This window comes from Pseudophryne corroboree, chromosome 6 (assembly GCF_028390025.1).
Source record: "Pseudophryne corroboree isolate aPseCor3 chromosome 6, aPseCor3.hap2, whole genome shotgun sequence".
In the NCBI taxonomy this organism is placed as follows: Eukaryota; Metazoa; Chordata; class Amphibia; order Anura; family Myobatrachidae; genus Pseudophryne; species Pseudophryne corroboree.
Window position 1 is genome coordinate 690246517 of NC_086449.1, and position 144179 is coordinate 690390695.

A 144179-nucleotide genomic window follows, 5' to 3' on the forward strand; every position below is an offset into this window, starting at 1 on the left:
CAGGGCGGAAGTGACCTCAATGGTCCAGATTTCAGCCCTATCCATTTTCTTTCAAAAGGAACTGGCTTCTCTTCCTGAAGTTCAGACGTTGTAAAGGGAGTGCTGCATATTCAGCCCCTTTTGTGCCACCAGTGGCACCTTGGGATCTTAACGTGGTGTTGAGTTTCCTGAAATCACACTGGTTTGAGCCACTTAAAACCGTGGAGTTAAAATATCTCACGTTGAAGGTGGTCATGCTGTTGGCCTTAGCTTTGGCTAGGCGTGTGTCAGAATTGGCGGCTTTGTCACATAAAAGCCCCTATCTGGTTTTCCATATGGACGGGGCAGAATTACGGACTCGTCCGCACTTTCTGCCAAAAGTGGTGTCATCTTTTCATTTGAACCAACTTATTGTGGTGCCTGCGGCTACTCGCGACTTGGAGGATGCCAAGTTACTAGAGGTAGTCAGGGCTTTGAAGGTTTATGTAGCCAGAACGGCTGGAGTCAGGAAAACTGAGTCGTTGTTTATCCTGTATGCATCCAACAAGCTGGGTGCTCCTGCTTCAAAGCAAACTATTGCTCGCTGGATCTGTAACACGATTCAGCAGGCTCATTTTGCGGCTGGATTGCCGCCTCCAAAATCAGTAAAAGCCCATTCCACAAGGAAGGTGGGCTCTCCTTGGGCGGCTGCCCGAGGGGTCTCGGCATTACAGCTGTGCCGAGCAGCTACTTGGTCGGGTTCAAACACTTTTGCAAAATTCTACAAGTTTGATACCCTGGCTGAGGAGGACCTTGTGTTTGCTCATTCGGTGCTGCAGAGTCATCCGCACTCTCCCGCCCGTTTGGGAGCTTTGGTATAATCCCCATGGTCCTTACGGAGTCCCCAGCATCCACTAGGACGTTAGAGAAAATAAGATTTTACTTACCGGTAAATCTATTTCTCGTAGTCCGTAGTGGATGCTGGGCGCCCGTCCCAAGTGCGGACTTCTTCTGCAATGCTTGCATATAGTTATTGCTTACATAAGGGTTATGTTATGGTTGCATCAGGTTGGTCTGATGCTCTGTTGTTGTTCATACTGTTAACTGGGTAAGTTTATCACGAGTTATACGGTGTGATTGGTGTGGCTGGTATGAGTCTTACCCTGGATTCCAAAATCCTTTCCTTGTACTGTCAGCTCTTCCAAGCACAGTTTCCTTAACTGAGGTCTGGAGGAGGGACATAGAGGGAGGAGCCAGTGCACACCAGTAGTCCTAATTCTTTCTTAGAGTGCCCTGTCTCCTGCGGAGCCCGTCTATTCCCCATGGTCCTTACGGAGTCCCCAGCATCCACTACGGACTACGAGAAATAGATTTACCGGTAAGTAAAATCTTATTTTTTTTCTGTAAGTTTGTTGGTCTCTAGTGTTTTGGAGAGACACTTGTTTTAAATATTGGTACTCACAGACAGTCTTTGTGCGCAGTTTATTAACCGCTCAATTATCTTTTGTGGATTAAACAATGGTAGTTGCTCGGTCATTCCTGGAGATAATTATGTATCAGGTGCTGGAAAGGGGAGAGGGGTCACAGACGGAGAGGGGGGGGGGGGTTTGCAAATCCCACCCCTAAATTTCCCTTCAGCACACTAAAAATTACCTGTGAACATACCTGAACCTATCTGGTAATAGAAATTCAGAGAATTAGTCACACATGTTTGCAAACACATGTTTAAGCTGCTGAGCTACTTCACGGCTTCTCCTATATCAGCAGTCCTAACACTACATAGTAGCAGTGCCCACATAGGTCCATATAATTTGTCACAGTAGGCCTCATGATAAAGGCTATTACTAAAACACATCCAGACAGAGAGCTAACTTACCCAGGAGCCACCCCTAGGATCTCCCATTGGCACTACAAGGAACAGCATGCCTTCCAAATACTGCTCTCATTCAATGCCTCTCGCACACAAGCAGACAAACAATGGTAGTTGCTCGGTCATTCCTGGAGATAATTATGTATCAGGTGCTGGAAAGGGGGAGGGGTCACAGACAAACAACAGACAGAGAGGGGGGGTGCAAATCCCCACCCCTAAATTTCCCTTCAGCACACTAAAAATTACCTATAACCATACCTGAACCAACTCTGACCGCAAAAGTCTCTCTGGCTGTTTGGTCCCCACTGATGGTGTACAGTCTCCCCCTGGGTCCTGCCGTTACCTGTGCCAGTGTTGCTCTTGATCTCCCGTGGTGCCGTGTCACTGAACGATTCTCCTGCATGCCGCAGCCTTCTTGGATCCTGAGCTCTGTTACCGTTGCTCCGCTGACCTGCTGGCTTGAGGGATATCCTCTACTGCTTGGCAGCTTCTGATTGCGGCTTCCTCTATGGTGACTGCTGCTGTCCCATGGCTGTGCTTGCATTGGGGTTCGGTTCTGCTGACCTGCTTCTGACTGCTGGTCGCTTCTCTGCTGCTGGGGTCTTCTGTCTGTTTCCATTTTGAATGCCGTATAATGTGTCTTTGGGGCCCTGGTGACTGCTTTCCCGCTTTCTCGCTCCTGTGATAGTGGACACCCTGATCTCCTTGAGGTCTGCTGGTGTTAAGCTGTCATTATTTCCTTCTCTGTTGATCTAGTCATCCCAGTATCAATTTCAGTGCTATTCTGTAGAGTCCTGCTCCTGAAACTTACCTGCTGCAGCCTGGTTGTCTTTTACTTGAACTGTTCTCTTCATTTGTTCGTCTGTCTCGCTGGCTCTATATTTCCGTCTTCAGTTCAGTGTGACCCTATGTAGCTCCTGACTATACCTTCAGTCTCCTGTTCCAGTTATCCTGTGGATTTCTCTAGCATCCATAAGGGATATTGGGGAGACTTAATACTGTTGATTTGGTCACCCCAGTATCCTGTTCAGGGCTACCCTGTGCAACTTTTCTGTTCTCCTACATTGGCTGTCCCTTCTGACCATACTATGGAACAGCTTCTCCAAGCCATTTTGCACTCTTATAACAGACTGAAGTCTCGGATAGCTGAATTATCTGTGGCTGTCCGTTTCATGTTAAAATCTGCAGGAGATGGGGAATGGGTCTGGTGAGCCCGAGTACTGCTTTTCTGTCCTGGAGGACTTTGGTGTCACTGTCCCTCACCAGTTGGTCTCTTTGGACTCTCACATAACATACCGGCCCAATCTTCTGGGATGTTTTGGGTCACATTCGCTGCGATAGCTTTCACCTGTTTGAACTTTTTATGTTGTTTTATTTTTATGGGTTTGTATACTGTTTTGATTTGAGTGCACCTGCGCTGCTATTGGTTTTTCTTTTCTCTGTTATGGCAAGGTCTGTCCTTTATGCTCTTATATTTTACTTGAATGTTTATATACGGTCCATTCCTGTTTACGTGTGTATGAATTTTCCCAGTATGTATAGTTTTCTCCCAATATTTTTTATTATATTTTTAGATATATTTTTGTATAGATTTATATTTTTTATATATAGTATATATTTTTTTTCTATTTTATTATATATTTTATATATTCTTTTAGATTTCTGCAGCGGGGTACACTGGAATTCCACAGGGAATACGTCGGGTGTAGAGTTGGATCTTGATCCGAGGCACCAACAGGCTAAAGCTTTGACTGTTCCCAGGATTCATTGCACCGCCTGCTCTATAACCCCACCTCCAGGCACTGGAGCTCAGTTTGTAAGTTGGTGTCTGCAGAGCAGGTCACTAATAGGTGGGGCTGCGCTAGGCAGCCCAGAAAAGAGCTTTTTAAGAAGACTTCAAGGGCCGCAGCACTATATATGTCTTTCTGACATTCTGTGCTGTGGCTCCATCACCTCCCCAGCAGCGCTGCATACTCCCGCGGCCGGGTTCCTGGGTACTTGCAGCAGAGGCGCACCAATCATCAGGCACACCACTGCTGAAGCTCTCCAGGATCGCGTGGCTGCACATCAGGGAGGAGGTAAGAGGGTCCTCCAGGTGGGACCTGATGGTTAATCGCGGTCCCAGGAGATGGACCGTGCTGCTGGCGTGAACACTGTACTGCACAGGGATCCCAATATATCCACCAGGGCAAGGGAGCACAGGTCGGATTTACTAAAATCCGTTTTATATAGGTTCCACAGTACCTGGTGGTAAGGACCAGCATAGGGGATAAGGCGCTGACCTGTAGCCCCTCCCCCAGCTCCGGGCGCCATCTACTGCTGGTGTTCCCGCCCTGGAGCTGCATTTGACTCTCCCTCACTCCCTGACAGAGATTTTGGCACCATCTTCACTAATAGCTGTGCTGATCTCCGGGACTGCAGGGCTCTGTCTCCTCTGTAAAGCAAGAAATGGGGGTAAGAGGGAAGGGGAAGTTCTGTTGCACTGGAAATAATAGTACCTTACCTAAACAGGTGGTATTGGAAGACCCCTTTAATTGATAAGGATATAATTACTTAATTCAGAAATGGGGGTGCAACCACAGATCGTGTATGGTACAAGCACAAACAAAGAGAGAAAAGCGATCTGTTAGGTGGTGCACAAGATTTAAAATATAACTTTTATTAGTGTCCTAAAAATGGATAATATATCACACTGGATAAAAGAACATTTATGCGAAATATTACAAACATATATTGTGAAAAGATAACGACAATGTGAGACAATACAGAGAAGAATAAATGTAAAGAAAGAATTAAAACAGCCTTGGTGTCTTTATTGTTTCTATTTATTGTGTACTTGTTGTATCCTTCTGTTGATAATTGTTTAATACCGATACAATATGTGTTACTCAATGTATTGAAAAAATTGGCAACTAATGTTGCTATTAAATCCCAGTTCTAGTTCTTGGCAGTCAGCCTGATTAGATTGTGAAACAATGTTTCTTGCAGCAAAGCAGTATATGTGTTGATAGAGTCTTAGCAGAAAGGAGAGCGTGCAATAGTAATTTCTACACTCTGATTTGTCAGTGTACACAACCTCTAATACACTATAAATGCTATTGCAGAATACAGTAACTGCAAAATGTCTTATAATAATTAGAATATTTGATTCAGTACTGCCAATTTGCACGAACCAACAATATCCTATAAGGTTGAATAGTCTCCTTCTGCTCTCGACTTCTCCCCTGCACCGCAGGGTGTCTGTTAGTGCTGCTATTGCTTTATAGCAGATATAGGGATGTAAGCGCTACTAATCCCCTATCCGCTGATGTATTATATTTATATATTAAATCCGTAGGCAATATGATTTTTGCTGCGTATTGTATTGACTACATAAGCAGTTAGAGAACCCTCACATGTGCCATAAGTGTGATGGTAACAGTAGGGGGTACTGTGATATGAATCCGTATTGTTGAGTATATTATTGTTGTTTAAGTTAAGCAGCTCTCGTTAGTAGGAGATTCCGTGCCTGCATCTATAATTGAGATAGACCGGATTGCAGAGCTGACAATGATGATTTAATACACTGATATTACAGTGTATTAATTACCCAGTGTTGGTCTATTCTAATGCACACTACGTATTGGATTGTCCTTCCACATTATAGGAGATTCTGTGCCTGCTTCTATAATTGAGATAGACCAATGGATTGCAGGGCAGACAATGATGTTTCATATGCTGATATTGCAGTTTATTAATTGCCCAGTGTTGATCTATTCTAAAGCACACTACACATTAGGTTGTCATTCCACAGTGATTTTCTACAATGCGTAATGTGAATTTAGCGTATGGCTACCTATCACTCCCATCCAGCATACATGGGGTGATAATTAGAAGAGAGCCCTCTGATATAAGTCTATATTAGTAGGAATACTTTATTCACATAAAATGTGGCTCTCAGAGTTTAGCAATCTCCATATCAAAGTCCGTAGTTCAAATGAATCTGACATAGATAGCCCTGCCAACAGATGTATCACCGTACCCCCAATACATTAATGCACAGGTATTGCAAGTATAAGGTATATAATAATGTAGTAATTTATGCAGCATCACTGTATATAGATCCTGTATGCATAGGTGTACTTCCTTCATAATATAACTTCCACAAAACATTTCTGTAGGTTCTTATCTAACTGCTTTGAGATTTCAACTGGATATTTTTAAATGAATTGATATCGTGCTCCCTGCCTGTTGTATATATATATCTGACTGAGCTAATAATAGATAATCGATTCAGAGATAACACATTTTTATAGACCAGTAGGACACCAGGCTGGGGTCCTACGTACGTTTCGCATACAGGCTTTATCGAGGTTACCTTGCTTAAGAACCGTAATCTGAGCCCCGGCTGAAGCCATCTTGTCAGGGTCATCATACAAAATGCCCAGTGCCGTAAAAAAAGCATCAACACTTTTAAGCGACGGACAGTCAGGCTGTAACCCATATGCCCAGACCTGTGGGTCTCCTTGTAGCAAGGAAATCACCATGCCCACCCGCTGAATCTCCGACCCAGAAGACTGGGGCCTAAGCCTGAAATATAGCTTACAGCTCTCCTGAAACAAAAGAACTGCGAGCGATCTCCAGAAAAACGATACGGGAGATTTACTTTCGGCTCCTTAACCCCTGAACTTGCCGCTGCTGCTGCGGGAGCTCCGCTAGCGGCCTGCGGGGTGTTCATTTTAATGGACATCTCATTAAATTGTCGAGTCAGGACCTGCACCTGATCGACCACCTGTTGCAAAGTATTTTGAGGGGTATGCTCCATATTCCCACAAAATTTCAACAGGAGTAGGGCTGCTGAATATGTTACGCACACCAGTGCTAACAGGAGTATACCGGTGTATGAACAGAGAGGGAAGCGAAGCAAACGAACTCACAGACAGTATAACATAACATACACAGGAGGTGATGGAATAACTAATAAACACAAAGTGAACGGAGAAGCCCAAAGGCTCAGGAATTGGGTGTCTCCCTAGTGTCAGGAATGCTCAGATGGAATAGAGCGGACAATGAAGCGATGTGTAGTGATTTCACATGTGGAGCACCTGAAATGATGTTGCTAAGAGCAACAGAAAAAACCCCAAAGGGTTACCAACGGGTGTGGGAATAAACTCCTTGGTCAGAGATAGAAATATAGACACAAGGAGAGTATCCACAATCCTAACCCCCACTTGCAGGGCACAGGTTCAGCTTACTGCCACTAAACTGACACCTGGACGCCCTGCACAGTGAGGGAGGATTAAGCAAGCAGGTCTGAGAGTACAGCCGCAAACCTGCTGGGTTCACAGAATAGCAAAAGAACCCCAGCAGGTCAAACAACTGACTCCAGTCTTACTGCTAGGTCCGGATTGGCAGAATGAAGTACCGAATCCCAAGGCCTATTCGCAGTAAGCAACAAGTAAATACAAAGTCACACAGTACTAGCTAACTCTCTGGAACTGACTAACAAACAAAGATTCAGCAGCATTTGCCTAGCCTGAGAGGATGGTTTATATAGCAGGTGCTGTCCACGCCCCACTCAGACCTCACAGACTGTGAGCACAAAACCAGTGCCGGATTCCCTGCCGTGCACAGAGCCTGTAACCACTACACAGTAAAAACCCGGACCGGAGTATCAGCTGCGCTCAGGTTACTTCGCTAACACTTGCCTCCCGGTTGCCATGGCGACGTGGCAGCACAGAGCAGGAGATCCTAACAGTACCCCCCTCTGACGAGGGGTCAAAGAACCCCTACCACCGGGTTTATCGGGGAACTGCGAGAAGAAAGAGCGTATCAGTCTGGGGGCATGAAGATCACAACTGCGCACCCACGACCGCTCCTCCGGGCCATACCCTTTCCAGTGCACCAAAAATGACAGCCGACCCCGAACCATCTTGGAGTCAAGAACCTTTTCAACCACAAACTCCCTCTGACCCCGTATCAGAAGAGGAGAAGGTCTTCCACTGGAAGAAGGATTACTAACCGCCAGTTTTAAAAGGGAACAATGAAATGTTTTATTGATACCCAATGAACGGGGCAGATCTAACTGAAATGCCACCGGAATTGATAACCCTGGTGATCTTATAAGGGCCGATGAACCGGGGGCCTAACTTATGAGATGGCTGTCTCAACTTCAAATTCTTGGTGGACAACCAGACAAAGTCTCCTAATTTGAAGCTGCAGGGTCTTCTCCGCTTATCAAAAACTCTTTTGGTCACTAATGACACAGACACAAGGGCTTTCTTCACTTTCCTCCAAATACCCCTAAGGACCGAAACAACAGAGGAACCACCAGGCGTGCAATCCAGGGGGTCAAAAGAATTGGCCTTAGGATGATGCCCATACACACAAAGGAAGGGAGAGATCCCTGTAGCAGAGTGAGCCGCGTTGTTATAGGCAAACTCCGCCATGGACAGATGAGCAACCCAGTCAGTATGACACTTGGAGACATAACACCTGAGGAACTGCTCCAAGGACTGGTTCACCCTCTGTCTGCCCATTAGACTGTGGATGGTAGCCTGACGACAAGCTCACAGAAATCTGGAGATCAGAACAAAATGCCCTCCAGAATTTGGCCACAAACTGGGATCCACGGTCAGAGACCACATCAAGTGGCAACCCGTGGAGGCGCACAACATGCTGCATAAATAACTCAGACAGGCGTCTGGCCGATGGCAACCCAACCAGTGGAACAAAATGCGCCATCTTCGAAAACCTGTCAACGACAACCCAAATGGCTGTCATCCCCGAGGATTTCGGTCCACCACAAAATCCATGGAAATGTGGGTCCATGGCTTAGACGGAATAGAGAGTGGATGTAATGGGCCGACAGGAACCCCTCTAGGAGTTTTATTTCGGGCACAAACGTCACATGCCCGAACCCACTGATCCACATCCCTAGCCACCGAGGGCCACCACACCGCCCTAGACAGCAACTCCCGAGTTCTGGCAATACCCGGATGCCCTGCCGACCTCTTGGCATGGAATTCCAGGAACACTCGCTGTCTTAACCTAGGAGGCACAAACAAGAGACCTACCGGAAGGTCTGGAGGAGCCTGCTCCTGTGCTCTAAGGACTAATGACAAGAGGTCCTGGGTAATGCCCACTTTAATACATGATGGGGACACAATGGGCAATGGCTACTCGGTGGTCTCTTGAACTGGAGCAAAACTCTGCGAGAGCGCATCAGCCTTGATGTTTTTTGACCCAGGGCGATATGTTATCAAAAAATTAAAGCGAGCAAAAAACAAAGCCCATCGTGCCTGCCTGGCATTGAGCCGCTTCGCTGACTCTAAATATGCCAGATTCTTATGGTCGGTGAGAATTGAGACCACAAACTTAGCCCCCTCAAGCCAGTGTCTCCACTCCCCGAGTGCATCCTTTAGAGCCAACAATTCCCGGTTACCCACATCATAATTCATCTCGGCAGACGAAAATTTACGGGAAAAGTAAGCACAGGGATGAAGGCGATTATCAGACACCCCCATCTGAGAGAGCACTGCCCCAATACCTATCTCAGAGGCATCCACTTCTACCACAAAAGGACGCTCTGGATCTGGGTGTCGCAGCACCTTGGCCGAGACAAATGCCCTTTTGAGACGGGCAAAGGCCGCTTTGGCCTCACAAGACCAGTGAGCAACATCCGCCCCTTTCTTAGTGAGTGCCACCAAGGGGGCCACTATAGACGAAAATCCAGCGATAAACCGTCTATAAAAATTCGCAAAGCCCAGAAAACGCTGAAGCGCCTTCAAACTAGTGGGCTGCACCCAATCCAGGACTGCCTGTACCTTAGAACCCTCCATTTGGAAACCTTCTGAGGAGATAATATACCCTAGAAATGCGATTTGCTGGACTTCAAACTCGCACTTCTCCAGCTTCGCCCCAAGCTGGTGGTCTCTGAGTTTCTGGAGGACTAAGCGTACATGCTTCTGATGTTCCTCCAGGGAATGAGAGAAGATTAGGATGTCATCTAGATAAACAACTAAGAATCTATCCAAATATTCCCTGAGCACATCGTTCATGAATTCCTGGAAGACTGCCGGGGCACTAGAGAGCCCAAAAGGCATCACCAAATATTCATAATGCCCTGAGTGGGTATTAAAGGCAGTCTTCCATTCATCCCCCTCTCTTATTCGGATTAGATTGTAAGCACCGCGTAGGTCAATCTTAGAAAAAATGGTGGCAGTACGAAGCTGGTCAAACAAAACCGAAATGAGAGGCAGTGGGTACGAGTTTTTAATCGTGATACGGTTCAATTCCCTGAAGTCGATGCAGGGTCACAACGAACCGTCCTTTTTACCCACGAAAAAGAACCCCGACCCAACTGGGGACTGTGAGGGTCTGATAAATCCCTTAGCCAAGTTCTCCTGAATGTACTCTGCCATAGCCTGAGTCTCAGGACGTGACAGGGAGTACAACCTGCTCTTGGGAAGCTTAGCATCCAGCAACAAATCAATGGCACAGTCATAGGGGCGATGGGGAGTTAGTACCTCCGCAACTTTTTTGGAGAACACATCCGCAAAATCTGCATAACATCCTGGCAATCCTGGCAAACTTAGCTGCGAGAGCCTGACTGGAAGGCTCAAGCAACTCCTGAAACAATCACTACCCCAACTAAGAATCTCCCCAGAGACCTAGTCAAATTGAGGGTTATGGGCCCTTAACCAGGGTAACCCCAAAACCAATGGGGCAAAAGAACAGACAGTCACATAAAAAGACAATTTTTCAGAGTGTGTGGCTCCAATAAACAAAGGAATTTGGCTGGTGCAGGAGGTAATTTTACCCTGGGACAATGGTTCCCCGTTTAACTTACAGATCTCAATCTCTGATGCCAAAGGTACTGAGGGAACAGAGTGTTCCAGGGCGAATTGACAGTCCATGAAAACCCCATTGGCCCCACTGTCAACAAAGGCCTCAGTCTTGACAGTTTGACCGAGGATCTCCAAAGTCACCGGAATGAGAAAAGTCTTTTTGGGAAATTCTGACTTCTGGCCTGACAGGATATTTCCCATCACCCTCAGGCCCTGAAGTTTTCCGGTTTTTCTGGGCATGATACTACAACATGACCTTTATTCCCACAGTACAAACACAAACCCTGCTGTCTCCTCCGCGTCTTCTCACGCGAGGAGAGGCGGGTAGCCCCAATCTGCATAGGCTCCTCGGAATATTCCTCAGAGTCTGAGGTTCCCTTGGGAAAAAAGGAAACTGCGGTCTCCCTTTCAAGCCTACGCTCTCTCAGCCGTCTATCCACCCGAATGGATAACTGCATGAGCTGATCTAAGCTATCAGGCGAGGGATATTGTACCAGTTGGTCCTTTATCTGGTCAGAAAGGCCCCTTCGGTACTGGTTTCTCAGGGCTGGGTCATTCCACTGGGTATCATGAGCCAACCTCCGAAACTCCGTACCATAAACCTCAGCTGGCCGTCGCCCTTGCTTAAGAACCGTAATCTGAGCCCCGGCTGAAGCCATCTTGTCAGGGTCATCATACAAAATGCCCAGTGCCGTAAAAAAAGCATCAACACTTTTAAGCGACGGACAGTCAGGCTGTAACCCATATGCCCAGACCTGTGGGTCTCCTTGTAGCAAGGAAATCACCATGCCCACCCGCTGAATCTCCGACCCAGAAGACTGGGGCCTAAGCCTGAAATATAGCTTACAGCTCTCCTTGAAACAAAAGAACTGCGAGCGATCTCCAGAAAAACGATCTGGGAGATTTACTTTCGGCTCCTTAACCCCTGAACTTGCCGCTGCTGCTGCAGGAGCTCCGCTAGCGGCCTGCGGAGTGTTCATTTTAATGGACATCTCATTAAATTGTCGAGTCAGGACCTGCACCTGATCGACCACCTGTTGCAAAGTATTTTGAGGGGTATGCTCCATATTCCCACAAAATTTCAACAGGAGTAGGGCTGCTGAATATGTTACGCACACCAGTGCTAACAAGAGTATACCGGTGTATGAACAGAGAGGGAAGCGAAGCAAGCGAACTCACAGACAGTATAACATAACATACACAGGAGGTGTTGGAATAACTAATAAACACAAAGTGAATGGAGAAGCCCAAAGGCTCAGGAATTGGGTGTCTCCCTAGTGTCAGGAATGCTCAGATGGAATAGAGCGGACAATGAAGCGATGTGTAGTGATTTCACATGTGGAGCACCTGAAATGATGTTGCTAAGAGCAACAGAAAAAACCCCAAAGGGTTACCAACGGGTGTGGGAATAAACTCCTTGGTCAGAGATAGAAATATAGACACAAGGAGAGTATCCACAATCCTAACCCCCACTTGCAGGGCACAGGTTCAGCTTACTGCCACTAAACTGACACCTGGACGCCCTGCACAGTGAGGGAGGATTAAGCAAGCAGGTCTGAGAGTACAGCCGCAAACCTGCTGGGTTCACAGAATAGCAAAAGAACCCCAGCAGGTCAAACAACTGACTCCAGTCTTACTGCTAGGTCCGGATTGGCAGAATGAAGTACCGAATCCCAAGGCCTATTCGCAGTAAGCAACAAGTAAATACAAAGTCACACAGTACTAGCTAACTCTCTGGAACTGACTAACAAACAAAGATTCAGCAGCATTTGCCTAGCCTGAGAGGATGGTTTATATAGCAGGTGCTGTCCACGCCCCACTCAGACCTCACAGACTGTGAGCACAAAACTAGCGCCGGATTCCCTGCCGTGCACAGAGCCTGTAACCACTACACAGTAAAAACCCGGACCGGAGTATCAGCTGCGCTCAGGTTACTTCGCTAACACTTGCCTCCCGGTTGCCATGGCGACGTGGCAGCACAGAGCAGGAGATCCTAACACTGCGTTTGACAGGGTGACTATTGAGCAGGGGTGTATCTAGGGGTCCGAGCGCCCCTGGCAAAGTCAGGGGCTGCCCCCTCCACACACACACACACATATTTGAAATAAGGGGGGTCGTGTCTAAAAAGGAATGTGGCCTTGTGGGGAAGGGGCGTGGCCACACAACAGTACTTCCAATTCAAATGATGCCACACAGTATCACATTACACCGCATAGTAGTGTATCTTATTCACGTTACGCCACACAGTCATACCCCTATAGAAAACACAGTCTATACAGGGAATATGGGGAATGCAAATAGAAAATGGAAATGTGGACCAGTGCTAATAAATATATTCCTAAACCACATTTGCCATTAGTATATCTGATCCTGCCCATAGGCACACACATATACACTTACATACATACAGTAGTCACTCACAAAACACATACATATGATATACAGTGCAGTCACATGCACATATACAAATACAGTCACATACATACTGTACATAGTTACACACTTATTCACATACATAGTCACACACTAAAACACACAAAAATGCAGTAGATAATTATACACACACAAACATACATACATACATAGTCACACACATACATAAATGCAGTCACAGACACACATACAGACAGACTATATAGTATCCCCCCCACATTACAGACAGGGTACGCTGACTGCATGTACTTTTGTAGTTCATTGTCCTCTCTCCCTCTCCTCCATGCTGCTGGGATGCCCGGCAGTGAGTGTCGTGTAGTCCCACCCCCGTGCTTCCACTCCGTCCACAGCCCTAGCCTAATACAGGGCAGTGCAGTCTTCTGCCTTGACCCCCCCCTCCCCCCATAATCTGGCTACCACTGTACCTGGTGACTGTCTGTCACTGCCGGCGCCAGTGTCCAGCCACACTGCTCAGCACTAGTGATCAATCAGACTCAAAGTAAACTACAGCTCCTAGCAGGGCTGCTGGGAGCTGTAGTTTATGTTGAGTCTGATTACAAGCGAGGTGCAGTGCACTGCTGCCGGACAATGCTGCCGGCACTAACAGACAGTCACAAAGTATAACAGTACCACTTGGTTCTACCACCTGGCCATGGATGGCACAGCCGGACGGCGCCCCCTCCTTGCCTGGCGCCCCTGGCGAGTGCCATCCTGGCCAATAGGTAGATACACCCCTGCTATTGAGAACGCACTCTTAAGGAGAGAGGGCATTCCAGAATCGGTTATACCAACCTTGTTACGAGCTAGGAAGCCAGTTACGGCAGCTCATTATTACAGAATTTGGCGTGCCTATCTAGGTTGGTGTGAAACTCTGAAGTTTCCGACATCATCTTTCAAGTTCTCCCGTCTTTTGTTATGTCTACAGACGGGGTTAGATGGAGGACTGCGTTTATCTACACTAAAGGTGCCGGTATCTGCGCTGTCACTTTATTTTCAAAGATGATTGGCTCTATTGCCGTCGGTACACACTTTTCTGCAAGGTGTCCTTAGAGTACAGCCTCCATTCATTCCACCTACAGTGCCATGGGACTTGAATCTGGTTTTAGATTTATTACAGTCTTCACATTTTGAAAGTGGATATTACTTGGAAAATAATTTTTCTACTGGCCTTAGCTACGGCAAGGCGTGTTTCAGATTTGGGTGTCTTGTCAAGCAAGCCACCGTATTTGGTGTTTCATGATGACAGAGCGGAACTTCTACCGAATCCCGCTTTCTTACCAAAGGGTAGTGTCATCTTTTCACATCAATCAACCAATAGTAGTTCCTGTGTTAACTGGACATTCTGGAACTCTAGATGTAGTCCACGCATTCCGCTTTTATGTATCCCGAACGTCTACAGTTCGAAAGACAGATACGTTGTTTGTTCTCTATGATGCTGCCAAGATAGGTTGGCCAGCTACTAAGCAGACCTTATTCAGATGGATAAAACTGACTATATGTCAGGCTTACCTTCATGCTAGGTTACAGCCGCCTACATCAGTAACAGCTCATTCCACATGTTCTGTGGGAGCTTCATGGGCATCTGGTCGTGGAGCTTTTACGACGCAGCTTTGCCGTGCGGCTACATGGTCATCAGTGCACACGGTTGTGCGCTGTTACAAGTTTGATACGTTGGCGGCATCAGCATCTTGCTTTGGCCGCATAGTGTTACAGGTGCCAAACAGCTCTCCCGCCCACAAGGGAAACTTTGGTACATCCCAAGAGTACTCCAGTGACCCCTAGTGGATGAAAAAGAAAATAGGCTTTTGGTACTTACCAGGTAAATCCTTTTCTTTGAATCCATAGGGGGCACTGGACGCCCACCCAGAGCAGTTTTACCTGTTTTGTGGTAAGCTCAGGGGATCTTATGGTAACACATTTTCACCGACTGGTTCAAATTATAAAGTTCTATCGGTTATGGTGTCAACTGTTTAGTTGTCAGTAACGTTTTGTGTCAACTTTGTTGTTGTCCGTTATGTTATATGTAATTCTCCATTGTCAACCTCTCTATAGTTCCTGTTCGGCTCAGTAAAAAACACTGAGGTACTCTGGGATATGGAGGGGTGGAGAGTTCTAAATTTAAATATTCAGTGCCCTGTTTCCTGCGGAAGCCGTCCATATCCCAAGAGTACTCCAGTGCCCCCTATGGATTCAAAGAAAAGGATTTACCTGGTAAGTACCAAAATCCTATTATCTGCCTCCCCTGCAGTGCACATGGTTTTGCCCAACTGCTAACAAAGTTCCTGCTGCGATCAACTCAGAATTACCCCCAATGTCTGCCACGCAGGGTGGAAAATCCGCGGACGCTTCTTCATCCTGCAGTGCTGGCACCATGGATTTACCTCAGGGGGAAGTTTTAGCTGCTGGTTCAGGCGCTGGGTGCCATACACCTTCCAGTCAACCTGCAGCACCTGTGGCCAATCAGGACCCACCTTGGGCAGCGTTCTCAAGTATGCTGAATACACTTGTGACACGTCTTACATCCCCTGTGGGACCTCCTGTGCCATTGCATCCACATATTGTCCCTCTAGTTAATCCGCCCTGGGCGGACACTCTGTCTACCCAATTACAACAATTAAATCTATCTTTGGTTAGACAAAAGTCTACCTCGCGCCCCTCTGGGGCCAAGGGGTCATCTAAGCGGGTCATTTCTTCCTCACAATCCACTAATATTTCGGATAATTCTTCCGATGAGGTTGGGAAATATACTGATCCGTCAGACACTGATACAGTTGCTTCTGATGAGGAATCTACAACCCAGGTTGATGTTCCTGACCTAGTGGAGGCTATTAAGCTAATTTTCCAAATAGATGATGACATTGAGCCTACTACTGCGTCTAAGAAACTTGATAAGTTCAAACGTCAGAAGGTTGCTAAAGTAGTCTTACCACATTCTGACCATTTAATTGACAGACGTCAGAAATCCTGGTCGTCTCCAGGAAATACATTTTCCCTGTCTAAAAAGATGCTAGCTCATTATCCTGTCCCTGCGGAGTTGAGTAACGAGTGGGAAACTCCACCGCCAGTGGACTCTCATGTCGCCCGTCTTGTGGTGTCATCTACTCTGCCTGTCACCACTGTCACCTCACTGAAGGAACCGACGGATAAGCGTGTGGAGGGATGCCTGAATTCTATTTACTCTCTTACTGGTGCGGTACATAGACCCACTATGGCAGCCTCCTGGGCTGCGAAAGGAATTGAAGCATGGGTTCAGGTAATTGAGGATGAGCTGCCTCAGGATTTTTCTTACTCTGCCAGACAATATCTGTCTTATATTACCACAGCCTCCCATTATATTCAGGAGGCGGCCACTGATGCAGGTGCAATGGTGGCCAAGGCATCTACTACGTCTATACTGGCTCGCCGGATTCTGTGGTTGAGGTCCTGGAAGGTGGACCTGGACTCCAAAAAGACCTTGGAGGTGCTCCCTTTTAAGGGAGACATCCTATTTGGGGAGGATCTGAACAAGATTGTGACTGACTTGGCGACTGCCAAGACTGCGTTTCTCCCAAGTACTAATCCTTCTGCTCCAAAGGCTAAGAGTACCACTTTTCGTTCCTTTTGACCTCCAGGGAAAGCAAAAGGTCAGGCGTATCCGAGACAGGCTCGTGCTTCCAAAACCACTAAGCCCAAATCTAAACAATATGTAAAAAAATGGAATTAACAAGTAAAACCTTTGGCGCTCGTAGTGAGTGGTTTTTCTTAGAGCAGCTGATATACCAGGGTTAGTTAGACCCTATAACTGAAACAATAGACAAGAAAAAGCGCTGGGAAACTGGATGAGAAATTTCTGACAATTTTAATAAGGAATATAGATTAATTGCTGTTGCAACAGATAGTTAGAAAATTCATTAGAATCGATTAAAAATAGGGCCTTATATAGCACTGCAAAAAATTAAAAAAACCCATATATTGCAAATGGAAAGAAGGATTACTGCAATTAGATGACCTTATGTAGCTAGGTTCAAGATGCTGCTTGGTCCAGTAATTTGCTCAGGTCCAATGATGCAGTTGTCCAAATAGCTGGTGCAAAAAGTTCCTATATCCGACTTCTAGGCGTTTGTGGGGGGATGTATAGTCAGAGTCCAGCAGCTGGACTCTGACTATACATCCCCCCACAAACGCCTAGAAGTCGGATACAGGAACTTTTTGCACCAGCTATTTGGACAACTGCATCATTGGACCTGAGCAAATTACTGGACCAAGCAGCATCTTGAACCTAGCTACGTAAGGTCATCTAATTGCAGTAATCCTTCTTTCCATTTGCAATATTGTTCCTGGACTGTGGCAAACAAGCTTTTGGGATGAGCTGTTTAATTTGAGTACCGGCAAAGCATATACACCATATGCAATATATGGGTTTTTTTTATTTTTTGCAGTGCTATATAAGGCCCTATTTTTAATCGATTCTAATGAATTTTCTAACTATCTGTTGCAACAGCAATTAATCTATATTCCTTATTAAAATTGTCAGAAATTTCTCATCCAGTTTCCCAGCGCTTTTACTTGTCTATTGTTCCAAATCTAAACAATCCTGGGCCGTCCATCAGCCTGCTTTCAAATAAGACAATCCTGCTGCATGACGGGGTTAAAGACCACTTCAGACACCTGGGTGCGGGAAGTTGTCTCTCATGGGTTCGCAGTCTCTTTCAAGAGACGTCCCCCTCGCCAGTTTTGCACAACGGTTATCTCTGCGGATCCATTAAAAGCGCAAGCTCTACACTTGGTTGTACAATCCCTCCTGGACACAGGAGTGGTAGTGCCGGTACCTGTCTCAGAGAGGCAGGGGATACTATTCAACCCTGTTTCTAGTTCCGAAGCCAAATGGGTCCTTTCCGGCCTATACTCAACCTCAAATCATTGAACAAATTTTGTAAGAGTATCCAAATTACTTATGAAAACTCTGCACGCTATTGTGCTGGCCATGGAACCCGAAGACTATATGGTATCCCTGGACATACAGGATGCTTACCTGCACATACCTATTGCCATGTCGCATCAGCAATATCTGCGGTTTGCTATTGGCAACCTACATTATCAATTCCAGGCCCTGCCTTTTGGATTGGTCTCGGCCCCTCAGATCTTCACCAAGGTCATAGCCGTGATGACTGCCCTTCTCCGCCATCAGGAAATCAGTATCCTGCCGTATCTGGACGACTTGCTGATCCTGGCGAATTCCCAAGAGGTTCACCTCAGTCATCTGGAACTGACTGTCCATTCCTATAAGCCCACGGGTGGCTCATCAACTGGAAAAAGTCCTCTCTGGTCCCTGCTCGAAGCATGGTGCACCTGGTGGCACTACTGGACACACACAGCCAACGATTGTTTTTGTCTACAGAGAATGTCCTGAAACTTCAGGACAGGATCAGATATTTCCTCTCTCGTCCATGAGTGTCGATACACTCAGGTATGCAAGTACTAGGCTCATGGTGTTGGCTTTCAACATGGTAGAGTATGCTCAATTTCATTCCTGACCTCTGCAGAGGTTAATCCCAAGTGGGACGGCCTGCCTCATCGGATCAGCTTTCAAATTATCTCCTTGACTCCGAAGGTTCGGCTGTCACTGAGCTGGTGGCTACAGGACCAACAGTTGAGCAGGGGCCGTCCCTTCTGGATCTCCAACTGGGTACTCCTGACAACAGATGCCAGTCTGAGGGGTTGGGGTGCAGTGTTGGAGCAACACTCTCTCAGGGTCGGTGGACCAGGGAGGAATCTCTCCTCCCGATAAACATTCTGGAATTGTGGGCAGTGTTCAATGCATTGACACTGGCCCTGCCTCTGAGACAGAACAGGCCTGTTCAAGTACAATCAGACAACGCCACCACAGTGGCGTACATAAATCATCAAGGCGGCACTCAAAGCCACATGGCAATGTTGTAAGTATCAAAAATCCTCTGTTGGGCGCAACGCCAACTGCCAGCAATATCGGAAGTGTTCATTCCCGGAGTCTTCAACTGGGAAAAGGATTTCCTCAGTCGTCAAGACGTTCACGCCAGAGAGTGGAGTCTTCACCCTGAAGTCTTTCAACTCCTAGTGGACAAGTGGGTCCTGCCAGATGTAGACCTGATGGTGTCTCGACACAATCACAAGGTTCCGGTCTTCGGATCAAGGACAAGGGATCCTCAAGCAGCGTTCTTGGACACACTGGCAATTCCATTAAACTTTCGACTGCCATTCCCTTCAGTGTCATTCCTGCCCAGGGTACTACACAAGTTCAAGCAAGAAAGAGGAATACTACTTCTAGTCGCTCCAGCATGGCCCAGACGGCATTGGTTCTCAGACCTCCTGGGTCTGTCGATAGAGTTTCCTCTTCTACGTCCTCAACGCCCAGACCTCCTTGTTCAGGGCCCTTGTGTCTATCCGGACCTGGCCAGATTGGCTTTGACGGCGTGGCTCTTGAAGCTTCACTCCTGAGGGCCAAGGGATTCTCTGAGGCAGTTATTCAAACTATGTTGAAGGCCCGCAAACCGGCGTCTGCACGGATTTATTACAGGGTCTGGAATTATGATGCCTATTCATTCAGAACTTCTAGGCTTTTGGCTTTTCTGCAGCAAGGCCTAAATTTAGGCCTTTGTCTGGCCTCCTTCAAGGTTCATATATCTACCTTGTCGGTGTGGGTTCAGAGAAAAAATTGCCTCTATTCCTGACGTTCATACTTTCACTAAGGGTGTTTTACAGATTCAGCCTCCCTATATCCCTCCTGTGGCTCCATGGGATCTGTCTGTTGTCTTAAGTGCCCTACAAGAGTCTCCATTTGAAGCTCTTGAGTCTGTGGATCTTAAATGTCTTACACTTAAGGTCGTGTTTTTACTGGCTATTGCCTCTGCTAGGAGGGTGTCGGACTTAGGTGCTTTGTTCTGTCATCCACCCTTTCTAATTTTTCACCGGGACCGGGCAGTTCTTCGAACTCGCCCTGGTTATAATTTTTTCATCTTAACCAAGAGATTGTGGTTCCCGCTTTTATCTCTTCTGGTTTGTCCTCCAGAGAGCGGTCTTTGGATGTTGTACGGGCTCTCCGTATTTACATAGAGAGGACTACATCCCTCAGGAGGTCAGATACCATTTTGTACTTTTTGGCTTTCACAAACGTGGCTGGTCTGCGAATAAGTAAACCTTGGCCCGATGGATTAGAATGGTGATTGTACAAGCCTATGCACAGGCTGGTCTTCCAGCTCCTGCTGCTATCAAAGCCCATTCTACTCGGTCTGTTGGACCTTCTTGGTTGGCCCACCAAGGCACGTCCGCTGAACAAGTGTGCAAGTCGGTTACGTGGTCCTCAGTGAATGGTCCTCAGTGAACATGTTCATCAGGTTCTATGCCTTTGATACTTCCCTCTCCCAGGATGCTTCCTTTGGACGCCGGGTTCTTGTGCCCGCTACGGTGCATCCCCTCCCATGAGGAACTGCTTTAGGACATCCCCAATGTATTCCCTGTGGAATCCCAGTGTACCCCGCTGCAGAAAAGGAGATTTATACTTGAATTACCATGGTTAAATCTCTTTCTGCGAGGTACACTGGATTCCACAGGGCGCCCACCCTGACGCACTTAGCTTCTTTGGGTTTGTATGGCATTAGCCGCTAGTCCCTTCTCCTGTTATGAGAAAGTGGTTCTATGTGATTAACATCTACCGTTTCTTTTACCTGCTACTGCATTGGACTGGTTAACGAAACTGAGCTCCAGTGCCTGGAGGCGGGGTTAGAGAGGAGGCCATGCAATGCATCCTGAGAACAGTCAAAGCTTTAGCCTGTTGGTGCCTCGGATCAAGATCCAACTCTACACCCGATGTATTCCCTGTGGAATCCAGTGTACCTCGCAGAAAGAGATTTAACCATGGTAATTCTCTAAATCTCCTTTTATATAGACTGTAAGCTCCTATGGGGCAGGGACTGATATGGATGGCATGTGTTCTATATATAGCACTACATTTATTTGTGGTACTATATAAAGAAAAAATAATAAATATGCATGTACGTCAGGAACATATTATCGTGCCTCTAATTTTTTTTTCAGGTGGACCATCTCCATGATTGAATTGTGAAGTCATCAGCCACCAACCTTCATCTCTGGGCTTCTCCGAGGTGTTCTTTACTACAAAGCATACTCTGATGATAGAACGGCAGCAGTAGTTGACCCAAGGCAGGTAAATAATATTATTATTAATTACCGATAACCCTGTATGTAGGGATAATAGGCTCCTTAGTGCAAAATCACCCTGCCAAAATGCAACCCAGTTTGTGTTTGAGCACCTGTTTGTTAGGACACCTGCAAGGACATATTTATACAACACTGTGGGGGTAGGTTTTCTAAGGTACGATTTATGAAAACTGGCCTTGATCGTAACCTTGATAAACTGTGTCTTATTGGGGTGTGGCCTGGATGGGCATGGAGTAAGATTTAAGTCTTACTGCTTTCTAGCCCGATAACTCTACCTATCCTCTGGCTACCGAAAGACTCATCCATTCTAAAAAAAAATTTGTGCTAGCGTATGTCTACCTGCCACTCTATACTGACCAAAGGGTCTCCTCCAGCTCCAGACTGCTGGTTGCCATCTTTCCGGACTCTTCTGCTCAGGCTTGGACTGGGCTGTGTATGGGTATTTAGGGTAATCCCCGGTGGGACCATGAAATTCATAGCCACGCCCTCTACCGCTGGAGGGTGAGGCCTAGTTGAGGTCACTGGGGTGGTTCATTATAGCAGGCTGCACAGTGCAGCTGCTTGCCGGGCAGTCATTAGGCCGTTGACTGACCCGTCAGATGGCTGTGGATGGTAAGATCAGTCTCTGTACTGCCAATCACCCCACTTGCACTGGGCTGTCTGTCCTTATGTGTCTATATACATATATATGTATATGTGTGTGTACTATTTATTTTTGTGTATACTATGTATACAGTGTATATGTTTATGTATACTATGTATGTGTATGCTATGTATACTATGTATATTTCTCTTACGCCCTAGAGGATGCTGGGGTCCACATTAGTACCATGGGGTATAGACAGGTCCACTAGGAGCCATTGGCACTTTAAGAGTTTGAGTGTGTGGGCTGGCTCCTCCCTCTATGCCCCTACTACCAGACTCAGTTTAGAAAATGTGCCCGAGGAGACAGTCACAGCTAGGGGAGCTCTCCAGAGTTTCTCTAGTAAAAGTTATTTTTTAGAGTTTATTATTTTGCAGGGAGGCTGCTGGCAACAGCCTCCCTGCTTCGTGGGACTAAGGGGGGAATAGTGTCCACCCTGCGGGGTCTCAGCCACTATCTCCGCTGATGGGACACTGAGCTCCTGAGGGGATCGAATGTTCCCCGCCACAGAGGATCGCTCACCCCGGCCACCCTCTTACAGAGCCAGAAGATCGGTGGCGAGTTAGTCACCGCCCCCCCTTGCAAGTGGTGAGCCGATGTGAAGATGGCGGCAACAGGGGCTCAGAGGTACATAGTGCGGCGCTGTGAGGGGTGCCCTGAGCCAGTGCCCACACCCTATACTGACGTCCAAGCCTGTCAGGGTCCCAGGATCGCTGCCAGCATAATTCCTCAGGCCAGTATAATCTCTAGAAAAGCTGGAAGACAGCGCCATTAAGGGGGCAGAGCTTCTCCTCAAAGCAGACCCAGCAGCGTTCAGCGCCATTTTCCTGCCTGCAGAAATGCTGTCAGTGAGAGCTGTTCCTCCAATTCAACTCCAGCTATCTCTTACGGTACCAGGGGGCTGTAGAAGGGGGGGGGGGGGGCTGTGTACAGACTGTGTAACCTATTAAGGTACACAGTCAGCCGCTGGTTGGGAGTCTCCCTATTCCTTGGAAGTGCTGTGTGTGGATTGGCTCCAATCTCTGTGTCTCTCTTGCCATTCTTGTGGGTGAAACTCTGTCTGTCCTTCCCTGTGTGTATGGAGTGGCTGTTGTGAAATTCCATTTCTTTAAAAAAAAATTGAAAAGCCAGCGTTAATATATACTGCGGACGCAAGGCGCATTTTATTACCATATACGATAATAGTGCGCTGAATGTCGCAGCACTATGTCCCTTAAGAGAAAGCAAGTAGTCACACACATGGTGATACTGAGGTCCAACGCTCAGAGATATATATGTATTGATATTAAAAGTTATGCATACTGTGACAAGAACACTGGGATAGTGTTTGAGGGCAGGTATATTTGTCCCAGGTTCTTGTCTTACATGTTTTAGAAAATGTTAACTTCTAGGAAAAATGCTTTTTGTTTTGTCTGAACCTTTTCAGTTTGCTGTAAAAGCTGGGTAAAGGCTCTGAGAGAGAGATAAGGCGAGTTCTAGACATTGGGCCCAGTTCGGGTCTTTGGCCTCACAGAGGGCTAATCAGGGTTTCAGCTGTGTAAGAGTGATATAGTGCTTCTAACCTGATTAGTATGTGCAGACTGCCTGGGAAGGCTGCAGGATCTGTGTGTGAGAGACACGCTTTCTGATGCAAGTAAGCTATACAGTATGTACTGAAGAACTCTGTGTTTTGTTTAGTGACAGTTAGGAACATCTTATGTTTAGTTAGTGCCGGACAGGCAAGGTATTTTTATTTTGGGGTTTGTTTTATTTTCTGTTTCAATAAAACTGGCCGGGGTCAGTTGTACCAGAAACTGGACTTGTGTTGTTCCTCAAACTGCTGCGTGCTGCCATATTCCCCAGGAAAAGGCACCTTGCACCCCTACAGTGTTACAACTTGGTGGAGAATGCGAGCAGGCCGTTCTGCGCATAAGTGAAAGCAGCAGCTTTGTGAGGCCTGCAGAAAACGGTGGTTTATGCAGATACAGCCCAGTGTGAAGTTACTGAGACTCACCCCTGAGGGTTTGATATATGTCCTGGGTGAAAGCAGCTGCAAAGCCGCCTGAAAAATCTGTTGACATGGAGGATCTGCTTAAAGCCTTGCTGCAAGCTACAGCGGCTCAGCAGGAGGCCAACCGACAGCAGCAGGTGGCAATGGAGGAAAATTGGAGACTACAGCAGGAGGCCTATCTGACCACGTTTGAAAGGACTGCCGAGCGTGAGAACTGGCCGAAAGCACAGTGGGCCAGTCTGCTGGCACCTTTCCTGTCAGGTGAGCCCCAAAAAGCTTACTTTGATTTAAGCCCTGCTGAGGCTCGGGACTATGATAAACTAAAGACTGAGATCCTGACCCGCCTGGGAGTCACGCTGTCAGTACGAGCACAACGGGTGCACCGTTGGCTGTACGCCATGGAGAAGCCTCCGCGCTCCCAGATGCACGACCTTATTCAGCTAACAAAAAAATGGCTGCAGCCAGAGACATTAACTGGTCCCCAGATGGTGGAAAGAGTCGTCATGGACCGCTACTTGAGATCTTTGCCCATGGTCCTGCGCAAGTGGGTGAGCCATGGAAACCCGGGTACTGCTGACCAATTAGTGGACATGGTAGAGAGGTATTTGGCAGCAGAGGAACTACTGATGACCACCCAGCAACCCATAGATCCTCGACAGCGCCCTTCAGTAAAGACTGGTAAGACTGTTCCGTGGGAAAACGTTGCTGGGCGGTTAAGAGAACGCAAGGCTGGAGAGACTGTAAACACTGGCCCTGGAAACAGGCCAATGGGGCTAGAACGGTCTATGCTGCCCAAATGGGTTGATAATCGTGTGGTTAAATGTTTTAGGTGTGGTATGCCAGGTCATGTTATTGCCAATTGCCCAGTCACGCAAGAACCCATGCAATGTGATGCTGCCTTTGAATGTCGCAGAATGTCTTTCTTTGCTAGGTTAGCCTGTACTGTGGTACCTTCACCTGAGCTGGAAAAACAAATGTGTGATGTGTTCTTAGAAGGTAACCGGGTAGAGGCCTTGCTAGATTCAGGAAGTTTAGTTACCCTCGTGAAAGCTGGGTTAGTGAACCCCTTAAAGGTCCAGCAAATACCTATTGGGGTAACTTGCATACATGGGGATACCCAATATTATGCCACTGCTGAGGTGAATATAGAAACTTGTTGTGGGTCAGCAATGGTTAAAGTGGGACTGGTCCCTACCTTGGTGCATGAGGCCATAATAGGGAGGGATTTTCCTCATTTTTGGAAACTGTGGGAATCACGGTTATCAACAGATGTGAGAAGTAAAAAGCCAGTTGATGATAATACCGGTGATTTTATGGATGTACGTGGGTCTTCGGAACTTTCTGGCCCTTTGCCTTTTGCTAGTTTGGCTGGGGAAGTGACAGATGGGGAGTCCAGTGAGGACCCTCTTGCCGGGAACAGAGACATAGTAGTTAGAACTGAAAGCGTGCCTGACCTGGAGGTAAAGAAGGATCTGTTTGCGTCTGAACAGTTAAAGGATCCTACCTTAATAAAGGCTAGAGAGAATGTTAAGATTGTTAATGGGGAACCTGTGGTACCAGGTGACAGGGTTACGTATCCCCACATGGCCATCTGTAATGAGCTCTTGTACCACATTGTCAAAAGGGGTGAGGATGTGGTGGAACAGCTGGTAGTTCCCCAGCCTTATCGGAGAACGGTACTAGATTTAGCTCATAGTCACGTTACCGCAGGACATTTAGGGGCAGAAAAAACCACTGAAAGAGTTTTACAAAGGTTCTTTTGGCCAGGGGTTTATAAATAAGTGTCTGAATATTGTTCTTCCTGTCCTGAATGCCAGTATCATGCCCCTAGACCCCATTTCAGGAGCCCACTAGTTCCCATGCCTATTATAGAGGTCCCGTTTGACAGAATAGCCATGGATCTCGTGGGGCCCTTGTTAAAGTCTGCTCGGGGCCATCAGTATATCCTGGTAATTATGGACTATGCCACTCGATATCCTGAGGCTGTCCCTTTACGCACTATCACAACCAAGGCGATAGCTAGGGAGCTGGTGCAGGTATTTAGTAGAGTGGGAATACCAAAAGAAATTTTGACTGACCAAGGTACTCCATTTATGTCAAGGATCATGAAAGAATTGTGCAAGTTATTTAAGGTCACTCACCTCAGGACGTCCATCTACCATCCCCAAACTGACGGGTTGGTGGAAAGGTTTAATAAAACATTAAAAAGTATGTTAAAAAAGGTTGTTGAGAGAGATGGGAAAAACTGGGATTGTTTGTTGCCCTACTTGTTAATGGCCATCAGAGAAGTTCCTCAGTCCTCTACGGGGTTTTCTCCATTTGATTTGTTGTATGGTAGACACCCCAGAGGGCTGTTGGATGTTGCCAAAGAGACATGGGAAGGACAGCCCACTCCTTATAGAAGCGTTATTGAGCATGTAACACAAATGCAGGATAGGATTGCAGCCGTGGTACCTGTTGTCAGAGAGCACATGGAACAGGCCCAAAGTGCTCAACAGAGGGTCTATAACCGGAGTGCCAAGATACGGGAATTTGCTCCTGGAGATAGAGTTCTTGTTTTGGTACCCACTGTGGAAAGCAAATTCCTAGCTAAATGGCAGGGTCCATTTGAGATTAGGGAAAAAGTGAATGAGGTTAATTACAAAGTATACCAGCCGGGAAAGAGAAAACCCGAACAGATCTACCATGTTAACTTAATCAAACCCTGGAAAGATAGGTTGTCTCTGTCAGCGGAGCCTTGCCCTTCGGTGTCTTCACCCCGGTTGCTTCCCGCAGTGAAGGTGTCAGAGACATTATCAGCTGATCAGAACAATCAGGTTAAAGAATTTCTCATCCAAAATAGGGAGGTATTTTCAGAGCTGCCTGGCCGAACGACCATAATAAAACATGACATTGTCACAGAACCAGGGGTCAGGGTTCATTTAAAGCCATATAGGATTCCTGAAGCTCAGCGAGAAGCTATTTCTAAGGAAGTTAAAACCATGTTAGAACTTGGAGTCATAGAGGAGTCTAACAGTGAGTGGTCCAGTCCCATAGTGCTCATCCCGAAGCCCGACGGTAGCATACGCTTCTGTAATGACTTTCGTAAGTTAAATGAGGTGTCCAAGTTTGACGCATACCCAATGCCCCGTGTGGATGAGCTTGTAGAAAGGCTGGGAACAGCCAGGTTTCTCACCACATTGGACCTGACCAAAGGTTACTGGCAAATACCTTTATCTGATAGCGCCAAAGAAAAAACAGCCTTTTCGGTTCCGGAGGGGCTGTACCAGTATAAGATGTTACCCTTTGGGTTGCATGGGGCTCCAGCAACCTTTCAACGGGCGATGGATAAAATTTTGAGGCCCCATAGAAAATATGCAGCTGCCTATTTGGATGATGTGGTAATTCACAGTACAGACTGGGGGTCACATTTGGTTAAAGTACAAGCAGTACTGGACTCAATCAGAGAGGCAGGGTTAACTGCTAACCCAAAGAAGTGCTGCCTCGCAATGGAGGAGGTCAAATACTTGGGCTTCACCATAGGCAGAGGTCTGATTAGGCCCCAATTGAATAAAGTTGATGCTATTCAAAACTGGCCTCGTCCAGTGAATAAAAAACAGGTAAGGGCTTTTTTGGGAATTACTGGGTACTATAGACGGTTTATTCCTAATTTTGCGACCACAGCGGTGCCGTTGTCAGACCTTACCAAAGGGAAGCAGTCAAATGTGGTGAAATGGAACCCTGATGCAGAAAAGGCGTTCCAAGCGTTAAAAGTGGCTTTGTGTTCACAACCGGTGTTGATAACACCAGATTTTTCAAAAGAATTTGTGGTACAGACAGATGCCTCAGAGGTAGGGATAGGTGCTGTGCTGTCCCAAACCAGAGATGGGGACGAACACCCTATCATTTATTTGAGTAGGAAACTCAATGAGCATGAAAAAAGGTATGCCATTGTGGAAAAGGAGGCTTTGGCCATTAAGTGGGCACTAGATACCTTGAGATATTACCTCTTGGGTAGACAATTCAGACTAGTGACAGACCATGCCCCTTTAAAATGGATGTATGTAAATAGAGGCAAGAATGCTCGTGTAACTAGATGGTTTCTAGCGTTGCAGGACTTTAAGTTTACTGTCGAACATAGACCGGGAACACAATTGGCCAACGCAGATGCATTGTCTCGCATCTTCTGTTTGGGGGCTACAAGTGTTCCGGCCCCTAGGTCGAAACAGGGGAGGGGGATATGTGACAAGAACACTGGGATAGTGTTTGAGGGCAGGTATATTTGTCCCAGGTTCTTGTCTTACATGTTTTAGAAAATGTTAACTTCTAGGAAAAATGCTTTTTGTTTTGTCTGAACCTTTTCAGTTTGCTGTAAAAGCTGGGTAAAGGCTCTGAGAGAGAGATAAGGCGAGTTCTAGACATTGGGCCCAGTTCGGGTCTTTGGCCTCACAGAGGGCTAATCAGGGTTTCAGCTGTGTAAGAGTGATATAGTGCTTCTAACCTGATTAGTATGTGCAGACTGCCTGGGAAGGCTGCAGGATCTGTGTGTGAGAGACACGCTTTCTGATGCAAGTAAGCTATACAGTATGTACTGAAGAACTCTGTGTTTTGTTTAGTGACAGTTAGGAACATCTTATGTTTAGTTAGTGCCGGACAGGCAAGGTATTTTTATTTTGGGGTTTGTTTTATTTTCTGTTTCAATAAAACTGGCCGGGGTCAGTTGTACCAGAAACTGGACTTGTGTTGTTCCTCAAACTGCTGCGTGCTGCCATATTCCCCAGGAAAAGGCACCTTGCACCCCTACAGTGTTACAATACAAAATAACATATGTACAGTATGTCATTAAGTATAACATGTATATATAAGATAGGGTTACAGTGTTACAGTTACATAAGAATCAGTTACATTCAGTATACGTCACCGTATGCTCAGTGGACAGTCGTCTCCATTTTAGAATCTGCACCAACAGAACTTCTTGGGTGAGGGGAAATACATATATACTGTGTATTGGGGAAGGTACATGTCTGGGGCTGAGTCTTCTGCTATTGGCCCAGGGGAGGGAGGTCTCTCATTCATTGTGTGTTATTGGTCAGGTCATATGCAAGCAATGTCCAGTTTCAAGATGGCGTTATAGGGGTTAGCCACTGGTTTTCTGCACATGTGCTTTCTTCAGGAAGTCCTTTGTTCTCATAAGAGTGACTTTAGATTTCATACATTTAATCATAACTAATCGTTGTAATGTGCTGCAATTTATTCATAGCTATCAAATTAATCCACACATCCTCCTGATCTTTTTGACTCTAACGATGATATAATGAACTCGTTTCATCCCAATAATACATATATATCTGGTTTTACACTCTATTATATAAATACAATTTAATACAAGTCTGGTGCTAAACATGTTTGTCTATGTGTAATCTATGTGTTGTATGAATATGTGTTCAATATGTCTTTGTGGCTTCTCTGTGCGAATGCGTATGCTACCGTATATACTCTTGCCGTGCGTTAATACGCAAGACGCGCGAACCTGTGCACGCTGCATGTATGCGCACGCACACCGGTAATGCACAAGAACAGAGGCTACTCTGTTTGGAGTTTGTATGTTGTGTGTATGTAATATTTTTGACTTTGACACTGTGGTCTCCATTAAGCTATGTCCAGGGACTCTGTGTCATATGCTGCAGAGGATATGTCCTCTCAGGATGATCCCATTCCATGTAATCAGGATTGCACTGTTTTAGCACAGATACCAGCAAGGGAGCCTAAATGGTTTATCCTATATTAAATCTAGGATTTCTCAGATTTCTACTAGGGTTGCACAGAATTAATCTGCAACTCAGGTTTTACAGAATTTTGTTCTGTTACCTCAGGGCCCCCCGCTGTATGTTCCCACAAACGTGCTCTTGCCCAGATTATGCAAGATGACACGGATACCAATTCTAACACTGCAGACGGTGATGGGGATGTGTTGCGGGGGGGCGGCATCTCTTGAAAAACGGGTGCAGTTGATGATAGAGGCCATTAGAGATGTGTTGAATATTACTGATACAACACCTGAGCAGGTTGAGGAGGCTTACTTCACTGACAATAAGAAAACCTTGCTAACCTTCCCTGCTTCAAAGAAATTAAATGCTATGTTTGAGAAAGCATTGGAAAACCCAGAGAAAAAATTCTAGATCCCTAGAAGGGTTCTGGTGGCTTTCCCTTTCCCTGAGGAGGATAGGAATAAATTGGAAAACTCGCCCATAGTTGATGCGTCTGTATCCAGACTCTGAAAAACGGTGGTTTTACCTGTTCCAGGATCTACCGCCTTAAAAGAGCCAGCTGATCGCAAAATTGATACTACACTCAAATCCATATACACAGCTTCAGGGGCGATACTACGTCCCACTATTGACAGTGCATGGATTTCCAAAGCTATAGTAAAGTGGTCAGGCACGTTACTTGAGGATTTGGATACAATGGATAAAAGTGATGATGAATTATTTTTACGTAACATTCAGGATTCTGCAGGATATATGATGGAATCCATGAAAGACCTGGGTTCTGCAGGGATATCTTTCATGTCTGTCTCAGCTCGTAGGGGACTTTGGCTGTGCCAGTGGTCTGCCGACGCGGAATCCAGGAGAGGCGTGGAGACCCTACCATACACAGGTCAGGCTCTATTTGGGGAAGCGATGGATGAGTGGATTTCCATGGCTACAGCGGGTAAGTCTCCATTTCTTCCCTCAGCTACACCTGCCACGTAAAAACCCTTTTCTTCAGCTGCATTACAGTCCTTTCGGAATGCCAAGCCAAGAAAGGCCAAACTGTCCAACACCTTCTTTAGGGGAGGTCGGCCAAAATCCAAGAAACCTGCTGCTGTGGGTTCCCAAGAACAGAAACCTGCTTCAGGTACGCCAAAGTCCTCAGCATGACGGTGGACCACGCGGCCTGGAAGTGGGGCTGGTGGGGGTGAGACTCAGGCATTTCATTCACGTCTGGGTGTCGTCCGGCCTGGATCCCTGGGTGCAAGATATTGTGTCCCAGGGGCACAGGCTGGAATTTCAAGATCTCCCTCCTCACCGATTCTTCAAATCAGGCTTGCCAGCTTTGCTGGCAGACAGGGCTGTCCTACAGGAAGCCATCCAGAAGTTGGTGGAGGCACAGGTTATTGTACCAGTCCCACCCCATATGCAAAACAAAGGTTACTATTCAAACCTTTTTGTGGTACCAAAACCGGATGGTTCGGTCAGACCCATTCTGAACTTAAAATCGCTAAACCCCTTCCTGAGGGAGTTCAAGTTCAAAATGGAGTCTCTAAGGGCGGTGAGATCATGTCTGGAAGAGGGGGAATTCCTGGTATCCCTGGATATCAAGGATGCGTACCTCCACATTCCGATTTGGCCGCCGCATCAAGCTTATCTCCAATTCTCACTGTTGGACTGTCATTTCCAATTCCAGGCCCTGCCATTCGGCCTCTCCACAGCACTGAGGTTATTCACCAAGGTGATGGCAGAGATGATGGTTCTCCTCCGCAGACAGGGGGTGAACATAATTCCATATCTAGATGATCTGCTGATATAGGCATCATCCAAGGAGAAGCTGTTACAGTCCATTGTTCTCACAACCCATCTACTCATAGAACACGGTTGGATCCTGAATCTTCCAAAATCACATTTTCACAACCAGGAGGTTGTCCTTTCTGGGAATGATCCTCGACACGGAAGTGCAGAGGGTGTTTCTTCCAGAGGAAAAAGCGTTGGTGATACAAACAATGGTCCGGGATGTCCTGAAGCCAGCCCGGGTGTCGGTTCATCAGTGCATTCGTCTTCTGGGGAAGATGGTGGCCACTTACGAGGCTCTCAGTACGGGAGGTTTCATGCTCGGTCCTTCCAGCTGGATCTCCTGGACAAGTGGTCGGGATCTCATCTACACATGCACCAGAGAATACGTCTGTCACCAAAGGCCAGGATTTCGCTCCTCTGGTGGCTACAATTACCTAATCTTCTGGAGGGCCACAGGTTCGGGATTCAGGACTGGATCCTTCTGACCACGGATGCAAGTCTTCGGGGCTGGGGCGCAGTCACCCAAGGGGAAACCTTCCAAGGAAGGTGGTCAAGTCTGGAAGCGGGCCTGCCGCATTCTGGAACTAAGAGCCGTCTACAGCAGCCTTCTCCAAGCGGCCCATCTTCTACGAAACCAGGCCATTCAAGTGCAGTCGGACAATGTAACGACAGTGGCTTACATAAACTGACAGGGCGGAACGAAGAGCAGAGCTGCAATGTTAGAGGTAACAAGAATCATCCTCTGGGCAGAAAAACACGCGTTGGCGCCGTCAGCATTCTTCATTCCAGGAGTAGACAACTGGATAGTGGACTTCCTCAGCAGACACGATCTCCATCCAGGGGAGTGAGGTCTCCATCCGTAGGTGCTGAAGGAGATAACAGATCTTTGGGGTGTATCCCAAATAGACATGATGGCCACTCGTCTCAACAAGAAGCTTTGGCGATATTGTTCCAGGTCAAGGGACCCGAAAGCAGTGGCACTTTTAAATTGTACAAACATCAGAATCCATTAATGTATGTTTTTAATATGAGAAGCATGTGTACATATAGGATTTAATGGCATATTGGAGCTTTTTCTGCTATTTTAAGGTATTTACCTATGTTACCTTTCTACTTCCTGTTTAATGGTATAAAAATCCTGTCTTTCACTGTTTGGACATACACCTTGAAAAAGACCTTGTGTCGAAACGGCGTTGGTGCTTCCAGACAGTGATTCTTCCTTGTTTTATCTCTATCAATTTCTCCTTCCATCAACAAAATTCCTAAGGTATATCACATTTGTGGACATAGGTGTTAGTCCGGAATTCACCTTTGGCAGTCACACTACATCTGACCCACACAATTTGTTGATACCATTTTGTGGAATTGCATGAGGAGAATTTTTTTATTCTGTATTTTTGCATAATTTGTGGCAATAAATTATTTTTTGGAGAGAAGTTTTTGCGCATCTATCCTAAAGAAACCGCTACATGTGGATATCCACCTGCTAAGAAGTGAGTGTGGTACGTTCAACTGAACGGATTATACCTTGTCTTGCTGATTGTCATTAAGAAGTATAAAAGATACCTTTACGTGCATGGTGTTATACTCGTTTAAGTGAGTTTTGGTACGTCTGCTTATGGTATGAAGTGGTGGTGAGGAACTATCCCTTTCTCTACTATCAAGATTTCCACCATCTAGGGCTCCTTTCTTCCTGAAGAACTCACAGGACTTTATATTTTTTTTATTTATTTATGGAAAGCAATACCACACATTTTTTGTTCTGTTGTTCTCTTTATACATGTAACATCTGGGAGTTGCTGAATTGACAAAAGAAAAATCATCATTGGCACTGGATAAAGGAAAAATCTTTATTGACACAGGACTACAGAGAATTCATGTGATGTATTTTTAATTTCTCTACTACCGTTTTATTTGTTCAGTAGCGCCTTTGATCTCCCCTCACCACACTTTGTCTCGCCCTAGTGACTCCGTGGGTATTCCAGTCGGTGTACGTGTTTCCACCACTTCCACTCATTCCAAGAGTTCTAAAGTTCATAAGAAGATCAAGAGTTCAAGCAATCCTCATTGCTCCAGACTGGCCAAGAAGGACTTGGTACGCGGATCTTCTGGATCTACTGCTAGAAGAGCCAAACCTCTTCCTCTTCGGGAGAGCCTACTACAGCAGGGGCCGTTCGCCTATCAAGACGTTCCATGGCTACGCTTGATGGCGTGGAGGTTGAACGCCAGATACTAGCTCGGAAGGGTATTACGAACAAGATTATTCCTACCCTGATACAGGCTAGGAAAGGAGTAACGTCTAAACATTACCATCGTATTTGGAAAAAATATGTATCTTGGTGTGAGTCCAAGAAGTTTCCTATGGTGGAGTTTCAACTGGGACGGTATCTCCTCTTCCTGCAAGCAGGTGTGGATATGGGCCTGAGGTTAGGATCCATGAAGGTCCAGATTTCAGCCCTATACATTTTCTTCCAGAAACAATTGGCTGCCTTCCCTGAGGTTCAGACTTTTTTGAAGGGAGTTCTGCACATCCAACCTCCCTTTGTACCACCAACGGCACCATGGGATCTTAAGGTGGTGTTGCAGTTCCTTCAGTCGGACTAGTTTGAGCCTCTACATGAGGTTGAGGTCAAGTTTCTCACGTGGAAGGCTGTCACTTTGTTGGCCTTAGCTTCTGCTAAACATGTGTCGGAGTTGGGGGCTTTGTCATGTAAAAGCCCCTACTTGATCTTCCATGAAGACAGAGCTGAGCTCCGAACGCGTCAGCAGTTTCTGTGTGTCAGCATTTCATATCAACCAACCTATTGTGGTGCCAGTTGCGACTGACTCCTCAATTTCATCAAAGACTTAGATGTTGTAAGGGCTCTAAAGATCTATGTGAGGAGGACTGCTCGTCACAGAAAATCGGACTCTCTGTTTGTCCTGTATGATCCCAAGAAATTTGGGTGTCCTGCTTCTAAGCAGACGATCTCTCGCTGGATCACGTTCACTATCCAGCATGCGTATTCTACTGCAGGATTGCCGTGTCCTATGTCTGTTAAGGCCCACTCTACTCGTAAGGTGGTTTCTTCCTGGGCGGCTGCCCGGGGTGTCTCGGCTTTACAACTCTGCTGAGTGGCTACTTGGTCAGGGTCAAACACGTTTGCAAAGTTCTACAAGTTCGATACTTTGGCCTCTGAGGACCTAAAGTTTGGTCAATCAGTTCTGCAGGAGCCTCCGCGCTCTTCCTCCCATTCTGGGAGCTTTGGTACATCCCCATGGTACTAATGTGGACCCCAGCATCCTCTAGGATGTAAGAGAAATAGGATTTTAATTACCTACCAGTAAATCCTTTTCTCGTAGTACGTAGAGGATGCTGGGTGCCCGCCCAGCGCTTTATTATCCTGCAGTGGTTATCTGGTTCAGTACAACTTTGTTTTTAGTTGAGTACTGCATTGTTTCTTGGTAAGTAATGTTTCAGTGGTTGCTGAGTTTCAAGCTAGTTAGCTTGGTTTGCCTTGTATGTGTGAGCTGGTATGAATCTCGCCACTATCTGTGTATAATCCTTCTCTCGAACATGTCCGTCTCCTTGGGCACAGTTTCTAGACTGAGTCTGGTAGGAGGGGCATAGAGGGAGGAGCCAGCCCACACTCTCAAACTCTTAAAGTGCCAATGGCTCCTAGTGGACCTGTCTATACCCCATGGTAGTAATGTGGACCCCAGCATCCTCTACGGACTACGAGAAAAGGATTTACTGGTAGGTAATTAAAATCCTATTCTATGTTACGTTCAGCATTTCAGTTGCTATGTTATGTCACATCTCTGCATGCTTTGCCACAGTTTTGCTATTAGAGCAAGCTGTAACTGTAGCAGGGCCTACTGGGATGTTCAGTTCCATAGCATCTGGAGTCCTGGTCATTGCCTACGCCTGCTGTATATGTATGCATACTGAGTCTGTGCACATATACAGATGGAGCCACGCTCATCTGAGGCGGCTCCATCGCAGGCGTGCACTGCCTGCGTGACTATGCGACCCGTCTGCTTTCTTGGATCCTGAGCTCTGCTCTGAGGGTGCTTCCGTGTGTTGTGTCGGGTACCATTGCTCCGCTGACCTGCTGGCTCGAGAGATATCCTCTACCGCCTGGCGGCTCCTGATTGCGGCTTCCTTTATGGTGACTGCTGCTGTCCCGTGGCTGCGCTTGCATTGGGGTTCAGTTCTGCTGATCTACTCCTGCCTACTGGTCTCTTCTCTGCTGCTGGGGTCTTCTGTCTGTTTCCATTTTGAATGCCGTATAATGTGTCTGTGGGGACCTGGTGACTTCATTCCCGCTTTCTCGCTCCAACCAAACTGTCATTGTTTAATGGAAACCAGGACAATAGGAGACAAATATACTATACAAAGAGCACAGGCCTTGCTGATACAGATCACTAGCAGCTGACAACTTACATGGATCAGAGGTGTAACATTTATAGTCAAAACTCTTGGAATTATATATATATATATATATGTGTGTGTGTATCTTGAGAATGGTTGGTCATTTCATGTGTAGGATCATGTTGCTTTGAGAGATCGCATGACAGGGTAACCTAATGAACATGGAAATATCTGTCACACATTGCATGTTTCCCAAACTTGGTGCATACATTGCACATAGACTCCCCTTTCCCCTCATGCAACTTTTACTTATTTGCAAGGCACAACAAGGGAATTATACACCTTTACAGTATGCAAGGGGACAGTAACTGATCAGAGCATCATGCATGGTATCTACGTGTTCGGATAATTATGAGTAATAATCCGCTGTTGGTTTGGAGAAGATCGCATGTCGTTGCGAATAGTTATTCGCAAAGGCAGATTAAAGGTATATTTGTGTTTATTATGTACTTGGTATGCGGTTGGAATCCAGAGCTACACACCCCTGGATCAAGGCATCGCCCATCTCTTCAAACCGACCAATGACCTCTCCTGTACTGTAAATGACCATCCCTCCAACCAATCAGTGGAGAGCATACAACCCCATTGTTTTGTATTTTGGGCAAGGGTATATAAACCTTGCACCTGGGCCGGTCACTCTCTCTCTGCTTTTTAAAAGACTCATAGGTCGTCTTGCCAGACGGCTGGGGACCGGATCCGGGTGGCGCAAGCGACAAAGCGTATGTATCATTGGGTGTGACTCTCTCTCTGTGATTGAATTGTATTGTGTTGTACCATTATATTTTAACTTATTGTAACCCCCTTTTACAAATAATTATTACTTGTTGCTGCTTTGGACCACAACATACAATCAAATACTGGTGTCGCATTCAGTTTCTGTTGAGCGTTTGTATAGTATAATTGCCACACCTAGAGCTGCCTCGTGCTCTCAGCGTGTCGGTCTGTGTGTATGCACTGAGTGTAAGCTGCACGGCTATTCCGGCGTGTGTACGCTAACTGGGTACAGAGTATTTACATCTATGTTGCTATATACATTTTGAAGTAACTATGTTAATGATATAGTTGTAAGAACACAAAACGCAGCTCTGGCCTAGTCTTTTAGGTTAAAACAGAGCAATTGTGGGGTGTGTTCGTGAGCGACAATAGTTTATATTGCTCACATTTATACTGTGTGATTTGTTTTAGTGCGGGCGCACTTTTGTACACGTGGCCCAGACAAAGTACATGAGCACGCACAAGCGTGAAAAGGCATGTGCGGTTGCATAATTACGCAAGTTGCGTAAGATCGCTAATGCCAAGGACAAACCACACAATAGTTCTATTTAAAGCGGAGTAGTAGATGTTTATCTACAAATAGCACATAACTATCCGGTTTCAAACGCAGATTAGAATAACATTGATAAAGTGTGTTACCTCTGGGGAAAGCTATCAGTTAACAGGAAAATATATTTTTCTGATCAGAAAACTATAGAGTGTTAGTGTGGGCTTAAAAAGGTGTGAATGTATTGAACTCAGCTTGGTGAACTCGGTGAAACTCGGTGAACTTGGTGAGCACGGTCTAGGTGAACACGTGCAACGGAGTGTGATAAAGCTTTGTGAAATTGTTGTTTTAAAGGTTTTTTTCTTGGTATTACACTCCGGCTGTTTTGGAGCACAGTGTGAAGACTCCAGTGATCCTACAACTTATAGATAGCAAGTGTCTATAAGCTGTACGATTGGACCGCACGGTTGTGTGAGCGATACGTGGCGCAACGTGATACAAAGTTTTGCATATTTGTGCGTAAATCTCGTCATCATACGCGTTGTGTAAAGCACATGCAAGCGTGATTTGTGTAAAAATTGTCTTTTAGGCAGATATTCACTGGGTACGGTAAGTTACTCCTTAAGAACCAGGGGATATAGGCCGAAGTAGGGCCTGCACTGGCTACGCGTGTCTGCTAAATAGGGCGGATCCGTGGTACTCGGTGCTGAAGAAGTTAGTGGAAGAACTTTGAGGACTTCCACCGTTAGACTACTGTGTTTGGAGCATTTTAGGAAGTTTTCCCGTGTTAAAAGGGTCCACAATGGGAGCCAAGTGCACAACACAGGGACGTTCCTCAGTCAGGGTTCAGACAGCAGAATTGAGACCCAGGGGGTCAGCTCGGTTGGTAATGTGGGGGAAGTATGGTCCCCACACTGAGACCTTTTGTGATGAATGGACACGAATGACTGTGGGGGATAAAGCATAATTTCCTGGGATAGGTAGTTTTGATCCAGAGGTACTACACAATGTAAGGATTAGAATATGTCTGCTCAAATCCAGAAAGCAAAGGGTAAGGCATACAGATTGTTTAAACTTGTGGCAACAAGAGGGGGATGTGCAAAGGGAGCTTGCACGCACAGCAAATGATCTCACAAATACCGGGTTCCCTTTGGACCAGGCAGAAGCGTGAATGCGACAGCACCACCACCACCATATGTTGATGGAGAGAAGAGTGTCACCACCAATGATACAAAGGTAGAGGTCAGGGAAATGCGCAGCGAATGTATTAAAACTAATGCTTGTACCTTGTACCCTGTTTTACCTTCTCCCCAAGATTACAGCAACGTAGAGGATGAGCCTAGCATGATCTCAGCCCTTGCCCTGGCTACCACCATACATGACACAAGGGTGGGCATTGCCCAACCACCAAGGGCAGTGGCCACATCAGCCAGTGAGGGGGCAGATGAGATCGTGGCGACTGGTAAGTACGGTACCATCCATTATGCAGAAACAGTGACTCCCCGTATTGTAGAGACAAACAAGAAAGATGTGGTTGAATTGCATCCAGTTAGGGTGATTGCAGTCCCTAACGGGAGAACTGACACTCAGGGGGTGACCCCAATCAGGAACATTGCAATGTACTGTCCCTGGTCCCGTATGGAGCTGAGGTCAATTATGGCAGAATTCCCTGACCCCAGAAAGGATTTAGTCGGATGCCAGAAATATATAAAAGATTTAGGACTTTCCCAAGAACCCACAAACAAAGATTGGCGGACGGTGTTGCGAGCGAGTCTCCCCTCTAACATTGACATCCCAAAATGTATTACAGACGGCAACCTAGATGCAGAAGTGCCACTCACTGATGCTTACAATCAGGAGAATGTCAGGCAAATCAATATACAACTAGGTTTGTATTTCCCAGCCGTAGTTAGATGGAATAAGATTTTTTCAATAAGACAGAAAGAGAATGAACTGGCATCCGAATATTTCCACAGAGCTTTGATGGAAATGGCTAAATTCACTGGGGTTGAGGATATTGGAGACAATGTCAACCACAGGGAAGTAGCTGTCTCTGTATTAATGGAGGGATTGAAGGAGGCACTGAAAACCAGGGTGCAAACTTCTATGCTAAACTGGAGGGGTATTACGGTGACTGCACTTAGGGAATCAGCACTGGAGCACGACCGTAATATCCAGAAAACCAGGGAAGCACAAGGGGAGCGGTTGATGGTGATGAGCATCCAAGCACTGGAAGGAGCACCAACTCGACCAAAACCCCAGGCCCCTGACACATGGAAAAAGTCAAGAGTTTGTTATCTGTGTAAAAGGGAAGGGCATTATGCCAGCAATTGTAACAGCAGACAAAAATTCAGACCCCCTAGACAAGAACACGAGCAAAGTAATTATACACATAGAGGAGATCAGGGATCATACAGGAGAGAGTATGAGCCGCATAGAGGGGAAACAAGGAGGTATCCACCACGGGAGGACTGGCGAACCCCCGAAGACTTACCGTTATCCCCCTCACATATCATAGCCGCCAACGCCCAAAGGGTGGGTCCACGGCCCCAATAGAGGTTAGGACACACCTGTAGTCTGCAGCCTGTGAAGCTGATCGCTGGCCCTGGGAATGAACCTGAGGTCTTGGTCAAAGTAGCAGGAACACTACAACCATTTCTTGTAGATACAGGGGCGGCCAGATCTGTACTCAAAGCTCCAACCAATTTACTGACCACGGGCAAAACCATTTCGGCTATGGGAGTAACAGGAATGGTGCAACACTACCCTTTGAGTAGACCGGCAGAGATTACGATAGAGCCCCTGCAGACCAAACACTCTTTTCTGCTGGCTGCATCGGCTCCGACTAATCTGCTCGGCAGAGATTTATTGTGTAAAATGCGGTGTGTCATATATTGTACTCCTGAGGGTGTCTTCTTGGATATACCCGAGAATCACGTTCAAGAAGTGCAAGATATATTAGACACCCCTCAAAGCCTAATGTCGCACTCTGCTGTTATAGACAAGTGTCCATCAAAGGTAGAGGAAATGATCTCACAAATACCGGGTTCCCTTTGGACCAAAGATGGACAAGACACTGGATTGATGGCGAATGTAACCCCAGTAGTATTACAAGTAAAAGATGGTAGGATAGCTCCAAAAATCCCTCAGTATCCTCTGAAGCCAGAGGTAGAATTAGGAGTGTACCCCGTCATAGAGCGGTTGCTACAACAGGGCATCCTAGTCAGGACGTCCAGCACAGCCAATAGTCCCATCTTCCCTGTGAAAAAAGTGGGGGGAGGGGTTACCGGCTAGTGCAGGATTTAAGAGGGGTGAACAAAATAGTTGAGAGTCAATTCCCCGTAGTGCCCAATCCAGCTGTCATCTTGATGCAGATCCCCGCAACCTCTTCATACTTCACTGTCATTGATCTCTGTTCTGCCTTCTTTTCTGTCCCTCTCCACCCCGACAGTCAGTACCTTTTCGCCTTCTCTTACAGGGGAGTACAGTACACCTGGACTCGTCTTCCCCAAGGCTTCATTGACAGCCCAAGTATCTTCTCCCAAGCACTGCATGACTGTTTGCAATCCTTTCAACCTGAAAATGGCTCAGTGCTAATACAGTATGTTGATGACTTATTGTTGTGCTTTGACTCATTTGAAACGTCCTTGGCAGATACGAAGCAGCTGCTGCTTCACCTCTTCCAGACAGGACACAAGGTTTCAAAGGATAAATTACAGTTGTGCAGTAAAAGGGTGAGGTATTTGGGGCATTGCTTGACACAAGGACAACGACACCTCACTGCTGATAGGATAGAAGCGATTCGCAACATGACTCTGCCACAAACCCAGCAACAGATCCGCACTTTCCTAGGAATGTGTGGGTACTGCCGAAACTGGATCCCAGGGTTCTCCATACTGGCTTTACCTTTGCAAGAGATGGTCTCTTCAAACAAACCAGATCGGATTTCGCACACAGATGAGTCCAAACTGGCATTTGAGAGACTCAAACAGTGCCTATCACAGGCACCTGCATTAGGTATGCCAGATTATGGGAAACCCTTTGAATTGTACGGTACAGAGAGTGCTGGGTGTGCAGCAGGTGTTTTAACACAGAAACATGGTGATGCCAGCAGACCAGTAGCATACTACAGTGCACAGTTGGACACTGTAGCACGGTCTCTCCCCACATGCTTGCGAAGTGTTGCAGCAATAGCTTTGCTAGTGAGTAAGAGCGAAGATGTAGTGCTAGGACACAACCTGACCGTCCATACACCTCATGCAGTATCAGCCTTACTGAACTCCGCTCAAACCAGACATGTCTCATCGGCACGATTTACAAAGTGGGAATTAGCACTAATGGCCCCTGTAAACATCACCATTAAGAGATGCAGCACACTAAATCCTGCAACTTATCTGCCAAGTGTGCCTGGACAGGCACAAAGGGTGGAGGATGAGAATGATGGTGAAGGAGGATTTAGTGCAGACACTGATACGCATGATTGTATGGAATATCTGAACCAGACTTTCACTGCGAGTCCTGACATTAGTGACAACCCACTGGAAAACGTAGATTTTACCTTCTACACTGACGGTAGTTGCCACAGACAGACGGACTCGGGAGACCTGTGCACTGGGTACGCAGTTGTAGACGACATAGGTATTATAGTAGCTGAGCCCCTGGGCCCACCGCACTCAGCACAAGTTGCTGAGCTGGTCGCCCTAACCAGAGCGTGTGAACTGGCCAAGGGTAAGTCAGCTAATATATACACAGATTCTAGGTATGCCTTTGGAGTGGTACATGATTTCGGGGCCCTATGGCGCCTCAGAAATTTTATGACAGCAGCTGGCACAGCCGTGGCGCATGCGACCCACATCAAAAGATTGCTATCAGCAATACAAGACCCCGACAGAGTGGCTGTTATCAAGTGCAAAGCCCACACTTACAGTCAAGACCCAGTGTCACTTGGTAACAGCCGGGCAGATGAAGCTGCCAAGGCAGCAGCAAGTTCAGCCACACTAACCAACATCACACCACTGATTACATTTAACATAATAAGCACACAACAACTCATTGAAATGCAAGATTTGTGTTCCCTGCAGGAGAAGTCCGTCTGGAAGGCGAAGGGATATGGAAGAGAGTCTTCGGGCCTCTGGACAGATGGGCACGGTAAGCCAGTGGCCCCCAGAGCATATCTTCCAAGCTTAGCTGAGGCGGCACACGGTCTGACTCATCTAGGTAAAGAGGGTATGTGTAAGCTGGTGAGAGCCTACTGGTGTGCGCCAGGATTCTCTTCTCATGCGGGTAAGAGAGCAATGACATGTCTTACTTGCTTGAGGAAGAATATTGGAAAGTCAATACCAACAGAACCATCCCATATCCCTCCGACAGACGGCCCTTTTCAGGTAATACAAATTGACTTCATACAGTTACCACCCTGTAGGAATTGAAAATATGTATTAGTCTGTATTGATGTGTTTTCCAATTGGGTAGAAGCGTTCCCTGCTGCCACAAATACTGCTACGTTCACTGCAAAGAAAATTGTGCAGGAATTTGTGTGTAGATATGGTATCCCTAAAATAATTGAAAGTGATAGGGGTACCCATTTTACAGGTGAAGTCTTTCAGGTCATGTGCAAACTGATGGGTATTAATAGCAAGCTACATACTCCGTACCGGCCACAGGCGAGCGCAAAGGTGGAGAGAATGAATAGCACTATTAAGAACAAGCTTAGCAAAGTGATGGTTGAAACTGGATTGTTGTGGCCAGAGGCATTGCCACTAGTGTTGTACAGCATCAGAACCACTCCTAGGTCACCACTTCACCTATCACCCTTTGAAGTTCTTTTTGGGCGACAACCTCACGTAATGTTTGACCCCCAGGATGATTTGAAATGTAATTACGAAGTGACTTTGCAATATTTGGTTAGGATGAGCCAGCAGCTCAGAAATCAACAAAGAAATCTAAAGCTGGTGATTCCTGACCTACCAAACAGTAATTGTCATGACATTGAACCTGGGGATTATGTGATGATTCGAAATTTCTTACGCTCAGGTTGCCTCATAGACAGGTGGGAAGGACCATACCAAGTTTTGTTAACCAGCACAACAGCATTGAAGGTTGCCGAGAGAGAGACTTGGGTCCATTTGTCCCATTGCAAGAAGGTCGCTGACCCGGAGAAGACTCGTGACAAAGAGCAGGTGGAAGAGAACCTCGTATCACTAGAGTGCTTGTTCCGGGAAAGTTGAGAGGCAGGACTGTTGAAAGGCATCTGAGCACGGAGAGTAACGAGAGTTAGAACGGTTGTCGTACCATTTTCTTTTTTCACCTCCCCCTGCATTTTTCCTTTCTTTCTCTAACGTCCTAGTGGATGCTGGGGACTCCGTAAGGACCATGGGGAATAGACGGGCTCCGCAGGAGACTGGGCACTCTAAAGAAAGATTCAGTACTATCTGGTGTGCACTGGCTCCTCCCTCTATGCCCCTCCTCCAGACCTCAGTTAGAATCTGTGCCCGGCCAGAGCTGGGTGCTCCTAGTGGGCTCTCCTGAGCTTGCTAGAAAAGAAAGTATTTTGTCAGGTTTTTTATTTTCAGAGAGCTTCTGCTGGCAACAGACTCTCTGCTACGTGGGACTGAGGGGAGAGAAGCAAACCTACTCACTGCAGCTAAGTTGCGCTTCTTAGGCTACTGGACACCATTAGCTCCACAGGGATCGAACACAGGTACCTAACCTTGATCGTCCATTCCCGGAGCCGCGCCGCCGTCCCCCTCGCAGAGCCAGAAGTACAGAAGCAGCAGAAGCAAGAAGACATCGAAATCGGCGGCAGAAGACTCCTGTCTTCACTTAAGGTAGCGCACAGCACTGCATCTGTGTGCCATTGCTCCCGCAGCACACCCACACACTCCGGTGACTGTAGGGTGCAGGGCGCAGGGGGGGGCGCCCTGGGCAGCAATTAAGATACCTGATGGCAAAAGTATACATATATACAGTCAGGCACTGTATATATGTGCGAGCCCCCGCATTTTTACACATGAGAAGCGGGACAGAAGCCCGCCGCTGAGGGGGCGGGGCCTTCTTCCTCAGCACACCAGCGTCATTTTCTCTTCACAGCTCCGCTGGAAGGACGCTCCCCAAGCTCTCCTCTGCAGTATACAGGTGCAGTAGAGGGTAAAAAAGAGAGGGGGGGGGCACATAAATTTAGGCACAGATATATATATATATATATAAACAACAAGTAATGTCGGCAGCACTCGGTGGAATGAAGACACAAAGAGTCAGGATGAACTGCAACGTTTCGATGTGTATTTTACATCGTCATCAGGCAAACATAATACAATAACCAAACTCTGCTCACCTTATATCCCCACCATGTGTAGCACTAACCACGGCGTCCGGAAACAGGAAGTTTGACGCCCAGAAATGACGTCATCGCTCCCCGTCCGTAACCATGGTATCAACATGTAAACAATATAGTGAAAATAAAAACAGCAGCAACAGAGAGTATCGCACAGACTTAGGAAATATAAATACAAGTAAACGAGCTTAGTGAATGTACATGCAATTGGAATGATCATGCATGCATAATTTATATTGTATAACGAGAGGCGTTACCCTATAATAAGTGAACAATAAACCATAAGTAAACAATAAACCAGTCTGAATGCCATGGGGAGAGTAAATCATACATTAGATGAATGCATGTAAACCCAAATTATCATTAAGACCACGGGGCGTAATAGTTCCCAATCTAAAGATCCAACTAGATTCGCATTTGAGCAATTTGAGTGAGCGATTACCCCCCCGCAATGATGGTGGAAATGATCTATAATCATATATCTAAGGTTGGCCATACTGTGACCCGCTTCCACAAAATGTCGCGCCACAGGATGGTCACTTTTGCCAGAATCAATAGCAGCACGTATGGTGGAACGATGTCCCGCCATGCGTTCCCGCAGTGTTCTGTCGGTTTTACCGACATACACCAGTCCACATGGACATCTAATAATATAAACAATGAATTTAGTCGTGCAGGTCACTTTATGTCTAATGAAAAACTTTTTTCCACTGTATGGATGGCAAAAGCTGTCTCCAGCTATCAAATACCGACAGGTGACACAATTGACACATTTATAGCAGCCATTACGTCGGCTCAGAAAGTGTTGAGAGCTAATGGTGTTAGACATATTAGAGACATCAGTCTTGACAACCCAATCTCGGATATTCCGTCCTCTGGTATAGCATGGCATGAGTCGTCTATCACCAAGATTCAGATCCTGATCAGTACTCACTATTGGCCACAATTGCTTAGACACAGATTTGATCGAATTACTACACACATTGAAGTGATTAACCCACGGTAGACACTTGTCTGAGGTATTCACCCTGTTAGTGTGTAATAAATCACTCCGGGATTTACCCAAAGCTTTCTCTTTGGCCGAAATTAAATGTGGCAAAGAATATCCTCTAGCCAAAAATTTATCAATCATGATGTCAATTTGGGCACATGCATCATTGATATTACTGCAAATGCGACAAGCTCTAATAAACTGTGAGTAAGGAAGTCCGTATTTTAAGGATTTTGGGTGAAAACTGGTGGAGTGTAACAAAGTGTTTCTATCGGTATTCTTAATAAAAAGATTAGTGGAAATATGTTGATTCTCAATTGTAACCATAACATCAATGAAATTAATAGACTTGTCACTGACATCACAGGAGAATTTAATAGGACTATCAGACCTGTTGTGTTCCTCTACAAATGACACTAACTGTTCTTTAGTACCTGACCAAATCATAAATAAATCATCTATATACCGAACGTAAAAAAATATTTTATCTGAAATATTGATGTTGCTGAAAAAAATATCCTGTTCTGCCCGGAACATGTATGAGTTAGCGTACGATGGGGCCACATTGGACCCCATCGCACAACCGGAGACTTGCAGATAAAAATGTCCATCAAAAATAAAAAAATTACATGTCAATATCATTTCCAAGAGATCACAAAACAGGTCTATATCCGGTCCAATATATAAAGGATTATCAATTAGTAGATGGCGTACTGCAGCAATACCATCCGGATTGGGAATGATGGTATATAAGCTAGATACGTCCAAACTACACAAAAAGCTATTACATGGAACAGTATCAATTGCTGCCAATTTGTTCAAAAAACTGGTCGTATCAAGTAAATAACCTGGATGTCCCAAGATGCACGGTTGCAACAGACTATCTAAATACACAGAGCAATTTTGAAATAGTGACTCCCGGGCAGCAATGATAGGACGTCCCGGAGGACAAGATGCATCTTTGTGTATCTTAGGCAAAGAATACAACAAAGGTGTAACAGGCCATTTAGGTAGAAGAGCGTCACATAGTGACTGGGAAATGTGTCCATCATTGACTGCACGGGACAACCTTTTAGATAATTTCAAAGCAAATTCTGTGGTGGGGTCATGGTCCAACAATCTATATACTGAAGTATCGGCTAATTGTCGCATAATCTCTGATTTATAATCTGCAAGATCTTGAACAACGATTGCCCCGCCATTGTCGGCGGGACGGATAATAATATCATTATAACTGGCAAGATTCTTAAGTGCCTGAAATTCAGCTGCAGATAGATTATTGGAACCATGTGCATAAACATGATTATTATCAATAGCTGTACCAACATTGGGGTAAATTTACTAACATTCGTATTTTCCCGTTTCAGGTCAAAGTTCAATCACGAATGACATCGAAAGTGTAAAACTGCAACTTTTTTAATTTGTTACGACGGATTTACTAAGCTGCCGTATTCGGGTTTTTCTTTTGTTCCGATGTCGATGTCATTCGTGTTTTTTTTTTAATTTTTACGGCAGTGATTAGCAAAACACTGCCGACTTTTTTACAATGAATCTCGGCCGGATCTGTGTGATCCGTGCTGGGGTTCATTTTTATTTTTTTATTTTTAAATTAAACACTGTAAAATCCAAAAAAAAAATTGCGTGGGTTCCCCCCTCCTAAGCATAACCAGCCTCGGGCTCTTTGAGCCGATCCTGGTTGCAGAAATATGGGGGAAAAATTGACAGGGGTTCCCCCATATTTAAGCAACCAGCATCGGGCACTGCGCCTGGTCCTGGTTCCAAAAATACGGGGGACAAAAAGAGTAGGGGTCCCCTGTATTTTTAAAACCAGCACCGGGCTCCACTAGCTGGACAGATAATGCCACAGCCGGGGGTCACTTTGATATAGTGCCCTGCGGCCGTGGCATCAAAAATCCAACTAGTCACCCCTGGCCGGGGTACCCTGGGGGAGTGGGGACCCCTTCAATCAAGGGGTCCCCCCCCCCAGCCACCCAAGGGCCAGGGGTGAAGCCCGAGGCTGTCCCCCCCCATCCAATGGGCTGCGGATGGGGGGGCTGATAGCCTTTTGTGATAATGAAAAGATATTGTTTTTAGTAGCAGTACTACAAGGCCCAGCAAGCCTCCCCCGCATGCTGGTACTTGGAGAACCACAAGTACCAGCATGCGGCGGAAAAACGGTCCCGCTGGTACCTGTAGTACTACTACTAAAAAAATACCCAAAAAATGACAAGACACACACACCGTGAAAGTAAAGATTTATTACATACATGCACACAAACATACATACATACTTACCTTATGTTCACACGAGGGTCTGTCCTCTTCTCCAGTAGAATCCAAGGGGTACCTGTTGAATAAATTCTACTCACCAGATCCCGGGTCCCAGGGTCCTCGGGGCAACCATTTGTAATCCAGGTACTTGAATAAAATAACAAAACGGAAAGCCGAGCCACGAACTGAAAGGGGCCCCATGTTTTCACATGGGACTCCTTTCCCCGAATGCCAGAAACCCACTCTGACTGATGTCTAAGTGGGTTTCTTCAGCCAATCAGGGAGCGCTACGTTGTAGCACTCTCCTGATCGGCTGTGTGCTCCTGTACTGAGTGACAGGCGGCACACGGCAGTGTTACAATGTAGCGCCTATGCGCTCCATTGTAACCAATGGTGGGAACTTTCTGCTCAGCGGTGACGTCACTTTAGGTCAACCGCAGGGCAGAAAGTTCCCACCATTGGTTACAATGGAGCGCATAGGCGCTACATTGTAACACTGCCGTGTGCCGCCTGTCACTCAGTACAGGAGCACACAGCCGATCTGGAGAGTGCTACAACGTAGCGCTCCCTGATTGGCTGAAGAAACCCACTTAGACATCAGTCAGAGTGGGTTTCTGGCATTCGGGGAAAGGAGTCCCATGTGAAAACATGGGGCCCCTTTCAGTTCGTGGCTCGGCTTTCCATTTTGTTATTTTATTCAAGTACGTGGATTACAAATGGATGCTACGAGGACCCTGGGACCCGGGATCTGGTGAGTAGAATTTATTCAACAGGTACCCCTTGGATTCTACTGGAGAAGAGGACAGACCCTCGTGTGAACATAAGGTAAGTATGTATGTATGTTTGTGTGCATGTATGTAATAAATCTTTACTTTCACGGTGTGTGTGTCTTGTCATTTTTTGGGTATTTTTTTAGTAGTAGTACTACAGGTACCAGCGGGACCGTTTTTCCGCCGCATGCTGGTACTTGTGGTTCTCCAAGTACCAGCATGCGGGGGAGGCTTGCTGGGACTTGTAGTACTGCTACTAAAAACAATATCTTTTCATTATCACAAAAGGCTATCAGCCCCCCCATCCGCAGCCCATTGGATGGGGGGGGACAGCCTCGGGCTTCACCCCTGGCCCTTGGGTGGCTGGGGGGGGACCCCTTGATTGAAGGGGTCCCCACTCCCCCAGGGTACCCCGGCCAGGGGTGACTAGTTGGATTTTTGATGCCACGGCCGCAGGGCACTATATCAAAGTGACCCCCGGCTGTGGCATTATCTGTCCAGCTAGTGGAGCCCGGTGCTGGTTTTAAAAATACGGGGGACCCCTACTCTTTTTGTCCCCCGTATTTTTGGAACCAGGACCAGGCGCAGAGCCCGATGCTGGTTGCTTAAATATGGGGGAACCCCTGTCAATTTTTCCCCCATATTTCTGCAACCAGGATCGGCTCAAAGAGCCCGAGGCTGGTTATGCTTAGGAGGGGGGACCCCACGCAATTTTTTTTTAAGAAAATAACCACTTTCCCACCCCTTCCCACTGATATACATGCACGGATCTCATGGATCCCTGCATGCCTATACAATCACGGATTAAAAAAGCAGGTCTGTTTTTTTTTAGCACTTTTTTACGAGTTGTAATTTTTCACGGCAGTGTTTTTTTTTTTTTTGCTTTGCACTTCTTAGTAAATTACCGAGATTCATACTTAAACAGCCGCGTTTCGACCGATGGTGTATTCATTTGTATTTTTTTTGTAGGACTTCCAAAAAATTACGAATGCCCTCATCACTGCCGTGATTATTGCTTAGTAAATTACCGAGATGACACTTTGATGAAAAAACGGCATCTCGGTCAAAATCGGGAGCTTAGTAAATTTACCCCATTGTGTGTAAGCATGCGAGAAAAAGTTTTAATAGACATATTAGTAGTATAAGGATCAAAAGACGATTTTTTCTGCAATTTCTGCAATTGTGCAGGAAGAGGCTCACGTTCACTATTACCAAGATTACCAACATACTGTAGGCCTTAGAGCCATGAAAATGTTCATGTAAACGGAGTTGTCTATTTAATTTGTATTGTTCCACCTCCCATTTAAATTCATCAAAACGTACAGTAGGAACGAACGATAGTCCTAAACCAAGAACCTTCAGTTCAGTCCCTGTCAGAACACAAGAGGACAAATTGAAGATTACTTTCTCCTTTGAAGGGGTGGTCTTCCTGGCCTTCCTCGACCGCGCTTTGCGCCCCCCCCGGCGCAAAGCCATGGTTACGGACGGGGAGCGATGACGTCATTTCTGGGCGTCAAACTTCCTGTTTCCGGACGCCGTGGTTAGTGCTACACATGGTGGGGATATAAGGTGAGCAGAGTTTGGTTATTGTATTATGTTTGCCTGATGACGATGTAAAATACACATCGAAACGTTGCAGTTCATCCTGACTCTTTGTGTCTTCATTCCGCCGAGTGCTGCCGACATTACTTGTTGTTTATCTTGGACTCCTTGCCGGGGAGTTACTACGGTTGGCACCGGGACCATCATTTATGAAAAGGTGTGCTGCCCCACAGACTGTGTTGTATATTTGGTTTGCCGCAGGAGCATCCCTAATTGGGCTATAGCACCCTGTATTTCTATCATTGGATTGATCATCAGGACTCTGATTCCTTTTTCACACATTGTGTGTTGTTTTTAATCATGGCGGAGGGAGGTGAGCACATTGGAGGTGAGCACATTGAAGATGCTGTATATGAAGCCATTAATTTGGCTAAAGTTACACAAGGTACCAGTTTGACTTTTTCAGAATCTGAGGCTGATGGGATTCTGTTTAAAGATGCCTTTGGTGATGAGACAGAGAAATCTGTGGAACATTTGTTTCGTGACATTTTAAAATTGAAACAGCGTGAGCTGGACTTTTATTACCATGGGGTGACATTAAGTAATTATTATAAAGAGAAGATGATTCCACGTGGCTTTAGGGTCAAAAACTGCCCCACTATTGGCAGACATAATGCTATGTTCTGTAAACGTTGGATTGCCATACTGAATAAGTGCAGTTATGACCTCATGTTACTTGTTATAGAAGAAGCAAGCAGGGAGCTGACGGTGATACGTGAGAAAATTAAAAGCTTTGAAACTTCATTTAATGGTATCTTGGAAGCAGATAAGGACACTAAGTGGTTGGAGAAACTGGATAAACAGATTGCAGTATACAAGCGCGATTTGGTTCAGTTTAAGCGGCATAAATTAAATAAAGTAACAGCTGATTATGACCAGAATAATGTTTATCTATGGATAGGATCGGAGCGCAATAAGAGGCCATATCATAATAGGAGACGACCGTACAGGCCCAGGGAGGACTCTGATTCTTTACCTGAAAACCCGACCACCAGTGATTCTGATTATAATGATGTTTCTAATAGCAACACTACCGCAGCGATCCCTTTAGGTGTTCTGACCCGCATGCAAATCCGTTGCGGCGGACGTGCCGGGGGGGGCGCAATGCGCGGTCGAGGAAGGCCAGGAAGACCACCCCTTCAAAGGAGAAAGTAATCTTCAATTTGTCCTCTCGTGTTCTGACAGGGACTGAACTGAAGGTTCTTGGTTTAGGACTATCGTTCGTTCCTACTGTACGTTTTGATGAATTTAAATGGGAGGTGGAACAATACAAATTAAATAGACAACTCCGTTTACATGAACATTTTCATGGCTCTAAGGCCCATGTTGGTAATCTTGGTAATAGTTAACGTGAGCCTCTTCCTGCATAATTGCAGAAATTGCAGAAAAAATCGTCTTTTGATCCTTATACTACTAATATGTCTATTAAAACTTTTTCTCGCATGCTTACACACAATGTTGGTACACCTATTGATAATAATCATGTTTATGCACATGGTTCCAATAATCTATCTGCAGCTGAATTTCAGGCACTTAAGAATCTTGCCAGTTATAATGATATTATTATCCGTCCCGCCGACAAAGGCGGGGCAATCGTTGTTCAAGATCTTGCAGATTATAAATCAGAGATTATGCGACAATTAGCCGATACTTCAGTATATAGATTGTTGGACCATGACCCCACCACAGAATTTGCTTTGAAATTATCTAAAAGGTTGTCCCGTGCAGTCAATGATGGACACATTTCCCAGTCACTATGTGACGCTCTTCTACCTAAATGGCCTGTTACACCTTTGTTGTATTCTTTGCCTAAGATACACAAAGATGCATCTTGTCCTCCGGGACGTCCTATCATTGCTGCCCGGGAGTCACTATTTCAAAATTGCTCTGTGTATTTAGATAGTCTGTTGCAACCGTGCATCTTGGGACAGGTTATTTACTTGATACGACCAGTTTTTTGAACAAATTGGCAGCAATTGATACTGTTCCATGTAATAGCTTTTTGTGTAGTTTGGACGTATCTAGCTTATATACCATCATTCCCAATCCAGATGGTATTGCTGCAGTACGCCATCTACTAATTGATAATCCTTTATATATTGGACCGGATATAGACCTGTTTTGTGATCTCTTGGAAATGATATTGACATGTAATTTTTTTATTTTTGATGGACATTTTTATCTGCAAGTCTCCGGTTGTGCGATGGGGTCCAATGTGGCCCCATCGTACGCTAACTCATACATGTTCCGGGCAGAACAGGATATTTTTTTCAGCAACATCAATATTTCAGATAAAATATTTTTTTACGTTCGGTATATAGATGATTTATTTATGATTTGGTCAGGTACTAAAGAACAGTTAGTGTCATTTGTAGAGGAACACAACAGGTCTGATAGTCCTATTAAATTCTCCTGTGATGTCAGTGACAAGTCTATTAATTTCATTGATGTTATGGTTACAATTGAGAATCAACATATTTCCACTAATCTTTTTATTAAGAATACCGATAGAAACACTTTGTTACACTCCACCAGTTTTCACCCAAAATCCTTAAAATACGGACTTCCTTACTCACAGTTTATTAGAGCTTGTCGCATTTGCAGTAATATCAATGATGCATGTGCCCAAATTGACATCATGATTGATAAATTTTTGGCTAGAGGATATTCTTTGCCACATTTAATTTCGGCCAAAGAGAAAGCTTTGGGTAAATCCCGGAGTGATTTATTACACACTAACAGGGTGAATACCTCAGACAAGTGTCTACCGTGGGTTAATCACTTCAATGTGTGTAGTAATTCGATCAAATCTGTGTCTAAGCAATTGTGGCCAATAGTGAGTACTGATCAGGATCTGAATCTTGGTGATAGACGACTCATGCCATGCTATACCAGAGGACGGAATATCCGAGATTGGGTTGTCAAGACTGATGTCTCTAATATGTCTAACACCATTAGCTCTCAACACTTTCTGAGCCGACGTAATGGCTGCTATAAATGTGTCAATTGTGTCACCTGTCGGTATTTGATAGCTGGAGACAGCTTTTGCCATCCATACAGTGGAAAAAAGTTTTTCATTAGACATAAAGTGACCTGCACGACTAAATTCATTGTTTATATTATTAGATGTCCATGTGGACTGGTGTATGTCGGTAAAACCGACAGAACACTGCGGGAACGCATGGCGGGACATCGTTCCACCATACGTGCTGCTATTGATTCTGGCAAAAGTGACCATCCTGTGGCGCGACATTTTGTGGAAGCGGGTCACAGTATGGCCAACCTTAGATATATGATTATAGATCATATTCCACCATCATTGCGGGGGGGTAATCGCTCACTCAAATTGCTCAAATGCGAATCTAGTTGGATCTTTAGATTGGGAACTATTACGTCCCGTGGTCTTAATGATAATTTGGGTTTACATGCATTCATCTAATGTATGATTTACTCTCCCCATGGCATTCAGACTGGTTTATTGTTTACTTATGGTTTATTGTTCACTTATTATAGGGTAAGGCCTCTCGTTATACAATATAAATTATGCATGCATGATCATTCCAATTGCATGTACATTCACTAAGCTCGTTTACTTGTATTTATATTTCCTAAGTCTGTGCGATACTCTCTGTTGCTGCTGTTTTTATTTTCACTATATTGTTTACATGTTGATACCATGGTTACGGACGGGGAGCGATGACGTCATTTCTGGGCGTCAAACTTCCTGTTTCCGGACGCCGTGGTTAGTGCTACACATGGTGGGGATATAAGGTGAGCAGAGTTTGGTTATTGTATTATGTTTGCCTGATGACGATGTAAAATACACATCGAAACGTTGCAGTTCATCCTGACTCTTTGTGTCTTCATTCCGCCGAGTGCTGCCGACATTACTTGTTGTTTATCTTGGACTCCTTGCCGGGGAGTTACTACGGTTGGCACCGGGACCATCATTTATGAAAAGGTGTGCTGCCCCACAGACTGTGTTATATATATATATATATATATATATATATATATAAAAACAGCAGCTACTGGGTAAACACTAAGGTACAGTGTAATCCCTGGGTTAAGTTATTCGCAAAGGCAGATTAAAGGTATATTTGTGTTTATTATGTACTTGGTATGCGGCTGGAATCCAGAGCTACACACCCCTGGATCAAGGCATCGCCAATCTCTTCAAACCGACCAATGACCTCTCCTGTACTGTAAACGACCATCCCTCCAACCAATTAGTGGAGAGCATACAACCCCATTGTATTGTATTTTGGGCAAGGGTATATAAACCTTGCACCTGGGCCGGTCACTCTCTCTCTGCTTTTTAAAAGACTCATAGGTCGTCTTGCCAGACGGCTGGGAACCGGATCCGGGTGGCGCAAGCGACAAAGCGTACGTATCATTGGGTGTGACTCTCTCTCTGTGATTGAATTGTATTGTGTTGTACCATTATATTTTCTCTAACGTTCTAGTGGATGCTGGGGACTCCGTAAGGACCATGGGGAATAGACGGGCTCCGCAGGAGACAGGGCGCTCTAAGAAAGAATTAGGACTACTGGTGTGCACTGGCTCCTTCCTCTATGCCCCTCCTCCAGACCTCAGTTAGAATCTGTGCCCGGACGGAGCTGGGTGCATTTTAGTGAGCTCTACAGAGCTTGCTAATAAGAAAGTATTTTCTTAGGTTTTTTTATTTTCAGAGAGATCTGCTGGCAACAGACTCTCTGCTACGTGGGACTGAGGGGAGAGAAGCAAACCTACTAACTGCGGATAGGTTGCACTTCTTAGGCTACTGGACACCATTAGCTCCAGAGGGATCGAACACAGTAACTTACCCTTGGTCGTCCGTTCCCAGAGCCGCGCCGCCGTCCCCCTCGCAGAGCCAGAAGACAGAAGCCGGTGAGTGAAGCAAGAAGACATCAAAATCGGCGGCAGAAGACTCCAGTCTTCATATGAGGTAGAGCAAAGCACTGCAGCTGTGCGCCATTGCTTCCACACTAACCCACACACTCCGGTCACTGTAGGGTGCAGGGCGCAGGGGGGGGCGCCCTGGGCAGCAATTAAGTACCTCCTGGCAAAAGAAGCATAAATACAGCTGGGCACTGTATAAATGCATGAGCCCCCGCCATTATGTTTCACAAAATCGCGGGATAGAAGCCCGCCGCTGAGGGGGCGGGGCTTCTTCCTCAGCACTCACCAGCGCCATTTTCTCTCCACAGCTCCGCTGAGAGGAAGATCCCCAGGCTCTCCCCTGCAGATTCACGGCAGAAAGAGGGTAAAAAGAGAGGGTGGGGCGCATAAATTTAGCGCAATATCAGTATATACAGCAGCTACTGGGTAAACACTAAGTTACTGTGTAATTCCTGGGTTATATAGCGCTGGGGTGTGTGCTGGCATACTCTCTCTCTGTCTCTCCAAAAGGTCTTGTGGGGGTTCTGTCCTCAAATAGAACATCCCCTGTGTGTGTGGTGTGTCGGTACGATTGTGTCGACATGTTTGACGAGGAGGGCTATGTGGAGGCAGAGCAGGTGCAGTTGAATGTGGTGTCTCCGCCGACGGCGCCGACACCTGATTGGATGGATATATGGAAGGTGTTAAATGATAATGTAAACTCCTTGCATAAAAGGTTGGATAAAGCTGAAGCCTTGGAACAGTCAGGGTCTCAACCCATGCCTGATCCTACAGCGCAGAGGCCGTCAAGGTCTCAGAAGCGCCCACTATCCCAGATTGTTGACACAGATATCGACACGGACTCTGACTCCAGTGTCGATGGCGATGATGCAAAGTTACAGCCTAAAATGGCTAAAGCCATCCGCTACATGATTATAGCAATGAAGGATGTATTGCACATTTCAGAGGTAAACCCGGTCCCTGACAAGAGGGTTTATATGTTTGGGGAAAAACGGCAAGAAGTGACTTTTCCCCCTTCACATGAGTTAAATGATTTATGTGAAAAAGCTTGGGATTCTCCTGATAGGAAAGTGCAGATTCCCAAACGGTTGCTTATGGCGTATCCTTTCCCGCCAACGGACAGGTTACGCTGGGAGTCATCCCCTAGGGTAGACAAAGCTTTGACACGCTTATCTAAGAAGGTGGCCCTGCCGTCACAGGATACGGCCTCCCTAAAGGATCCTGCGGATAGGAAGCAGGAAGGTATCCTAAAGTCTGTTTATACACATTCAGGTACCATACTGAGGCTGGCAATTGCGTCGGCCTGGATGTGTAGTGCTGTAGCGGCATGGACAGATACTATTTTACTGACCCTGGGGCATATAAAGGACGCTGTCCTATATATGAGGGATGCCCAGAGGGACATTTGCCTACTGGGCTCTAGAATAAATGCAATGTCGATTTCTGCCAGAAGGGTCCTGTGGACTCGGTAATGGACAGGTGATGCCGACTCAAAAAAGCACATGGAGGTTTTACCTTATAAGGGTGAGGAATTATTTGGGGATGGTCTCTTGGACCTAGTTTCCACAGCTACGGCTGGGAAGTCAAATTTTTTGCCATATATTCCCTCACAGCCTAAGAAAGCACCGTATTACCAAATGCAGTCCTTTCGATCACAAAAAGGCAAGAAAGTCAGAGGTGCGTCCTTTCTTGCCAGAGGCAGGGGTAGAGGAAAGAAGCTGCACAATACAGCTAGTTCCCAGGAACAGAAGTCCTCACCGGCTTCTACTAAATCCACCACATGACGCTGGGGCTCCACAGGTGGAGCCGGGAGGGGTGGGGGTGTGTCTCCGAAATTTCAGCCACCAGTGGGTTCGCTCACAGGTGGATCCCTGGGCTATACAGATTGTGTCTCAGGGATACAAACTGGAATTCGAAGTGATGCCCCCTCACCACTTCCTCAAATCAGCACCGCCAGCTTCCCCCATAGAAAGGGAGGTAGTATTAGCGGCGATTCACAAATGATATCTCCAGTAGGTGGTGGTAAAGGTTCCCCTCCTTCAACAGGGAAGGGGTTACTATTCCACAATGTTTGTGGTACCGAAACCGGACGGTTCGGTCAGACCCATATTGAATTTAAAATCCCTGAACATTTACCTTAAAAGGTTCAAGTTCAAGATGGAATCGCTCAGAGCGGTAATTGCAAGCCTGGAAGAGGGGGATTTTATGGTGTCTCTGGACATAAAGGATGCTTACCTGCATGTCCCCATTTATCCGCCTCATCAGGAGTACCTCAGATTTGTGGTACAGGACTGCCATTACCAATTCTAGACGTTGCCGTTTGGTCTGTCCACGGCATCGAGAATATTTACCAAGGTAATAGCGGAAATGATGGTGCTCCTATGAAAGCAAGGAGTCACAACTATCCCATACTTGGACGATCTCCTCATAAAGGCGAGGTCCAGAGAGCAGTTACTGATCAGCGTAGCACACTCTCAGGAAGTGTTGCAACAGCACGGCTGGATTCTGAATATTCCAAAGTCGCAGCTGATTCCTACGACGCGTCTGCCCTTCCTGGGCATGATTCTGGACACGGACCAGAAGAAGGTGTTTCTCCTGGCGGAGAAGGCTCAGGAGCTCGTGACTCTGGTCAGAGACCTCTTAAAACCAAAACAGGTGTCGGTGCATCAATGCACGTGAGTCCTGGGAAAGATGGTGGCGTCATACGAAGCCATTCCCTTCGGCAGGTTCCATGCGAGGAACTTTCAGTGGGACCTGTTGGACAAGTGGTCCGGATCTCATCTTCAGATGCATCGGCTGATCACCCTATCCACCAGGGCCAGGGTGTCTCTTTTGTGGTGGCTGCAAAGTGCTCACCTTCTCGAGGACCGCAAGTTCGGCATACAGGACTGGGTCCTGGTGACCACGGATGCAAGCTTCCAAGGATGGGGGGCAGTTTAGTCACTCAGGGAAGAAACTTCCAAGGGCTGTGGTCAAGCCAGGAGACTTGTCTGCACATAAATATCCTGGAACTAAGGGCCATATACAACGCCCTGAGTCAAGCGGAGCCTCTGCTTCGCAACCAACCGGTGCTGATTCAGTCAGACAACATCACCGCAGTGGCTCATGTGAACCGCCAGGGCGGCACAAGAAGCAGGGTGGCGATGGCGGAAGCCACCAGAATTCTTTGTTGGGCAGAGAATCACGTGCAAGCACTGTCAGCAGTGTTCATTCCGGGAGTGGACAATTGGGAAGCAGACTTCCTCAGCAAGCACGACCTCCACCCGGGAGAGTGGGGACTTCATCAAGAAGTCTTCACACAGATTACAAATCGATGGGAACTGCCACAGGTGGACATGATGGCATCCCGACTCAACAAAAAGCTACAACGGTATTGAACCAGGTCAAGAGAACCTCAGGCGATAGCTGTGGACGCCCTAGTGACACCGTGGGTGTTTCACTCGGTCTATGTGTTTCCTCCTCTTCCTCTCATCTCCAAGGTGCTGAGAATCGTATGAAAAAGAGGAGTGAGAACAATACTCATTGTTCCGGATTGGCCAAGAAGGACTTGGTACCCGGAACTGCAAGAAATGCTCACAGAGGACCCATGGCCTCTGCCTCTCAGACAGGATCTGTTGCAACAAGGGCCCTGTCTGTACCAAGACTTACCACGGCTGCGTTTGACGGCATGGCGGTTGAACGCCGGATCCTAGCGGAAAAAGGCATTCCCGATGAAGTTATTCCTACGCTGATAAAGGCTAGGAAGGACGTGACAGCACAACATTATCACCGTATATGGCGAAAATATGTTGCTTGGTGTGAGGCCAGGAAGGCCCCTACAGAGGAATTCCAGCTGGGCCGGTTCCTGCACTTCCTACAGTCAGGAGTGACTATGGGCTTAAAATTAGGGTCCATAAAGGTCCAGATTTCGACTCTATCCATTTTCTTTCAAAAGGAACTGGCTTCACTTCCTGAGGTTCAGACATTTGTAAAGGGAGTGCTGCATATTCAACCCCCTTTTGTGCCACCAGTGGCACCTTGGGATCTTAACGTGGTGTTGAGTTTCCTGAAATCTCACTGGTTTGAGCCACTTAAGACCGTGGAGCTAAAGTATCTCACGTGGAAAGTGGTCATGCTATTGGCCTTAGCTTCGGCTAGGCGTGTGTCAGAATTGGCGGCTTTGTCATGTAAAAGCCCCTATCTGGTTTTCCATATGGACAGGGCATAATTACGGACTCGTCCGCAATTTCTGCCGAAGGTGGTGTCATCTTTTCATTTGAACCAACCTATTGTGGTGCCTGCGGCTACTCGTGACTTGGAGGATTCCAAGTTGCTAGATGTAGTCAGGGCTTTGAAGATTTATGTAACCAGAACGGCTGGAGTCAGGAAAACTGACTCGCTGTTTATCCTGTATGCATCCAACAAGCTGGATGCTCCTGCTTCAAAGCAAACTATTGCTCGCTGGATCTTTAACACGATTCAGCAAGCTCATTCTGCGGCTGGATTACCGCATCCAAAATCAGTGAAAGCCCATTCCACAAGGAAGGTGGGCTCTTCTTGGGCGGCTGCCCGAGGGGTCTCGGCATTACAGCTTTGCCGAGCAGCTACATGGTCGGGTTCAAACACTTTTGCAAAATTCTACAAGTTTGATACCCTGGCTGAGGAGGACCTTGTGTTTGCCCATTCGGTGTTGCAGAGTCATCCGCAGCTCTCCTGCCCGTTTGGGAGCTTTGGTATAATCCCCATGGTCCTTACGGAGTCCCCAGCATCCACTAGGATGAAGGAGAAAATAAGATTTTTTTTATTTATTTTTTTAAAGTTAGAATTTTTATTGAGGTTGATCAGAAGTCATAACATTAACAAGAACAAACTTGTGCAGGGTAAGGATATTGAACAAGAAAACAAACATTTTACATACCAGATCAGAACAATAGAGACATTTCCATGAAATTATAGGCCAACAAGGATTAGTAACATGCACCCTGCAAAACTCTAGCCGCGTATCTGACCATTCTCGTTTTATTTTACCGATATAGTATAAAATTTATACCAAATCTTGGTGTAATCTTGTGAGGAGTAAAAGTAGGAAAGAAAAAGAAAAGGAAGGAGGAGAAGAAGCTAGAGAATGTATCATAATAAAAGGGAAATATTGGTGATGTTACAAATAAGGAGATAAGAAAATAGGAACAGTTCTCTGTATTAGTAACAGAGGGGGAGACAACAGAGGTGATGGAGGTATCAGCAGAGTCAGCAGTATTAGCAGTATCAACATAGTCCGGGCATCAATAAAGACCGAGCGAGGTACCAAGGAGACCAGATGTTGTGGAACTGTGCCACAGTGTTATTCCTCAGGCTTGTAATATATTCCATGTTGGCTATATAGTTAATTTTGGATATCAGCAATGCTTTGGAGGGAGGTTTGTGGTCTTTCCAGCATTTCGCGATCAGAGATTTAGCCGCCATGCAAAGTAGCATGGTAAGCTTGTCTTGGGTTTTAGGTAGTAACGGTATGGGAGCATGCAGTAGGGCAGTTTCAGGGGAAAGGTCTAGATTATGTCCGCATGTTTGAGCAATAAGTGCTCCTACCATTTTCCAAAAAGGGCGAATAGACGGGCACGTCCACCATATGTGAAAAAAGGTGCCCTCCTCTCCACAGTGTCTCCAACACAGATTTGATGTCGTGGGGTAAATGGAATGAAGTCTGGAGGGGACTAAGTACCACCTGGTGTAGATCTTATAGCATGTTTCTCTGAGTGCCACACTAATGGAGGCTTTAGCGATGCGCATTCTGATTTCTTCCCATTGATCATCTTCCAACGGATGGGAGAGATCTGATTCCCAGGCTAGTTCATGGGGTTCACGGGCAGGGGGATCTGGGGTCAGAATCGAGTTGTATATTGTTGAGATATTACCCTTTTTGCCAATTGAAAGTATACACATATGTTCAAAGGAGGTGGGTGGTTTCAAAGGGGTAGTTTTAAGCTGAGATTTGAGAAAGCTAAGAATTTGGATGTAATGGTAATGACACGAGGATGGCAAACCAAGGCATTCCTGAAAATCCCCAAAGGAGGTCGGTGCTGAGTGGCCTTTAACATGAATAAATCTCGTGATACCCTGAGATTGCCATGGGGCTGCTATTTTTCGCTCGCAGCCTGGGGGAAAGGCAGGGTGTCCCCAGATAGGTGTCAAAGGTGAGGGGTGTGAGGATAAATTATAGGTGCTGCGGAGTTTGTCCCACAATCCAAGGGTAAATTTAATCGTGGGGATTGAATAGGCCGAGGCTGGTCTGCAGGACCTGGGGAGCCATAGAAGAGAGTCGAGGGGGACGCCCTGATATATTGAATTCTCAATATCGACCCATTTTCTGTTCCCTTGAGGGGAATGCCAGGACACCATGTGATTAAGGTGACAGGCATTAAAATAAGCTTGAAGGTTAGGATATCCCAGTCCGCCCAAGGTAGCACTCTTAGTCAACAGTGTTCATCTTAATCGAGATTTACGATGAGCCCAAATAAATATGTTGCACAATGATTGCAATGAGGTCAAAGTCACTCGGGGCACCATTATCGGAATGGTCTGAAATAGGTAAAGAATACAGGGAAGGAAATTCATTTTTAGGGCGTTAATCCGTCCAATCCATGAAATGAATAATCTGTCCCATGTATCCAAGTCTTGGGTGAGAGTTTTAATCATAGGAACAAAATTAGTCTGGTAGAGGCTGGTGTAGGATTTAGTAATGAATATGCCGAGGTATTTGATAGCCGAGGGTCTCCAAAGAAAAGGGAAGGAGGAGGTTAGAATCAAGTGGGTCTGGGGTGGGATATTAAATGCAAGGGCCTCTGATTTGGTGTGGTTTATTTTATAACCCGAGAGGGAACCGTATAGTAGTAATTCTTTTTGTAGATTAGGAAGAGAGATCAAAGGGTTAGATAAAGTCAAGAGCACGTCGTCCGCAAATAAAGATATTTTGTATGAGCTCTGCCCTACTGTAATCCCCCCAATGTTCGTATTAAGTCTAATACGGGCCGCAAGAGGTTCGATGCATAGAGCAAAAAGTAGGGGCGAAAGAGGGCAGCCCTGGCGAGTGCCATTCTTCAAACTAAATCGAGGTGAGCTCAATCCATTGGTCAGGACCATAGATGAGGGGTTGGAATAGAGGGCCTCTATTGCAGTGATGAAATGACCATGGAGGCCAAATGAAGATAAAGTGGAAAACAAAAAGGGCCAGGAAATGCGGTCAAATGCCTTTTCGGCGTCCAGCGCCAAGGCAATCGCTGGTGTTTTCGATGAGTTTATTTGGTGAATTAAATCAATAGTGCGTCTGGTGTTGTCCGAGGCCTGACGGCCAGGGATAAATCCCACTTGATCAGGATCTATTAATGATGGCAACACAGCGTTCAGACGAGTTGCTAGTATTTTGGCAAAAAGTTTAAGATCAGTATTTATCAAAGATATGGGTCTGTAATTTGTGCAATGCGAGGGGTCTTTTCCGGGCTTCGGGATTACAATAATGCGGGACGTCGTGGAGTCAGTATGGAAGGGCGTGCCCCGTAATATTTTATTAAACAGGGAGATCATATGAGGGATGAGTTGAGGGGCGAAGGTTTTGTAATACACCATCGGATAGCCATCCGGACCAGGTGCTTTTGAAGGTTTCTGGGTTTTCAGAGCCGCCTCAATTTCCTCAGTAGAAATATCAGCATTGAGAGTAGAGTTAGTTTCCTCGTCTATATGAGGGAGATCGCATGAATCTAGGTATTGTTGTGCCTGGTCGGCTTGTGCTAAGGGGTCGGACGGGGGATCAAGGTTGTAGAGTGTCCTATAGTAGTCAAAGAAGATATTATTAATTTTTTTGGGGTCGTAGGTAATGTTACCTGAGTGTTGTCTAATAGTATGGATGCATTGGTTAGCTTTTTTGGCTCGTAATTGGTTAGCTAATAAGGTATGTGCTTTGTTACTTTTATCGTAAAATGATTGATTGGCCCATCGAAGCGAGCGCTCAATATTCTCTGCCAAGAGGGTTTGTAGTTCATCTCGTGCTTTAGAAAGTTCGGCTAGAGTTTTTTTAGAGCGTGTGCATTTATGTTCCTGATCCAATGTTGCAATATTATCCGTTAACAGGGCAATTTGGTTTTCTCGGGTTCTCTTACGGCGGGATGCAAATTGGATAATGGATCCCCTGATAACCGCCTTATGGGCTTCCCATATAGTGGCTATATTGCAGTCTCCTTCTACGTTAACCGCAAAATAATCCCGAAGCTCATTTTTAATTAAGTCTTGGAACTTAGGGATCTTCAATAGTGTCTCGTTTAGTCTCCATGTCGGTCTACCGTCAGGGATATCAAAAATGTCAAATGTCGCAATTAAAGCTGCGTGGTCAGTCCAGGTGAGTGGGACTATAGAGGAAGAGCGAGCGGTGCGGGAGAGAGGTGCACAACTCAGGAACATATCAATACGAGAGTACACATCGTGCGGATTGGAATAGAAGGTATAGTCCCTGGTGGTCGGGTTAAGGAATCGCCAGACATCGAACAAACCAGCCTCGGCCATCCCCCTGTGTAATACGGAGGAATTCGGGGTTTGACTACTACGCAAGGGGCCGGACCTGTCCATGCCCGTGAGAGCCATATTGAAGTCGCCACCCACGAGTATTTTACCTCGTCTATATGAGTAAAGGTCGTGGAAAAACTTACGAAAGAATTTGGATTGGGCAGTGTTTGGAGAGTACAGGTTAGCCAAGGTAACCTCCTCGTGTCCAACTTTTCCTCTCACCATCACATAACGGCCTTCATTGTCGTGCTTACTGTCTAGGAATTGGAAAGGGACGGACCCCCTTGTTTTTTTGATGTATGATTGGAATACCAGGCCATAGGAAATTGTTTAGATGTCAGGGAGGGATGGGAATCTGATTTCAAGTGTGTCTCCTGTAAGAAAATCACGTCACCTTTCAATGTCCTGAGAGATCTGTGGAGATGAGAGCGTTTCTGAGGAGTGTTCAGCCCTTTGACATTAATGGACAGGCATTTTAGCGGCATGATTGAAGCTGAGGAGGGGGTAATTCGCTGGAGATCACTAGGGTCCCGGACTCTGCTAATATGAACAAGAGATACAGAGAAAATAAATAAATAAATAAATAAATGAATAACTAAAGAATAAAAAGAATAAAATAGGAGTGTATGATTTTGTATACGAACAATATCAGTTAAATAAATCAATGTTTCTGTGATTACAAGGGTGTTAATACACAGTTGTACCGTAACCGGGGTCTAAGAGAGGAGGGGAATAGAAGAAAGAGGAACAAAAGAGAATAAAGCAGACGTAGTATCCAGTAGGCAGGATACTCGGCTGCCAAGGTTGAGCTCTCAAAGAAAAGAAAAATGAGAGAGCTCACTGGCGGGACACAAATGCAATATAACAGACGAGGGTATCACCCCTCTATGCTTGATAATAACTTTAATCCCTAAGAGTCGGGGGAGGAGGTATCAAGATAAAGCACTGACGCCCCCCACCCAAAACCACTAACAAACAGAACGGGTGGACCATTGTGTAGCCCACTAAAACCTGTTTTAGGGGCGAAATATTCCTAAATGTAAAACTCGATAATATAAGTGATCATATAACAAATAATAACATTTTAGTAACAACAATAAAACCAATGGTATGATCGCTGGACAGGTTGGCGGCCAGAGACAGCTCTCATGGCTTCGGAAAAAAAATCCAATCCGTTAATTTATCTATACGGCAATGGTTCTAAGCCGCCAACCAGCACAGCGAGATAACAACTTAGTGCTACGTGAGGCTTAAAGGTCCGCCAACAAGAACCTTCTAAGAAGGAAATTAATGAGCATTTGTGTATGGAGCGGTACCTAAAACAGGGTTTACATATCAGTTGTGCAAGATTGAGAGCAAGATTAGTTAGGTTAAACGTTATAAAAACATTAAAATTAAACGAAAGGAGCTTCACGTCTATGAGGTAGCAGCCGGAGTCAGCTGCAATTTTCAAAGCAATTTGTCCCCATCATCAGGAGAGCGAATGGTGTAAATTTTGCCATCAATCTCCACAATGAGGCGGAAAGGGAATCCCCAGCGATATTTATAACCATTGTCGCGCAGTGTGGAGGTGACAGAGCGTAAATCGCGTCGTTTAGCAATGGTCACTGGTGACAGATCTTGATAAATCTGAAGCCGGGAGTCTTCAAATAAAATTGAGGTTGAGTTTCTGCACGCCAGAGTTATGTTATTTTTAATCTTGAAGGACAGAAATCGGAGGATAACATCACGGGGAGGTTCCGAGTCTTTTGGTTTAGGTCTCAGGGCGCGATGGGCTCTCTCTATCAAGATGGCCGAATTTGAAAGTGACGGGACCAGGTGTAGAAACAGGCGTTGGAGGTATGGTTCCAATTCAGAGGCTGTGATAGATTCAGGAACATTGCGGATGCGTAAATTGTTCCGCCTTTCGCGATTTTCGCTGTCCTCAACTTTATCCTTAAGGAGTTCCAGTTCGCTGGATAGGTAACTCATGTCCTCCCCCACCTGTTTGTGGAGATTTTGTTGGTGGTCCACCCGTGATTCTAGCGCGGTTGTGCGGGAGTCCAGTGCCGCCATGTCGGATTTTAATTCCCCGATTGCTGTCTGGAGAGCTGTTGTAAATGAGCTCTTGAGGTCTAGTATCATGTTTTGGAGGGACTGGATGTCCGCCTTGGTTGAGGGTGCATTCGTCTGGTCCATGATGGGGGTGGGCATTGGTGAGGACGGAGACGAAGCTTCTGATGGTTTTTCTCGGCGTGAGAAGTGTTGTGAGATATCTTGTGAAGCTCCTGATTTTTTTGCTCTGGTGTTCGCTCTGCTCATAATATCTGGTGAAAGTAGAACGTCCGTTTAAGGAGTGGTAACAAGATTGGTCCACCTGTACGTTACGTGCTTAACAGTTGGTCCGAGTGAGGGGGAAGTCAGGCATCCGTGAAATTACATTATTTATAGGACCAAGGTCCCATTAATCTATGAAGACGGTGAGAGGGGTCCACGGGAGAGCGTCCTAATGTACAACACACCTTTCCGTGGTTGTATAAGATGTAGTGTAGGAGATAAAAAAAAAAAAAAATTGCAGCTGCGGGGTAGATATTTTAGCTGGATTCCTTGTGTTAATAGGGTGACTGAATTTTCACTGCTCCAGTAGGGGCAGCAGAGTGCAGGTAAGATAAAATGTGTCTGTCCTGCCACCTCCAAGATGGCCGCCGTCAAAAATGTGTGGAGGGACTTCTTCTGGGCTTTCACAGCGGCGCCCCCAGGGGTTTATATTGCTGCTGGGTGCCCCCAGGTCCCTCAGCACTCTTCGTCCGCCCCCCCCCCCCCCCCCCCCGCCAGTCACCGTGTCCGGCGGTATTCACACAACGGTGTAGCGCCTGTATTCCTTCAGACGCCACACCCAATATGGCCGCCGCCACCGGAGCTCCGCAATTCAGATCGGCTCCAGCCCTGCACCCTCCGGAGCTCTCAGACTCTTCACTGCTGCCCTGTCAGGTCTCCCCAGGCAAGGGGCACAGGATGCGATGGCGGGGTAAGTCTGGGGGCAGTATTTTAGCGGCCGGTCAGCGGACGATCACAGGCGGGGGCAGCAATAAATTTAGGCCCCGGCTTCACTTTACAGGGAAGGCCGCAACCCGCAAGCACAGGGCTAGCCTGTGCTCCGGCTCCGCAGCTCACTCCCTTGGTGCCCTGTCTTACAGGGGCAACTGTGGGGTGATATGGGGGAGAGATAGGTGGGGTAAAAGTTGGATTGAGGGGTTAACGGGGTTTATTTCGGTAGGCGCTCCCTCGGGACACCTCTTCTCAGTTAGGCCTCTAGCCACGCCCCCAGAAAATAAGATTTTACTCACCGGTAATTCTATTTCTCGTAGTCCGTAGTGGATGCTGGGCGCCCGTCCCAAGTGCGGACTTCTTCTGCAATACTTGTATATAGTCATTGCTTATTTAAGGGTTATGTTATGTTGGCATCCGTTTGTTTGATGCTCTGTTGTTGTTCATACTGTTGACTGGGTATGTTATCACAAGTTACACGGTGTGATTGGTGTGGCTGGTATGAGTCTTACCCTGGATTCCAAAATCCTTTCCTTGTAATGTCAGCTTCCGGGCACAGTTTCCTTAACTGAGGTCTGGAGGAGGGGCATAGAGGGAGGAGCCAGTGCACACCAGTAGTCCTAATTCTTTCTTAGAGTGCCCTGTCTCCTGCGGAGCCCGTCTATTCCCCATGGTCCTTACGGAGTCCCCAGCATCCACTACGGACTACGAGAAATAGATTTACCGGTGAGTAAAATCTTATTTTAACTATTGTAACCCCCTTCTACAAATATATTATTACTTGTTGCTGCTTTGGACCACAACATACAATCAAATACTGGTGTCGCATTCAGTTTCTGTTGAGCGTTTGTATAGTATAATTGCCACACCTTTAGCTGCCTCGTGCTCTCAGCGTGTCGGTCTGTGTGTATGCACTGAGTGTAAGCTGCACGGCTATTCCGGCGTATGTACGCTAACTGGGTACAGAGTATTTATTACAGCAGCCGTAGGGGCTTCAGTTACAGTGTGCAATAGGGGTTAGTGGCTGTTTTCCAAGAAGTCTATCGAACTTCTCAGTTTATATACGGTCCATTCCTTTTTAATTGTGTATATATTTTCCAAGTATGTATCGTTTTCTCCCAATTTTATTTTATATTTTTAGAGATATATTTCTCTGACGTCCTAGTGGATGCTGGGTACTCCGTAAGGACCATGGGGAATAGACGGGCTCCGCAGGAGACTGGGCACTCTAAAGAAAAGATTAGGTACTACATCTGGTGTGCACTGGCTCCTCCCTCTATGCCCCTCCTCCAGACCTCAGTTAGAATCTGTGCCCGGCCAGAGCTGGTTGCGCACTAGGGGCTCTCCTGAGCTTCCTAGAAAGAAAAGTATTTGTTAGGTTTTTTATTTTCAGTGAGATCTGCTGGCAACAGACTCACTGCTACGTGGGATTTAGGGGAGAGAAGCAAACCTACCTGCTTGCAGCTAGCTTGTGCTTCTAGGCTACTGGACACCATTAGCTCCAGAGGGATCGAACACAGGGCCCGACCTCGATCGTCCGTTCCCGGAGCCGCGCCGCCGTCCCCCTTGCAGAGCCAGAAGACGGAAGAAACCGGAGGAAATCGGCGGCTGAAGACTTCGGTCTTCATTAAGGTAGCGCACAGCACTGCAGCTGTGCGCCATTGCTCCCTATGCACACCACACACTCCGGTCACTGATGGGCGCTGGGGGGGGGGGGCGCCCTGGGCAGCAATTAGAGTACCTTACATGGCAAAAAGCACATAATACAGTCTAATAAACTGTATATGTGCATAATCCCCCGCCATAAAAGTATATAAAAAAGCGGGAGAAGTCCACCGAGAAGGGGGCGGGGCTATCTCCCTCAGCACACCGGCGCCATTTTCTCTTCACAGCTCCGCTGGAAGACAGCTCCCCAGGCTCTCCCCTGCAGTTTCCAGGCTCAAAGGGTAAAAAAGAGAGGGGGGGCACTAAATTTAGGCGCAAACTGAGTATATTAAGCAGCTATAGGGAAAATTCACTTTTGTTAGTGTAAATCCCTGTTTATATAGCGCTGTGGTGTATGCTGGCATACTCTCTCTCTGTCTCCCCAAAGGAATTTGTGGGGTCCTGTCCTCAGTCAGAGCATTCCCTGTGTGTGTGTGCGGTGTGTCGGTACGGATGTGTCGACATGTTTGATGAGGACGCTTACGTGGAGGCGGAGCAGGTGCCGATAAGTGTGATGTGCGGGGCCGACACCTGAGTGGATGGATATGTGGAAGGTATTAACCGACAGTGTCAACTCCTTACATAAAAGGTTCGATGACGCAGCTTTGGGACAGCCGGCATCTCAGCCCGCGCCTGCCCAGGTATCTCAGAGGCCGTCAGGGGCTCAAAAGCGCCCGCTACCTCAGATGGCAGACACAGATGTCGACACGGAGTCTGACTCCAGTGTCGACGAGGATGAGACAAATATACAATACACTAGGGCCATCCGATGCATGATAACGGCAATGAAAAATGTGTTGCACATTTCTGACATTAACCCGGTTACCACAAAAAAGGGTATTATGTTTGGGGAGAAAAAGCAGCCAGTGACTTTTCCCCCATCTGATGAGTTAAACGTATTGTGTGAAGAAGCGTGGGGTTCACCAGATAAGAAACTAGTAATTTCTAAGCGGTTACTAATGGCGTACCCTTTCCCGCCAACGGATAGGTTACGCTGGGAGACATCCCTTAAGGTGGACAAGACGCTCACACGCTTATCAAAAAAGGTGGCACTGCTGTCTCAGGATACGGCCGCCTTAAAGGAGCCTGCAGATAGAAAGCAGGAGGCTATCCTGAAGTCTGTGTATACACACTCAGGTACTATACTGAGACCTGCTATTGCTTCAGCATGGATGTGCAGTGCTGCAGCAGCGTGGTCTGATTCCCTGTCTGATAACATTGATTCCCTTGACAGGGACACTATATTGCTAACCATAGAGCATATTAAAGACGTAGTCTTATATATGAGAGATGCACAGAGGGACATTTGCCGGCTGGCATCTAGAATTAATGCGATGTCCATTTCTGCCAGGAGAGTATTATGGACTCGGCAGTGGACGGGTGATGCTGATTCTAAAAGGCACATGGAAATTTTGCCTTATAAGGGCGAGGAATTGTTTGGGGACGGTCTTTCGGACCTCGTATCCACAGCAACAGCTGGGAAGTCGACTTTTTTACCTCAGGTTCCCTCACAGCCTAAGAAAGCACCGTATTATCAAGTACAGTCCTTTCGGCCTCAGAAAGGCAAGCGGGTTAGAGGCGCGTCCTTTCTGCCCAGAGGCAGGGGTAGAGGGAAAAAGCTGCACCATACAGCCAGTTCCCAAGAACAAAAATCCTCCCCTGCTTCCACTAAGTCAACCGCATGACGCTGGGGCTCCACAGGTGGAGCCAGGTGCAGTGGGGGCCCGTCTCCGGAACTTCAGCGACCAGTGGGTTCGCTCACAGGTGGATCTCTGGGTTCTACAAGTGGTATCTCAGGGATACAAGCTGGAATTCGAGACGTCTCCCCCTCGCCGTTACCTCAAATCAGCCTTGCCAGCTACTCCCCAGGACAGGGAGGTAGTACTGGCGGCAATTCACAAGCTGTACATCCAGCAGGTGATAATAAAAGTTCCCCTCCTTCAACAGGGACGGGGTTACTATTCCACAATGTTTGTGGTACCGAAACCAGACGGTTCGGTGAGACCCATTCTAAATTTGAAATCCTTGAACACTTATATAAGGAAGTTCAAGTTCAAAATGGAATCGCTCAGGGCGGTGATTGCAAGCCTGGAAAAGGGGGATTACATGGTATCACTGGACATCAAGGATGCTTACCTACATGTCCCCATTTACCCACCTCACCAGGTGTACCTCCGTTTTGTGGTACAGGACTGCCATTACCAATTCCAGACGTTGCCGTTTGGTCTGTCCACGGCACCGAGGGTATTTACCAAAGTAATGGCCGAAATGATGATACTCCTTCGAAAGAAGGGAGTTATAATTATCCTGTACTTGGATGATCTCCTTATAAAGGCAAGGTCCAGGGAGCAGTTGTTGGTCGGAGTAGCACTATCTCAGGAAGTACTACAACAGCACGGCTGGATTCTGAATATCCTGAAGTCGCAGCTGGTTCCTACGACGCGTCTGCTGTTCCTGGGTATGATTCTGGACACAGAACAGAAGAAGGTGTTTCTCCCGGAGGAGAAGGCCAAGGAGTTGTCATCTCTGGTCAGAGACCTCCTAAAACCAAAACAGGTGTCGGTGCATCACTGCACGCGAGTCCTGGGAAAGATGGTAGCTTCTTACGAGGCAATTCCATTCGGCAGGTTCCATGCACGGATCTTTCAGTGGGATCTGTTAGACAAGTGGACCGGATCGCATCTTCAGATGCATCGGCTGATCACCCTGTCCCCGAGGGCCAGGGTGTCTCTGCTGTGGTGGCTGCAGAGTGCTCATCTACTCGAGGGCCGCAGATTTGGCATACAGGACTGGGTCCTGGTGACCACGGATGCAAGCCTCCGAGGTTGGGGGGCAGTCACTCAGGGAAGAAACTTCCAAGGACAGAGGTCGAGTCAGGAAGCTTCCCTACACATAAACATTCTGGAACTAAGGGCCATTTACAATGCCCTAAGTCAGGCAAAACCCCTGCTTCAAAACCAGCCGGTGCTGATTCAGTCAGACAACATCACGGCGGTCGCCCATGTGAACCGACAGGGCGGCACAAGAAGCAGGATGGCGATGGCAGAAGCCACAAGGATTCTCCGATGGGCGGAAAATCACGTGATAGCACTGTCAGCAGTGTTCATTCCGGGAGTGGACAACTGGGAAGCAGACTTCCTCAGCAGGCACGACCTCCACCCGGGAGAGTGGGGACTTCATCCAGAAGTCTTCCAGCTGATTGTAAATCGTTGGGAAAGGCCACAGGTGGACATGATGGCGTCCCGCCTCAACAAAAAGCTAAAAAGATATTGCGCCAGGTCAAGGGACCCTCAGGCGATAGCTGTGGACGCTCTAGTGACACCGTGGGTGTACCGGTCGGTTTATGTGTTCCCTCCTCGTCCTCTCATACCAAAGGTACTGAGGATAATAAGAAAGAGAGGAGTAAGAACTATACTCATCGTTCCGGATTGGCCAAGAAGGACTTGGTACCCGGAACTACAAGAAATGATCTCAGAGGACCCTTGGCCTCTGCCTCTCAGACAGGACCTGCTACAGCAGGGGCCCTGTCTGTTCCAAGACTTACCGCGGCTGCGTTTGACGGCATGGCGGTTGAACGCCGGATCCTGATGGAAAAGGGCATTCAGGTTGAAGTCATTCCTACGCTGATAAAAGCTAGGAAGGATGTGACAGCAAAACATTATCACCGCATATGGCGAAAATATGTTGCTTGGTGTGAGGCTATGAAGGCCCCAACAGAAGAATTTCAGCTGGGTCGATTTCTGCACTTCCTACAGTCAGGAGTGACTATGGGCCTAAAATTGGGATCCATTAAAGTCCAGATTTCGGCCCTGTATATTTTCTTTAAAAAAGAACTGGCTTCACTGCCTGAAGTTCAGACGTTTGTTAAGGGAGTGCTGCATATTCAGCCCCCTTTTGTGCCCCCAGTGGCACCTTGGGATCTCAACGTTGTGTTGGATTTCCTAAAATCACATTGGTTTGAGCCACTTCAGACCGTGGAGTTGAAATATCTCACGTGGAAAGTGGTCATGCTTTTGGCCTTGGCTTCGGCTAGGCGTGTGTCAGAATTGGCGGCTTTGTCATGCAAAAGCCCCTATCTGATCTTCCATATGGACAGGGCAGAATTGAGGACTCGTCCCCAATTTCTCCCTAAGGTGGTATCAGCGTTTCATTTGAACCAACTTATTGTGGTGCCTGCGGCTACTCGGGACTTGGAGGCTTCCAAGTTGCTGGACGTAGTCCGGGACCTGAAAATCTATGTTTCCAGGACGGCTAGAGTCAGAAAAACTGACTCGCTGTTTATCCTGCATGCACCCAACAAGCTGGGTGCTCCTGCTTCTAAGCAGACTATTGCTCGCTGGATCTGTTGCACGATTCAACTTGCACATTCTGCGGCTGGACTGCCACATCCTAAATCAGTCAAAGCCCATTCCACGAGGAAGGTGGGCTCTTCTTGGGCGGCTGTCCGAGGGGTCTCGGCTTTACAACTTTGCCGAGCTGCTACCTGGTCGGGATCAAACACGTTTGCAAAATTCTACTAGTTTGATACCCTGGCTGAGGAGGACCTTGAGTTTGCTCATTCGGTGCTGCAGAGTCATCCGCACTCTCCCGCCCGTTTGGGAGCTTTGGTATAATCCCCATGGTCCTTACGGAGTACCAAGCATCCACTAGGACGTCAGAGAAAATAAGATTTTACTCACCGGTAAATCTATTTCTCGTAGTCCGTAGTGGATGCTGGGAGCCCGTCCCAAGTGCGGAATTCTGCAATACTTGTATATAGTTATTGCTTAACTATAGGGTTTTTTGTTCTGAGCCATCAGTTTAATGAGGCTCAGTTGTTGTTCATACTGTTAACTTGGTATAATTATCACAAGTTGTACGGTGTGATTTGTGTGGCTGGTATGAGTCTTACCCTGGATTCCAAATCCTTTCCTAGTAATGTCAGCTCTTCCGGCTCTTCTATGCCCCTCTTCCCTAACTGAGGTCTGGAGGAGGGGCATAGAGGGAGGAGCCAGTGCACACCAGATGTAGTACCTAATCTTTTCTTTAGAGTGCCCAGTCTCCTGCGGAGCCCGTCTATTCCCCATGGTCCTTACGGAGTACCCAGCATCCACTACGGACTACGAGAAATCGATTTACCGGTGAGTAAAATCTTATTTTTTATTAGAATTATATATGGTATATAATTATATATTTTATATATTATTTAAAATTTATATTTATATAGACTGTAAGCCCCTATGGGGCAGTTACTTATAGGGATGACATATGTTCTCTATACAGCACTGCATTTATTTGTGGTACTATATAAATAAACAACAATAATAAATATGCATGTATATCAGGAACATATTATCGTGCCTCTAATTTTTTTATTTTTTTTTCAGGTGGACCATCTCCACGATTGAATTGTGAGGTCATCACCCGCCAACCTTTGTCTCTGGGCTTCTGCGAGGTCAGCTTTACTACGAAGCATACTCTGAAGATAGAACCGCAGGAGTAGTTGACCGAAGACAGGTAATTTATATTATTAATTACCGATAATGGTAATTTGTTTCTGGTGTACATGGATATTTATTTTTAACATGTATGTTTTCTAGTAGGTGAAAATTTTAATTTTTACCTTTTTTTGTAGAAATTTAGGTATAATAAATAGTGGCCCTTAGTGCGAAATCGTGTATACTATAATACGTTTACACCAATGGTGAATATTAGATTTAAAAGTATGGTTTAATAACACCTGGGAACTGTTTATAGCTACAACTAATTGAGACAACTATTTTATAAAGTTTTCTTGCAGTGGAACAAAGACATCTTAAACATAAAAATACACATAGAAAAATAAAATCTTTCATCTATCTTGTTACATGTAAAAATAGTTGCTGCCTCTATAATACTTCCACACTGGGACAGGACTCAGGAGGACTTTCTTTGTGGGCCCGATGTAATGATGGCCGAATTGCCGTAGGAGCGGTTTCCCAGCCGAGCTTGGACGTTTTTTTAATACACAACATGGTTTTGCCTTGTACGATTGCCGTTTTTAAAAAAAAGTCTGAGTTCGTCTAGGGACCCGCACCTCCAGCCAGTGTGGACTTCATTACATCTGGCCCAGTCTATCTCTCTCTCTTTCTCTCTCTCTCTCTCTCTCTCTCTATTACCAAATGCTCTTATCAGATAACAGATTACAAACTACTGAGACACATCTACCCTGCTGTGTATGGGCGGGATCCCTGGATCACTTAAAGTCCCCCCCCCCCCCATCTCCCACCTATTTCTTGAAACATGATAATTCTGTGTGTCTACGTAAACTGCACACTCTCCTTGCAGGTACCATGTTCCCGGAAATCTGCATTCTGCACGAAGAGCCCAGATAATGCATCGGCAAGATGGAGCACACAAGGACACTGCACATGAACCACCTCTGTCAATGAGGGCGTGTAACCTGGATTTTGGCCAATGCAGAGTTAGTGTAAAGGTGTGCGGTCAAAATACCAGCAGTCAGTAGACTACCAGCAGGATCCCAACGTCCAGAATCCCGACACATCCTAGAGGTAGGGTCGGATTATAGGGGATAGATAGGGTGGTCACCTCGGAGTCCGCCACACTGAAGCAAATAGCCTCTCCAGGTCCTGGAGCCCTCTGACTGTAGTTAGTAAGCTCTGTGTTGCCACTACTTGCCTGCTACAACTGGTGGGCTCTATGACCAGGAGCGGTCAATGCCAGAGGCACTGCTACCAACCAGCTGAGTTCCGAGAAAGCCCTCCTACCTGCATCAGTGCAGCAGCCGGACGGTTCCAACTAATCTCACACAGCAGTGAGCATCTGCTGTTGTTGATGCATCAAAATCAGCAGTAAGCCTGGAAGCACGCCTTACCCGTCCTGGCAGCCGAATGTCCCACAGCCCAGCTATAAACCCCCTCAGCCAATCCACCCTGCCTGTGAATCCAGACCTTCTTAAGTGTCCTCATCATCTGCCAGGAGTGCAATGTTTGCCCAAGGGTCCCCGAGGTGGCTACTGACCATTTCCTAAGTGCAATTTTATTGGCGGATGGCCCACACAAGCATTAATCTTTTCCTGTTTGGAGGCAAGTACAGGGTTTGGGGTTGCGGTGAGGCACTAGGTGGAGGGTTAAGGTTAGGTTATGGGGGTGAGGGAGGTTAAGATTAGGCTGCGGGGGTAGGCAATTAGGGTTAGGCTGCAGGAGGGAAAAGTTAGAGTTAGGCTGCATAGGCGGGGTTAGGGTTAGGCTGTGAGAGGGGTGGGTTAAGGGTAGGAAGAAAATACGTACCGGGATGTGTCATGAGTCTGGCCGTCGGGATCCTATTGTCGGCCGTCTGACAGGATTTCGTACCCAACCCAGTGTAAATAAGCCTGTTTTCAGATGTACCAAGTATAAGCTTTTACAAGTACAGACGAGTGATGATGAAGAGAATCAAACTAAGCATACAGATACTGTAGGGGGCAGACGTACTGCATAGATGTGTGTAACTCTGCATATGGAGGGAGATGCAGAAATTATGGGCGACTTGCATTTGTCTCAGCATCAGGGCCACAGTGTCTATTCCTTCTAGCTCAGGTGGCAAATATATTTCATATCTATTTTTTAAAAAGTTGTAGCTTGATCTTAGGCAGGATAAGGAGATAATGAAAGTAAGCAAGTATAGGCAAATAAGCAAATAAAGTGTCCATTTATTTATTAGTCTTTTAATATACAGTAATTTGTAAGTAAGTACACACTGGGCCTGTTTCAGATGTGGTTGGAGTTGCTATCACTTCCTTGGAAGCAGCAGTGATAGCGCTGTATGGTAATGCAGCAGGAGGCGTCTATTACAAGTAGACACCTACTGCTGCAGTTGTGATCCGACCTTGGACGCAGCCATCAGATCACTGTCTTACCATAGGGCATCCTGCTGCACCCATGGGGACATACGAGACAGCTGTCGCAGGGGCCAGGAAATCTCCGTCCAACAACGGGGATCCCTGGCCTCTTCAAGTCATTGACAGACTGAAGCCAGTATGCTTCCTACATCAGAGGACCCATTTGCGTATGTGCATTATGGGTCCTGTACATGTGCAATGTATCGATCATCGGTACTTTGCGACATGTGCTGCATTAACAACCAGACCTGAAGGAGAGCCAGTGACCTAGAAATACACACTGATCAGATAATCGCTAAGTATCTAACAGAAGGGTTATCTGATCTGTGCAGTGTGTATCGGATTACAATGAAAGAAGGGACTGATGTGACATAAAGAAACATTCATACTGTATATGTTAAAGGTATTAGCAGCATAAGAGTAGCAACAGCTTTAATATAAGTGGATTACAAGGATAAGAGGCCACAATTTGAAATTTGAGAGAATGAATCCCGGCTGCAGACTATCCAATTATCTCTTGATCAGACGATATTTGTGTAGTGGGTATGCAGGAGCATTAGAGTGTTGGAAGCTGGTAAATGGGTTACATCATACCTGACCATTAATCCCGTCCATTAGATCAAAAGAAAGTATACGCTGGGCAAGATATTGCTCAATGTGTACGGGTGACCATGATCTGATAAATGGATCAGGACGCACAATCTGATTTTGGGTATCCGCTTAAGATTGAAACGTACCACCAGTGTTAGTTTGATGAAACTGAAAAAATGTGCTTCTTTTTTATTACAAGCCGTTTATTTATTTTTCTTCTTCGGGGTCCATGGTTTCCACAGGGTTAACAACAGGGTTTTATTTGCAAGATTTTTTACTTGTCAATGTGAGGATACGGGGTTCTTCTAATCACTCAGACACAGAGCCGATGAAACCAAAGTGATGGTTTATTTCTCACAGCACACAGTAGTAGATAATTCACAGGAAACAGAAGTAAATATAGCCCAGAAACAGTATACAGGTAGCAGTCCAGATAGTAAGTCCCAGTATAAGTTTTAGATCCACAACAATTCTACACAGAAGTTCCAGATAAACAGGTCCACACAGCAGAACGATCACTGAGTCCACACAGCAGTGATAGCAGATTAGTCCATGCAGTAGTAAGTACATATAAGTCCACACAGCACTGGTGATGCGTTCCACAAGGTACCCTTGCAGAGAATCACACCTTAGCCAGAGTCCTGCAACTAACATCAGGAGCTGACCTACGCAACCTCTTTTAAAACCTTCCATATGCCCATCATGCCACTCTCACCTGGGGAGGAGACGCAGGTTCCTGATTGGTGGTATTTCCCTACTCCCTCCCACAGCTGGCCTTCTCCTGTTGACCACATGCTGGGTGAGGCTCCGAGTTGTCTGTGAGAGACCAGGGTGTAACAGAGGAAAGTAAACAGAAGGAACAATGACAGGGAAATTGGTTTAGGTCCTGCTTGTCCCCTGTGGAGGAGCATCTTCAGAGAAACATTACCTGGCCCTCATGTTTACTTCCTGTGTGAGCATATGAGGATCATAGATGGCTTACACAAGATTATCCATGATAACGTGTAACCTCATACACAGAATGGCATCCTCCTACAATAACATAACATGACAGCACTATGTGCCAGATCACAGCCCACCTGTATTTACCTGAGTAAGATTATAGTACAGAATATATAGGCTAACGAACACACATGGGGTAATAGTGACACAAGCCAGATAGATAATGGAACAAAAGGAATAAAAAGTACTTTACACGCTATAAAGATTTAAACACCATAAATACAGTATTAGCCCCTGCCTATATCTTTACAGTCGCCATCCTAATACAGGCGGTCTTTCTGAACAATCTATAGGGAGGAAAAAGAAGGATAAACACTAGTGCCCTAGATTGCAGCGGTCCGGCTGGATCACACCTGGAATTAAGGGGCCTACACACGGTGAGATTTGTACCATGCGATTTCCCCTTGAAGTCCCGGGAGAAGATATTGCATATATACACAGTGTAATTTGAACCATGGGAGTAATTTAGACCTGATTGCTAGGGCTGCCTTTTTTACAGCCCTGCAATCAGATAGTTGCCGCCTACAGGGAGAGGGGTAAAGCCTGTTCAAGTGTGCGTTCGCTTCTTTAGTAGAGCTGCACAAACATCATTTTGTGCGGTCTCTGCGCAGCCCAGGACTTACTCAGCCGCTGCAATGGATTCCTGGTAATCAGGGCCAGAGCTGACTCCAGACACCCTCCCTCGAAACGCCTGAGCCCACCTGCGTTTGTCCGGACACTCCTGCAAAACAGTCAGTTGACACCCACAAATGCCCACTTCCTGTCAATCACCTTGTCATCACCCGTGCGATTGTTTTTATCGCACCATCCCATCGCTAGGCACTGATGCCCGGTGATGTGCGTTGAAGCCATTAGAGATGTGTTGAATATTGCTGACGCATTACCTAAGCAGGTTGAGGAGGCTTACTTCACGGATAATAAGAAAGGCTCGCTAACCTTCCCTGCATCTAAGGAGTTAAACGTTATTTCTCTAACGTCCTAAGTGGATGCTGGGACTCCGTAAGGACCATGGGGGATTAGCGGCTCTGCAGGAGACTGGGCACAACTAAAGAAAGCTTTAGGACTACCTGGTGTGCACTGGCTCCTCCCACTAAGACCCTCCTCCAGACCTCAGTTAGATTTCTGTGCCCGGCTGAGCTGGATGCACACTAGGGGCTCTCCTGAGCACCTAGAAAGAAAGTATATTTAGGTTTTTTATTTTCAGTGAGATCTGCTGGCAACAGACTCACTGCAGCGAGGGACTAAGGGGAGAAGAAGCGAACCTACCTAACAGGTGGTAGTTTGGGCTTCTTAGGCTACTGGACACCATTAGCTCCAGAGGGATCGACCGCAGGACCCGACCTTGGTGTTCGTTCCCGGAGCCGCGCCGCCGTCCCCCTTACAGAGCCAGAAGCACAAAGAAGGTCCGGAAAATTGGCGGCAGAAGACTTCGGTCTTCACCAAGGTAGCGCACAGCACTGCAGCTGTGCGCCATTGCTCCTCATGTACACCTCACACTTCGGTCACTGATGGGTGCAGGGCGCTGTGGGGGGGCGCCCTGAGGGCAATCAATAACACCTTGGCTGGCAAAATATACATCATATATAGTCCCAGAGGCTATATAGATGTAAAATTACCCCTGCCAGTATCACAGAAAAAGCGGGAGAAAGTCCGCCGAAAAGGGGGCGGGGCTTCTCCTTCAGCACACTGGCGCCATTTTCTCTTCACAGTGCAGCTGGAAGACAGCTCCCCAGGCTCTCCCCTGTAGTTTTCAGGCTCAAAGGGTTAAAAAGAGAGGGGGGGGCACTAAATTTAGGCGCAATATATGTATACAAGCAGCTATTTGGGGAAAAATCACTCAATTATAGTGTTAATCCCTGCATTATATAGCGCTCTGGTGTGTGCTGGCATACTCTCTCTCGGTCTCCCCAAAGGACTTTGTGGGGTCCTGTCCTCAGTCAGAGCATTCCCTGTGTGTGTGCGGTGTGTCGGTACGGCTGTGTCGACATGTTGGATGAGGAAGGTTACGTGGAGGCGGAGCAGAGGCCGATAAATGGGATGTCGCCCCCTGTGGGGCCGACACCAGAGTGGATGGATAGGTGGAAGGTATTAACCGACAGTGTCAACTCCTTACATAAAAGGCTGGATGACGTAATAGCTGTGGGACAGCCGGCTTCTCAGCCCACGTCTGCCCAGGCGTCTCAAAGGCCATCAGGGGCTCAAAACAATGCCCGTTACCTCAGATGGCAGACAGATGTCGACACGGAGTCTGACTCCAGTGTCGACGAGGTTGAGACATATACACAATCCACTAGGAACATCCGTTACATGATCTCGGCAATGAAAAATGTGTTACGCATTTTCTGACATAAACCCAAGTACCACATAAAAGAAGTTTTATTTTTGGGGAGAAAAAACAGCCACTGTTTTGTTCCCCCATCAGATGAATGAATGAAGTGTGTAAAGAAGCGTGGTTTCCCCCGATAAGAAACTGGTTATTTCTAAAAAGTTACTGATGGCGTACCCTTTCCCGCCAGAGGATAGGTCACGTTGGGAGATATCCCTTAGGGTGGATAAGGCGCTCACACGTTTGTAAAAAGGTGGCACTGCCATCTTAGGATACGGCCACCTTGAAGGAACCTGCTGATAAAAAGCAGGAGGCGATCCTGAAGTCTGTATTTACACACTCAGGTTATATACTGAAACCTGCAATTGCCTCAGCATAAATAGTGCTGCTGCAGCGTGGTCTGACACCCTGTCAGATAATATTAATACACTAAGACAGGGATAATAATATTTGCTAACATTGAGCATATTTAAGACGTTGTCTTATATATAAAGGATGCACAGAGGGATATTTGCCGGCTGGCATCCAGAATTAATGCAATGTCCATTCTGCCAGGAGGGTAGTAGAAACCCGGCAGTGGACAGGTGATGCTGCATTTAAAAGGCACATGGAGATTCTGTTTATAAGGGTGAGGAATTGTTTGGGGATGGTCTCTGGGACCTCGTATCCACAGCAACAGCTGGGAAGAAAAATTTTTACCTCAGGTTTCCTCACAAAAGCCTAAAGAAAGCACCGTATTTTCAGGTACAGTCCTTTCGGCTTCAGAAAAGCAAGCGGGTCAAAGGCGCTTCCTTTCTGCACAGAGACAAGGGAAGAAGGAAAAAGCTGCACCAGTCAGCCAGTTCCAGGATCAAATATCTTCCCTCGCTTCCTCTGAGTCCACCGCATGACGCTGGGGCTCCACAGGTGGAGACAGGTGCGGTGGGGGCGCGTCTCGGGAACTGCAGGGATCAGTGGGCTTGCCCACAGGTGGATCCCTAGGTTCTGCAAGTATTATCAGGATACAGGCTGGAGTTCGAGACGACTCCCCCTCGCCGTTGCCTCACATCAGCCTTGCCTGCTGCCCTCGGAGAAAGGTAGTACTGGCGGCAATTCACAAGCTGTACTTCCAGCAGGTGAAATCAAAGTACCCCTCTTTCAACAAGGCCGGGGTTACTATTCCAAAATGTTGTGGTACCGAAACCAGACGGTTCGGTGAGACCCATTCTAAAATTGAAATCCTTGAACACTTATATACGAAGGTTCAAGTTCAAAATGGAATCGCTCAGGGCGATTATTGCAAGCCTGGAGAATTTCAGGGTATCACTGGACATCAAGGATACTTACCTGCATGTCCCTATTTACCCTCGTCACCAGGTGTACCTCAAAATTGTGGTACAGGATTGTCATTACCAATTCCAGACGTTGCCGTTGGTCTGTCCCCGGCACCGAGGGTATTTACCAAGGTAATGGCCGAACTACTTATCCCGTACTTGGACGATCTCCTTATAAAGGCGAGGTCCAGGGAGCAGTTGTTCGTCGGAGTAGCACTATCTCGGGAAGTGCTACAACAGCACGGCTGGATTCTGAATATTCCAAAGTCACTGCTGGTTCCTACGACGCGTCTACTGTTCCTGGGTATGGTTCTGGACACAGAACAGGATAAAAAGGGTTTCTCCCGGAGGAGAAGTCCAAGGAGTTGGCGTCTCTAGACGGAGACCTCCTAATACAAATACAGGTATCGGTGCATCTATGCACGCGAGCCTTGGGAAAGATGGTAGCTTCTTACGAAGAATTTCCATTCGCCAAGTCCCATGCAAGGATCTTCCAGTGGGATCTGTTGGACAAGTGGTCCGGGTCGCATTCTCAGATGCATCGGCGGATAACCCTGTCTCCAAGGGCCAGGGTGTCACTGTGGTGGTGACTGCACATCTTCTAGGGGAATACAGGACTGGGTCCTGGTGACCACGGATGCCAGCCTTCAAGGCTGGGGGGCAGTCACACAGGGAAGAAACTTCCAAGGCCTATGAAAAAGTCAGCAGACTTCCCTACACATAAATGTTCTGGAACTTTGGGCCATTTACAATGCCCTAAGTCAGGCTAGACCCCTGCTTCAACACCGGCCGGTGCTGATCCAGTCAGACAACATCACGGCGGTCGCTCGTGTAAACCGACAGGGCGGCACAAGAAGCAGGATGGCGATGGCAGAAGCCACAAGGATTCTCCGATGGGCAGAAAATCATGTGTTAGCACTGTCAGCAGTGTTCATTCCCGGAGTGGACAATTGAGAACTTTCTCAGCAGACACGACCTCCGCCCGAGAGAGTGGGGACTTCATCCAGAAGTCTTCCAAAGGATTGTACACCGTGGGGAAAGGCCACAGGTGGACAGGATGGCGTCCCGCCTCAACAAAGAGCTACAAAGATATTGCGCCAGGTCAAGGGACCTTCAGGCGATAGCTGTAGACGCTCTGGTAACACCGTGGGTGTACCAGTCGGTGTATGTGTTCCCTTCTCTGCCTCTCATACCCAGGGTAATGAGAATAATAAGAAGGAGAGGAGTAAGAACTATACTCATTGGTCCGGGTGGCCAAGAAGAGCTTGGTACCCAGAACTCCAAGAAATGATCTCAGAGGACCCATGGCCTCTGCCGCTCAGACAGGACCTGCTGCAGCAGGGGGCCTGTCTGTTCCAAGACGTACCGTGGCTGCGTTTGACGGCATGGCGGTTGAACGCCGGATCCTGAAGGAAAAGGGCATTCCGGAGGAAGTTATCCCTACGCTATTTAAAGCTAGGAAAGAAGTGAACGCAAACCATTATCACCGCATATGGCGGTAATATGTTGCGTGCTGTGAGGCCAGTAAGGCCCAAAAGGAGGAATTTCAGCTAGGTCGTTTTCTGCACTTCCTACAAGTCAGACGTGACTATGGGCCTAAAATTGGGTTCCATTAAGGTCAAGATTTCGGCTCTATCGATTTTCTTCCAAAATAGAACTGGCTTCACTGCCTGAAGTTCAGACTTTTGTTAAGGGAGTGCTGCATAGTCAGCCCCCGTTTGTGCCTCCAGTAGCACCGTGGGATCTCAACGTAGTGTTGGATTTCCTGAAGTCGCATTGAGTTGAGCCACTTAAATCCGTGGAGCTACAATACCTCACGTGGAAAGTGGTCATGCTGTAGGCCGTGGCGTCGGCCAGGCGTGTATCAGAATTGGCGGCTTTGTCATACAAATGCCCTTATCTGTATTCTATATGGATAAGGCGGAATTGAGGACTCGTTCCCAATTCCTTCCTAAGGTGGTATCAGTTTTTCATGTGAACCAACCTATTGTGGTGCCTGCGGCTACTTGGGACTTGGAGGATTCCAAGTTTTCTGGACGTAGTCAGGGCCCTGAAAAGTATATGTTTCCAGGACGGCTGGAGTCAGGAAAACTGACTCGCTATTTATCCTGTATGCACCCAACAAGCTGGGTGCTCCTGCTTCTAAGCAGACTATTGCTCGCTGGATCTGTAGCACGATTCAACTTGCACATTCTGCGGCTGGAATGCCGCACCCTAAATCTGTAAAAGCCCATTCCACGAGGAAAGTGGGCTCTTCTTGGGCGGCTGCCCGAGGGGTCTCGGCTTTACAAATTTGCCGAGCTGTTACTTGGTCGGGTTAAAACACTCTTGCAAGAGTCTACAAGTTTGATACCCTGGCTGAGGAGGACCTAGAGTTTGCTCATTCGGTGCTGCAGAGTCATCCGCACTCTCCCGCCCGTTTGGGAGCTTTGGTATAATCCCCATGGTCCTTACGGAGTCCCAGCATCAACTTAGGACGTTAGAGAAAATAAGATTTTACTCACCGGTAAATCTATTTCTCGTAGTCCGTAGTGGATGCTGGGCGCCCATCCCAAGTGCGGATTGTATGCAATACTTGTATATAGTTATTGCCTAACTAAGGGGTTATTGTTGAGCCATCTGTTGAGAGGCTCAGTTGTTATCATACTGTTAACTGGGTATAGTATCACGAGTTATACGGTGTGATTGGTGTGGCTGGTATGAGTCTTACCCGGGATTCAAAATCCTTCCTTATTGTGTCAGCTCTTCCGGGCACAGTATCCTAACTGAGGTCTGGAGGAGGGTCTTAGTGGGAGGAGCCAGTGCACACCAGGTAGTCCTAAAGCTTTCTTTAGTTGTGCCCAGTCTCCTGCGGAGCCGCTAATCCCCATGGTCCTTACGGAGTCCCAGCATCCACTACGGACTACGAGAAATAGATTTACCGGTGAGTAAAATCTTATTATTTGAAAATTCCTGGGAAAACCCGGAGAAAAAAATCCAGATTCCCAGAAAGGTTCTGGTTGTGTTCCCCTTCCCTGAGGTGGATAGAAGGAAATGGGAAAACCCACCCACAGTTGATGCATTTGTGTCCAGGCTGTCAAAGAAGGTAGTTTTACCTGTCCGGTGATCTGCTCCATTGAAAGAACCGGCTGATCTCAAATTTGACACTATGCTCAAATCCATATACACGGCTTCAGGGGTGATACTACGGCCTACTATTGCCTGTGCATGGATATCTAAAGCTATAGTAAAGTGGTCAGGCACGTTACTTGAGGAATTGGATACAATGGATAAAAGTGACGTTGAATTGTTCGTACGTAACATACAGGATTCTGCAGGATTTATGGTGGAATCCATGAAAGATCTGGGTTCGATGGCTGCAGGGATATCGTCCATGTCTGTCTCAGCTCATAGAAGACTCTGGCTGTGCCAATGGTCTGCCGACACAGAATCCTGTAGAGGCGTGGAGAACCTACCTTACACAGGTCAGTCTCTATTTGGGGAAGCGCTAGATGCGTGGATTTCCACGGCAACTGCAGGTAAGTCACCTTTTTTTCCTTCTGCTGCGCCTGCTACGAAGAAACCTTTTTCTTCAGCTGCGTCACAGTCCTTTCGGACACCTAAAACAAGAAAGAGCAAGCCGCCTAACACCTTCTTTAGAGGAGGTCGGGCAAAATCAAAGAAGTCTGCTTCTGGTACATCAAAATCCTCAGCATGACGGTGGACCGCACGGCCTGGAGGAAGGACCGGTGGGGGCGAGGCTCAGAAGGTTTAGCCACGTTTGGGTGGCGTCCGACCTGTAGCCCTGGGTGCAGGATATTGTATCCCAGGGGTACAGGCTGGAATTTCAAGAACTCCTGCCTCACCGATTCTTCAAATCAGGCTTGCCAGCTTTGCTGGCAGACAGGGCTATCCTACAGGAGGCCATCCAAAAATTGGAAGGGTTACAGGTCATTGTCCCAGTTCCACCTCATATGCAAAACAAGGGTTACTATTCGAACCTTTTCATGGTACCAAAACCGGATGGTTCGGTCAGGTCAATTTTGAATTTGAAATATCCTACTGAGGCGATGATCTCTGTTGTTTGCCTGTATGATGACTCCTCTTAATTGGCAAGAAGGTGAGTGTATAGTTATGATACACTTAAAAATAAAGTAAATATTTTAATGCAAAACATACAATACTAACATAATTTTATTCATCATGTAAGTATTGTATGTTTTGCATTAAAATATTTACTTTATTTTTAAGTGTATCATAATTATACACTCATCTTCTTGCCAATTAAGAGTCATCATACAGGCAAACAACAGAGATCAGCGCCTCAGTAGGAGAGTGTACCTTTCTTGCATATCTATCCCACTTGAGCTATTTTAGGGAGCTCTAGCACTCTCCACACGGCTGGCCGATCCCATACTGCGCAGTCCACTGCTACCCCCATCTCCATAGTCTACATCCTTCTTTTCCATAAACCAGGGGATAGCACGACTTCAGCAACATGTTGCATCACATCAACAAAAGAAATTAAGGACTTAAAGAAGCTTTTGATGACAATTTTAATAAAGACGAATTCCTTATCAATGATGAATATCTCGACACCGTGATGCATAGAGTCACAGAATGGTTACTAAAGGAGAACCGCCTATGGTGGGAGATAGACACCCTTGAGAAATACAAAATGGAACAACTTATTCCCAAAGGGCTACGGATCGAGAAATATCCATCCTTTACGGATGCATCGAAAAAGTTTTCACTAAAGAGTGGATCACTATTCTGGACAATTGCTCATTGGCACTGATTGACCTGATTCTAAAAGAAAGGACACTGAAATTGAAAGAGACCAAGGATAGAATTGAATCCTTCCAAACCATTATAGAACCTTTCACGAAATTATCCAGATTTGAAAGCTTGGAAAAAGATTTAGCCATCAAAATGGAACATAACACCAAGGAGCTCATCAAGAAAAAAACAAAAGAAGTTACAAAGGGACTGTGATTTCTATCGGTTCGGGATCACAAAATCAAAGAAAATGAAACCCTCCACTCATATTCCACCAACAGAAGACACCTCTAAAGGCGACACCACTAGAAATGGCCACCATCCATCCAACCGAGAACAGGAAAGAATAACTGGTCACCAATGGAAAGACGAGTACAAATATAATAGACATCAATTTCATCGGACAGTGTGGAATAGGAGAGAACGATGGCATAATGAGGATAACACCATGAGACAACCCCGCAACAATAGATAGCATAATAACAGAACTGTCATTATTCCTGGTTATTGGAGGAAAGAAAGATACAAGAGTGAATGGAATAATAATACATCTACATCCCCGGACAGATACAGGAAACACAGAAATCCCTATAGAAGAGGGAGTCCATCACGGGGAAGGACAGAATGGAACACAGATCGCCGACAAGTCACCTGTCATCATGATAGAGACACCTCCCAGAGAGAACGAAGAACCTTTAGAAACGGAGACACTACTAATAACGAACATAACGACCACAGACGCAAACCTTTGGACGCATATAAAAGCAAAAGAAATAGAAGCGATTACAGAAAACGTAGTCGGTCACGAGGGAGAAGAAATCTGACCATCGACCGTTGGCCAGTACCTGAGAACAGGGATAATCATAACAGTGACCGAGAGAAGAGACAGGTGGACAATCATAATGATGACTACCGAACAGAACCCCCTTTTCGAGAAGAAATGTTAGGTTCCAAGAAACGCTAGTGGTTAAAGTACACAAAAGACACTGTAGGAGGAGAGGAAAAAGAGGTACTAGAAAAAATAAAAGATTTAAGAAGTCCGCTAGCAATACCAACCCCACACCCGTTGAATCATCATCATCAGAAGAAATAAGAACTATATTTAATCTCAGTAGAAGGAACCTTACGGATATAGAAACCAGGGTTTTGAAGAAGATCCTCAAGTATGCGCCTTCCACCACTGCTGATGCCTTTGAAAAATTTGTGGATCTTCAGAAATTTACAAGAAAAATCACCCTAAGAAAATACTTTGCAATGCAGGAGTCTAATCCATCAACCACAGACAACACATCCAATGAGGAAGAGTGTAACAGGACATTCAAAAAGAAATCACATTTCTATCCAGCACATATTAAAGGGAATTTCATTGATACCTTTCAGAAACTAGCCACTGAGGACTTCAGGAAGAAGAACAATCACAAGAAGATGCACCACAACCTATCGAAGAAAGAACGACAAGCCATCACAGACTTAAGCAAGGATGAGGGCATCACAATCAAGCCCTGTGACAAGGGAGGAGGGGTTGCCATTCTCAACACAGACGATTACCGGTATATCAAGGAGATCATGGGACAGCTAGCAGACTCTAATACCTACCAGAAGTTAAAGACAGAGCCCTCTACACGTTTTTAAGAATCTTTACGAAAAATTCATAGAAAAACATCTTACATCAGGAGGCATAACAGAAAATGAACATGGGTACATCATCAACAACAATCCAGTTACTTCCACCATTTATATTCTGCCGAAAGTGCATAAAAGCCTGACTGCCCCTCCAGGACGTCCGATCATCACTGGAACCGGTAGCCTCACTGCTAATTTGTCAGCTATGATTGACCATTTTCTCCAGCTCATAGTGACAAAGACACCGTCATTCTTGAAGGATATGGGGGATGCTATTAGAAGAATCCAGGAGATAGAATGGGAACCGAATTGCCACCTCATTACTGCTGATGTCTCATCCCTTTACACAGTGATCAACCATACTGATGGGATTAAGGCCGTCTCGTGGTTCTTAGATCAGACCGAGAAAAGCCATGCAAGAAAGTCCTTTATTCTGGAAGCCATCAAATTCATTCTCACCAATAACGTTTTCTTCTTCAATGGCGAGTATTACCTCCAACGTAAAGGCACAGCCATGGGCACCCGCTTTGCCCCAAGTTACGCTAATCTGTTCATGGCGTACTGGGAATCTTTAACCATCCATTCTAGCGTAACTTGGGGTACAAAATTGTGACATTGGAGTCGATCTATCGATGATATTCTATTTACCTGGAACGGAAGTAAAGAAGACTTGGATACTTTTTGTCAGAATCTGAATGATAATCAGGTTAACCTAAAGTTTGTGTTCTCCATCAGTCAAACCAAAGTGAACTTCCTTGACCTTTCGATATATATTAAAGACGGAACCATTCATACCAAAACTTTCTACAAACCCACGGACACACAAAACTATATATCCATAGATAGTGAGCATCATTAGAATTTGCTCAAAGGGATACTAAAGAGCCAGTTTATCAGGATAAAAAGAAATTTCAGTGAGCAAATAGAATGTGAAACCCAGATTAACCATCTGAAGTGAGCTTTCCTCAAGAAAGGATACCATTCGAAAGACATTGAAAGAACTGCACAAGAAATCCATAGAAAGGAAGTCACTTATTCAAGATCAGAAAAAGACCAAACAGATGCCCACTTCAGATAGCCAATGGGCTTTTCTCACAGGCTTCGACTCAGACCACAAATTTTTCGAAAGGATAATCCAGAAACATTGGCATGTGCTTCAAGGAGATCCGATATTAAAGAGTATCATCCCCAGCAAACCTAAATTCATATATCGGAAGGCAGCTAACCTCAAGAATAAATTGGTACGGAGTGCCCTACCCGTAAAAAACATTAATCCCATTAGAACAGCTGGTTTTCACAGGTGTGGTCTATGTTTGGGCTCAGAAACATTAAAACTGACAAATCCAAGTATACCGAAGCAGTCATCAATGGGAACACGTGGAAGATCCATGACTTCATCACATGTAACACTTCCAGCGTTATCTACATCATCACTTGCAAATGTGGCAAGTCATATGTGGGTAGAACCTCTAGGGCGTTAAAAAACACGCATAGGGGAACATCTCCGCAATATCCGCAAAGGCCTTACTACCCACCATCTTTCAGAACACTTTCGGAAATAACACCAGTGTTCCACCAATTCTGTTTCACACTTCATAGGTCTACGGAACATTAAATCTACATGGAAGGACCGGAATTTGTAATCCAACTTAGCTAAAGCAGAGATGAGGATGATTTACAACTTACAAACTCTTTCCCCACCGGCTTAAATCAGGGCTTCGAGATCAAGTGGTTTTTCTGATCATTCATATCCCATTTATTATATTCTTTCCAATTTTCCTTACCACCACATAATTTTCCCCAGTCTATGCAGCATAGAATAATTGTTGTGTTATCCATCCAGCATAGGATATTTGTTATGATATATCCCCTTATGTATTCAATACCATTAATTTATTTATTTTCATTTTTATTTCCATGATTGGGAACACTTTGGAACATGTCTTCATCATCATGGGAACATCTCTAGCAAGTATTCTAAAAGATCCCCATCTATTCTTCACTTCTTTCATCCATTTAAGTAAAGATATCCCCTGGAAACATCTATTTACGCTGTGGACCGCATAAGACTTCCACTTCCGGTGACAACATCCGCCAGGTGGAACGCATTACTCACTTCCGGTTCCGGATTAGTATGGACCGGAAGTCAATTTCCCGCTTTTCGCAGCCGTGTTTTCATTGGCCAGAGGACCTTTAAATAGTACTAAACTCAGCCACAGAGGTATCTAGCCTTGAAGAAGGGACCAGGCTGTCCCGAAATGCGTTGGCGATACCTTGAGGCGCTGCAGTGGACATCTTCCTGCATGCTTTTGGGGAAATTTGATTTGAGGAGCCATCAGCAGGGTATTTTCCCGGGGTACCCTGCTCTTTCAACACCTGCGGCTCCTCCACCTACACTGGTAGGACTTCATTCCCCCTGATAGCCAGGCTCAGTCCACTTGATTTTATTAATTTTATTCATCGTATTAGTATTGTATGTTTTGCATTAAAATATTTACTTTATTTTTAAGTGTATCATAATTATACACTCACCTTCTTGCCAATTAAGAGGAGTTATCATACAGGCAAACAACAGAGATCAGCGCCTCAGTAGGAGAGTGCACCTTTCTTGCATATCTATCCCACGTGAGCTATTTTAGGGAGCTCTAGCACTCTCCACACGGCTGGCCGATCCCATACTGCGCAGTCCACTGCTACCCCCATCTCCATAGTCTACATCCTTGAATTTGAAATAGTTAAACCCATATCTGAGGGAGTTCAAAATGGAATCACTGAGAGCGGTGATCTCAGGTCTGGAGGAGGGGGAGTTTCTGGTATCCCTGACTATCAAGTATGCGTACCTCCACATTCCAATTTGGCAGCCGCATCAGGCTTATCTCCGATTCGCACTGTTAGACAGTCATTTTAAGTTCCAGGCACTGCCATTCAGTCTCTCCACGGCACCGAGGGTGTTCACCAAGGTGATGGCAGAGATGATTGTTCTCCGCAGTCAGGGAGTGAACATAATTCCATACCTGGACGATCTGATAAAGGCAGTGTCCAGAGAGAGCTTGTTACAGTCCATTGCTCTTACGACTCAACTGCTCAGGAACCACGGTTGGATCCTGAACCTTCCAAAATCACATTTGGAGCCGACAAGGAAATTGTCTTTCCTGGGGATGATCCTCGACACGGAAGTGCAGAGGGTGTTTCTTCCAATGGAGAAAGTGTTGGTGATGCAATCTATGGTTCGGGATGTCTTGAAGCCTTCCCGGGTATCGGTTCATCAGTGCATTCGTCTTCTGGGAAAGATGGTTGCCTCCTACAAGGCTCTACAGTACGGAAGATTCCATGCTTGACCCTTCCAGCTGGATCTCAAAGACAAATGGTTGGGATCTCATCTGCACATGCACCAGAGGATACATCTCTCACCGAAGGCAAGGATTTCGCTCCTCTGGTGGCTGCAAATGCCTCGCCTTCTGGAGGGCCGCAAGTTTGGAATTCAGAACTGGATCCTTCTGACCACGGATGCAAGTCTCAGAGATTGGGGAGCCGTCACCCAGGGGTAAACCTTCCAAGGAAGATGGTCAAATCAGGAAGCCATTCTTCCAATAAACATTCTGGAATTAAGAGCCGTGTACAACGGTCTTCTCCAAGCGACTCATCTTCTACAAGATCGGGCCATTCAAGTAGACTTGGACAATGTAACAACGGTAGCCTACATAAACCAACAGGGAGGAACAAAGAGCAGAGCTACAATGTCAGAGGTGACAAGAATCCTCCTCTGGGCAGAAAGGCACGCGTTGGTGCTGTGAGCGTTCTTCCTTCAAGGAGTGGACAACGCGGAAACAGACTTCCTCAGCAGACAAGATCTCCATCCAAGAGATCTCCATCCGGACATGACCAGTCGTTGGGGCATGCCTCAAATAGACATGATGGCCTCACATCTCAACAAGAAACTTCGGAGGTACTGTTCCAGGCGGTGGCGGTGGATGCCCTGGTAACTCCGTGGGTATTCAAGTCAGTGTATGTGTTCCCTCCACTTCCACTCATTCCGAGAATTCTAAAGCTCATAACTCCGGACTGGCCAAGGCGAGCTTGGTACGCGGATCTTCTGGACCTACTGCTGGAAGAACCGTGGCCTCTTCCTCTTTGCAAGGAGCTTCTACAACAGGGGCCGTTCGCTTATCAGGACTTACCGCGGCTACGTTTGACGGCATGGCAGTTGAACACCAGATCTTAGCCCAAAAGGGTATTCCAAGCAAGGTTATTCCTACCCTGATACAGGCTAGGAAAGGGGTAACGTCTAAACATTACCATCGCATTTGGAAAACATATGTGTCTTGGTGTGAATCTAAGAAATTTCCTACGGTGGAGTTTCATCTTGCACAGTTTCTCCTTTTCCTGCAAGCAGGTGTGGATATGGGTCTGCATTTGGGATCCATTAAGGTCCAGATTTCGTCCTTAGCCATTTTCTTCCAGAAACAATTGGCTGCTCTCCCTGAGGTTCAGACATTTTTGAAAGGGGTTCTGCACATCCAGCCTCCCTTTGTGGCGCTGCCGGCACCCTGGGATCTTAACGTGGTGTTACATTTCCTGCAGTCGGATTGGTTTGAGCCTTTACAGGAGGCTGAGTTTAAGTTTCTTATGTGGAAGGCTGTCACTTTGTTGGTCTTAGCTTCTGCTCGAAGTGTGTCGGAGTTGGGGGCTTTGTCCTGTAAAAGCCCTTATTTAATCTTCCGTGAAGATAGAGCTGAGCTCAGGACGTGTCAGCAGTTCCGTCCAAAGGTTGTGTCAGCTTTTCATATCAACCAACCTATTGTGGTGAAAGTGGCTAATGACTCCTCAATTACATCAAAGTCCTTGGATGTTGTGAGGGCTTTGAGGATCTATGGCCCTCATTCTGAGTTGTTCGCTCGCTAGCTGCTTTTAGCAGCATTGCACACGCTAAGCCGCCGCCTACTGGGAGTGAATCTTAGCTTTGCAGAATTGCGAACGAAAGATTCACATAATTGCGAATAGAAATTTCTTTGCAGTTTCTGAGTAGCTCGGGACTTACTCTGCCACTGCGATCAGTTCAGTCAGTTTCGTTCCTGGTTTGACGTCACAAACACACCCAGCGTTCGCCCAGACACTCCCCCGTTTCTCCAGCCACTCCCGCGTTTTTCCCAGTTACGGCAGCGTTTTTTCACACACTCCCATAAAACGGCCAGTTTCCGCCCAGAAACACCCACTTCCTATCAATCACACTCCGATCACCAGAACGATGAAAAATCCTCATTATGCCGTGAGTAAAATACCTAACTTTTGTGTAAAATAACTAAGCGCATGCGCTGTGCGAACCTTGCTCATGCGCAGTAAGCGACTAATCGCAATATAGCGAAACTCGGCAACGAGCGAACAACTCGGAATGAGGGCCTATGTGAAGAGGCCTGCTTGTCACAGAAAATCGGACTCTCTGTTTGTCCTGTATGATCCCAAGAAAATTGGGTGTCCTGCTTTGAAGCAGACAATTTCTCGCTGGATCAGGTTCACTATCCAGCATGCATATTCTACGGCAGGATTGCCATGTCCAAAATCTGTTAAGGACCACTCTACTCATTAGGTGGGGTCTTCCTGGGCGGCTGGGTCGAACACGTTTGTTAAGTTCTACAAGTTCGATACTTTGGCCCCTGAGGACCTTAAGTTTGGTCAATCAGTTTTGCAGGAGTCTCCACGCTCTCCCTCCCATTCTGGGAGCATTGGTACATCCCCATGGTACTAATGTGGACCCCAGCATCCTCTAGGATGTAAGAGGGAAAAAAATAGGATTTTAATACCTACCGGTAAATCCTGTTCTCTTAGTCCGTAGAGGATGCTGGGGATGCTTCAAGAACCATGGGGTATAGACGGGATCCGCAGGAGACATGGGCACTTTAAGACTTTAAAAGGGGTGTGAACTGGCTCCTCCCTTTATGCCCCTCCTCCAGACTCCAGTTATAGGAACTGTGCCATGGAGACGGACATTTCAAGAAAAAGGATTTATTTAATTTTTAAAACTAAGGTGAGATACATACCAGCTCACACCTCAAACACGCTGTACAACATGGCATTCAACAACAATGCATGCAACAGCATGACCAACATCAGCCACAGACTGACTGTACTTAACTCAACATGAGTGTAACCAAAAAACCAAACTGCAGAAAAAGCCCGCAAAGGGACGGGCGCCCAGCATCCTCTACGGACTAAGAGAATAGGATTTACCGGTAGGTATTAAAATCCTATTTCTCTGACGTCCTAAGTGGATGCTAGGACTCCGTAAGGACCATGGGGAATAGCGGCTCCGCAGGAGACTGGGCACAACTAAAAGAAAACTTTTGGTCTATCTGGTGTGCACTGGCTCCTCCCTCTATGACCCTCCTCCAGACCTCAGTTAGAATCTTGTGCCCGGCTGAGCTGGATGCACACTAGGGGCTCTCATGAGCTCCTAGAAAAGAAAGTATATTTTAGGTTTTTTATTTTCAGTGAGATCTGCTGGCAACAGACTCACTGCTACGAGGGACTAAGGGGAGAAGAAGCGAACCTACCTGCTTGCAGCTAGCTTGGGCTTCTTAGGCTACTGGACACCATTAGCTCCAGAGGGATCGAACACAGGGCCCGACCTCGATCGTCCGGTCCCCTGCGGGGTCGACACCTGAGTGGATGATTATGTGGAAGGAATTACGCGACAGTGTCAACTCCTTACATAAAAGGTTTGACGACATACCAAATATGGGACAGCCGGCTTCTCAGCCTGTGCCTGCCCAGGCGTCTCAAAAGCCATCAGGGGCTCTAAAACGCCTGCTACCTCAGATGGCAGACACTGATGTCGACACGGATACTGACTCCAGTGTCGACGACGATGAGACTAATGTAACTTCCAATAGGGCCACACGTTACATGATTGAGGCAATGAAAAATGTGTTGCACATTTCTGATGTTACCCCAGGAACCACAAAAAAGGGTATTATGTTTGGAGAAAAAAAAACTACCAGTAGTTTTTCCTCCATCTGAGGAATTAAATGAAGTGTGTGAAGAAGCGTGGGCTTCCCCCGATAAAAAACTGGTAATTTCTAAAAGGTTACTAATGACGTACACTTTCCCGCCAGAGGATAGGTCACGTTGGGAAACATCCCCTAGGGTGGATAAAGCGCTCACACGCTTGTCAAAGAAGGTGGCACTACCGTCTCCGGATACGGCCGCCCTAAAGGAGCCTGCTGATAGGAAGCAGGAGGCTATCCTGAAGTCACACACAGGTATTATACTGAGACCAGCTATTGCTTCAGCATGGATGTGCAGTGCTGCAGCTGCGTGGTCAGATTCCCTGTCTAAAAATATTGATACCCAGACAGGGACACTATATTGCTAACCGTAGAGCATATTAAAGATGCAGTCTTATACATGAGAGATGCACAGAGGGATATTTGCCGGCTGGCATCTAAAATAAGTGCAATGTCCATTTCTGCCAGGAGAGGGTTATGGACTCGGCAGTGGACAGGTGATGCAGATTCTAAAAGGCACATGGAAGTTTTGCCTTATAAGGGTGAGGAGTTGTTCGGGGATGGTCTCTCGGACCTCGTTTCCACAGCAACAGCTGGGAAGTCAGCATTTTTACCCCATGTTCCCTCACAGCCAAAGAAAGCACCGTATTATCAGGTACAGTCCTTTCGGCCCCATAAGGGCAAGCGGGTTAAAGGCGCGTCCTTTCTGCCCAGAGGCAGAGGTAGAGGGAAAAAGCTGCAGCATACAGCCAGTTCCCAGGAGCAAAAGTCCTCCCCCCGCTTCTTCCAAGTCCACCGCATGACGCTGGGGCTCCACAGGCGGAGCCAGGTACGGTGGGGGCCCGTCTCAAAAACTTCAGCAATCAGTGGGCTCGCTCACGGGTGGATCCCTGGATCCTTCAAGTAGTATCTCAGGGGTACAAGCTGGAATTCGAGACGTCTCCCCCCCGCCGTTTCCTCAAATCTGCCTTGCCAACAACTCCCTCAGGCAGGGAGGCAGTGCTAGAGGCAATATCCAAGCTGTATTCCCAGCAGGTGATAGTCAAGGTGCCCCTCCTTCAACAAGGACGGGGTTACTATTCCACAAAGTTTGTGGTACCGAAACCGGACAGTTCGGTGAGACCCATTTTAAATTTTAAATCCTTGAACACATATATAAAAAAATTCAAGTTCAAGATGGAATCGCTCAGGGCGGTTATTGCAAGCCTGGACGAGGGGGATTACATGGTATCACTGGACATCAAGGATGCTTACCTGCATGTCCCCATTTATCATCCTCACCAGGAGTACCTCAGATTTGTGGTACAGGATTGTCATTACCAATTCCAGACGTTGCCGTTTGGTCTGTCCACGGCACCAAGGGTATTTACCAAAGTAATGGCCGAAATGATGATACTCCTTCGAAAAAAGGGAGTTTTAATTATCCCGTACTTGGACGATCTCCTGATAAAGGCGAGGTCCAGGGAGCAGTTGTTGGTCGGGGTAGCACTATCTCGGGAGGTGCTACAACAGCACGGTTGGATTCTAAATATTCCAAAGTCACAGCTGGTCCCTACGACACGTCTACTGTTCCTGGGGATGGTTCTGGACACAGAACAGAAAAAAGTGTTTCTCCCGGAGGAGAAGGCCAAGGAGCTGTCATCTCTAGTCAGAGGCCTCCTAAAACCAAAACAGGTGTCAGTGCATCACTGCACGCGAGTCCTGGGAAAAATGGTAGCTTCCTACGAAGCAATTCCATTCGGCAGGTTCCATGCAAGAACTTTTCAGTGGGACCTGTTGGACAAGTGGTCCGGATCGCATCTTCAGATGCATCGGCTGATAACCCTGTCTCCAAGGACCAGGGTGTCTCTGCTGTGGTGGCTGCAAAGTGCTCATCTTCAAGAGGGCCGCAGATTCGGCATACAGGACTGGGTCCTGGTGACCACGGATGCCAGCCTTCGAGGCTGGGGGGCAGTCACACAGGGAAGAAACTTCCAAGGACTATGGTCAAGTCAGGAGACTTCCCTACACATAAATATTCTGGAACTGAGGGCCATTTTCAATGCCCTAAGTCAGGCAAAACCCCTGCTTCAAAACCAGCCGGTACTGATCCAGTCAGACAACATCACGGCAGTCGCCCATGTAAACAGACAGGGCGGCACAAGAAGCAGGACGGCGATGGCAGAAGCCACAAGGATTCTCCGATGGGCGGAAAATCACGTGTTAGCACTGTCAGCAGTGTTCATTCCGGGAGTGGACAACTGGGAAGCAGACTTCCTCAGCAGGCACGACCTCCACCCGGGAGAGTGGGGACTTCATCCAGAAGTCTTCCAACTGATTGGGAAAGGCCACAGGTGGACATGATGGCGTCCCGCCTAAACAAAAAGCTAGAAAGAGATTGCGCCAGGTCAAGAGACCCACAGGCGATAGCTGTGGACGCTCTAGTGACACCGTGGGTGTACCGGACGGTTTATGTGTTCCCTCCTCTTCCTCTCATACCCAAGGTACTGAGGATAATAAGGAGAAGAGGAGTAAGAACTATACTCATTGTTCCGGACTGGCCAAGAAGAGCTTGGTACCCGGAACTTCAAGAAATGATCTCAGAGGTCCCATGGCCTCTGCCGCTCAGACAGGACCTGCTGCAGCAGGGGCCCTGTCTGTTCCAAGACTTACCGCGGCTGCGTTTGACGGCATGGCGGTTGAACACCGGATCCTGAAGGAAAAGGGCATTCCGGAGGAAGTAATTCCTACTCTGATTAAAGCTAGGAAAGAAGTGACCGCAAACCATTATCACCGCATTTGGCGAAAATATGTTGCGTGGTGTGAGGCCAGGAAGGCCCCAACGGAGGAATTTCAGCTGGGCCGTTTTCTGCACTTCCTACAGTCAGGGGTGACTATGGGCCTAAAATTGGGTTCCATTAAGGTCCAGATTTCGGCTCTATCGATTTTCTTCCAGAGAGAACTGGCTTCACTACCTGAAGTTCAGACTTTTGTTAAGGGAGTGCTGCATATTCAGCCCCCTTTTGTGCCTCCAGTGGCACCTTGGGATCTCAACGTGGTGTTGGATTTCCTAAAGTCACATTGGTTTGAGCCACTTAAAACCGTGGAATTAAAATATCTCACGTGGAAAGTAGAGATGAGCGGGTTCGGTTTCTCTGAATCCGAACCCGCACGAACTTCATGTTTTTTTCACGGGTCCGAGCAGACTCGGATCCTCCCGCCTTGCTCGGTTAACCCGAGCGCGCCCGAACGTCATCATGACGCTGTCGGATTCTCGCGAGACTCGGATTCTATATAAGGAGCCGCGCGTCGCCGCCATTTTCACACGTGCATTGAGATTGATAGGGAGAGGACGTGGCTGGCGTCCTCTCCATTTAGATTAGGGTTGAGAGAGAGAGAGAGAGATTGACCTGAGGCTGTGATACTGTAGAAGAGAGTGCAGAGTTTAGTGACTGACGACCACAGTGACCACCAGACAGTGCAGTTGTTTGTTTAATTTAATATATCCGTTCTCTGCCTGAAAAAAACGATACACACAGTGACTCAGTCACATACCATATCTGTGTGCACTGCTCAGCCCAGTGTGCTGCATCAATGTATATATATATCTGACTGTGCTCAGCTCACACAGCTTATAATTGTGGGGGAGACTGGGGAGCACTGCAGTGCCAGTTATAGGTTATAGCAGGAGCCAGGAGTACATAATATTATATTAAAATTAAACAGTGCACACTTTTGCTGCAGGAGTGCCACTGCCAGTGTGACTAGTGACCAGTGACCTGACCACCAGTATATATAATATTAGTAGTATACTATCTCTTTATCAACCAGTCTATATTAGCAGCAGACACAGTACAGTGCGGTAGTTCACGGCTGTGGCTACCTCTGTGTCGGCACTCGGCAGCCCGTCCATAATTGTATATACCACCTAACCGTGGTTTTTTTTTCTTTCTTTATAGTCATACTAGTTACGAGTATACTATCTCTTTATCAACCAGTCTATATTAGCAGCAGACACAGTACAGTGCGGTAGTTCACGGCTGTGGCTACCTCTGTGTCGGCACTCGGCAGCCCGTCCATAATTGTATATACCACCTAACCGTGGTTTTTTTTTCTTTCTTTATACATACATACTACTTACGAGTATACTATCTCTTTATCAACCAGTCTATATTAGCAGCAGACACAGTACAGTGCGGTAGTTCACGGCTGTGGCTACCTCTGTGTCGGCACTCGGCAGCCCGTCCATAATTGTATATACCACCTAACCGTGGTTTTTTTTTCTTTCTTTATACATACATACTAGTTACGAGTATACTATCTCTTTATCAACCAGTCTATATATTAGCAGCAGACACAGTACAGTGCGGTAGTTCACGGCTGTGGCTACCTCTGTGTCGGCACTCGGCAGCCCGTCCATAATTGTATATACCACCTAACCGTGGTTTTTTTTTCTTTCTTTATACATACATACTAGTTACGAGTATACTATCTCTTTATCAACCAGTCTATATATTAGCAGCAGACACAGTACAGTGCGGTAGTTCACGGCTGTGGCTACCTCTGTGTCGGCACTCGGCAGCCCGTCCATAATTGTATATACCACCTAACCGTGGTTTTTTTTCCTTTCTTTATACATACATACTAGTTACGAGTATACTATCTCTTTATCAACCAGTCTATATTAGCAGCAGACACAGTACAGTGCGGTAGTTCACGGCTGTGGCTACCTCTGTGTCGGCACTCGGCAGCCCGTCCATAATTGTATATACCACCTAACCGTGGTTTTTTTTTCTTTCTTTATACATACATACTAGTTACGAGTATACTATCTCTTTATCAACCAGTCTATATATTAGCAGCAGACACAGTACAGTGCGGTAGTTCACGGCTGTGGCTACCTCTGTGTCGGCACTCGGCAGCCCGTCCATAATTGTATATACCACCTAACCGTGTTTTTTTTTTCTTTCTTTATAGTCATACTAGTTACGAGTATACTATCTCTTTATCAACCAGTCTATATTAGCAGCAGACACAGTACAGTGCGGTAGTTCACGGCTGTGGCTACCTCTGTGTCGGCACTCGGCAGCCCGTCCATAATTGTATATACCACCTAACCGTGGTTTTTTTTTCTTTCTTTATACATACATACTAGTTACGAGTATACTATCTCTTTATCAACCAGTCTATATTAGCAGCAGACACAGTACAGTGCGGTAGTTCACGGCTGTGGCTACCTCTGTGTCGGCACTCGGCAGCCCGTCCATAATTGTATATACCACCTAACCGTGGTTTTTTTTTTCTTTCTTTATACATACATACTAGTTACGAGTATACTATCTCTTTATCAACCAGTCTATATATTAGCAGCAGACACAGTACAGTGCGGTAGTTCACGGCTGTGGCTACCTCTGTGTCGGCACTCGGCAGCCCGTCCATAATTGTATATACCACCTAACCGTGGTTTTTTTTTCTTTCTTTATACATACATACTAGTTACGAGTATACTATCTCTTTATCAACCAGTCTATATATTAGCAGCAGACACAGTACAGTGCGGTAGTTCACGGCTGTGGCTACCTCTGTGTCGGCACTCGGCAGCCCGTCCATAATTGTATATACCACCTAACCGTGGTTTTTTTTTCTTTCTTTATACATACATACTAGTTACGAGTATACTATCTCTTTATCAACCAGTCTATATATTAGCAGCAGACACAGTACAGTGCGGTAGTTCACGGCTGTGGCTACCTCTGTGTCGGCACTCGACAGCCCGTCCATAATTGTATATACCACCTAACCGTGGTTTTTTTTTCTTTCTTTATACATACATACTAGTTACGAGTATACTATCTCTTTATCAACCAGTCTATATATTAGCAGCAGACACAGTACAGTGCGGTAGTTCACGGCTGTGGCTACCTCTGTGTCGGCACTCGGCAGCCCGTCCATAATTGTATACTAGTATCCAATCCATCCATCTCCATTGTTTACCTGAGGTGCCTTTTAGTTATGCCTATTAAAATATGGAGAACAAAAATGTTGAGGTTCCAAAATTAGGGAAAGATCAAGATCCACTTCCACCTCGTGCTGAAGCTGCTGCCACTAGTCATGGCCGAGACGATGAAATGCCAGCAACGTCGTCTGCCAAGGCCGATGCCCAATGTCATAGTACAGAGCATGTCAAATCCAAAACACCAAATATCAGTAAAAAAAGGACTCCAAAACCTAAAATAAAATTGTCGGAGGAGAAGCGTAAACTTGCCAATATGCCATTTACCACACGGAGTGGCAAGGAACGGCTGAGGCCCTGGCCTATGTTCATGGCTAGTGGTTCAGCTTCACATGAGGATGGAAGCACTCAGCCTCTCGCTAGAAAAATGAAAAGACTAAAGCTGGCAAAAGCAGTAGCACCGCAAAGAACTGTGCGTTCTTCAAATCCCAAATCCACAAGGAGAGTCCGACTCCAATTGTGTCGGTTGCGATGCCTGACCTTCCCAACACTGGACGTGAAGAGCATGCGCCTTCCACCATTTGCACGCCCCCTGCAAGTGATGGAAGGAGCACCCGCAGTCCAGTTCCTGATAGTCAGATTGAAGATGTCAGTGTTGAAGTACACCAGGATGAGGAGGATATGGGTGTTGCTGGCGCTGGGGAGGAAATTGACCAGGAGGATTCTGATGGTGAGGTGGTTTGTTTAAGTCAGGCACCCGGGGAGACACCTGTTGTCCGTGGTAGGAATATGGCCGTTGACATGCCTGGTGAAAATACCAAAAAAATCAGCTCTTCGGTGTGGAAGTATTTCACCAGAAATGCGGACAACAGGTGTCAAGCCGTGTGTTCCCTTTGTCAAGCTGTAATAAGTAGGGGTAAGGACGTTAACCACCTCGGAACATCCTCCCTTATACGTCACCTGCAGCGCATTCATAATAAGTCAGTGACAAGTTCAAAAACTTGGGCCGACAGCGGAAGCAGTCCACTGACCAGTAAATCCCTTCCTCTTGTAACCAAGCTCACGCAAACCACCCCACCAACTCCCTCAGTGTCAATTTCCTCCTTCCCCAGGAATGCCAATAGTCCTGCAGGCCATGTCACTGGCAATTCTGACGAGTCCTCTCCTGCCTGGGATTCCTCCGATGCATCCTTGCGTGTAACGCCTACTGCTGCTGGCGCTGCTGTTGTTGCTGCTGGGAGTCGATGGTCATCCCAGAGGGGAAGTCGTAAGACCACTTTTACTACTTCCACCAAGCAATTGACTGTCCAACAGTCCTTTGCGAGGAAGATGAAATATCACAGCAGTCATCCTACTGCAAAGCGGATAACTGAGGCCTTGACATCCTGGGTGGTGAGAAACGTGGTTCCGGTATCCATCATTACTGCAGAGCCAACTAGAGACTTGTTGGAGGTACTGTGTCCCCGGTACCAAATACCATCTAGGTTCCATTTCTCTAGGCAGGCGATACCGAAAATGTACACAGACCTCAGAAAAAGAGTCACCAGTGTCCTAAAAAATGCAGCTGTACCCAATGTCCACTTAACCACGGACATGTGGACAAGTGGAGCAGGGCAGGGTCAGGACTATATGACTGTGACAGCCCACTGGGTAGATGTATGGACTCCCGCCGCAAGAACAGCAGCGGCGGCACCAGTAGCAGCATCTCGCAAACGCCAACTCTTTCCTAGGCAGGCTACGCTTTGTATCACCGGTTTCCAGAATACGCACACAGCTGAAAACCTCTTACGGCAACTGAGGAAGATCATCGCGGAATGGCTTACCCCAATTGGACTCTCCTGTGGATTTGTGGCATCGGACAATGCCAGCAATATTGTGTGTGCATTAAATATGGGCAAATTCCAGCACGTCCCATGTTTTGCACATACCTTGAATTTGGTGGTGCAGAATTTTTAAAAAAACGACAGGGGCGTGCAAGAGATGCTGTCGGTGGCCAGAAGAATTGCGGGACACTTTCGGCGTACAGGCACCACGTACAGAAGACTGGAGCACCACCAAAAACTACTGAACCTGCCCTGCCATCATCTGAAGCAAGAAGTGGTAACGAGGTGGAATTCAACCCTCTATATGCTTCAGAGGTTGGAGGAGCAGCAAAAGGCCATTCAAGCCTATACAATTGAGCACGATATAGTAGGTGGAATGCACCTGTCTCAGGCGCAGTGGAGAATGATTTCAACGTTGTGCAAGGTTCTGATGCCCTTTGAACTTGCCACACGTGAAGTCAGTTCAGACACTGCCAGCCTGAGTCAGGTCATTCCCCTCATCAGGCTTTTGCAGAAGAAGCTGGAGACATTGAAGGAGGAGCTAACACGGAGCGATTCCGCTAGGCATGTGGGACTTGTGGATGGAGCCCTTAATTCGCTTAACAAGGATTCACGGGTGGTCAATCTGTTGAAATCAGAGCACTACATTTTGGCCACCGTGCTCGATCCTAGATTTAAAGCCTACCTTGGATCTCTCTTTCCGGCAGACACAAGTCTGCTGGGGTTGAAAGACCTGCTGGTGACAAAATTGTCAAGTCAAGCGGAACGCGACCTGTCAACATCTCCTCCTTCACATTCTCCCGCAACTGGGGGTGCGAGGAAAAGGCTCAGAATTCCGAGCCCACCCGCTGGCGGTGATGCAGGGCAGTCTGGAGCGACTGCTGATGCTGACATCTGGTCCGGACTGAAGGACCTGACAACGATTACGGACATGTCGTCTACTGTCACTGCATATGATTCTCTCAACATTGATAGAATGGTGGAGGATTATATGAGTGACCGCATCCAAGTAGGCACGTCACACAGTCCGTACTTATACTGGCAGGAAAAAGAGGCAATTTGGAGGCCCTTGCACAAACTGGCTTTATTCTACCTAAGTTGCCCTCCCACAAGTGTGTACTCCGAAAGAGTGTTTAGTGCCGCCGCTCACCTTGTCAGCAATCGGCGTACGAGGTTACATCCAGAAAATGTGGAGAAGATGATGTTCATTAAAATGAATTATAATCAATTCCTCCGTGGAGACATTGACCAGCAGCAATTGCCTCCACAAAGTACACAGGGAGCTGAGATGGTGGATTCCAGTGGGGACGAATTGATAATCTGTGAGGAGGGGGATGTACACGGTGATATATCGGAGGGTGATGATGAGGTGGACATCTTGCCTCTGTAGAGCCAGTTTGTGCAAGGAGAGATTAATTGCTTCTTTTTTTGGGGGGGTCCAAACCAACCCGTCATATCAGTCACAGTCGTGTGGCAGACCCTGTCACTGAAATGATGGGTTGGTTAAAGTGTGCATGTCCTGTTTTGTTTATACAACATAAGGGTGGGTGGGAGGGCCCAAGGACAATTCCATCTTGCACCTCTTTTTTCTTTTCTTTTTCTTTGCATCATGTGCTGATTGGGGAGGGTTTTTTGGAAGGGACATCCTGCGTGACACTGCAGTGCCACTCCTAGATGGGCCCGGTGTTTGTGTCGGCCACTAGGGTCGCTAATCTTACTCACACAGCTACCTCATTGCGCCTCTTTTTTTCTTTGCGTCATGTGCTGTTTGGGGAGGGTTTTTTGGAAGGGACATCCTGCGTGACACTGCAGTGCCACTCCTAGATGGGCCCGGTGTTTGTGTCGGCCACTAGGGTCGCTAATCTTACTCACACAGCTACCTCATTGCGCCTCTTTTTTTCTTTGCGTCATGTGCTGTTTGGGGAGGGTTTTTTGGAAGGGCCATCCTGCGTGACACTGCAGTGCCACTCCTAGATGGGCCCGGTGTTTGTGTCGGCCACTAGGGTCGCTAATCTTACTCACACAGCTACCTCATTGCGCCTCTTTTTTTCTTTGCGTCATGTGCTGTTTGGGGAGGGTTTTTTGGAAGGGACATCCTGCGTGACACTGCAGTGCCACTCCTAGATGGGCCCGGTGTTTGTGTCGGCCACTAGGGTCGCTTATCTTACTCACACAGCGACCTCGGTGCAAATTTTAGGACTAAAAATAATATTGTGAGGTGTGAGGTATTCAGAATAGACTGAAAATGAGTGTAAATTATGGTTTTTGAGGTTAATAATACTTTGGGATCAAAATGACCCCCAAATTCTATGATTTAAGCTGTTTTTTAGTGTTTTTTGAAAAAAACACCCGAATCCAAAACACACCCGAATCCGACAAAAAAAATTCGGTGAGGTTTTGCCAAAACGCGTTCGAACCCAAAACACGGCCGCGGAACCGAACCCAAAACCAAAACACAAAACCCGAAAAATTTCAGGCGCTCATCTCTAGTGGAAAGTGGTCATGCTGTTGGCCTTGGCTTCGGCCAGGCGTGTGTCAGAATTGGCGGCTTTGTCATGTAAAAGCCCTTATCTAATTTTCCATATGGATAGGGCAGAATTGAGGACTCGTCCCCAGTTTCTCCCTAAGGTGGTATCAGCTTTTCATTTGAACCAACCTATCGTGGTGCCTGTGGCTACTAAAGACTTGGAGGCTTCCAAGTTGTTGGACGTAGTCAGGGCCCTGAAAATTTATGTTTCCAGGACAGCTAGTGTCAGGAAAACTGACTCGTTGTTTATCCTGTATGCACCCAACAAGCTTGGTGCTTCTGCTTCAAAGCAGACTATTGCTTGCTGGATCTGTAGTACGATTCAGCTTGCACATTCTGCGGCTGGACTGCCGCATCCTAAATCAGTGAAAGCCCATTCCACGAGGAAGGTGGGCTCTTCTTGGGTGGCTGTCCGAGGGGTCTCGGCTCTACAACTTTGCCTAGCAGCTACTTGGTCGGGTTTAAACACATTTGCAAAGTTCTACAAGTTTGACACCCTGGCTGAGGAGGACCTAGAGTTTGCCCATTCGGTGCTGCAGAGTCATCCGCACTCTCCCGCCCGTTTGGGAGCTTTGGTATAATCCCCATGGTCCTTACGGAGTCCCAGCATCCACTTAGGACGTCAGAGAAAATAAGATTTTACTCACCGGTAAATCTATTTCTCGTAGTCCGTAGTGGATGCTGGGCGCCCATCCCAAGTGCGGATTGTCTGCAATACTTGTATATAGTTATTGTTTAACTAAAGGGTTATTGTTGAGCCATCTGTTGAGAGGCTCAGTTATTGTTCATACTGTTAACTGGGTATAGTATCACGATATATACGGTGTGATTGGTGTGGCTGGTATGAGTCTTACCCGGGATTCAAAATCCTTCTTTATTGTGTCAGCTCTTCCGGGCACAGTATCCTAACTGAGGACCATGGGGAATAGCGGCTCCGCAGGAGACTGGGCACAACTAAAGAAAGCTTTAGGACTACCTGGTGTGCACTGGCACCTCCCTTTATGACCCTCCTCCAGACCTCAGTTAGAATCTTGTGCCCGGCTGAGCTGGATGCACACTAGGGGCTCTCCTGAGCTCCTAGAAAAGAAAGTATATTTTAGGTTTTTTATTTTCAGTGAGATCTGCTGGCAACAGACTCACTGCTACGAGGGACTAAGGGGAGAAGAAGCGAACCTACCTGCTTGCAGCTAGCTTGGGCTTCTTAGGCTACTGGACACCATTAGCTCCAGAGGGATCGAACACAGGGCCCGACCTCGATCGTCCGGTCCCGGAGCCGCGCCGCCGTCCCCCTTACAGAGCCAGAAGCATGAAGATGGTCCTGAAAATCGGCGGCAGAAGACTTCGGTCTTCAACAAGGTAGCGCACAGCACTGCAGCTGTGCGCCATTGCTCCTCATGCACACCTCACACTCCGGTCACTGATGGGTGCAGGGCGCTGGGGGGGGGGGGGGCGCCCTGAGCAGCAATATTAACACCTTGGCTGGCAAAATAATCACAATATATAGTCCCAGAGGCTATATATGTGAAAAATACCCCTGCCAGGATCCATAAAAAAGCGGGAGAAAGTCCGCCGAAAAAGGGGCGGGGCTATCTCCCTCAGCACACTGGCGCCATTTTCTCTTCACAGTGCAGCTGGAAGACAGCTCCCCAGGCTCTCCCCTGTAGTTTTCAAGCTCAAAGGGTTAAAAAGAGAGGGGGGCACTAAATTTAGGTGCAAATCTGTGTATTATAGCAGCTATAAGGGAAAAATCACTGTGGGTAGTGTGAATCCCTGCATTATATAGCGCTCTGGTGTGTGCTGGCATACTCTCTCTCAAAGGACTTTGTGGGGTCCTGTCCTCAGTCAGAGCATTCCCTGTGTGTGTGCGGTGTGTCGGTACGGCTGTGTCGACATGGTTGATGAGGAGGCTTATGTGGAGGCGGAGCAGATGCCGATAAATGTGATGTCGCCCCCTGTGGGGCCGACACCAGAGTGGATGGATAGGTGGAAGGTATTAACCGACAGTGTCAACTCCTTACATAAAAGGCTGGATGACGTAACAGCTGTGGGACAGCCGGCTTCTCAGCCCGCGCCTGCCCAGGCGTCTCAAAGGCCATCAGGGGCTCAAAAACGCCCGCTACCTCAGATGGCAGACACAGATGTCGACACGGAGTCTGACTCCAGTGTCGACGAGGTTGAGACATATACACAATCCACTAGGAACATCCGTCGCATGATCTCGGCAATGAAAAATGTGTTACACATTTCTGACATTAACCCAGGTACCACAAAAAAGGGGTTTTATGTTTGGGGAGAAAAAGCAGACAGTGTTTTGTTCCCCCATCAGATGAGTGAATGAAGTGTGTGAAGAAGCGTGGGTTCCCCCGATAAGAAACTGGTAATTTCTATAAGGTTACTGATGGCGTACCCTTTCCCGCCAGAGGATAGGTCACGTTGGGAGATATCCGCTAGGGTGGATAAGGCGCTCACACTTTTGTCAAAAAAGGTGGCACTGCCGTCTTAGAATACGGCCACTTTGAAGGAGCCTGCTGATAAAAAGCAGGAGGCTATCCTGAAGTCTGTATATACACTCAGGTAATATACTGAGACCTGCAATTGCCTCAGCATGGATAGTGCTGCTGCAGCGTGGTCTATTACCCTGTCAGGACAGGGATACTATTTGCTAACCATAGAGCATATTAAAGATGTCGTCTTATATATGAGGGATGCACAGAGGGATATTTGCCGGCTGGCATCCAGAATTAATGCAATGTCCATTCTGCCAGGAGGGTATTAGGGACCCGGCAGTGGACAGGCGATGCTGACTTTAGAAGGCACATGAAGATTCTGCCTTATAAGGGTGAGGAATTGTTTGGGGATGGTCTCTGGGACCTCGTATCCACAGCAACAGCTGGGAAAGAAAAAAAAAAATTACCTCAATTCCTCACAGCCTAAGAAAGCACCGTATTATAAGGTACAGTCCTTTCGGCTTCAGAAAAGCAAGCGGGTTAAAAGCGCTTCCTTTCTGCACAGAGACAAGGGAAGAGGGAAAAAGCTGCTCCAGACAGCCAGTTCCCAGGATCAAAAATCTTCCCCCGCTTCCTCTGAGTCCACCGCATGACGCTGGGGCTCCACAGGTGGAGCCAGGTGCGGTGGGGGCGCGTCTCGGGAACTTCAGCGACCAGTGGGCTTGCTCACAGGTGGATCCCTGGGTTCTGCAAGTAGTATCACAGGGATACAAGCTGGAGTTTCGGGGCGACTCCCCCTCACCGTTACCTCAAATCAGCCTTGCCTGCTGCCCTCGAGGAGAGGTAGTACTGGCGGCAATTCACAAGCTGTACTTCCAGCAGGTGATAATCACGGTACCCTTCCTTCAACAAGGCCGGGGTTACTATTCCACAATGTTTGTGGTACCGAAACCAGACGGTTCGGTGAGACCCATTCTAAAATTGAAATCCTTGAACACATATACGAAGGTTCAAGTTCAAAATGGAATCGCTCAGGGCGGTTATTGCAAGCCTGGACGAAGGGGATTAGATGGTATCACTGGACATCAAGGATGCTTACCTGCTTGTCCCCATTTACCCTCCTCACCAGGAGTACCTCAAAATTGTGGTACAGCACTGTCATTACCAATTCCAGACGTTGCCGTTGGTCTGTCCCCGGCACCGAGGGTATTTACCAAGGTAATGGGCGAAATGATGATACTCCTTCGAAAAAAGGGAGTTATAATTATCCCGTACTTGGACGATCTCCTTATAAAGGCGAAGTCCAGGGCAGTGACGTGCGGTGAGGTCAGGGCCTGGGGAGGCACTGCAGCTAAACACCCCCCCCACCGAAAAAAAAAAAGTGCAGTCCCCTCACACCACTAAAACCACCACCAGGCAGAACCAGCCAGGGGGGATAATGCCATAGCAGGGGAGACACTCAGTGTGGGGTCCCCCTGCCATGCCATTAAACACCCCCCAAACCAGTCAGCCCAGGGCTGGAATTCCTCGGAAAGTGGGGCCCCCAAAAAAACAAAATGGGGTCCCCCCTCCCGAGCAACAACCAGCACTGGGCTGATAGCCCGGTGTTATGCCCCGCACCCCTGGTGGCGGTGGGTGCGGGGTTCATTGTATGCTAATACAGTTCTTTACAGGTGGCCTACAGATCACAGCAAGCCTGCCCCAGCATGCTGGCACTTGGAGAACCACAAGTGCCAGCATGCCCGAACATAAAGGGCCCGCTGGCACCTGTAGTCCACCTGCAAAGAATAGTAATATTGTTCTTTACAGGTGGCCTACAGGTCCCAGCAAGCCTGCCCCAGCATGCTGGCACTTGGAGAACCACAAGTGCCAGCATGCCCGGACATAAAGGGCCCGCTGGCACCTGTAGTCCACCTGTAAAGAAAATATTGAAAAAAAAACACGACACATTCTTTAAAAAATCCTTTATTAAACTGGGTCTTCACCTGGGGGCGGCGGCCTTTAAGCTCTTTTGCATGGCCGCCGCCTTCCCAGGGCTTCCGGCGTCTTCACCTGGGGGGGCGCCACCTCCCCAGGGCTTCTGGGGTCTTCCGCCGGCGTCTTCACCTGGTGGGCGGCGGCTGCTAAGCTCTTTTGCATAGCCGCCGCCCATCCAGGACTTCCACGACGTCTTCACCTGGGAGGCGGCGGCCTTTAAGCTCTTTTGCATGGCCGCCGCCTTCCCAGGACTTCCAGCATCTTCACCTGGTGGGCGGCGGCTGCTAAGCTCTTTTGCATAGCCGCCGCCCATCCAGGACTTCCACGGCGTCTTCAGTCTTTAGGAGCTCTTCTCCGCTCCTCCTCCGCCGTCGGACTGACAGCCGCTGCCTCGCGCTGACTTATATAAGTCAGCGGGAGGGGGCGGGGCGATGACGCAGCGAGCCATGATTGGCTCGCGGTGGCCATCTTGAATTTCAAAAATTACGCTGAGGCGCCATTTTTGAAATGGGTACCGCTTCCGCTGCCAAACTCTGCACAAGGAGCCTGAAAGCCGCGTCCCACCGCCGCTACCGCCGCCCGCCTCTCCGCCGCCAGCACCTCCGCCGCCCGGCCCGCCGCATCCCGCACCTCCGCCGCCCGCACCTCCGCTGGTACCGACGCCCACACAGTGATTGACAGCGGATCCAGTGACGGATCCGCTGGCCAATCACTGTTGCTTCACTCACAGGGACGTGCTTTCATAGGTTGAAAGCACGTCCCTGTTGGAAAGCGGCACCACTAATGGTGCCGCTTTCCCATGTTATTTCAATGGGCTTTTCCAGCCCATTGCTAGGGCCCGCCTGCGCCCGCCCCCCGCTCCCCATACCTTTCCCAATCACTACGGGAGGCACCACGATCGGTGCCTCCCAAACTGATTTTAACACATATAATGATAGGTAAAATAATAAAGAAGATACTTATGTGTCATAAGTATCTTCTTTGTATTATTTTACTCATTAATGACAGATGACTGCCTCCCCTGACTGCACGTCCCTGGTCCAGGGAGCAGTGGTTCGTCGGAGTAGCACTATCTCGGGAAGTGCTACAACAGCACGGCTGGATTCTGAATAGTCCAAAGTCGCAGCTGGTTCCTACAACGCGTCTACTGTTCCTGGGTATGGTTCTGGACACAGAACAGGAAAAAGGGTTTCTCCCGGAGGAGAAGGCCAAGGAGTTGTCATCTCTAGTCAGAGACCTCCTAATACAAATACAGGTGTCGGTGCATCAATGCACGCAAGTCCTGGGAAAGATGGTAGCTTCTTACGAAGAAATTCCATTCGGTAGGTTCCATGCAAGGATGTTCCAGTGGGATCTGTTGGACAACTGGTCCGGGTCGCATCTTCAGATGCATCGGTTGATAACCCTGTCTCCAAGGGCCAGGGTGTCGCTGTTGTGGTGGCTGCAGAGTGCTCATCTTCTAGAGGGCCGCAGATTCGGCATACAGGACTGGGTTCTGGTGACCACAGATGCCTTCGAGGCTGGGGGGCAGTCACACAGGGAAGAAACTTCTAAGGACTATGGTCAAGTCAGGAGACTTCCCTACACATAAATATTCTGGGACTAAGGGCCATTCACAATGCCCTAAGTCAGGCTAGACTATGCTTCAACACCAGCCGGTGCTGATCCAGTCAGACAACATCACGGCGGTCGCCCATGTAAACCAGCAGGGCGGCACAAGAAGCAGGATGGTGATGTCAGAAGCCACAAGGATTTTCCGATGGGCGGAAAATCATGTGTTAGCACTGTCAGCAGTGTTCATTCCCGGAGTGGACAACTGGGAAGCAGACTTTCTCAGCAGGCACGACCTCCACCCGGGAGAGTGGGGACTTCATCCAGAAGTCTTCAAAATGATTGTACACCATTGGGAAAGGCCACAGGTGAACATGATGGACATGATGGCGTCCCGCCTCAACAAAAAGCTAAAAAGATATTGCGCCAGGTCAAGGGACCCTCAGGCGATAGCTGTGGACGCTCTGGTAACACCGTGGGTGTACCAGTCGGTGTATGTGTTCCTTCCTTTGCCTCTCATAACCAAGGTATTGAGAATACTAAGAACTATACACGTGGTTCCAGATTGGCCAAGAAGAGCTTGGTACCCAGAACTTCAAGAAATGATCTCAGAGGACCCATGGCCTCTGCCGCTCAGATAGGACCTGCTGCAGCAGGGGCCCTGCCTGTTCCAAGACTTACCACGGCTGTGTTTGACGGCATGGCGGTTGAACACCGGATCCTAAAGGAAAAAGGCATTCCGGAGGAAGTCATTCCTACGCTGATAAAGGCTAGGAAAGATGTGATCGCAAAATATTATCACCGCATATGGCAAAAATATGTTGCTTGGTGTGAGGCCAGGAAGGCCCCAACGGAGGAATTTCAACTGGGTCGATTTCTGCACTTCCTACAGTCAGGAGTGACTACGGGCCTAAAATTGGGTTACGTTAAGGTCCAGATTTCGGCTCTGTACATTTTCTTCCAAAAAGAACTGGCTTCACTGCCTAAAGTTCAGACTTTTGTTAAGGGAGTGCTGCATATTCAGCCCCCGTTTGTGCCTCTAGTGGCACCGTGGGATCTCAACGTGGTGTTGGATTTCCTGAAGTAGCATTGGGTTGAGCCACTTAAATCCGTAGAGCTAAAATACGTCACGTGGAAAGTGGTCATGCGGTTGGCCTTGGCGTCGGCCAGGCGTGTATCAGAATTGGCGGTTTTGTCATGCAAAAGCCCTTATCTGATTTTCATATGGATAGGGCGGAATTGAGGACTACGTGGGACTTGGAGGACTCCAAGTTACTGGACGTAGTCAGGGCCCTGAAAATATATGTTTCCAGGACGGCTGGAGTCAGGAAAACTGACTCGCTATTTATCCTGTATGCACCCAACAAGCTGGGTGCTCCTGCTTCTAAGCAGACTATTGCTCACTGGATCTGTAGCACGATTCAACTTGCACATTCTGCGGCTGGACTGCCGCACCCTAAATCTGTAAAAGCCCATTCCACGAGGAAAGTGGGCTCTTCTTGGGCGGCTGCCCGAGGGGTCTCGGCTTTACAACTTTGCCGAGCTGTTACTTGGTCGGGTTCAAACATTTTTGCAAAAGTCTACAAGTTTGATACCCTGGCTGAGGAGGACCTTGAGTTTGCTCATTCGGTGCTGCAGAGTCATCCGCACTCTCCCGTCCGTTTGGGAGCTTTGGTATAATCCCCATGGTCCTTACGGAGTTCCCAGCATCCACTAGGACGTCAGAGAAAATAAGATTTTACTCACCGGTAAATCTATTTCTCGTAGTCCGTAGTGGATGCTGGGCGCCCGTCCCAAGTGCGGATTGTCTGCAATACTTGTATATAGTTATTGCCTAACTAAAGGGTTATTGTTATGAGCCATCTGTTAGTGAGGCTCAGATATATTTCATACTGTTAACTGGGTATAATATCACGAGTTATACGGTGTGATTGGTGTGGCTGGTATGAGTCTTACCCGGGATTCCAAATCCTTTCCTTATTGTGTCAGCTCTTCCGGGCACAGTATCCTAACTGAGGTCTGGAGGAGGTTCATAGAGGGAGGAGCCAGTGCACACCAGGTAGTCCTAAAGCTTTCTTTAGTTTTGCCCAGTCTCCTGCGGAGCCGCTATTCCCCATGGTCCTTACGGAGTTCCCAGCATCCACTACGGACTACGAGAAATAGATTTACAGGTGAGTAAAATCTTATTTTATATTTGAGCGGGCTTAAGCGCGCCGGGAAGGGCGGAGCTTAGCCCTCACAGAGGAGTCAGCGCCATTTTCCTCAGTTCCCCACCGCGACTTGCTGTGTAGTAAGAAGGAAGGGGGGCACAGTGGTTCTTATGCTATATGGGTGTCATGTAGCATTAGGATTGATAATGGACGCATAATCCTTGTTGTAATACATAAATGCACTGTTTCCCTGTTTGTTTACCCACTATCGGTTAGTCGACATATATCGACAGGTGTGAGGGCTTTGTCACAAGCTGCTGTGGGGATATCTGTCGGCTTCGCCGGCGCATGGCGGTACTTGATTCGGGAAATTAAGTATTAGCATGTTGGTGTTTGTGTTAGAGATGAGCGGGTTCGGTTCCTCGGAATCCGAACCCGCCCGAACTTCAGGTTTTTTTACACGGGTCCGAGCGACTCTGATCTTCCCGCCTTGCTCGGTTAACCCGAGCGCGCCCGAACGTCATCATCCCGCTGTCGGATTCTCGCGAGGCTCGGATTCTATTGCGAGACTCGGATTCTATATAAGGAGCCGCGCGTCGCCGCCATTTTCACACGTGCATTGAGATTGATAGGGAGAGGACGTGGCTGGCGTCCTCTCCGTTTATAGAGAAGAGAGTGAGACTAGAGTAGAGAGAGACACAGTATTTACTTTAGTAATTTTGGGGAGCATTAGGAGGAGTACTACTACTTGCTGAAGTGATAGTGTGACTGTATATCTGACTTGTGGGGGAGACAGTGGGGAGCAGTTAGAGTCTGAGAGCAGGAGTACATATTAACGTACAGTGCACACTTTTGCTGCCAGAGTGCCACACTGCCATTGTGACCACACTGACCACCAGTATATATTGTGATTGTCTGCTTAGGAGTACTACTTGCAAGTTGCTGATAGTGTGACCAGTGACCTGACCACCAGTTTAATTAATCACCACCAGTTTAATATATATATATATATATATAATTGTATATAATATATATATAATTGTATACCACCTACCCATGTTTTTTTTTTTTTCTTTCTTCTTGATACATACTACTATAGTAGCTTACTGTAGCAGTCTGCGGTGCTGAGCTGACAGTGTCCAGCAGGTCCGTCATCAGTCATTACATAATAAATATATATACCTGTCCGGCTGCAGTACTAGTGATATTATATATATATATATTAATTTCATCTCATTATCATCCAGTCTATATTAGCAGCAGACACAGTACGGTAGTCCACGGCTGTAGCTACCTCTGTGTCGGCAGTCGCTGGTCCATCCATAATTGTATACCACCTACCCGTGGTTTTTTTTTTTCTTTCTTCTTGATACATACTACTATAGTAGCTTACTGTAGCAGTCTGCGGTGCTGCTGAGCTGACAGTGTCCAGCAGGTCCGTCATCAGTCATTACATAATAAATATATATACCTGTCCGGCTGCAGTACTAGTGATATTATATATATATATATTAATTTCATCTCATTATCATCCAGTCTATATTAGCAGCAGACACAGTACGGTAGTCCACGGCTGTAGCTACCTCTGTGTCGGCAGTCGCTGGTCCATCCATAATTGTATACCACCTACCCGTGGTTTTTTTTTTTCCTTTCTTCTTGATACATACTACTATAGTAGCTTACTGTAGCAGTCTGCGGTGCTGCTGAGCTGACAGTGTCCAGCAGGTCCGTCATCAGTCATTACATAATAAATATATATACCTGTCCGGCTGCAGTACTAGTGATATTATATATATATATATTAATTTCATCTCATTATCATCCAGTCTATATTAGCAACAGACACAGTACGGTAGTCCACGGCTGTAGCTACCTCTGTGTCGGCAGTCGCTGGTCCATCCATAATTGTATACCACCTACCCGTGGTTTTTTTTTTCTTTCTTCTTGATACATACTACTATAGTAGCTTACTGTAGCAGTCTGCGGTGCTGCTGAGCTGACAGTGTCCAGCAGGTCCATCATCAGTCATTACATAATAAATATATATACCTGTCCGGCTGCAGTACTAGTGATATTATATATATATATATTTAATTTCATCTTATTATCATCCAGTCTATATTAGCAGCAGACACAGTACGGTAGTCCATGGCTGTAGCTACCTCTGTGTCGGCAGTCGCTGGTCCATCCATAATTGTATACCACCTACCCGTGGTTTTCTTTTCTTTCTTCTTGATACATACTACTATAGTAGCTTACTGTAGCAGTCTGCGGTGCTGCTGAGCTGACAGTGTCCAGCAGGTCCGTCATCAGTCATTACATAATAAATATATATACCTGTCCGGCTGCAGTACTAGTGATATTATATATATATATTTAATTTCATCTCATTATCATCCAGTCTATATAGCAGCAGACACAGTACGGTAGTCCACGGCTGTAGCTACCTCTGTGTCGGCAGTCGCTGGTCCATCCATAATTGTATACCACCTACCCGTGGTTTTTTTTCTTTTTCTTTCTTCTTGATACATACTACTATAGTAGCTTACTGTAGCAGTCTGCGGTGCTGCTGAGCTGACAGTGTCCAGCAGGTCCGTCATCAGTCATTACATAATAAATATATATACCTGTCCGGCTGCAGTACTAGTGATATTATATATATATATATATTTAATTTCATCTCATTATCATCCAGTCTATATTAGCAGCAGACACAGTACGGTAGTCCACGGCTGTAGCTACCTCTGTGTCGGCAGTCGCTGGTCCATCCATAATTGTATACCACCTACCCGTGGTTTTCTTTTCTTTCTTCTTGATACATACTACTATAGTAGCTTACTGTAGCAGTCTGCGGTGCTGCTGAGCTGACAGTGTCCAGCAGGTCCGTCATCAGTCATTACATAATAAATATATATACCTGTCCGGCTGCAGTACTAGTGATATTATATATATATATATTTAATTTCATCTCATTATCATCCAGTCTATATTAGCAGCAGACACAGTACGGTAGTCCACGGCTGTAGCTACCTCTGTGTCGGCAGTCGCTGGTCCATCCATAATTGTATACCACCTACCCGTGGTTTTTTTTCTTTTTCTTTCTTCTTGATACATACTACTATAGTAGCTTACTGTAGCAGTCTGCGGTGCTGCTGAGCTGACAGTGTCCAGCAGGTCCGTCATCAGTCATTACATAATAAATATATATACCTGTCCGGCTGCAGTACTAGTGATATTATATATATATATATATTTAATTTCATCTCATTATCATCCAGTCTATATTAGCAGCAGACACAGTACGGTAGTCCACGGCTGTAGCTACCTCTGTGTCGGCAGTCGCTCGTCCATCCATAAGTATACTAGTATCCATCCATCTCCATTGTTTACCTGAGGTGCCTTTTAGTTGTGCCTATTAAAATATGGAGAACAAAAATGTTGAGGTTCCAAAATTAGGGAAAGATCAAGATCCACTTCCACCTCGTGCTGAAGCTGCTGCCACTAGTCATGGCCGAGACGATGAAATGCCAGCAACGTCGTCTGCCAAGGCCGATGCCCAATGTCATAGTACAGAGCATGTAAAATCCAAAACACCAAATATCAGTAAAAAAAGGACTCCAAAATCTAAAATAAAATTGTCGGAGGAGAAGCGTAAACTTGCCAATATGCCATTTACCACACGGAGTGGCAAGGAACGGCTGACGCCCTGGCCTATGTTCATGGCTCGTGGTTCAGCTTCACATGAGGATGGAAGCACTCAGCCTCTCGATAGAAAAATGAAAAGACTCAAGCTGGCAAAAGCACCGCAAAGAACTGTGCGTTCTTCGAAATCCCAAATCCACAAGGAGAGTCCAATTGTGTCGGTTGCGATGCCTGACCTTCCCAACACTGGACGTGAAGAGCATGCGCCTTCCACCATTTGCACGCCCCCTGCAAGTGCTGGAAGGAGCACCCGCAGTCCAGTTCCTGATAGTCAGATTGAAGATGTCAGTGTTTAAGTACACCAGGATGAGGAGGATATGGGTGTTGCTGGCGCTGGGGAGGAAATTGACAAGGAGGATTCTGATGGTGAGGTGGTTTGTTTAAGTCAGGCACCCGGGGAGACACCTGTTGTCCGTGGGAGCAATAGGGCCGTTGACATGCCTGGTGAAAATACCAAAAAAAATCAGCTCTTCGGTGTGGAAGTATTTCAACAGAAATGCGGACAACATTTGTCAAGCCATGTGTTGCCTTTGTCAAGCTGTAATAAGTAGGGGTAAGGACGTTAACCACCTCGGAACATCCTCCCTTATACGTCACCTGCAGCGCATTCATAATAAGTCAGTGACAAGTTCAAAAACTTTGGGCGACAGCGGAAGCAGTCCACTGACCAGTAAATCCCTTCCTCTTGTAACCAAGCTCACGCAAACCACCCCACCAACTCTCTCGGTGTCAATTTCCTCCTTCCCCAGGAATGCCAATAGTCCTGCAGGCCATGTCACTGGCAATTCTGACGAGTCCTCTCCTGCCTGGGATTCCTCCGATGCATCCTTGCGTGTAACGCCTACTGCTGCTGGCGCCGCTGTTGTTGCTGCTGGGAGTCGATGGTCATCCCAGAGGGGAAGTCGTAAGCCCACTTTTACTACTTCCACCAAGCAATTGACTGTCCAACAGTCCTTTGCGAGGAAGATGAAATATCACAGCAGTCATCCTGTTGCAAAGCGGATAACTGAGGCCTTGACAACTATGTTGGTGTTAGACGTGCGTCCGGTATCCGCCGTTAGTTCACAGGGAACTAGACAATTTCTTGAGGTAGTGTGCCCCCGTTACCAAATACCATCTAGGTTCCACTTCTCTAGGCAGGCGATACCGAGAATGTACACAGACGTCAGAAAAAGACTCACCAGTGTCCTAAAAAATGCAGTTGTACCCAATGTCCACTTAACCACGGACATGTGGACAAGTGGAGCAGGGCAGGGTCAGGACTATATGACTGTGACAGCCCACTGGGTAGATGTATGGACTCCCGCCGCAAGAACAGCAGCGGCGGCACCAGTAGCAGCATCTCGCAAACGCCAACTCTTTCCTAGGCAGGCTACGCTTTGTATCACCGGTTTCCAGAATACGCACACAGCTGAAAACCTCTTACGGCAACTGAGGAAGATCATCGCGGAATGGCTTACCCCAATTGGACTCTCCTGTGGATTTGTGGCATCGGACAACGCCAGCAATATTGTGTGTGCATTAAATATGGGCAAATTCCAGCACGTCCCATGTTTTGCACATACCTTGAATTTGGTGGTCCAGAATTTTTTAAAAAACGACAGGGGCGTGCAAGAGATGCTGTCGGTGGCCAGAAGAATTGCGGGACACTTTCGGCGTACAGGCACCACGTACAGAAGACTGGAGCACCACCAAAAACGCCTGAACCTGCCCTGCCATCATCTGAAGCAAGAAGTGGTAACGAGGTGGAATTCAACCCTATATATGCTTCAGAGGTTGGAGGAGCAGCAAAAGGCCATTCAAGCCTATACAATTGAGCACGATATAGGAGGTGGAATGCACCTGTCTCAAGCGCAGTGGAGAATGATTTCAACGTTGTGCAAGGTTCTGCAACCTTTTGAACTTGCCACACGTGAAGTCAGTTCAGACACTGCCAGCCTGAGTCAGGTCATTCCCCTCATCAGGCTTTTGCAGAAGAAGCTGGAGGCATTGAAGGAGGAGCTAAAAGGGAGCGATTCCGCTAGGCATGTGGGACTTGTGGATGGAGCCCTTAATTCGCTTAACAAGGATTCACGGGTGGTCAATCTGTTGAAATCAGAGCACTACATTTTGGCCACCGTGCTCGATCCTAGATTTAAAACCTACCTTGGATCTCTCTTTCCGGCAGACACAAGTCTGCTGGGGTTCAAAGACCTGCTGGTGACAAAATTGTCAAGTCAAGCGGAACGCGACCTGTCAACATCTCCTCCTTCACATTCTCCCGCAACTGGGGGTGCGAGGAAAAGGCTCAGAATTCCGAGCCCACCCGCTGGCGGTGATGCAGGGCAGTCTGGAGCGACTGCTGATGCTGACATCTGGTCCGGACTGAAGGACCTGACAACGATTACGGACATGTCGTCTACTGTCACTGCATATGATTCTGTCACCATTGAAAGAATGGTGGAGGATTATATGAGTGACCGCATCCAAGTAGGCACGTCAGACAGTCCGTACTTATACTGGCAGGAAAAAGAGGCAATTTGGAGGCCCTTGCACAAACTGGCTTTATTCTACCTAAGTTGCCCTCCCACAAGTGTGTACTCCGAAAGAGTGTTTAGTGCCGCCGCTCACCTTGTCAGCAATCGGCGTACGAGGTTACTTCCAGAAAATGTGGAGAAGATGATGTTCATTAGAATGAATTATAATCAATTCCTCCGTGGAGACATTGACCAGCAGCAATTGCCTCCACAAAGTACACAGGGAGCTGAGATGGTGGATTCCAGTGGGGACGAATTGATAATCTGTGAGGAGCGGGATGTACACGGTGATATATCGGAGGATGATGATGAGGTGGACATCTTGCCTCTGTAGAGCCAGTTTGTGCAAGGAGAGATTAATTGCTTCTTTTTCGGTGGGGGTCCAAACCAACCCGTCATTTCAGTCACAGTCGTGTGGCAGACCCTGTCACTGAAATGATGGGTTGGTTAAAGTGTGCATGTCCTGTTTATACAACATAAGGGTGGGTGGGAGGGCCCAAGGACAATTCCATCTTGCACCTCTTTTTTCTTTCATTTTTATTTGCGTCATGTGCTGTTTGGGGAGTGTTTTTTGGAAGGGCCATCCTGCGTGACACTGCAGTGCCACTCCTAGATGGGCCAGGTGTTTGTGTCGGCCACTAGGGTCGCTTAGCTTACTCACACAGCTACCTCATTGCGCCTCTTTTTTTCTTTGCGTCATGTGCTGTTTGGGGAGTGTTTTTTGGAAGGGCCATCCTGCGTGACACTGCAGTGCCACTCCTAGGGGTAAATTTACTAAGATTCGTATTTTCCCGTTTCAGGTCAAAGTTCAATCACAAATGACATCGACAGTGTAAAATTGCAACTTTTTGAATTGATTACGTCTAATTTACTAAGCTGCCGTATTTAGCCTTTTCGGGTTTTCCGATGTCGATGTCATTCGTTTTTTTTTTCTGTTTTTTACGGCAGTGATTAGCAAAACACTGCCGACTTTTTTACAATGAATCTCGGCCGGATCTGTGTGATCCGTGCTGGGGTTTATTTATTTATTTTTTTTAAATTAAACACTGTAAAATCCCAAAAAAAAATTGCGTGGGGTCCCCTCTCCTAAGCATAACCAGCCTCGGGCTCTTTGAGCCGATACTGGTTGCAAAAATATGGGTAAAAAATTGACAGGGGTTCCCCCATATTTAAGCAACCAGCATCGGGCTCTGCGCCTGGTCCTGGTTCCAAAAAAATGGGGGACAAAAAGAGTAGGGGTCCCCCGTATTTTTAAAACCAGCACCGGGCTCCACTAGCTGGACAGATAATGCCACAGCCGGGGGTCACTTTTATATAGTGCCCTGCGGCAGTGGCATCAAAAATCCAACTAGTCACCCCAGGCCGGGGTACCCTGGGGGAGTGGGGACCCCTTCAATCAAGGGGTCCCCCCCCAGCCACCCAAGGGCCAGGGGTGAAGCCCGAGGCTGTCCCCCCCCCCCATCCAATGGGCTGCGGATGGGGGGGCTGATAGCCTTTTGTGATAATGAAAAGATATTGTTTTTAGTAGCAGTACTACAAGGCCCAGCAAGCCTCCCCCGCATGCTGGTACTTGGAGAACCACAAGTACCAGCATGCGGCGGAAAAACGGGCCCGCTGGTACCTGTAGTACTACTACTAAAAAAATACCCAAATAAAGACAAGACACACACACCGTGAAAGTAAAGATTTATTACATACATGCACACAAACATACATACATACTTACCTTATGTTCACACGAGGGTCTGTCCTCTTCTCCAGTAGAATCCAAGGGGTACCTGTTGAATAAATTCTACTCACCAGATCCCGGGTCCCAGGGTCCTCGGGGCAACCATTTGTAATCCAGGTACTTGAATAAAATAACAAAACGGAAAGCCGAGCCACGAACTGAAAGGGGCCCCATGTTTTCACATGGGACTCCTTTCCCCGAATGCCAGAAACCCACTCTGACTGATGTCTAAGTGGGTTTCTTCAGCCAATCAGGGAGCGCTACGTTGTAGCACCCTCCTGATCGGCTGTGTGCTCCTGTACTGTCTGACAGGCGGCACACGGCAGTGTTACAATGTAGCGCCTATGCGCTCCATTGTAACCAATGGTGGGAACTTTCTGCCCTGCGGTTGACCTAAAGTGACGTCACCGCTGAGCAGAAAGTTCCCACCATTGGTTACAATGGAGCGCATAGGCGCTACATTGTAACACTGCCGTGTGCCGCCTGTCAGACAGTACTGGAGCACACAGCCGATCAGGAGGGTGCTACAACGTAGCGCTCCCTGATTGGCTGAAGAAACCCACTTAGACAGAAGTCAGAGTGGGTTTCTGGCATTCGGGGAAAGGAGTCCCATGTGAAAACATGGGGCCCCTTTCAGTTCGTGGCTCGGCTTTCCGTTTTGTTATTTTATTCAAGTACCTGGATTACAAATGGTTGCCCCGAGTACCCTGGGACCCGGGATCTGGTGAGTAGAATTTATTCAACAGGTACCCCTTGGATTCTACTGGAGAAGAGGACCGACCTGCGTGTGAACATAAGGTAAGTAAGTATGTATGTATGTTTGTGTGGATGTATGTAATAAATCTTTACTTTCACGGTGTGTGTGTCTTGTGTTTATTTGGGTATTTTTTTAGTAATAGTACTACAGGTACCAGCGGGCCCGTTTTTCCGCCGCATGCTGGTACTTGTGGTTCTCCAAGTACCAGCATGCGGGGGAGGCTTGCTGGGACTTGTAGTACTGCTACTAAAAACAATATCTTTTCATTTACAACAAAGGCTATCAGCCCCCCCATCCGCAGCCCATTGGATGGGGGGGGACAGCCTCGGGCTTCACCCCTGGCCCTTGGGTGGCTGGGGGGGGACCCCTTGATTGAAGGGGTCCCCACTCCCCCAGGGTACCCCGGCCAGGGGTGACTAGTTGGATTTTTGATGCCACGGCCGCAGGGCACTATATCAAAGTGACCCCCGGCTGTGGCATTATCTGTCCAGCTAGTGGAGCCCGGTGCTGGTTTTAAAAATACGGGGGACCCCTACTCTTTTTGTCCCCCGTATTTTTGGAACCAGGACCAGGCGCAGAGCCCGATGCTGGTTGCTTAAATATGGGGGAACCCCTGTCATTTTTTTACCCATATTTCTGCAACCAGGATCGGCTCAAAGAGCCCGAGGCTGGTTATGCTTAGGAGGGGGGACCCCACGCAATTTTTTTTGAGAAAATAATCACTTTCCCACCCCTTCCCACTGATATACATGCACGGATCTCATGGATCCGTGCATGCCTATACAATCACGGTAAAAAAAAGCAGGTCTGTTTTTTTTAAGCACTTTTTTACGAGTTGTAATTTTTCACGGCAGTGTTTTTTTTTTTTTTGCTTTGCACTTCTTAGTAAATTACCAAGATTCATACTTAAACAGCCGCGTTTTGACCGATGGTGTATTCATTTGTATTTTTTTTGTTGGACTTCCATAAAATTACGAATGCCCTCATCACTGCCGTGATTATTGCTTAGTAAATTACCGAGATGACACTTTGATGAAAAAACGGCATCTCGGTCAAAATCGGGACCTTAGTAAATTTACCCCCTAGATGGGCCAGGTGTTTGTGTCGGCCACTAGGGTCGCTTATCTTACTCACACAGCTACCTCATTGCGCCTCTTTTTTTCTTTGCGTCATGTGCTGTTTGGGGAGTGTTTTTTGGAAGGGCCATCCTGCGTGACACTGCAGTGCCACTCCTAGATGGGCCAGGTGTTTGTGTTGGCCACTAGGGTCGCTTAGCTTACTCACACAGCTACCTCATTGCGCCTCTTTTTTTCTTCTTTGCGTCATGTGCTGTTTGGGGAGTGTTTTTTGGAAGGGCCATCCTGCGTGACACTGCAGTGCCACTCCTAGATGGGCCAGGTGTTTGTGTCGGCCACTAGGGTCGCTTATCTTACTCACACAGCTACCTCATTGCGCCTCTTTTTTTCTTTGCGTCATGTGCTGTTTGGGGAGTGTTTTTTGGAAGGGCCATCCTGCGTGACACTGCAGTGCCACTCCTAGATGGGCCAGGTGTTTGTGTCGGCCACTAGGGCCGCTTAGCTTACTCACACAGCTACCTCATTGCGCCTCTTTTTTTCTTCTTTGCGTCATGTGCTGTTTGGGGAGTGTTTTTTGGAAGGGCCATCCTGCGTGACACTGCAGTGCCACTCCTAGATGGGCCAGGTGTTTGTGTCGGCCACTAGGGTCGCTTAGCTTACTCACACAGCTACCTCATTGCGCCTCTTTTTTTCTTTGCGTCATGTGCTGTTTGGGGAGTGTTTTTTGGAAGGGCCATCCTGTGTGACACTGCAGTGACACTCCTAGATGGGCCAGGTGTTTGTGTCGGCCACTAGGGTCGCTTATCTTACTCACACAGCTACCTCATTGCGCCTCTTTTTTTCTTTGCGTCATGTGCTGTTTGGGGAGTGTTTTTTGGAAGGGCCATCCTGCGTGACACTGCAGTGCCACTCCTAGATGGGCCAGGTGTTTGTGTCGGCCACTAGGGTCGCTGAGCTTAGTCACACAGCTACCTCATTGCGCCTCTTTTTTTCTTTGCGTCATGTGCTGTTTGGGGAGTGTTTTTTGGAAGGGCCATCCTGCGTGACACTGCAGTGCCACTCCTAGATGGGCCAGGTGTTTGTGTCGGCCACTAGGGTCGCTTAGCTTACTCACACAGCTACCTCATTGTGCCTTTTTTTTTCTTTGCGTCATGTGCTGTTTGGGGAGTGTTTTTTGGAAGGGCCATCCTGCGTGACACTGCAGTGCCACTCCTAGATGGGCCAGGTGTTTGTGTCGGCCACTTGGGTCGTTGAGCTTAGTCACACAGCTACCTCATTGCGCCTCTTTTTTTCTTTGCGTCATGTGCTGTTTGGGGAGTGTTTTTTGGAAGGGCCATCCTGCGTGACACTGCAGTGCCACTCCTAGATGGGCCAGGTGTTTGTGTCGGCCACTAGGGTCGCTTAGCTTAGTCATCCAGCGACCTCGGTGCAAATTTTAGGACTAAAAATAATATTGTGAGGTGTGAGGTATTCAGAATAGACTGAAAATGAGTGGAAATTATGGTTTTTGAGGTTAATAATACTTTGGGATCAAAATGACCCCCAAATTCTATGATTTAAGCTGTTTTTTAGTGTTTTTTGAAAAAAACACCCGAATCCAAAACACACCCGAATCCGACAAAAAAAATTCGTTGAGGTTTTGCCAAAACGCGGTCGAACCCAAAACACGGCCGCGGAACCGAACCCAAAACCAAAACACAAAATCCGAAAAATTTCAAGTGCACATCTCTAGTTGGTGTGCTTAAAACAGTAAACACGCTAGGATAGACACAGTTGTTGGTGGATGCCCTGTCGACATCAACCGTAACCTCCTGGCTAAAAACGTTAACAGGCTGTTATTGCCTTGTACCTGTATGTGGGGAGAGTGTTACCGAAATTGTATTTGTATGCTTCCCTCAGACCCTTCGGGGCTCCAAGATTATTATTATTATTTTTTACCCGATTAATGTTCCTGGCTGTCGACATTTCCTTAGTTTCTGTCAACGTTCCTGGTAGATCCACTTCGGGGGCATGTCAGTACACGTTTACAACACATTACTGTCTATAGGGACCGGACAGGTCTGGACAATCCACTTGCGTATAGGTTATATCTATATGTATATATATGTATATATAGGTTTATATATGCAGGGTTAGGGTATATGTGTTTTATTGTGTATTATATGATGTCTATCCAGGAATGCTGAAATAATGGTATTCTTATCATGTGCTGGTCGCTTTGTTGATTAAGCTCTAGATTGGCCGTGACGAGTTGGTTTCGATCCTCTCAAGGAGTCCGAATATTATTCTCTTCACAACGCGGAGAGAAATTCATGACAGTCAACTCCTGGTCGACGCAGAGCCCGGTCGCAAGGGATCATACACAGGCAGCTAAGTGAAATTTTATTTCTATACTTTGACCTTATTTGCACTGTATGCACTTGAGGGAGTGTGGTGTTCGGGTAGGCATCCAACAAAATTACCCTACCCAGAGTGGGTAGGCTTGCCTATGTTTATTCTACCGTGTAACATTACAGCAGGCTGCCACGTGACAACAGGAGGTGTGACTGGGAAAGTGCGGAGGATGTCTCCAGGAGATGCTGGTGGGAAGTATACAGCTGTTTGGTGTGGCCTATGGTCAGTCAATCTCGGCGGATACCACTGGTAAGTCTAACTTCGTGAGATAGCCTCCTTCACAACAGTTGGTGATGCATTCTTTTGTGGGATGCAGTCGTTTTAACCGGTTCGATGCCGTTCTTTTTTCCTTTTCTGTGCAGACAGTGGAAGGTGAAAAGGTAAGAGCGCTGCAGCCTTGTTAAGGTCGCAGAAGGGGATGTCGTTTTCTGTCTCCTATACATCCACCACTTGTCGCCGAGTCTATTGGGCTGGTCCCCACTCCGGTGTGCACTTGTCTACTACTTTTCAGTTGGTCCAGGAATAGACTAAGACCTGTGGGTTGTTATAGAATCCAAAGGGGAACATTCTGAGTTACGGTTGTTTCCCTTTACTGTTTTCTAATTAGAGATGAGCGCCTGAAATTTTTCGGGTTTTGTGTTTTGGTTTTGGGTTCGGTTCCGCGGCCGTGTTTTGGGTTCGACCGCGTTTTGGCAAAACCTCACCGAATTTTTTTTGTCGGATTCGGGTGTGTTTTGGATTCGGGTGTTTTTTTCAAAAAACACTAAAAAACAGCTTAAATCATAGAATTTGGGGGTCATTTTGATCCCATATTATTATTAACCTCAAAAACCATAATTTCCACTCATTTTCAGTCTATTCTGAATACCTCACACCTCACAATATTATTTTTAGTCCTAAAATTTGCACCAAGGTCGCTGGATGACTAAGCTAAGCGACACTAGTGGCCGACACAAACACCTGGCCCATCTAGGAGTGGCACTGCAGTGTCACGCAGGATGTCCCTTCCAAAAAACCCTCCCCAATCAGCACATGACGCAAAGAAAAAAAGAGGCGCAATGAGGTAGCTGACTGTGTGAGTAAGATAAGCGACCCTAGTGGCCGACACAAACACCGGGCCCATTTAGGAGTGGCACTGCAGTGTCACGCAGGATGTCCCTTCCAAAAAACCCTCCCCAATCAGCACATGACGCAAAGAAAAAAAGAGGCGCAATGAGGTAGCTGACTGTGTGAGTAAGATTAGCGACCCTAGTGGCCGACACAAACACCGGGCCCATTTAGGAGTGGCACTGCAGTGTCACGCAGGATGTCCCTTCCAAAAAACCCTCCCCAATCAGCACATGACGCAAAGAAAAAAAGAGGCGCAATGAGGTAGCTGACTGTGTGAGTAAGATTAGCGACCCTAGTGGCCGACACAAACACCGGGCCCATTTAGGAGTGGCACTGCAGTGTCACGCAGGATGTCCCTTCCAAAAAACCCTCCCCAATCAGCACATGACGCAAAGAAAAAAAGAGGCGCAATGAGGTAGCTGACTGTGTGAGTAAGATTAGCGACCCTAGTGGCCGACACAAACACCGGGCCCATTTAGGAGTGGCACTGCAGTGTCACGCAGGATGTCCCTTCCAAAAAACCCTCCCCAATCAGCACATGACGCAAAGAAAAAAAGAGGCGCAATGAGGTAGCTGACTGTGTGAGTAAGATTAGCGACCCTAGTGGCCGACACAAACACCGGGCCCATTTAGGAGTGGCACTGCAGTGTCACGCAGGATGTCCCTTCCAAAAAACCCTCCCCAATCAGCACATGACGCAAAGAAAAAAAGAGGCGCAATGAGGTAGCTGACTGTGTGAGTAAGATTAGCGACCCTAGTGGCCGACACAAACACCGGGCCCATTTAGGAGTGGCACTGCAGTGTCACGCAGGATGTCCCTTCCAAAAAACCCTCCCCAATCAGCACATGACGCAAAGAAAAAAAGAGGCGCAATGAGGTAGCTGACTGTGTGAGTAAGATTAGCGACCCTAGTGGCCGACACAAACACCGGGCCCATTTAGGAGTGGCACTGCAGTGTCACGCAGGATGTCCCTTCCAAAAAACCCTCCCCAATCAGCACATGACGCAAAGAAAAAAAGAGGCGCAATGAGGTAGCTGACTGTGTGAGTAAGATTAGCGACCCTAGTGGCCGACACAAACACCGGGCCCATTTAGGAGTGGCACTGCAGTGTCACGCAGGATGTCCCTTCCAAAAAACCCTCCCCAATCAGCACATGACGCAAAGAAAAAAAGAGGCGCAATGAGGTAGCTGTGTGAGTAAGATTAGCGACCCTAGTGGCCGACACAAACACCGGGCCCATTTAGGAGTGGCACTGCAGTGTCACGCAGGATGTCCCTTCCAAAAAACCCTCCCCAATCAGCACATGACTGTGACCGTGAACTACCGTACTGTACTGTGTCTGCTGCTAATATAGACTGGTTGATAAAGAGATGTCGTAGTATGTATGTATGAAGAAGAAAGAAAAAAAAACCACGGTTAGGTGGTATACAATTATGGACGGACTGCCGAGTGCCGACACAGAGGTAGCCACAGCCGTGAACTACCGTACTGTACTGTGTCTGCTGCTAATATAGACTGGTTGATAAAGAGATGTCGTAGTATGTATGTATAAAGAAGAAAGAAAAAAAAACCACGGTTAGGTGGTATACAATTATGGACGGACTGCCGAGTGCCGACACAGAGGTAGCCACAGCCGTGAACTACCGTACTGTACTGTGTCTGCTGCTAATATAGACTGGTTGATAAAGAGATGTAGTAGTATGTATGTATAAAGAAGAAAGAAAAAAAAAACACGGGTAGGTGGTATACAATTATGGATGGACTGCCGAGTGCCGACACAGAGGTAGCTACAGCCGTGAACTACCGTACTGTGTCTGCTGCGACTAGATGATAAATAATTATATAAAAAATATATATATATCACTACTGCAGCCGGACAGGTATATATATTATATAATGACGGACCTGCTGGACAATGTCTGTCAGCAGAATGAGTTTTTTATAGAATAAAAAAAAAAACACCACACAAGTGAAGTCACACGACGAGTGTTTAACTTTTTCAGGCAATCACAATATAGTATACTACTAACTATACTGGTGGTCAGTGTGGTGAGGTCACTGGTCAGTCACACTGGCAGTGGCACTCCAGCAGCAAAAGTGTGCACTGTTTAATTTTAATATAATATGTACTCCTGGCTCCTGCTATAACCTATAACTGGCACTGCAGTGCTCCCCAGTCTCCCCCACAATTATAAGCTGTGTGAGCTGAGCACAGTCAGATATATAATATATACATAGATGATGCAGCACACTGGGCTGAGCAGTGCACACAGATATGGTATGTGACTGTCTTGTACTCCTGGCTCCTGCTATAACCTATAACTGGCACTGCAGTGCTCCCCAGTCTCCCCCACAATTATAAGCTGTGTGAGCTGAGCACAGTCAGATATATAATATATACATAGATGATGCAGGCATGCAGCACACTGGGCTGAGCAGTGCACACAGATATGGTATGTGACTGAGTCACTGTGTGTACCGTTTTTTCAGGCAGAGAACGGATATATTAAATAAAACAACTGCACTGCTGGTGGTCACTGTGGTCAGTCACTAAACTCTGCACTCTCTTCTACAGTATCAGCCTCAGGTCAATCTCTCTCTCTCTCTCCTAATCTAAATGGAGAGGACGCCAGCCACGTCCTCTCCCTATCAATCTCAATGCACGTGTGAAAATGGCGGCGACGCGCGGCTCCTTATATAGAATCCGAGTCTCGCGAGAATCCGACAGCGTCATGATGACGTTCGGGCGCGCTCGGGTTAACCGAGCAAGGCGGGAAGATCCGAGTCGCTCGGACCCGTGAAAAAAAACATGAAGTTCGTGCGGGTTCGGATTCAGAGAAACCGAACCCGCTCATCTCTATTTCTAATAGATCTTGCCGTTCCACTCTGGAAGCAGAGATAGTACGAGGCGCCAGACAGAGCTGCGTCAGCATCAGGACATTGTCTGGTTGTCCCTGTATAAACGTGCAAATCGTTGTTTCTCTCTGACTGTTCTTCGACACAGGGATTGGCTGTTGTTTCCAACAACACAGATGTCGGAGGGGGGTGTCAGAGTAGATGATGACCGGTTAAGGTTCGGTGTTTTCCGGTGAAAGGACGTCTGAAGAGCCAGAGTTGGATCAGCTTTGCTGTGACACTTCATCACTGTGTTCCGTTACTAAAACTGTTGGGTGCGGTCTGAGAGGTTTTTTTCCTTGGTGAGCAGGTCAAATGCCAGAGTGTTTTTAAAGAGACCAGTTGGGATTGTGGTCCAGGTCTCACCTGCACATACACCAGAATATAATCCTTACGGCCAGGACGTCGCTCCTGTGGTGTCTGCTCGATTCTCTTCTTCTAGAGGGATGAAGGCTCGGGTTCCTGGTGTAGATCCTAGTGTCCATGCATACAGATCTCTGAGGCTGGGGAGCAGTCCTCGTAAGGGACGTATTTCCAGAGGTTGAGGTCAAGTTGGACAGCTTGTCTGCAATAGCCTTTCTTGGATTAAGGGTTACTTTTGACGAACGTATTGTTCGTGGTCCGCCCGTGTTCATTCTGCCTGACGACTTGTCGGCAGTGGCGTATGGAAGCCACTAGGGTGGAAAAAAGAGCAATGGCAGAAGATGCACGGTTTGGCCGTTGGGTGAAAAGTCTGGTATTCGCTATTTTAGCGGTCTTCGTTCCGGGGGTGAACGGCTGAAAAATAGATTTCCTCTGCTGGCGCGTTCTCCATCCGGGAAAAATTCAGTCAGCGTCAAGAAGTTTTCACACAAGTGACAAGTTTTTGAGGAATGTCGCAATGGACGTCTCGCCTCAACGAGAGGCCTCCGGGATATTGTTCCAGGTCAAGAGACACTCATGCTATAGCAGTGGACTCCCTCGTGACACCATGTGTGTTTTAGTCGGTCTATGTGGCCTCTACGTTTTCACGTTTCTGAAAGTGCTAAGCGTAAGATGAACAAAGATTCCCGTGATCTTCTTGGATCTGGGCTAGCCAAGGAGGGTTGGCTATCCACTTTTTCAGGGTTTACTCATAGAAAATTTCTACCCTCTTCCTCTCCGTGAGGAACTGTAGCAACAAGATCAGGGCGTGTATCAAGTCTTACTGCGGCTGCGTCTGACGGCGGGGGGGTTGACTGCTATATCCTAAGCCGAACGGATGTTCCCAGTGAACTCGTCTCCTCAATTCTTCAGGCTAGGAAAGGTCTAACGACAAAGCGTTATCACCGTAGTTGGCGTAACTATGTGTCTCGGTGTGTATCCAGGAAGGCTCCTATGGAAGACTTTCAGCTAGGTCGTGCTTATCCATAGTTTACAAGCCGGTGTGGATGCAAGCCTAATAAGTTTCTTTACAAAATTACTCTTTTGGAAAGTGATCATGCTATAGGCTTTGACGTCCGCAAGGCGGGTGTCGGACGTGGTGGTTTTGTCTCACAAGAGCCTTGTTTGATCTTTCAGGTGGATAGAGAGGAATTGAGTACTCGGTTGGTAGGTCCACCAAGAGTGGTTTCTGGGTTTCGCAGAAATGGGACTATTTTGATGCCGGTGGTTACTTAGGCATTAGCTGATTCAAATTCCCTCGGTCTAACCAGGGGGTTTGAGTATGTAGGGCGCCAATTTGTCTCAGTTCGGAGAAACAGCGACTCTGTTTGTCTGGTATGTTCCCAGCATGGTTTGGGGGACTGCGTTATGCAGTCTGTTACACGCTGAATCTGTGATGCGGTTTGGCATGTTCGTTATACGGCTGGATTGCCGTCACGGAAGTCGTGGAGGTCCATTCTTTGGGAAGATGAACTTTTCTTGAGCGGATGCCCAAAGAGCCTCGGCGGTTCAACTTTGCCGAGCGGATTATTGGTCGGGATCAAACGCTTTTGCTATGCTTGTCAAGTTTGATATCCTGATTTTTGGGGACCTTTTTGTTTGCTCATTCGGTGTTGCAGAGTAGTCCGCACTCTCCCGCCCGTTTTAGAGCTTTGGTATAAACCCCATGGTCCTTTTGGAGTCCCCAGCATCCTCTAGGACGTATGAGAAAATAGGATTTTAGTACCTACCGGTTAATACTTTTCTCTAACGTCCTAGAGGATGCTGGGACTCCGTAAGGACCATGGGGATAGACGGGCTCCGCAGGAGACATGGGCACTTTAAGAAAGACTTTGACTCTTGGTGTGCACTGGCTCCTCCCTCTATGCCCCTCCTCCAGACCTCAGTTTGATACTGTGCCCAGAGGAGCTGGGTGCATTTCAGGAGCTCTCCTGAGTTTCCTGTAAGAAAGCATTTTTGTTAGCTTTTTTATTTTCAGGGAGCCTGCTGGCAACAGACTCCCTGCATCGAGGGACTGAGGAGAGAGAAACAGACCCACTTCTCTGAGTTTCAGGGCTCTGTTTCTTAGGCTACTGGACACCATTAGCTCCAGAGGGAGTCAGAACACAGGTCTCACCCTGGAGTTCGTCCCGGAGCTGCGCCGCCGTCCTCCTCACAGAGCCGGTAGATAGAAGCCGGGTGAGTATGAGAGGAAAAGATCTTCAGAGGCGGCAGAAGACTTCATTGATCTTCACTGAGGTAACGCACAGCACTGCAGCTGTGCGCCATTGCTCCCATACACCTCACAAACGGCAGTCACTGTAAGGGTGCAGGGCGCAGGGGGGGGCGCCCTGGGCAGCAATATAAACCTCTTATTTGGCAAAATAGAGCATATATACAGCTGGGCACTGTATACATGCATGAGCCCCTGCCAATTTTACACTTTTAGCGGGACTGAAGCCCGCCGCCGAGGGGGCGGGGCTTCTCCCTCAGCACTTACCAGCGCCATGTTTTTCTCCACAGCACCGCTGAGAGGAAGCTCCCCGGACTCTCCCCTGCTTATACCACGGTAGAGATAGGGTTTTAAAGGAGAGGGGGGGCACATCATTCGTCGCAGATAATAATAACAGCGCTACGGGGTAAACATTAAATTGCTGTGTTTTTCCTGGGTCATATTGCGCTGGGGTGTGTGCTTGCACTCTCTCTCTGTCTCTCCAAAGGGCCTTGTGGGGGAACTGTCTTTAGAAGAGCATTCCCTGAGTGTGTGGTGTGTCGGTACGTGTGTGTCGACATGTCTGAGGTAAAAGGCTCTCCTAAGGAGGAGATGGAGCAAATGTGTGTGTGGTGTCTCCGTCGACAACGCCGACACCTGATTGGATATGTGAAATTAAGTGCTAAGATGAATTTATTACACAAAAGATTAGAGAACAGACAGGGAATCTACCCATGTCTGTCCCTATGTCACAGAGACCTTCAGGGTCTCACAACGCTCACTATCCAAAATAATAGACACTGATATCGACACGGAGTCTGACTCCAGTGTCCACTACGATAATGCAAAGTACAGCCAAAACTGGCAGAAAAGTATTCAATATATGATTATTGTAATAAAAGTTGTTTTGCATATCACTGATGACTCATCTGTCCCTGACACGAGGGTACACATGTTTAAGGGGAAGAAAGCTGAGGTAAATTTCCCTCCTCTCATGAAGAAAAAGAGCGTGAATCTCCAGACAAGAAGCTGCAGCTTCCCAAAAAGAATTCTCAGGGAGTATCCTTTCCCTAATGGGGCCAGGATACGATGGGAATCTTCCCCTAGGGTGTACAAGGCATTGACACGTTTACCCAAAAAAAGGTAGCACTGACTTTACATCCTCCTCAGGGATCCTGCAGATAGCATGCAGTAAAAGTACTTTGAAGTCCATTTACACACATTCTGGTACACTACTCAGACCGGCGATTGTGTCGGCATGGGTTTATAGCGCTGTAGCAGCGTAGACAGATACCTTATCAGCGGAGATTGAAACCCTAGATAAGGATACCATGTTATTGTCCCTAGTATATATATATATATATATATATATATATATATTTATATGTAAAAGATGTTGTCTTATATATATATATATATATATATATATAAGACATGCCCAATTTGTTATTGTCCCTAGTATATATATATATATATATATATATATATATATATTTATATGTAAAAGATGTTGTCTTATATATATATATATATATATATATATATATATATATAAGACATGCCCAAAGAGACGTTAGTCTACTGGGTTCTAGAGTCAACGCTATGTCGATTTCTGCTAGACATGTCCTGTGGAACATGCAATGGACAGGTGATGCCGACTAAAAGAGGCATATGGAGTTGTTGCCTTACAAGGGTGAGGAATTGTTCGGAGAGGGCCTCTAGGATCTCGTCTGCACGGCTACGGCAGGTAAATCAAATTTTTTTGCCATATATTCCCTCACAATCTAAGAAAGCGTCTCATTATCGAATGCAGTCCTTTCGTTCCAATAAAAGCAAGAGAGCACGTGGATCGTCCTTTCTTGCCAGAGGTAAGGGCAGAGGGAAAAAGCTGCACAACACAGCTAGTGCCCAGGAACAGAAGTCCTCCCCGGCCTCTGCTAAATCCACCGCAGGACGCTGGGGCTCCCCTGAGGGAGTCAGATCCTGTGGGGGCACGTCTTCGACCGTTCAGCCACGTCTGGGTCCACTCACAGGTGGATCCATGGGCAATAGAAATTGTTTCCCAGGGTGACAAGCTGGAATTCGAAGAAGTGCCTCCTCGCCGGTTTTTCAAATCCGCCCTACCGAAACAACCCCTGGAAAGGGAGATAGTGTTACATGCGATTCACAAATTGTGTATGCAACAAGTGGTGGTAGAGGTTCCCCTGCTTCAAAGAGGGCAGGGGTACTACTCAACTCTGTTTGTGGTTCCGAAACCGGACGGTTCGGTCAGACCCATTTTAAATTTAAAATCCCTGAACCTTTCTTAAAACGGTTCAAGATGTAATCACTCAGGGCGGTCATCGCCAGCCTAGAAGGGGGAGATTTTTTGGTATCTCTGGACATAAAGGATGCATACCTGCATGTCCCCATATATCCTCCTCATCAGGCGTACCTGAGATTGGCGGTACAGGATTGTCATTACCAATTTCAGACGTTGCCGTTTGGGCTTTCCACGGCCCTGAGAATTTTCACCAAGGTAATGGCGGAAATGATGGTGCTCCTGCGCAAGCAGGGTGTCGCAATTATCCCGTACTTGGACGATCTCCTCATAAAAGCGAGATCACGGGTGAAATTGCTGAGCAGCGTATCACTTTCACTGAATGTGTTACAGCGACACGGCTGGATTCTTGATATTCCAAAGTCGCAGCTGAATCTTACAACTCGTCTGCCCTTCTTGGGCATGATTCTGGACACAGACCAGAAAAGGATTTTTCTTCCAAAGGAAAAAGCGCAGGAACTCATGACTCTAGTCATGAACTTGTTGAAACCAAAACAAGTGTCAGTACATCACTGCACTCAATTTTTGGGAAAGATGGTGGCAACATACGAAGCCATTCCATACGGCAGATTCCATGCAAGGGCCTTCCAATGGGACCTATTGGCCAAATGGTCCGGGTCGTATCTGCAATTGCATCAGCGGATCACCCTGTCCCCCAGGGCCAGAGTATCTCTCCTGTGGTGGCTGAACAGTGCTCACCTTCTAGAGGGCCGCAGGTTCGGCATTCAGGACTGGATCCTGGTGACCACGGACACGAGCCTCCGAGGTTGGGGAGCGGTCACACAGGGAAGAAATTTCCAAGGACTTTGGTCAAGTCAAGAGACTTGTCTTCACATCAACATCCTGGAACTAAGGGCCATATACAACGCCCTACGTCAAGCGGAGATCTTACTTCACAATCGACCAGTTCTGATCCAGTCAGACAACATCACCGCAGTAGCTCATGTAAACCGCCAAGGCGGCACAAGGAGCAGAGTGGCAATGGCGGAAGCCACCAGAGTTCTTCGCTGGGCGGAGAATCATGTAAGCGCTCTGTCAGCAGTGTTCATTCTGGGAGTGGACAGCTGGGAAGCAGACTTCCTCAGCAGACACGATCTGCATCCGGGAGAGTGGGAACTTCGTCAGGAAGTCTTCGCGCAGATTGCAAGTTGGTGGGGACTACCCCAAATAGACATGATGGCATCCCGTCTCAACAAAAAGCTACAAAGGTATTGCGCCAGGTCACGAGACCCTCAGGCGGTAGCTGTGGACACCCTAGTGACAACGTGGGTGTTCCAGTCGGTATATGTGTTTCCTCCTCTTCCTCTCATACCCAAGGTGTTGAGGATAATAAGAAAAAGAGGAGTGAGAAGCAAGAACTTTCCACAGCTATCGCCGAGTTCAAATCTGACCTCACGGCCCTTGGTAATCGTACAGACGCTCTTGAATCAAAGACAGACGACCTTTGCCGCTCTCAACAACGTCTTGATTCTGAGCTCTCTAGGCTCAATGATGAGCTGGAGGACCTCAAAGAACGTCAAGAAGACCAAGAAAATCGCTCCCGTTGCAACAATTTACGCATCCGCAATGTGGCGGAATCAATCCTTAGCTCAGCACTACCGTCCTTCCTGAAAGACTTCTTTCAGCACGTATTACCTGACCTCTCCGATGCTGACTGCCTGTGTGATAGAGCCCATAGAGCGCTCCGAGCGAAGCCTGCCCCGACACAGCCGCCCAGGGACGTCATAGTTCGTCTACATTATTTTTGTTCAAAGGAACGTTTTCTGTTCAAAGTAACTGTTATCACTACGAGACTCTCCAGTGATCGACTTCCGAGATATGCAACTGCAAGTCTTTCAGGATTTGGCCCCCTCTACTATTCAAAAGCGACGGGATCTCCAGCCTGTTACTCGTATATTACGCCAACAACAAATACGATATAGATGGGGATTTCCCTTCATGTTACAAGTTACAGTGAACAACTCTACCCACTCCGTCAAAACCTTAAATCAAGGTCAAGATCTGTTAGCTAAACTTGGCCTCCTCCCTGTACCATCATCCGATGGTGGGACTGCCTCTTCCTTTGGGCCCCGACGCTCTCAAGCCCCTTCGCCTGAATGGACAAGGGATTCACTTGAACAGTTCTCAATACTTCAGGAATCCGTTTCCTGACAGGAGGGGACTCTTGTTATTGTTTTCCATCTTTAAATGCGCTTGCCGTGGGCTCTGAGGTTGCTCACCAAGCTTTAGTGTTTATCATCGGTTATACATAGCCTGGTGCGTTCACGCTAGGCTTATATTGTTTTCCTTGTCACCCCTTGTTCCCCCCTCCCCCCCATCTTTTTTTTTTTTTTGTTACTTTTTTATATATGTGTGGGTTTTTTTTGTGTGTGTTTATTGGCTATGACACAGTACGTTTTTGTTTATTGTTTTTCATATGTTGGGTTACATTATTGTATTATTCGGCTCTAGTCAACTCAACCATTGCGGTCCGGAGGGACCCGCTTTTCCTGCATTAGCTTGCTGTTCCCACTACCCCCGTGCTCCCTTTATTTGCTACTTCAGAATAGGATATTTTGTATTTGCGTAGCGGTCCCTGATAGGGACCCTATAATTCAGGGTTTTCTCCCGTATGGGTTCTCTATCACTCTCTTTCTTTTTTCTATATCTCTGATTCTTGTTTCTTGCTGGTTCTCTTCTTTCCTTTTCCTTCTTCCCCGGGACGGGTTTCCACTGCTCCTCTTTTTCTCTTTGGTATCACATGGCGCTTAAATTGTTTTCTATAAATGTTAACGGGCTTAATTCTCCTAGGAAACGTACAGTGATGTTGTCCGCCTGTCGGAGAGAGAAAGCCGATATAGTTTTCCTCCAAGAGACCCACTTCACCGGTACACACTCTCAACTTTCCGGTAAGCAATTTACCCAGACCTTTTTTGCCTCTGCTGACTGTAAGAAAATGGGGGTGGCTATATTGATCCACCATAACGTCCCATTTGTTCACACTACAACCATAGCCGATCCTGACGGCCGGTACCTGGTAGTTATTGGTACGCTTCGCACTGATATCCTAACGTTAGTGTCTATATACGCCCCTAATCAAGATCAATCACGTTTTTTTCGCACACTCTTTTTGAAGCTTGCTAGAGTGGCGCAGGGCCACATTATTTTAGGCGGTGTTATGATTCCAGCACTCCTGACCGGAGGAGATTTTATGACAAGGACCAGAGCGCTGGAATGGAATGCAGGTAACGGGAGCAGGGAAGACTAGTTGCCCCTGGCGCCCTAACTCTATTGTCTCACCCGTGCTATCGGAAATCCCCTGCGAGACTATGGTTTCTTGAGCCCCTGGCAGCCACGTTTGAAGGGCGGATTATGTCTGCCCAACTCCGGTGCCCCCCGGTCTTAGTGAGAGACAAAGGGAAATCCGAAGCAGGATGATAACAAGAGGACCTCTGACTGACAACAGGCCAGGGGCAACAAGCTAACTAACAAAAACAGAAGTATGTGCGGAAACCCGCCAGGGAAAAGGACAACCAAAATCCACTTGTCCAATACTCCTACCCAGCACCGCCGGATACCAGAGTGGACCTGTGGAAGCGGAACCCTCCGCAAAATGCTCCAAAACACAAATAATAAATAATAAAGCGGACAAGCCGCAACACACGGCAAGGCCGCGACTCACGAACACCACTGGATGTTATATGGTGATTAGTCAGGACTCCAGGAATAAGATGACAAACTTCCGAGTTCAGGACTTCCGAATACTGGAATGACCGGATACAGCAAGACTGGAACAGACTCTCAGCAAACAGAAACAGCATGCAGGAAGCTATTACCGGCGTCTGTGAGAAGCCCTGGGAGTGTATTTAACAAGGAGTCCTCCAATCAGCTGCCGAAAGGCTGATTAGAATAAATGCCTTGCAGCTGCCTTGCTGCATGGCCAGAGAGCAGGAGAATACATTAACTCTTAAAGCCTAGCAACGGGGAACAAGGTCCGCCAGTGGCGTCCCCGTTGCTAGGGTCCGTGCGGCTCAGCGCGCCCGGCGTCCAGCGTTGCCAGGGAGCCGGCGGCTGTCCGCGTACGGCGTCCCTGGTTGCTAGGCGCCGGGCCGCACCGACGAGCGGACCCCGGCGCCTAACAGGCGGGGACTTTAATACCGTGCTTTACCCTTCTTTAGATAAATCCATTCCTCCTAAAACTAAGAAGGATGCACTCCCATCTGACGCTGCCCTCACATTGACATCCTCCCTCACACAGCTTGATTTACGTGACACATGGCGTCTTAAACACTCCAACGCCAGAGATTTTACCCACTTCTCTGCACCTCATCAGCATTACTCTAGAATAGACATGATACATGTATCCAATTCACTCTCGACGCTCATATCTGACTCGGGCATTACTCCCTGTTCATGGACAGATCATGCAGGGGTGTATATCCTGGTAGACCTCTACGGATCCCCTAACAAATCCCGTAAATGGCGTCTTGATGACACTCTTCTTTCGCACCCCTCCACCCTCTTAGACACTAAATTGAACCTAACACTTTTCTTTGAGGAAAACGCCTCCCCAGAAGTCTCTCCTAGCCTGGTCTGGGAAGCACATAAAGCCACTATTCGCGGCCAGTTTATGTCTAATGCCTCGGCCATACGTAAGAAAGCAGCACAGGAAATTTCCTCATTGGAATCTAAAATTTCTGCGCTTTTAGCCCAACATAAACTTGCCCCGTGCGACTCCATACTTTCCCAGATAAATAACCTCAGAGGCCAGCTAAACACCCTTCTATCGCGGAGGGCGGCAGCTATACTACAGAAGCTCCGTCAAAATTTTTACGACAAAGCAGATAAAATTGATAGCCTCTTAGCTAATAAGTTGAGAAGTAAGCGAGCTGTAGGACTGATAAAAAATTGCACTCTTCTGCATCAGACACACTTACTTATGATCCTAAATTGATGGTGGAGGAATTTCGGGACTACTATAGCTCCTTATATAATCTCCCTGCCCCCCCTCTTCCCTCTGATGGTTTCCAGGGAGCATGTTCATACTTGCTAGATGCCCCCTTGCCGAGTCTGACTGAGCAACAGATTTCTCTTCTGAATGCGGATATATCGCTGGAAGAGACGGTTGCCGCTATCAAATCCATGCGGTCGTCAGCTGCCCCTGGTCCAGATGGCTTTACTGCTCAATATTTCAAAACATTCCATACAGAATTGGCCCCATACCTTACCTCGCTCTTTAATAGTGTTCTAGGGGGAGCATCATTTGCACCAGCAACCGTACAAGCTGACATTATTGTGATTCCGAAACCAGAAAAGGATCCAACACTTTGTTCCAACTATCGCCCGATTTCTTTGCTCAACGTAGATCTTAAGATATATGGAAAAATCTTGGCCAACCGCTTAGCTCCCCTGCTTACGCAACTGATACACCCGGACCAAGTGGGCTTCATTTCTGGCCGCCAGGCCTCCGACAATACCAGGAGAGCCATAGATTTGATTCACTCTATCCATAATCAGAAACTACCCTCGTTGCTACTAGCATTGGATGCCGAAAAGGCTTTTGACAGAATTTCCTGGCCCTTTGCCTTCTCAGTACTCCGGAGGATGGGTTTTTCTGGCAAGTTCCTTGAAGGTATTTCGGCACTCTACAGGTCCCCTACTGCCACGGTTTCTGTTAATCGCCTCACCTCTTCCGCGTTTAACATCACTAACGGCACCAGACAGGGATGCCCGCTCTCCCCGTTACTATTTGCCCTGGTTATGGAACCACTGGCAGCACGGATCCGAGCTAATGTAGATATAACGGGAGTGCGGGTAGGCCCTTCTGAACATAAAATTGCGTTATACGCTGATGATGTCCTAGTATCTCTGGGATCGCCATCTCAGTCACTACAGCCGCTCCTCTCGGAGATAGACCTCTACTCTAAATATTCAGGCTATAAACTCAATACGAGTAAGACTGAGGTATTGAATTTTTATATCCCTGGCCCGACTAAGCTCTCACTGGAAAATTCCTTTCCATTTCAATGGCACAAGCAGAAGATCAAATATCTAGGTATTTTTCTAACACATAGCCACCATCAACTTTACCAAGCTAATTTCCCTAGGCTGCTAGATCGCATTAAGTCTGATTTGTCTTCTTAGTCCAGCCTCTTTATCTCCTGGATAGGTAGGGTAAACTCGGTGAAGATGAACGTGCTCCCTCGGATACTTTACCTGTTTCAGACCCTCCCGATTTTTGTTCCTCCATCAGTTTTTAAATTCTTACAATTTCACACGTCACAATTCATATGGGCGAATAAACGTCCCCGTGTTCGACTGAAACTCTTACAGCGCCCAACACTTAGTGGCGGCCTAGGCATCCCAGACTCAGGAGATATTATTTAGCCACACAGCTCTCACACTGCGTGTAATGGTGCAACCCCGACTCTGGAAGGGTCTGGGTATCTATAGAAGCCGCCGAAGTGGGTCTCTCTACTCTCTCTTCTCTGGCTTTCAAAATCTTGCCGCCCCAGAACTATAGTATCTCATCCTGTAGTTTCCCGCTCACTACTGATTTGGGACTCTGCCAATAGGAAATATGGCTTGGCCCCGACCCCATCCCCTATCATCCCAATATTACACAATCCTGCATTCCCTCCTGGTACAAATAAATCACTGTTTGCTCCCTGGCAAGATAGAGGTATTTTGTATCTGAATGATATTACCAAGGATACTAGTTTTCCACAATTCTCTCAGCTTCAGGACAATATTGATATTCCCTCTCTGTATTTCTATAAATTTTTACAACTCAGACATTTTCACTCCTCAATGAGCCGTGTCCTCTCTAGCAGACCCCTAACCATGTTTGAGACTATATGTTTCAGACGTCACTCAACCAAAGGCTTAATTTCCTTCATATATACTACTCTCATTGGGAATACTCCCTCTCAGCGTGATCCTCATGAGAGCGCATGGGAATCCGACCTAGGCTCGGCTCTAGATGACGAGGAATGGTCTGAGGCCTGGGGTAACGCAGCATCTAGTTCCATCTGCGTTAGAATCAAGGAGAATTTCTATAAATTGTTATATAGATGGTACTATGTACCATCTCGCTTGAGCAAAATGTACCCGGACACGACGGATAGGTGCTGGAGAGGATGTGGCGCAGAGGGCTCTTTCCTACACATATGGTGATCATGTCCTAAAATAGTGCATATGTGGAGGGAAGTGATTTAATTTATATCTAGTTTGTTGCAGGTCTCTATTCCTTCTGATCCTAAATATATTCTCCTCCCCTTAAACCTACCAATACTAACGAAATCTCAAAATAAATTACTACGTCATATAGTGTCCGCAACAACATGTCAACTATCTGCAGATTGGAAAAACCCCATCCCGCCTTCCATGCAATCTATAGTTGCCCATATCTGGTACGTTTATCGCATGGAGTACATGACTAGCATTATTAATTGCTCCCCTGGGTCATTTGAGAAGGTTTGGAGTCCGTGGCTGGCCACCCAGCATGCCCCTTCACCCTTTCCTCTGTGATACCCTGCACAAGACTTGAGGGGACCCCCCCGGGGAATCTATTCTATTCTATACTATTCTGTCCATCCCTCTCCTTTTCTCCTTTCTTCTCTGTCCTTCTCTCCTCTGGACCTTTTTCTACTCTTCTTCTTCACTGTTCATCAGTTAGCTACACTGCTGACTGGCCTTGTTCCTATTATACATCACCCGCTCTCTGGGTCAAAAATGGGTCACTGTTTTTGTTTTTATTTCTTCAGGTATTTTTATAATTGCCAACGATTACACCATGCATATATTGTACTCTGTTGAAATCACTACCTGTTGGTATCGTTTTGTATTTGTGACCCCATGAATAAAAATTATTTAAAAAAAAAAGAAAAAGAGGAGTGAGAACAATTCTCATTGTTCCAGATTGGCCACGAAGGACCTGGTATCCGGATCTGCAAGAAATACTCACAGAAGATCCGTGGCCTCTTCCTCTAAGGCAGGACTTGTTACAACAAGGTCCCTGTCTGTTCCAAGACTTACCACAGCTGCGTTTGACGGCATGGCAGTTGAACGCCGGATCCTAGCGCAAAAAGGTATTCCGGATGAGGTCATTCCTACGCTAATAAAGGCTAGGAAGGACGTAACATCTAAACATTATCACCGAATATGGAGAAAATATGTTTCTTGGTGTGATGCCAGGAATGCTCCTACGGAAGAATTCCACTTGGGCCGTTTTCTTCACTTCCTACAAACTGGAGTGAATTTGGGCCTAAAATTAGGCTCCATTAAAAGTTCAGATTTCGGCCTTATCCATTTTCTTTCAAAAGGAATTGGCCTCATTACCTGAAGTACAGACTTTTGTGAAGGGAGTACTGCATATTCAGCCTCCTTTTGTACCTCCGGTGGCGCCTTGGGACCTTAACGTGGTGTTAAGTTTCCTTAAGTCACATTGGTTTAAACCACTTAAGACAGTGGAGTGGAAATATCTCACCTGGAAGGTGGTCATGTTGTTAGCCTTGGCTTCGGCTAGGCGAGTTTCGGAATTGGCGGCTTTATCACATAAAAGCCCCTATCTGGTTTTCCATATGGATAGAGCGGAATTGCGGACCCGTCCTCAATTCCTGCCTAAGGTGGTCTCATCCTATCATATGAACCAACCTATTGTCGTGCCTGTGGCTACACGTGACTTGGCGGATTCCGAGTCCTTTGATGTGGTCAGGGCTTTGAAAATTTACGTGGCCAGAACGGCTAGGATCAGAAAAACAGAAGCACTGTTTGTCCTGTATGCAGCCAACAAAGTTGGCGGCCCTGCTTCAAAGCAGACTATTGCTCGCTGGATCTGTAACACGATTCAGCAGGCGCATTCTACGGCAGGATTGCCGTTACTAAAATCGGTTAAGGCCCATTCCACTAGGAAGGTGGGCTCTTCTTGGGCAGTTGCCCGAGGGGTCTCGGCACTACAGCTGTGCCGAGCTGCTACTTGGTCGGGGTCAAACACCTTTGCAAAGTTCTATAAGTTTGATACCCTGGCTGAGGAGGACCTCCTGTTTGCTCAATCGGTGCTGCAGAGTCATCCGCACTCTCCTGCCCGTTTGGGAGCTTTGGTATAATCCCCATGGTCCTTACAGAGTCCCAGCATCCTCTAGGACGTCAGAGAAAATAAGATTTTAAACCTACCGGTAAATCTTTTTCTCGTAGTCCGTAGAGGATGCTGGGTGCCCGTCCCAAGTGCGGACTACTTCTGCAAGACTTGTATATAGTTATTGCTTACATAAGGGTTATGTTATAGTTTCATCGGTCTTGGACTGATGCTGTGTTGTTTCTCTAATGTCCTAGTGGATGCTGGGGACTCCGTAAGGACCATGGGGGAATAGACGCGCTCCGCAGGAGACTGGGCACTCTAAGAAAGATTTAGTACTACTGGTGTGCACTGGCTCCTCCCTCATTGCCCCTCCTCCAGACCTCAGTTAGAACCTGTGCCCGGAAGGAGCTGGGTGCATTTTAGTGAGCTCTCCTGAGCTTGCTATTAAGAAAGTATTTTAGTTAGGTTTTTTATTTTCAGAAAGCTTCTGCTGGCAACAGACTCTCTGCTACGTGGGACTGAGGGGAGAGAAGCAAACCTACTAACTGCGGCTAGGTTACGCTTCTTAGGCTACTGGATACCATTAGCTCCAGAGGGATCGAACACAGGAACTTAACCTTGGTCGTCCGTTCCCGGAGCCGCGCCGCCGTCCCCCTCGCAGAGCCAGAAGACAGAAGCCGGCGGGTTGAAGCAAGAAGACGTCAAAATCGGCAGCAGAAGACTCCTGTCTTCATATGAGGTAGCACACAGCACTGCAGCTGTGCGCCATTGCTCCCACACTTACCCACACACTCCGGTCACTGTAGGGTACAGGGCGCAGGGGGGGCGCCCTGGGCAGCATTTGAGTACCTCCTGGCAAAAAGCAGCAAATATACAGCTGGGCACTGTAATATGCATGAGC